Here is a 144,179-nt window from a genome sequence, read left to right as displayed (position 1 = left end):
ACGACATTCATTACACCGTGGGGAACGTATTACTACCGGGTAATGCCATTTGGTTTGAAAAATGCTGGGGCAACGTACATGAGAGCAATGACTACTGTGTTTCATGACATGATCCACAAAGAAATTGAGGTGTACGTGGACGATGTGATCATAAAATCCAAGCATCAGGAAAACCACGTAGCAGACTTAAGGAAGTTTTTCCAAAGGCTTCGAGGGTACAATATTAAGCTCAACCCGGCCAAATGTGCATTTGGAGTTCCATCTGGAAAGCTGTTGGGATTCATCATCAGTCGGCGAGTTATTGAACTGGACCCGTCAAAGACCAAATCTATCCAAGATTTGCCACCGCCGAAGAACAAGACAGAAGTAATGAGTCTATTGGGAAGGTTGAACTACATCAGCAGATTTATTGCTCAACTCACAGCAACTTGTGAACCCATCTTTCGACTACTGAAGAAAGATGTTGCGATAGAATGGACGGCGGAATGTCAGGAGGTATTTGACCAGATCAAAGGATATTTATCAAATCCACCTGTGTTGGTTACACCTGAGCTGGGGAGACCGTTAATTCTTTATCTAACAGTCCTGGAGAATTCGTTTGGCTGCGTGTTGGGGCAACATGACATTACAGGAAGGAAGGAGCAAGCCATCTATTATCTCAGCAAGAAGTTTACATCATATGAGGTTAAGTACACTCAACTCGAGAAGACATGTTGCGCCTAACTTGGGTGGCCCAGAAATTGAAGCATTATTTGTCATCATATACTACTTATCTCATTTCACGCCTGGATCCACTAAAGTATATTTTCCAAAAGCCTATGCCCACAAGGAGGTTAGAAAAAAAGGCAAATATTACTCATAGAGTTTGACATCGTCTATGTGATGAGGACGGCTATGAAAGCCCAAGCGTTGGCCGATCACTTGGCTGAGAATCCTGTTGATGAAGAATACGAGCCGTTGAGGACGTATTTTCCTGACGAGGAAGTAATGCATATAGATGAGTTGGAATTACCTGAGGAACCAGGTTGGAAGCTTTTCTTTGATGGAGCCGCAAATCCGAAGGGTTTTGGAATAGGAGCAGTACTTATTTCTGAAACAGGACGTCATTATCCTGTTACAGCTCAGCTGCATTTCTATTGTACCAACAACATGGCTGAGTATGAGGCATGCATTTTGGGTTTACGACTAGCTGTAGACATGGATGTCCAGGACGTTTTGGTCTTGGGAGACTCGGACCTCCTGGTGCATCAGATTCAGGGTGAATGCGAAACACGGGATTTGAAACTCATACCATATCGACAATGTTTGCACGATTTGAGCAAGCGATTTCGATCAGTGGAATTCAGACACATCCCAAGAGTTCATAATGAGGTTGCTGATGCATTGGCCACTTTAGCATCGATGTTACACCACCCAGATAAAATTCATGTTGACCCGTTGCACATTCAGGTTCATGATCAGCATGCTTATTGCAACATGGTAGAGGAAGAAGTGGATGGCAAGCCATGGTTTTATGACGTAAATGAGTACCTTAGGATGGGGATATACCCGGAGCAGGCCACTGGAGATCAAAAAAGAGCCATTCAGAGATTGTCAAGTGGATTCTTCCTCAGTGGAGGAGTGTTGTACAAAAGAATCCCAGATTTGGGATTGCTGAGATGTATAGATGCCAGTCAAGCCATGACAGTTATGATAGAGGTACATGCTAGAGTTTGTGGGCCACATATGAGCGGATATGTATTGGCAAAGAAGATTCTTCGAGCAGGGTATTATTGGCTCACTATGGAGCGTGATTGTATCAATTTCGTGCGGAAATGCCATCAATGTCAGATACACGGAGATCTGATTCATTCTCCGCCGACAGAGTTGCATACAACGTCAGCGCCATGGTCATTTGTTGCCTGGGGCATGGATGTCATTGGACCTATTGAACCGGCAGCTACCAACGATCATAGATTCATTCTGGTGACCATCGACTATTTCACTAAGTGAGTTGAAGCTAAAACTTTCAAATCGGTAACCAAGAAGGCAGTGGTGGATTTTGTTCACTCCCATATCATCTGTAGATTTGGGATCCCAAAAGTGATCATCACGGATAATGGTGCTAATCTTAACAGCAATTTGATGAAAGATGTATGTCAACAGTTTAAGATTATACACCGCAATTCCACCCCATATTGACCCAAGGCGAATGGAGCAGTTGAGGCAGCCAACAAGAACATCAAGAAGATACTGAGGAAGATGGTAGAAGGATCCAGACAATGGCATGAAAAATTACCATTTGCATTGTTGGGTTATCGCACCACTGTCCCGACTTCAGTAGGTGCAACCTCTTATTTGTTGGTATATGGAACTGAAGCAGTAATACCGACAGAAGTTGAAATTCCATCCCTTCGGATTGTCGTTGAGGCTGAGATTGATGATGACGAGTGGGTCAAATCCCGGTTGGAGCAGTTGAACCTAATTGATCAAAAGAGATTGGCAGCTGTGTGTCATGGCCAATTATATCAAAAGAGAATGGCAAGAGCCTACAACAAGAAGGTGCGCCCCAGAAAATTTGAGGTGGGGCAGTAGGTGTTGAAACGAATCCTGCCACATCAGGCCGAAACAAAAGGCAAGTTCGCACCGAATTGGCAAGAACCGTTCATTATAACCAGAGTATTGTCCAATGGCGCTTTATGTTTAACAGATATCGACGGGAAATGCGTCGACATGGCTATCAATTCTGACGCAGTTAAGAGATATTATGTATGATTTCTTTTGATTGTAATTGTTGTTTGTTTATGGTTGGCATTTATCGGAGAATGAAATGATGGAGGCAATTCTTTCTTATATCCAAACACTTTATACTTTGCTTACCCTTTTGAGCCTTATTTATTCTTTCATATCTCTCTTTTGGAATCAGTAATTAAAATGAAAGAAAAAGAAAAAGAGAAAAATAATGATAATAAAGACAAAAGAAAAAATCACAAGAAAAACAAAGGAATTGGGAACTACGTTTGACCTGATTCCTCAAAGAAGGATACGTAGGCGCCTCACGGCTCGGTCATAGTGTAACAAAAAATAAAAATCCACAAGCAAGAAAAACGGGGGCAGAAGTTTGTGTTTGTAATTCTGAAAAGAAAGTTTGATTCCAAGAGTTGTAATATTTTACCCATCAAAATTTTTTCGAGCCATTTGATACCACTTGTCCTTTCAGCCAAACACGAAAACCCATATTGATGTCCAAAAAAGACCTCCCGATCAGTATCCGAGAAGTGCCAAGTCATGCATAACACTCTGATCTCCAGCAGAGAAGAGGATCATAAACTTGAAATGAATTGATAACCGAAAAGAATCCTTAGCAAAGAGAGTCATGTCGACAACACTCCAATTCCCAGCTAAAAAATAAAATAAAATGAGAGAGTCTTATCGGTGAAAACCTCCACAGGCACCATAAGGAGATGGAAGTTGAGAGAAATAAAACGAGAGAGTCTTATCGGTGAAAACCTTCACAGGCACCGTAAGACGACGGGAGTTGAGAGAAACGAGAGAGTCTTATCGGTGAAAACCTTCACAGGCACCGTCAGACGACGGGAGTTGAGAGAAACGAGAGAGTCTTATTAGTGAAAACCCCTCGAAGGGCACTGAGGCAACAAGACAAGATTGGCGGAAAGGATCCGCATTTGGCAAAGAGCTGAATGCCTATTTATCCCCAGCAAAATGAGGTCATCCGAAAGATTGATTGATACGAATAGACTGGGTTGATCAATCCGGAATGCACGACATGATCGTTGGGATCAGTTATATCTCAGATAAGTTCTTTTCTTTCTTTTTCCCCAGCATTTGTTCAAAAAGACTTCTTCTTTTTCTATTTTTGAAATCATCACTTTATCATTTCTTGGTTTAAAGACTTTACCTCCTTAGCAATTTGTCTTTGGAAAAGGATTTTCAGAGCTTACTACCAGTTGCCAAAATGGTGCAAAACAAAATGCAAATAGGACAGGCCAAGGATAAGGTGACAAAGTGAAAAGAGGTTGGTCGCAAGACCAAATAATGAATGGGTCTAGAGCCCAAGAGGACCAAATTTCCAGGGGAAGTTGGAGAAAAACGGAAAAGCAACAGTTAAAAGGTTATGGGGATCCCCAGTAGATTTGCGAGATACAGGAACAACTCTGACAGATTCTCGACCAAGTTCCGCAATGGTCGGACAACACAGAGCGGGGAGGGAAGAGAAAAGAAAAACCATCCCCAGTAGGAGTATCATCCTCAGCAAATAATATCATCCCAAGCAAGTTTTGTAGCAAAGCAGGGAAAGGAAAAAGGGAAAACCATCCCCAGCATAAGTGGCACGACCACTCACCACATTTTAAACTAACAAATTTCTCTTTGATTTTAAGCAGGGAAAGGAAATATTATTGACAGCAGGAAGACAGGGTCACAAAGAAGATTATCAAACTGGGGCAGAAAATTTTCTTGAAATCAGATAGCCATTTGGGAAAGAGAGAAGATAACACAAGTTTTGAAGGAAGTAAAATCCCCAGCAATATACGAGAAGGGAGATACAAGTTTTAAAAGAAAAGCAATCTTGGAAGAAGCAAGATAACCCAAAGGTGTAAAAGCAATGATCTTTGAATCAATATCATCCCCACCATTGTTAAAAGGGAGGAAGATAATTCCCCAGCAGTGTTATTCCCGACAGGTTTCAAGGAAGTGAAAGCACCAGCTTTAAAGGAAATAGTCTTTGAAAAAGGAAAATGACATATTGGTGAAATAAAATATCAGTGTTATCCTCAGTAGTTTTCAGAGGAATAAAACACCAGTTTTGAAGGAAGTAGTTGAAGAAGTCAGGAGCCCGCCTGGAGAATGGAGGTGTTACATTTAAGTTGTTGTTGAAGTCAGGAGCCCGCCTGTAGAACGGAGGTTGTTAAATTTTAAGTTGGAGAAGTTAGGAGCCCGCCTGTAGAACGGAGGTTGTTATATTTTTAAGTTGAAGAAGTCAGGAGCCCGCCTGTAGAACGGAGGTTGTTAAATTTTAAGTTGAAGAAGTCAGGAGCCCGCCTGTAGAACGGAGGTTGTTTATTTTAAGTGGGAGAAGTCAGGAGCTCGCCTGTAGAACGGAGGTTGTTATATTTAAAAGAAGTCAGGAGCCCGCCCGGAGAATGGAGGCTGAATTATTTTCAAGAAGTTGTTGAGGTCAGGAGCCCGCCTGTAGAACAGAGGAATACGTTTCAAGATCAAACAGAAGTTAGTAATGAGGAGGGTTACAACAAAAATCCCCAGCATAACAAGCTCTAATGTAGGAAGCAGTGTCCCCAGCAGACAGAGCAGAATAATAAAACTTGTGTTCAGAAAGGCAAAAGGCCAGTATCATCCCCAGCAGTTTTCGAAAGAAAAGCACCAGAGGGAACACAAGCCGACCAAAAAGCAAGGCAACTAGAGCAAGTGGAAGATAGATAAGATTTTGTAATTCTTAGTTTAGTCTAACTTCTTGTTTTCTTTTGGCACGGTGTAATAAGGAGATCGAAAAGCAGTAGCAACAACATGCAGCAACAATAACGACGAAATTGCAGTTCCATGGTAGTCCCAGCTACCAAAACTTCCCGAACTACATTAACTTGATTCCCTTCTAGCCAGGGATATGTAGGAAACCTTTGAAGCAAAGGTTCGATTAAATCTTTTTCAAAAAAATGTTTCACACGGAGTACTCAGATGGGCAAAAATCGCTCACTTTATCTTTGCACGAAAACTCTTCGTGTCTTCGGACAAAGAGGGGCAGCTGTAAGCACGTGATTTTTGCCCTATATGAGAATTACTCCCAAAAAATTCAAAATAAAACAATTTTCCTTTTGTGTACAATTTTGAGAATTTTTGTGGCATTTTTCAATAATTATTTGTATTTGTCCATGCATGTTTATTTGTTAAATTAATAAAAAAATACAAAAATACATCGCATTTGAATTTAGGATTTAAGTTTACAATTAGAAGTAATTAAGTTTGTTTTACCAAAATGAAAATTGCAAAAATATGCATCGTTTGCATTTTTAGCATTCAATGTCAAATTGTGCAATTTTGTTTTAATTGGTGTTTAATTATGTATGATAATTGTTGCTCGGAACTAATTAGTATTTTTGATAAGTTAATTTAGTTTGTAACTTAATTTAGAATTTTAGTTTTATTAATTAGAAAGTAAAAGAAAAGAGAGCAAAAAATATAAAGACAATCGGAATTGGGCCTCTTCTTCAATTTTAAACCTAGGCCCAAAACACCTCTACCCAACCCAAAACCCCTTGACCCGAGCCCAACCGCCCCCCATTTGACCAACGACCCCCCCCCCCCCCCACTCTTTCTATCATTTTTGTTTCATTTGCTACTCACTACCTAAAAAAAACCCTAAACAGACCCCATCTCTTTCTCCTAGCCGACGGACCCATGCACCCCCCTCTCTTCATCTTCTTCGTTCACCCCTCCAAACCAACCCCCCAGCTCCAACGCCCCCCTCCCATGGCTGCCCCTTCCCATTCACATCCAACCTAACGTCCAGCTTCACCCAAGTCGACCCCCCCTCCTCCGTGGTCCGCCATTGACGAGCAGCAGCGCTGCTGCGTCGACCAACCACCTCTCTCACGTCCACCAGTAGCAACGTCGGCGACCCCTCACGCCGAACTCCATCTCCAACCACCTTTACAGAACCAATAAACCACCAAAAAACACCATTGCCGCCCGTCTCCACCAGCTGCTATAACAGCAGCGACGAACACACTAGACACACAGACCAGAAACATGGCCTCCAAGTCGTCAACTACTCTTGCTCTTTTCAGTCCTTCTCCTCTTGTTTGCCATTGTTGTATCGTGCCGAAGAATAGAATTAGTAGAAGCCATGGAAGAAGAAGTACTTGCAGGAGAAGTGGCAACAATAGAACTAGTGACAAGCAAGTTGCGCCCACCAGCATGATATGCAATGCGCTGTAAAAATAATGGAGATTGCCGAAGTCATGGTTGCTCTGGCTGCTCTGAAATTTCTCATTATTGTCATTGTTAGTTGTACTAAGTTGTGCATGCAGTACAGAGTCTAGTGTCTGGACAAGTATTTTCACATAGCGTAGTTGTCTTTTCTTTTCAATAAAGGCAATGCCTCTTCCTTGTATCAAGAAGAAGACTGAAGACTGCTTCGTCTCCTTGCCCCTTATTGTCACTACTCTATGTTTCAAGATTTGTATCATTTGTTTGGCTTATTTGCTGCTGCTCAACACACATACACACATCTTCACGTTCAAACAACCTTCTCTCGTCGTTTCTTCTGGTTCAATCCGTCGAGGTCGTTGTTTGTCGTTCTGAGTTCGTCGAGGTTAAAAGAGAAGGTGGGTTTTCGTTGAGTCGAGATCCATTAGGTCGTTGGCAGTCTTGGTTCGAGTTTTCCATTTCCGTTCGAGTTCGTCGTTGGTCATTTCCGGTCAGTTGGTTTAAGTTTCATTTCTGTCCGTATTTTGTTTGATATTCTCGTATTTGAAATCAGTATATGTTTGATTCTTTTCTTGTTCATTGTTATCATTTCTTGATTATTTCTTCAGTTTGTTTTATGTTCTTATTTAGTTTTAATATAGAAGTGTTTAGTTTAATCATGTTGTTAGATTTAATTTAAAGTTCAATTATTATTGAGTTTAGTGATTTGAATCTACTTGTTTGTTATATTTAATTGGTTATTGTTATTGAATCTGAAAGTCTGTTTGTTGTTAAAAATATTGTTCAGTCAAAAAATATTGAGTTCCTAGCCTAAATTTGTTCATGAAATTGATTAGGAATTGGTTATAGCTGCTGTATTTTGGTTAGAATTGATTAGGTGAATTGGTTATAGCTGATAGGGGTAGAATGGTAAAAGGCAGTATTTCCAGGGGTAAAATGGTAATTTCAGTAATTTCAGAGGAGTATTTTTGGAATTGAAAATTTGAACAATTATTTAATTTGAGTGTTCTGTCCACTAAGCGCTAATATATTAAAATAATGCATAAAATAATATGTAGTGGGGGACAAGACATAATGGTGGAGAATAATGCATTTGTTTAATCAATAATAGGGAACAAGACATAGTAGGATTACGGGGCTCAAGAAAAGTTGATTAAATAAAATAATAATTGCATTTTTATGTAGTAGTGGGTTTGGTAAGAGAAAGTGGATTATTTTATTATTTGTTTAATTGATTAAGGGGTCTGTTATGAGGCATAAATAGAGCAGACTTGGACATAATTAAGGGGGAGAAAAAATTTGAGCTGAATATTGGGAGAAGAATTCGGAAATATTGAAAGATTTTTGAGGATTCGAATTTGAAGAGAGTTTAAAAGAAAGAATTTTCTGAAAATTAAGAGAGAATTAAGGGTTAAACATTAACTGGTTTTTCAATCTAAAAAAAGGGGTTCACTTTGTTTTTGCCTGTTGATTATTGTTGGTGTTTCTGGATTTTCATGTGGTTTGTTCCTTGAGTTTGGTTGGTTATTTGCTACTACTTCACTGGTTATTGCTGGATTTTTATTTGGTTTTCAAATCTGTCACTGGGTGTTCCGTTTGTTGGTTGTTGCTGGTTATTGTTGCTGTTGCTGTGTTACATACTACTTTGCTGACCTTCTTCTTCTTGTATTGGCAATACCAGGTACACAACTGTAACTTTGGCATATTGTAAGCTGAAATGTGAAAGCATGAATACATATGAAGAATGGAACTTTGAAGTTTTAATTTAGCTTTTTCTTTGTTTTCTTTTACTAATTGTATTTAGGCTATTTCATGTATTATTATTCTGTAAATTTCTGTCGCTTTGCATAACTAGGCATCTTGTAGTGATGTATTAAATAATACTTTGCTTTAACTTGATTATTAGGTAGTATATATTTAAGCATGCTCATTACTGTCAAACTGTTTAATAATTGGAATAAGAGGAAAATAACATAAGTTGGTCTTTAGTGAATCGGCTTGGCAAAACTGATTAAGTTCACTAGCTATGAAGGTTTTAATATTGTCAACATTAGGTTAATCGTGAACATGTAGCTAAATTTAGTTAAAGCATGAATTTAAATTAATTTCGCGAATTAGGCATTATGGCATGATTTGAGTTCAAACAAGACGAGTTAATGTTTAAATTTAATAAATTTTCAAATACGCATTAGTAATTAAGATTGATTCTAATTTCCAATAGTTGTAAATAATTAATTCCAATGGTTCAAGTCATATAACAATGCGAGTTTAATCTAGTTATGGGATAATTGGTTTCTTTTGAATACATTATTTGTCGATTCCGTATTGTATTTATAATTTCAATTTTAGTAATATTCCTTTCCGTTAACATTTGTCTTAACCTAGCATTTAATATGTTACGTTTTTTAAGCATGTAATTAATTAGGATTTTTTCTCTTTTATTTTAGATACGAATTTAATAGAAATGTAGTCATTTTAGGATATCCTTAAAATAAAGGAGGCGTGCTTCACCAAAAATAAATACAAAATTGCGGGGCCCTCAATAATTATTTGTTTAAAATACTTAGATTCCGGGATGGGCCGTTTAGCAAATTTCACGACCCTACCCAAAATAATAACAACGCGTTAGTCTTTAGGCGCGTATTTAATAATGTTATTTTCCTATACTCGGGTGCACATTTATGTGACCCAAATCCAAACCTCAACGGAGTCGAAGTGTGTCGACGACCACGGGTACATTGATTGTGACGTGGTTCGAGATATATTTTCACGAGGTTGCAATTATCGATAAAAAATAATAATAATGATAAAGCGGTTAAAAGTTAAAATTCGCACATATGTTCAACATGTATTATATCAGATAATCAAGCCGAATATGACAGTTGAGCGACCGTGCTAGAACCACGGAACTCGGGAATGCCTAACACCTTCTCCCGGGTTAACAGAATTCCTTATCCCGGATTTCTGGTGCGCAGACTATTAAACAGAGTCATTCTTTTCCTCGATTCAAGATTCAACCGGTGACTTGGGACACCATAAATCTCCCAAGTGGCGACTCTGAAATAAATAAATAAATCTCGTTTCGATTGTCCTTTAATTGGAATAAACTCCCTTCCGCGTCCCTTTTGCGGGTGGCGCGGGCGAAAAAGGAGGTGTGACACCGCTCACTTTATCTTTGCACGAAAACTCTTTGTGTTTTCGGACAAAGAGGGACAACTGTGAGCACGTGATTTTTTCCCTATGAGAACTACTCCCAAAAAATTCAAAAAAAATAAAATGGTGTTGTGTTGTTTGTGATTTATTTATATTTTGTCTGTGCATGTTTATTTCTACTTTAATTAAGAAAAATACAAAAAATATATGTTGCATGCACATTTGAGATTTAATTGTGCACTTAGGAATTAATTGAACCATGTTTTCTTTTTAAGAGAAAGAAAATTACAAAATAATATATTTTTGCATTTTTAGCATTTCATGTCCAAGTTATGTGATTTTATTTGATTGTGTGTGTTAATTGTTATTAAAAGTTAGTTAGTACTTTTATAAATTAATCTATTTCTATAAGTTAATTTAGAATTTTTGGAATTTTTAGTTTTATTAGTTTAAGAAAAGAAAGGCAAAATAAAAGAGTGTTAAGTCATATTTGGGCCAAATCAATTTAAAGTCCATCATCCCAAACAATTTTTCTTCCCCTGAAATTGAAACCCAGATACCCAACCCATACCCTATCCCCGACCCGGTCTGCCCCATAGCCCAAACGACCACCCCCCATTCTTCCATTTTTCATTTCTCATTTCCAACCCCTAACAACAAACCCTAAACCACCCGCCCCCTCTCCTCTTCATCTTCTCCAAACAACTCCTCCAGCTCCCACGACCACGTCCATGGCTGCCCTCCATCTTCTTCTTCTCCAAATGATCCCTCCAGCTCCCACGACCACCCCCATGGCTGCCCTCTTCTCTTCATCTTCTCCAAACGACCCCTCCAGCTCCAAACGACCTCCATGGCTGCCCTCCTTCTTCTTCTTCGAACCAACGACCCCTCTTTCTCCCTCGACATCCATGGCATCCCTCTCCATCGATGTCCAACGACCACCGGCGACTCCATAACTCGTCGACAGCCCGCCTCACATCCACCACGACCACGTCCAACAGCCACCACCAGCTTCGTCCAAACGACCACCTCCCGACCACCAGCTTCGTCCAAACGACCACCTCCTTTCACGCCAGCCTTACTACCATCAACCCGTCGACAACCTACAGCCCAACGACCCTCCAGTCGCGAGCTCCAGCCAGTCCGCCACTCCAGCTCCACAATTATCATGCTCGAGCAGCCATGGAACTCTGGATCAAAACCTTCAAAACCCTCCATTAAAAAACGACCCATTTTCAGTCTGCGAGTTCAAGTTTTCGACGGGGTCTTGGTTCCAGATTTACTCGAGTTTCTTGGAACATTAGCTTGAAGCTTTTTGTTCGGTATTTGCCTTTGCGGTACAGCTCTGCTCAAAGAGTTTTCTGTATTCAATCACTTGAGAAATCCATTTTTGGCAACAATGAAGGTCCATCTCCATTTTCTTTTCATCTTGTCTTTTGGTTAAACTGATATCAATGAGTTGCGTGTTTCCATGATCGAACGTAGTGAGCAGCAGTACAAGTTCATGAATCTCGTTCTAATTTCTATCTTTTCTTAGTTATGTTATGTTGTTTCTTTTCTTGTCGTTGTTCATCATTTCTTGCATATGAAGTCAGTTTGTTTTCATTCAGTATGTTGACAGTACTCATTTGTTCTTGTTTAGGTTTAATCTAGAAGTGTGTTAGTTTAATCACTGAATCTTTATTTTGATGATATTTGGTCTGAATTGAGTTTCAAGCTTAAATTGTGATTTGAGTTTGATGAATCTTAATGTCGTTGATTGGGAGTTAGTTTCATGTGTTTAATTAGTCAATTATTAGGATTTCTCACTTAAGATTGGTTATAGCTGCTATAGTTTGGTTAATTGATTAGGAGGATTGGATATAGTTGATGGGGGCAGGTCTGTTTTGCTGATAAATAGAGTCATTTAAGACAGATTTGGGAGAGGATTCTGAAAATCTGAAAGGGAGTGCTGGAGAGTTTAAAAAGAGAAAAAAAAAGAATAGCTACTGTTTTATTGCCTCGCTTAGGATCTGAAATAACCAGAACCTTTCTTCCTTTTACTTCTGCTCTATACTTGGAGTCGTTTATAGGTTTGGATCTGTTTGTTTGAATCAAAATTCAATACCAGCTGGTTTGGGCAAGGTTGTGTTTGGGTGTTCTTTTTTTGGTTTCTACTGGGTTCATACTATTCCTGGTTTGGTCGAGTTAAACTCTAGGCTGTTGTTGATTTCTGCCCGTTACTGCTGATTGTTGAATACCAGTTGACTACTTGCTGTTGACCTCTCCTTTTCTATTTGATTCGATTTCCAGGTACACATCTCAGACTGTTTCAATGTATTGTCTCCTGTCGGAATAGCAAAAATGAAACTGAAGTTTTCTGCTGTAAATCTTTTGCCCTCATAGTTTCATTATGTTTTTTATATAACTTATGTAGCTTGGTTTGCTGTATGTTGTAATTAATTGGGGTGTATAACTGGACTGATTAAGTTGAATTATGTAGGCTGCTGGACTGTTGATTTATGGTTATTCTAGCTTTAGACTTAGTATGGTCAGTATTTATTTAGTTGAGCATTTGGCTGTTTAAAATTTAAGAACCAAAAGCAGTTTAAAATTACAACCAAGTTGAAAGCAAGAGGCACTGACCACATCAAGTTCATTTCTAAGCCAAACGTGCTTCAGTAGTTGGAATTTTGACATAATTGTTAATATTAGTTCAGGGCTTAAACCATTTCTCATGAGTAAGTTTCTTTTATTTTGATTGGCATGTGAACTCAAATGGTCCTCCCAAATTAATATTAGTGTTTGAGTATAAGTCAGTGAAGCAATGGTCAAGTTTGTTAAGTTTTGGTCAATAAGTTGGTTAATTTGATTTAGATAGCATAAGTTGAATCCATATGATAATCGTGTTCTCTATTTCAATAGCAGGTTCATTAATACCAATTAGTAATATTAGTTCGGATCAACCTAAAAATAACCGGGGTTTTCACGATCGTGTTTCCAGTAGCTAATACATAAGTATTCTGAGTCTTAAACTAGGATTCTAGGGATCACTATTTCATTAATTTCTAATAAGTAGATACGACTTCTCCTTGATTCTAATTGTTAGGCACGTTTGAATAATCTGGATAATCTCAGTGAATAAATTAGGATTTCTTTTTTTAGAGACAAATAAAGTAGAAAATTATAGATTGCTTTAGGTTTGCCCTTTTAAAACAAAAATGAGATGAGCCTCGCCAAATAAAGCACCTAGATTGCGGGGCGCTCGATAATTGTATATATTAAAATACTTAAATTTCGGGATAGGCCGTTTAGCGAGTTTCACGGCCATTTCCCAAAATAATAACGCGTTAGTCTCTTTAGGCGCGTACTTTAAATAATATTACCTTCTTAAACCCGGGTGCACATTTATGCGACCCAAATCCAAATCTCAACGAAGTCGAAATATGTCGATAATCACGGGTACATTGATTGTGACGTGGTTCGAGATGTATTTTCACGACGTTGCAATTCTCGTTAAAAAATAATAATAATAAAAGCGGTAAACCGTTAAAATTTACATATAGGTTCAACATGTATTAAAATCAGATAAACAAGCTGAATATGACAGCTGAGCGACCGTGCTAGAACCACAGAATTCGGGAATGTCTAACACCTTCTCCCGGGTTAACAGAATTCCTTACTCGGATTTCTGGTTCGCGGACCGTAATACAGAGTCAATCTTTTCCTCGATTCGGGATTCAACCGGTGACTTGGGACACCATAAATCTCTCAAGTGGCGATTCTGAATTAAATAATAAATCTCGTTTCGATTGTTCTTTAATTGGAAAAACTCCCTCTGCGCCGCCTTTGCGGGGGTGCGGGTGAAAAAGGAGGTGTGACACATGTAATAACAGCATAGGAAGCAATAGCATTGGGTCTAGCTGGAAGTGCATAGAAACGGGCCTGATTGCCACCTGATTGACCTCCCTCTCTAGGGCGAAACCTAGCTGACTGACCTCCACCCCTAGCTGGTTGGGTAGGTGATGGTGAAGTAACTGGTACTCAAGCCGATGGCTGACTCCTCTACTGAGATGAACCCGCAAGACGACGAGGACACTGTCTCCACATATGACCCATCTCTCCACACTCATAGCAACTCCTGGGTGCTGGAGACAGGGACTGAAGGAAACCTCTAGCACCAGAATGACTAGCAGATGCACCTAGCATAGAAGAGCCCTGAACTGATGAAGCACAGGACAAACTCTGAGCTGGAAGGGCACTAAGTGATGACTGGCCCTGATGAGAACCATTAGAACCATGATTTGATGATGCCCCACGATAACCTGAGCGAGTTGGCTGAACCTGCCTGAATGGATGGCCTCTGCCGTGCTGAAACAGACCTCTCGATGGAGCACCACCATAACTACCCGATCCTCAAGGCCTCTTGGCCTCCCTCTCGTCTCGCTCCTGGAGACGAACTGACTCAATCTCACGAGCAATGTCTACAACCTCCTCAAAAGTAGCACCAGTCACCTTTTCTCTGGTCATGAGAATATGAAGCTGATAAGTGAGGCCATCAACAAACCTCCTAATCCTCTCTCTATTTGTCGGAACCAACCAAATCGCATGACGAGCTAACTCGGAGAACCTCATCTCATACTTCTTCACAGTCATCTCTTCCTGACGCAACCACTTGAACTGCCTGCGCAGCTTCTCTTGGTGAGACTACGACACATACTTCTCCAAAAAGAGAATGGAGAACTACTACCAGGTAAGGGGTGTTGCACCAATAGGCCTACGCCTCTCAAAAGCCTCCCACCAAGTGAAGAAAGCTCCAGAAAACTGAAAAGTAGTGAAAGCGACCCCACTGGTCTCCAGAATACCCATTGTACGAAGCATCCTCTAACACTTATCCAAGAAGACCTGGGCATTCTCGCCCTCTGCACCACTGAAAGTCGGAGGCTGAAGTCTACTTAACCTCTCCAACCTGCGTTGCTCGTCCTCTGGCATGGCTGGAGCTACATAGTCTTGAGCAGCTGCAACCGGCTGGGCTGGATGTGCCCTAGGTGTTTGAAGTCCCTGGACGACCTGCTCAGGTGTGCGAGCGGTGGGAGTCTGATTGCCTCCTCCAGCCTAAGAAGTAGCTACGGCTGTAGTAACTGAGACCGCCTGAGCTAGGCCAGTACATACTGATAGAATCTAAGCCAAGGCCTCCTGAAGACCCGGAATCACGATGGGCACAGCTGGTGCCTGAGCTGGTGTTGTTGGAGCGCCCACCACTGGGACCTAATCCTAAAATGGGGCGGCTGGTGGATCTACAGGTGTTGCCCTAGCTATTGTGCGGGCATCACCCCTGCCCCTACCGCGACCATGACTGCGTCCTCTGCCTCTAGTGGCCACAGCTTGTGGTACTAGTGGTCGTCCATCCTAACCGGTTGCGCGCGTCCTCACCATTTGTGAGAGAATAGAATAATAGAAGTTTAGTACTCGGATCAACAGATTCGCACGACAGGAATTTTAAGAATATGAAGTTTTTCCTAAAGGTTCTGCAGCCTCTCAAGGATAAATACAGACGTCTCTGTACCGATCCGCGAGACTCTACTAAACCTGCTCATAACTCGTGAGACCTATATAACTAGGCTCTGATACCAACTTATCACAACCCTAAACCCAGACCCGGTCGTGATGGCGCCTCTCGTCTGAAAGAGTCTATACAACTATTAAATAGACATAGCCCGACATCGGGGGTGTCACCAGTAATGAGCATCTATCATAAAACTACAAGTCTGAAAGAGTCTATACAACTATTAATTAACTAGGACAAGGGAAAGAAATAATGATAAGAGGGAGAGACACTGGGCTGGAAACGCCGAGCAACTACCTAGTGAACTCCGAAATCTACTAGAAGCTCTCAACCCTCGCAAGCAGGACCTGAAGCGCCTGAATCTATACATGGGGTGCAGGGAGTAAAGTGAGTACTCCAACTCAGTGATTAATAATAATAAATGAAGACTGAGCAATAAGAAATCACGTAAAGGCACATCAACATGCTATAAATAAGCAATATTAAGCTAGTGAAAGCAATGAAATAGTGAAAACATGTAAAGTCACTTTAGTTCAGTTTAAGCTTCTTTAAAAATGCCTTTTTAACAGTTAAACAAGTAAATGACAGGCAACTAGAAAAGATAAACACATAAAGAACCGCCATTCGGGCACAATACCGACAAAATCAGCCCCTCGGGCAACACATGGAACAACACCAGCCCCTCAGACTATATCTCATTTCACAATGGGTACCCGCGCTTACTGGGGGTGTGCAGACTCCTGGAGGGGCCCCTTACGACCCAAGCACAATATCAAGCCATATCGTGGCATAATCAACAGGCTATCGGCCTAATATTAACAAGCCACCTCGTGGCGTACAATCTCAGGCACTCGGCCTCATAATCATAGATCAGTGTATCCTCACAACATAGGGCCAAGGCCTTACTCAGTCAGAATCTCATAAGCCACTCGTGAAACAGTAAAATATGATCCTCAGCCAAAATTATCATTTAATGTATTAAAACAGAGTAAACATGGCTGAGTTATGAAAACAGTAGAATATAGCATGACTGAGTACAAGTATAAAGTCAAAACAGTGAGGAAATATCAGTAAAAATTCCCTAAGGGTCCAAATAGTTGGCCTGAGGCCCAAATATGGCATTCCACCCAAAACATGATGATAGCAAATAGTTTTCAATCAAATACGTGGTAAAACAGTCATTCAGGACGGACTAAGTCACAATCCCCCAACGGTGCACGACTTCATGCTCGTCATCTAGCGTGTGTGTCACCTCAATATAGCACAACGATGTGAAATCCGAGGTTTCATACTCTCAAGACAACATTTAAAATCATTACTCACCTCAATCCGGTCCAAACTCTAGCCCGCGACGCCTTTGCCCCTCGAATCGGCCTCAACTCGCATCGAATCTATCCAAAATCAGAATCACGATGTCAAAATATGTTATGGGAATGAAGCCCATGCAAAAATAATCAATTTACAACATAAATTCCGAAATTAACCAAAACCTGACCCCCAGGCCCATGTCTCGGAATTCGATAAAATTTACATCAATAGATTTCTTATCTCCCCATGAGTTCATACATATCAAAAGTCCCAAAATCCGACCACAAATGGCTTCTCAAATCCTCAAGTCAAGATCTCCAATACCAAGCTATAGTTTCCCAATTTTTAACCCTTAATTTCTATAAATATAGCTCAAATCCGTGAAATAATATCATAGAAACAAGTTTTAGGTTCACAAATCTTACCTCCAGACGTTATACCTAAATCCCTCTTCAAAATCTCCCAAAAGCTCCAAAACCGACTTGAAATGATGAAGAACAACTCAAAAATTACGAAGGAATTCTTTTATACTTTCTGGCCTAGGCTTTTCGCACCTGCGACCCTTTTACCGCTTCTGTGGTCCCGCTTCTGCGATCTAGACCACTGCACCTGCGGTTTCCACTTACTTGACCATTTCTATATATGCGGTTAAAATATCGTACATGTGCCACCGCAGGTGCACCTTCTCGATTGCTTCTACGAGACAGCACCTGCGGTCACCTAGCCGCATGTGTGGTTATGACCGCAATGGAACATCTTCAGCTGCCAAACCAACTTCCAAACTTTCTGCCAACCATCATATACCACTATTATAACTTATACCAATCCTCAAAACACCTCGAACAACATTTAATCAACAGAAACACATCGAATTCAAGCCTAAGTTTCCAAAATCTTCTGAATTCCGCTTTTGATCAAAACGTCCACCAAACCACGTCCGAATGACCTGAAATTTTGCACACACATCCCAAATGACACAATTGTCCTACTGCAACTCCCAAAATTCCATTCCGACCCCAATATCAAAATCTCACATATCAGAGCGGTAACTCATGAGATGACTGGCCGGGTCGTCACATCCTCCCCCTCTTAAATAAATGTTCATCCTCGAACGAGTCAAGAAACATACCTCGAGCTACAAACATGTGAGAATATCTGCTATGCATCTCCCGCTCGGTCTCCCAGGTAGCCTCCTCCATGGGCCGACCTCTCCACTGCACTTTCACTGAAGTTATATCCTTTGATCTTAACTTTCGAACTTGACGCCCCAAAATAGCTACTGGCTCCACATCATAAGTCAAATCATCATCTAACTGAACCGTGTTTAAATCTAGAGCATGAGACAGATCCCCAATATACTTCCGGAGCATAGAAACATGAAATACCTGATGTACACTCGACAATCTGGGTGGCAAAGCAAGCTCATAAGCCACCTCTCCAATCCTCTGAAGCACCTCAAAAGGCCCAATGAACCGAGGACTCAATTTACCCTTCTTCCCAAACCTCATAACACTCTTCATGGGTGAAACCTTCAACATAACCTTCTCACCAACCATGTAGGACACATCTCGAACCTTCTTGTCCACATAACTCTTTTGTATCGACTGCGCTGTACGAAGACTCTCCTAAATTACCTTCATCTTTTCTAAAGCATCCTGTACCAAGTCTGTCCCCAATAGCCTAGCCTCACCCGGCTCAAACCAACCAACTGGAGATCTATACCGCCTCCCATACAAAGCCTCATATAGAGCTATCTGAATACTCGACTGGTAGTTGTTGTTATAATCAAACTTTGCAAGCGGTAGAAACTGATCCCATGACCCTCCGAAATCAATGACACAAGCACGCAACATGTCCTCCAATATCTAAATAGTGCGCTCAGACTGCCCGTCCATCTAAGGGTGAAAAGTTGTGCTCAACTCAACCTGAGTACCCAACTCTCGCTGCACAGACCTCCAAACTACGAAGTAAACTGAGTGCCCCTATCTGAAATGATGGAAACTGTGACACCATGCAAATGAACAGTCTCCTGGATATAGATCTCTGCCAACCGCTCTAAAGAATAGGTAGTACACACAAGAATGAAGTGCGCGAACTTGGTCAGCTGATCCACAATCACCCAAATAGCATAGAACTTCTTCAAAGTCCATGGGAGTCCAACTACAAAGTCCATAATGATCCTCTCTTACTTCCTTTCTGGAATATCCATCTGCTAAAGCAAGCCACCTAGTCTCTGATGCTCATATTTCACCTACTGACAATTGAGACACCGAGATACAAATCCCACAATGTCTTTTTTCATTCTTCTCCACCAATAATGTTGTCTCAGATTCTGATACATCTTCGTGGAACCCAAATGAATGGAATACCGCGAGCTATGGGCCTCATCCAGAATCAACTCCCGAAGCCCATCCACATTGGGCACACAAATCCAGCCCTGCATCCTCAATACCCCATCATCACAATTAGTCACATCTCTGGCATCATCGTGCTGAACTTTGTCCTTAAAGACATAAAAATATGGATCATCATACTGGCGCTCTCTGATGCGATCATATAAGGAAAACCGAGAAATCACACAAGCTAATACCCAACTGGGCTCTGAAATATCCAACCTTATGAACCGATTGGCCCAGGCCTGAACATCAACTGCAAGAGGTCTTTCCCCAACTGGAATATATGCCAAACTCCCCATACTCACTGCCTTTCGGCTCAAAGCATCGGTTACCACATTGGCCTTCCCCGGATGGTACAAGATAGTAATATTATAATCCTTTAGCAACTCCAACCATCTCTGCTGCCCCAAATTGAGATCCTTCTGTTTGAACAAGTGCTGGAGGCTACGATGATTAGTAAACACCTCACAAGACATACCATACAAGTAATGCCTCCAAATCTTCAATGCGTGAACAATGTTAGCCAACTTCAAATCATGAACGGGGTAGTTCTTCTCATGGGGCTTCAACTAGCGAGAAGCATAAGCAATAACTCTACCCTCCTACATCAATCCACACCCAATACCAACTCTCGAAGCATCACAATACACGATATGTAAACTTGAAGCTGATGACAAAACTAACACTGGAGTTGTGGTCAAGCCTGTCTTGAGCTTCTGGTAGTTCTTCTCATGGGGCTTCAACTAGCGAGAAGCATAAGCAATAACTCTACCCTCCTACATCAATCCACACCCAATACCAACTCTCGAAGCATCACAATACACGATATGTAAACTTGAAGCTGATGACAAAACTAACACTGGAGTTGTGGTCAAGCCTGTCTTGAGCTTCTGAAAGCTCTCCTCACACCCATCAGACTATACAAATGAAGCACCCTTCTGAGTTAACTTGGTCAAGAGTGATGCAATAGATGAGAATCCCTTAAAAAACTAGCGGTAATAACCCGCCAACCTAAGAAAGCTGCGAATCTCTATGGCTGAGGACGGTCTGCGCCAACTCTGAACCGCCTCTATCTTATTCAGATCAACCTGAATACCCTTACTAGATACTATGTGCCCCAAGAAAGCCAATGAACTGAGCCAAAACTCACACTTAGAGAACTTTGCATAAAGATTCTCCTTCCTCAATCTCTACAACATAACGCTCAAATGCTTCGTGCTCTTCCTGACTACGCGAATATACCAGAATATCATCAATAAAGACTATGATGAATGAGTCGAGATAAGGATGGAACACGATGTTCATCAAATGCATGAATGCATCTAGGGAATTAGTCAACACAAAAGACATCACCAAGAACTCATAATGACCATATTGGGTCCTGAAAGTCATCTTAAGAATATCCGAGTCCCTGATCTTCAACTGGTGATAACCTAAGCAGAGATCAATCTTCGAGAACACTCTCGCTCCCTGAAGCTGGTCTAATAAATCATCAATGTGAGACAAAGGATACTTGTTCTTAACTGTTACTTTGTTCAATTGCTAATAATCAATACACATCCTCATAGTGCCATCCTTCTTCTTCACAAATAGAGTCGGTGCACCCAAAGCGACACACTAGGCCAAGTGAACCCCTTATCAAGGAGTTCTTGAAGCTGCTCCTTTAACTCCTTCATCTCTGCTGGTGCTATACGATATGGTGGAATAGAAATGGGTTGAGTGCCCGGTACTAGGTCAATACCAAAATCAATATCCTTGTCCGGTGGCATGCTCGACATGTCTGCAGGAAACACATTGGGAATATCCCTCACAACTGGAACAAAATCAATACTGGGAGTCTCTACACCGACATCCCTCACAAAGGCTAGATACAAAAGATAACCCTTCCCAACCATATGCTGGGCCTTCAAGAATGAGATTACCCTACTAGGAACATAATTAGTCAAACCTCGCCACTCAATTCGTGGCACACCCGATATAACTAATGTCATTGTCTTAGCATGATAGTCCAGAATAGCACGACATGGAGATAGCCAATCCATGCCTAAAATAACATCGAAGTCTACCATACATAACAACAATAGATCCACTCGGGTCTCTAGACCTCCAATAGTCACCACACACGATCGATACACACAGTCTACAACAATAGTATTGCCCACCAGATTAGATATATGAACAGGTGAAACAAGAGACTCACGGGGCGTATCCAAATAACGAGCAAAGTATGATGACACATAAGAATAAGTGAAACCGGGATCAAATAATACAGAAGCATCTCTATGGCAGACTGAGACAATACCTGTAATAACAGCATCGGGTCTAGCTGGAAGTGCATAGAAATGGGCCTGACTGCCACCTGATCGACCTCCCCCTCTAGGGCGACCCCTAGCTAACTGACCTCCACCCCTAGCTAGTTGGGTAGGTGACGGTAAAGTAACTGGTGCTAAAGTAGATGGCTGACTCCTCTGCTGAGATGAACCCGCAAGACGACGAGGACACTGCCTCCACATATGACCCATCTCTCTACACTCATAGAAAATCCCGGGTGCTGGAGACGGGGACTGAAGGGAATCCCTAGCACCAGAATGACTAGTAGATGCACCTGGCATAGAAGAGCCCTAAATTGATGGAGCACGGGATGGAACTCTGAGCTGGAAGGGAACTAAGTGATGACCTGCCCTGATGAGAACCGTGAGAACCATGATTTGATGATGCCCCACGATAACCTGGGTGAGCTAGCTGAACCTGCCTGAATGGATGGCCTCTGCCATGCTAAAACAGACCTCTCGAAAGAGCACTACCATAACTACCCGATCCTCAAGGCCTCTTGGCCTCCCTCTCCTCTTGCTCCTGGCGACGAACTGACTCAATCTCATGAGCAATGTCTACAACCTCCTCAAAAGTAGCACCAATCACCCTCTCTCTGGTCATGAGAATATGAAGCTGAAAGGTGAGGCCATCAACAAACCTCCTAATCCTCTCTCTATCTGTCGAAACCAACTAAATCGCATGACGAGGCAACTCGAATAACCTCATCTCATACTGCTTCATAGTCATCTCTCCCTGGCACAACCACTTGAACTGCCTGCGCAGCTCCTCTCTACGAGACTGCAGCACATACTTCTCCAAAAAGAGAATGGAGAACTGCTGCCAGGTAAGGGGTGTTGCACCAACAGGCCTACGCCTCTCAAAAGCCTCCCACCAAGTGAAGACAGCTCCAAAAAACTTAAAAGTAGTGAAAGTGACCCCGCTGGTGTCCAGAATACCCGTTGTACGAAGCATCCTCTAACACTTATCCAAGAAGCCCTAGGCATCCTCACCCTCTACACCACTGAAAGTCGAAGGCTGAAATCTACCAAACCTCTCCAACTTGCGCTGCTCATCCTCTGGTATGGCAGGAGCTATATAGTCTTGAGTAGCTGCAACTGACTGGGCTGGATGTGCCCCCGATGTCTAAAGTCCCTGCACGACCTGCTCAGGTGTGCGAGAGGAGGGAGTCTGATTGCCTCCCCCAGCCTGAGAAATAGATGCGACTGTAGTAATTGAGACCGCTTGAGCTAGGCCAATGCATACTAATAGAATCTGAGCCAAGGCCTCCTGAAGACCTGAATCACGATGGACACAACTGGTGCTGCTGGAGCTCCCACCACTGGGACATGATCCTGAACTGGGGCGACTGGTGGATCTGTAGGTGTTGCCCTAGCTGCTGTGTGGGCCACACCCCTGCCCCTACCACGATCAAGACTGCGTCCTCGACCCCTAGTAGCCATAGCTAGTGGTACTAGTGGTTGTCTATCCTGACCGGTAGCACGTGTCCTTACCATCTGTGAAAGAATAGAACAACAAAAGTTTAGTACTCAGATCAACAGATTCGCGCGACAGGAATTTCAAGAATATGAAGTTTTTCCTAAAGGTTCTGCAACCTCTCGAGGATAAATACAGACATCTCCGTACCGATCTGCACGACTCTACTAAACCTGCTTATGACTCGTGAGACCTATGTAACCTAGGCTCTGATACCAAATTGTCACGACCCTAAACCTAGACCCGGTCGTGATGGCGCCTCTCGTGAAGATAAGGCCAGCCGACACACACCCAATTCATTTTAAGTAATTAAAATAATTCAAACTAAGTCTTTAGCATAATAATAATCCCAAAATAAAGGTGAATAATATAATTTGCGGAATAGACATAGCCCAACATCGGGGTGTCACTAGTCATGAGCATCTATCATAAAACTACAAGTCTGAAAGAGTCTACACAACTATTACACAACTAGGACTAGGGAAAGAAATAATGATAAGAAGGAGAGACACTAGGCTGCAAACACCGAGCAGCTACCTAGTGAACTCCGAAATCTGCTGGAAGATCTCAACCCTCGCAAGCAGGATCTGAAGCGCCTAAATCTGCATACGGGGTGGAGGGAGTAAAGTAAGTACTCCAACTTAGTGATTAATAATATTAAATGAAGACTGAGCAATAAGAAATCACGTAAAGGCACATCAACAGGCTCTAAAGAAGCAATATTAAGCTAGTGAAAGCAATGAAACAGTGAAAACATGTAAAGTCACCTTAGTTCAGTTTAAGCTTCTTTAAAAATGCCTTTTTAACAGTTAAGCAAGTAAATAACAGGAATCTAGAAAAGATAAATACATTAAGAACCACCCTTCGGGCACAATACTGACAGAATCAGCCCCTCGGGCAACACATGGAATAGCACCAGCCCCTCGAGCTATATCTCATTTCACAATGGGTACCCGCACTCACTGGGGGTGTGTAGACTCTTGGAGGGGCCCCTTAGGGACCAAGCACAATATCAAGCCATCTTGTGGCATAATCAATAGGCTCTCGGCCTCATATCAAGCTACCTCGTAGTACAATCTTAGGCCCTCGGTCTCATAATCATAGATCAGTAACAGTAAAATATGATGCTCAGCCCAAATTATTATTTAAAATATCATTTAATGTATTAAAACAGAATAAACATTGTTAAGTTATGAAAACAGTAGAATATAGCATGATTGAGTACAAGTATAAAGTCAAAACAGTGAGGAAATATTAGTAAAAATCCCCTAAGGGTCCAAATAGTTGGCACGAAGCCCAAATATGGCATTCCGCCCAAAACATGATGATTAGCAAATAGTTTTCAATCAAATATGCAGTAAAACAGTCATTCGGGACGGACTAGGTCACAATCCCCCAATGGTGCACGACTCCACACTCATCATCTAGCATGTGTGTCACCTCAATATAGCACAACGATGTAAAATCCGGGGTTTCATACCCTCAGGACAACATTTAAAATCATTACTCACCTCAATCCGGTCCAAACTCTAGCTTGCGACGCCTTTGCCCCTTGAATCGGCCTCAACTCGCGTCAAATCTATCCAAAATCAGAATCACGATGTCAAAATATGATAAGGGAACGAAGCCCATGCAAAAATAATCAATTTACAACATAAATTTCGAAATTAACCAAAACCCGACCCCCGGGCCTACGTTTCGAAATTCGATAAAATTTACATCAATAGATTTGTTATATCCCCACGAGTTCATACATATCAAAAGTCCCAAAATTCAACCACAAATGGCCCCTCAAATCGTCAGGTCAAGGTCTCCAATACCAATCCCTAGTTTTCCAAAATTTAACCCTTAATTTCCATAATTATAGCTCAAATCCATGAAATAATACCATAGAAACGAGTTTTAGGTTCACAAATCTTACCTCCAGACGTTATCCCTTGAATCCCTCTTCAAAATCTCCAAAACCAACTTGAAATGATGAAGAACAACTCAAAAATCGCGAAGGAATTCTTTTATACCTTATGGCCCAGGCTTTTCGCACCTGCGGCCCTTTTACCGCTTCTGCGGTCTAGACCACCGCACCTACGGTTTCCACTTACTTGACCATTTCCATATCTACGGTTAAAATATCACACTTGCACCGCTGCAAGTGCACCTTCTCGATCGCTTCTGCGAGACCGCACCTGCGGTCACCTAGTCGCAGGTGCGGTTATGACATTAATGGAACATCTTCAGCTGCCAAACCAACTTCCAAACTTTCCGCCAACCATCTGAAATCACCCGAGGCCCTCAGGACCTCAACCAAAAGCACAAACACATCATATACCACTATTCTAACTTGTACCAATGCTCAAAACACCTCTAACAACATTGAATCAACCGAAACACATCGGATTCTAGCCTAAGATTCCAAAATCTTCCGAATTCCGCTTTTGATCAAAAAGTCTACCAAACCACATCCGAATGACTTGAAATTTTGCACACATATCCCAAATGACACAATGGTACTACTGAAACTCCCGGGATTCCATTCCGATCCTTATATCAAAATATCACTTATTAACCGAAAAATGCCAAAATTCCAATTTTGCCAATTCAAGCCAAAATCTACTCCAGACCTCCAAAACACATTCTAATCACTCTCCTAAGTCTCAAATTACCTCGCGAAGCTATACAAACCATTGAAACTCACATCCGAGCCCTCTAACACATAAGTCAATATCCGATTGACTTTTCCAACTTAAACTTCCTCCAAAGAGACTAAGTGCCTCAAACCTCACCAAAACCTTTCCGAACCCGAGCCAACCAACCCAATAACACATAGAACTGATAAAAAAAGCAATAAGAAGAAGAAATGGAGGAAACGGAGCAGTAACTCATGAGATGACTGGTCGGGTAGTCACATCAAATCTGAAGATATTTCTCTGCCCGAACAGTTTGTTGTTGGTATGTTTATAAAAAAACTTTCCAAATCTTGGAGTGACTACAAAAACCAATTGAAACACAAACACAAGCAATTGTCTCTGAAGGACTTGGTCAAGGATATTATAATTGAAAATACCAATCACAAGCAAGTTGTTGCTAACAAAGGAAAGGAGATTGCTACAAGTGCCAACCTTGTGGAGGATAATAAGCAGCAGAACAAATCAAATAACTGGGATGATAAAATAAATGGTTATAAGCCCAAAACCAACAATCAAACCTTCAAGAAAAAAGGTAATTGCTTTGTGTGTGGCAAACCTGGCCATCATGCTGCTCAATGCCGGAAGAGGGTTCGGAATGACAATCCCGCTAAGGCTAAAGTAAATTTAACAAAATCCAAAGCGGATGACATAATTGCTGCAGTTGTTTCCCAAGTGAACCTTGTGGCCAATGTGAAAGATTGGGTGTTATATAAGACTACCGACTACCTCATCTGGCAAAATTTTGGTATTGAATGACGTGTTGCACGTTCCTAGTATTCGAGCCAATTAGGAAAAGTGGGGGCGAAGGTTTCTTTTGAATATGATAAGGTCGTGTTGACCAAAAATAATAATTTTGTTGGCAAGGGTTATTATAACCATGGATTATTTGTACTCAATGTTATGAATGAAATATTAGTACTTCTACTTACTTGATTGATTCTTTTTAATTTATGGCATGCTAGATTAGGACATGTTAGCTTATCTTATATTAAGAAAATGCATTCTGAAGGTCTCATTTCAAATATTAATTATTCTAATATTGATAAGTGTGAAGTTTGTGCCGAAGCTAAACAAACTAAGAAATCATGTGCTTCAATATTTAGAGAATCTGAATTATTAAGTTTAATCCATATTGATTTAGGATGCTTGAAACAAACTTTGACTAGAGGAGGGAAAAAAATATTATGTGACTTTTATAGGCGATTTTTCTAGATATACAAAAGCTTATTTGTTGAGAAATAAAGATGAAGCTTTTGATATGTTTTAAATTTATAAAATTGAAGTAGAAAATCAATTGGGTAAGAAAACCAAAAAAGTTAGATCTGATAGAGGTGGTGAATTTATTTTATTAAATGATTATTATGAGAAAGAAGGCATAATTCACGAGATAACTCCGTCATATTCTCCACAATCAAATGGTGTAGTGGAAAGAAAAAATAGGACCTTAAAGGAAATGATGAATAGCATGCTTGTTAGTTCTGGTGCTCCGGATAATCTTTGGGGTTAAGCCATTTTATCTGCTTGCTATTTACAAAATAAAATTCCTTATAAGTCAACGGGTAAAACTCCTTATGAGTTGTGGAAGGGCTATCCACCTAATTTGAAATATTTGAAAGTGTGGGGGTGCCTTTTCTAAAGTTATGTTGCCTCATCCTACAAAAAGAAAAATAGGATCTAAAACATCTGATTGTATGTTTATTGGGTATGCTGAAAACCGTGCAACATATAGATTTTTAGTAGTCAAAAGTGATGTACTTGAAAACAATACTATTGTTGAAACAAAAAATGCTGAATATTTTTAAAATATTTTTCCTTTAAAATTTGAGAATATTTCTGATGCTCCTATTATTCCAAATGATAATATTTCACATGTTCCAATTATTCAAAATGATTTTGAAAGTAAGGGTTTAAGAAGAAGAAAAAGACCAAGGAAAGAAAAATCTTTTGGTAATGATTTTTATACTTATCTTGTGGATAATGATCATTTAACATATTCTGAAGTTATTTCTTCATCTGATGCCTCATTTTTGAAAGAAATTATTGATGTAGAATTAAATTCAATTTTACAAAATAAAACTTGGATTTTATTTGGTTTACCTCTACGAGCTAAACCCATTGGATGTAAATGAATTTTTAAGAAGAAACTCAATCCGGATGGTTCCATTGATAAATACAAAGCTAGATTTATTGCAAAAGGTTTTACCCAAAAGCAAAATATTGATTATTTTGATACTTATGCTCCGGTAACTAGAATTTCCTCAATTCGTGTTTTACTTGCCTTGGCTTCTATTTATAAATTTTTTATTCACCAAATGGATGTTAAAACTTCATTTTTAAATGATGATTTGGAAGAGGAAATTTACATGGAGCAACCCGAGGGTTGTATAGTGTCTGGCTAAGAAAACGAAGTATGTAAATTGTTAAAATCATTATATGGTCTAAATCAAGCACCTAAACAGTGGCATGAAAAATTTGCAAATATTGATTAATGATGGTTTTTCATCAATTGAAGTAGATAAATGTGTTTATACAAAATGTGTAGATGGTACATGTGTTATTATTTGCCTTTATGTGGATGACACGCTTATTTTTAGTTCTAGCCTTGATTTGGTACATAAAACCAAATTTTTCTTGTCTTCTAATTTTGAGATAAAAGACATGGGAGAAGCTAGTGTTATTTTAGGTATGAAAATTATAAGAGATGGCAATAGTTTAATGTTGATTCAAGAATATTATGTTGAAAGAATTCTTAAAAAAATTGATAATTTTGATGTGGTACCTGTAAGCACTCCTTATGATGCTAGTAGTCATTTAAAAAAGAATAAGCGAGATGCTATAGATCAAAATAAATATGCTCAAATTATTGGTATTCTAATGTATTTGATGAATTTTTCTAGACATGACATATACTGTGTGTAGATTGAGTAGATATACTCAAAACCCGAGTCATGATCATTGGAATACATTAGTAAGAGTAATGAAATATTTGAGAGGTACCATGAACTATGGTATTAAATATAGTGGATTTTCTACTGTACTAAAAGAATACAATGATGCTAACTGGATCTCTAATTTAGATGAGACAAAATCCACTAGTGGTTATGTGTTCACCCTCGCTGGGGGTGTTGTGGCATGGAAATCAGCTAAACAAACAATAATAACTAGATCTACCATGGAATCTGAGTTTGTGGCATTGGAATTGGTTGGCAATGAGGCCGAGTGGTTAAAGAACCTTTTTGTAATTACCCGACCGGTTGTTTTGAGCTTTTGCACCTTGCTCGTCAGTTCTCGGGCATGACTTGCCCCGTGTGAAGGATTATGACTTATGTAAATCGTTGGTTTTGGTTTTCAGGGTAATCAAAATAAATTTGGAAAAACAGTTCTCAGTTTAAAGCTTAAAATTTGAAAGATTTGACTTGTTGGTATATAATCTCGGATCGGAATTTTTTATGATTTGGTTAGCTCCGTTAGGTGATTTGTGACTTAGGAGCGTGATCACAATGCATTTTGGAAGTCCGTGGAAGGTTTAGGCTTGAATTGGCGAAATTGAGATTTTGGCGTTTTCCGATTGATAGGTGAGATTTTGATATAGGGGTCAGAATGAAATTCTGGAAGTTGCAGTAGCTTTGTTGTGTCATTTGTGATGTGTGTGTAAAATTTCAGGTCATTCAAACGTGGTTTGGTCCGGTTTTTTATCAAAAGCGTAATTCGGAAGATTTTGGAATTCTTAAACTTGAATTCGATGCAAATTTGGTGTTTTAATGTTGTTTTGAGTGTTCCGAAGGTTAGAATAAGTTTTGACGATATTAAGGGATATGTTTTCATGTATGGTTGAGGTCCCGAGGGCCTCGGGTGAGTTTCGAGGGGTCAATCGGGCCATTTTATATTTTTAAAAGTTGCAGAAAACTGTTGAGGGATTTCAGGAAATTTGACCTTCGCGTTCGCGAAGGGTTAGCTGGTGAGGCTGAGGAATTAGCCTTCGCGTTCACGATGAAGGCTTCACGTTCCCGAAGGGATAGAGTCTTGTGCATCGCGTTCGCGAGGTCCATGCTGCGTTCGCGTAGAGTAATTTGATTAGCTGGGCTTGAGGCATTTTATTCATCACGTTCGCGAGTGGTGTAACGCGACCGCGAAGGTTTAGTCCGAGGAAGCATCGCGTTCGTGATGTGCAGGTCGCGATCACAAAGAGGAAATTCCGGTCAAGGTTATTTTGTGCTTCGTGAACGCGAGGCTTTTACCGAGTTTGCGAAGAAGGAAAATTTACTTGGGCCAGAATGTTTAAAAATGAGTTTCACGAGCTTTGGTCTATTTTCTCCATTATTGAGCGATTTTTGGAGCTTTTGAGAAAGATTGAAGAGGGAATCGAAGGGTAACACTTGGAGGTAAGCTTTTTGAACTCTATACTCGATCCTATATTGATTCCTACTTGTTTAATCATGAAATATGTGGAAATTAAAGCCTAAAATTGGGGAATTAGGGCATGTAATTGGAGACCTAGAAATTGGTATTTGAGGGGCCATTTGAGGTCCGATTTTGATGTTCTTGGTATGTATAGACACGTGCGAGGATGAGGATTCCATTGATATTAATTTTATCGGACTCTGAGACGTGGACCCGGGGGTTCGAGTTTGAGCAATTTCGGGATTTTGATGTAAAATTAAATATTTTCGAGTGGGCTTCGTTCCCTTTGCATATTTTAATGATTATGTACTGATTGTGGCTAGATTTGGAGCATCCAAAGGTCAATTCATGTGGGCAAGGCATAGCGGGCTAGAGTTTGGACCGGATCGATGTGAGTAATGATTGTAAATGATTTTCTGAGGGTTTGAAACCTCGGATTGCACATCGCAGTGCTATATTGAGGTGAGGCACACACTTGATAAAGGTGTGGGGTCATGTACTATTGGGGATTGTGACTTAGTTCGTCCCGATTGATGATTTTACCGCATATTTGATTGAAATCTATTTGCTATCATCATTATTTGGGCTGAATGCCATATTTGGGCTTCGTGCCAACTATTTGAACCCTTCGGGGATTTTTGTTGATATTGCCTCACTGTTTTGACTTTATACTTGAACTCAGTCATGTTATTTTCCACTATTTTTTTCAAAACTCAGCCATGTACACTAAGTTTTAATACTCAAATGATAGTTAAATGATGTTTTGGGCTGAGAAACACTATTTTACTGTTGCTCGAGAGGCTTATGTGATTTTTGACTGAGTAAGACCGATGGCCTGTGTTTTGAGGATATCTTCTGGGTCGGGCTGCACGCCGCAGCGGTGATACACTGATATTGATTATGAGGCCGAGGGGCTGAGATTGTACGCCACGAGGTGGCTTGATATTGATATGAGGCCGAGAGACTGTTTATGATGCCACGAGGTGTCTTGATATTGCGCTTGTGACGTAAGGGGCCCCTCCAGGAGTCTGCACACCCTAGTGAGCGCGGGTACCCATTGTGATGTAAGATATAGCCCGAGGGGCTGGTATTGTTCTATGTGATTGCCCGAAGGGCTGGTATTATTCTAAGATATTGCCCGAGGGGCGGATTTATTGACATTGTGCCTGAGGGGCGAACCTTATGTGCTTATCTTTCTTATTTTCCTGTCAAGTACCTATTTAATTGTGTATTTGTGCCCGAGGGGCGGCTTTCTATGCTTATCTGGACTAATTATTTTGCATTCATTTGCGCAACTATTGAGAAAGTCCTTTTCAAAGAAGTTTAAACTGATCTAAGATATTTTAAGAGATTTTTCAGCTTCATTGTTTTCTTACTGGTTTTTGTACTGCTTCTATACAGCATGTTGATGCACTTTTCGTGATTTCTTACCATTCAGACTTTAGTTATGATTATTACTCACTGAGTTGGAGCACTCACTTTACTCTCTGCACCTTGTGTGCAGATTCAGGTATTTCTGAACCAGGTAGCGAGTATTGGCTAATCGGAGATAGAGTCATCGGAGTTTAGCAAGGTAGCTGCCGGCGTTCGTAGCACTGCTTTTCTCCCTCTTGATGTCCTTGGATTGTATTTAGCCTATTTCAGAACTTAGTTGTATTTTAAACCTTAGTAGATGTTCGTGACTTGTGACACCCCGATGTCGGGCTGTGTTTAGGCTGTATTCCGCACATTATAAAAAATTTTGCTTAGTCTTTGGCTTATTTACTCATGCTTAGACTATTTATAGATGTTTAATTATTTTAAAAATTGAATTGGGACTAGTTAACTGGCCTTGTCTTTACGAGAGGTGCCATCACGACCAGGTCCGGGTTTAGGGTCATGACAAGTTAGTATCAGAGCCTAGGTTACATAGGTCTCACGAGTCATGAGCAGGTTTAGTAGAGTCTCACGGATCAGTACGGAGATGTCTGTACTTATCATCGGGAGGTTGCAGAACCTTTAGGAAAAACTTCACATTCTTGAATTCTTATCGTGCGTCCTTGATTCAGCTGGAGATGTAACTCTTTGAATTCCTTCCATGCGTTCATATGTGTGCATGAGCGCTCAATATCAGATATGCATCGATGGCTTGTGATTCCCTGATCGAGGGGACAGATGTGATCTCTGTGAGTTGATGTTGGGCCAGTCTAGAGGACTTGAGGCCGGATTTTGCCTATAGCTTGAGCACCGAGGTGCTGATTGTGTGAGCAAGTGTTTTTGAACTTATATGTTTGGTATTGTCCCTATTAGTGGAAGTGACGGCTGCATGGCTATGTGATGAGTATATTAGTACTGCAAGATATATCCATATGATTGGAAGAGACGAGAAGGGTCTGCTGGAGGATAGAAGAACTATTAGGTTCTAGATTTCCACCTTGATTCGAGGTATAGCCCCGAGTTATGGGCGTGTGAAGAATTTTTTCATGTTTCCTAGTTGGGAGTGAAGTAAATCTCATGTTGTGCTATGAGTTCAGACTCAGGAAGACTAAGTGACTGCGTAAAGTTTATGACGGTGAAAGGTATGCGGAAAGGTTAGTTCGAGATGAAGCAGGTGGGTTATCTCCTGCGGAGTGTTCGGAAGTTTGTGCGACCTTTATGTTGTCTGATAGAAGATCTCATTTGCAAGTGAAAGATATGTATTGTAATTTAAATTGGTTCGCTTAAGAGAGTGGGTTTAACTATTACGAGAGTGAATGTGAGATTTGCAAAAGATTTAAAGTACCTGATGATCTGTGTTTTCCCAAGCTTACAAAGGATTTGAGTTTAATCTCACTATGGTATTATGGCAGCAATAGAGTATATGTGTTATGAGTTATTGAGTGTATTTTGATCTATGGCTTCGAACCAAGTGGGGGAGTCTGCTATTGATTAGTTTATTGCACGATTATGTGCTATATTGGTCCCAGTTCGAGGCGTTCGGGCGAATCAGTTATGGCCTATGGAGATTAAAACCAAGGATGGCTCGAGTAAAGGAAAATTCTTAACAAAGGATATAGTATGCTTCATAGGTGTGTGAGAATCACAGAATGTCTTGAGTTGTTATTGGTAAATGATGTTCGGTGCATAGAGCAGGAAGTTGCTTGGTTGTAATGGAATAATGTCACATTCTGCGGTGTCAGAGTGCTAATGAGGCATAGGTTGTTCGGTTCGTTTGATTATGCTAATTGCAGTTTGAGTAGAATGGATGACTCTCGAGAATGGTTCTAATGGGTTCAAGATTTTTCATGTAACAATTGGGTATCTTCAAGTTGTATATGTGGCTAGAAACTGAGTTTTCATTGGTAGATGTCAAGACTTATGGTATTTTCTATATTAATTATGGGATTCTATATATTAGTATCAGGAAGATGAAGGTAATGACTCTGGATTCATAGGAAGTCTCTTCAGGGTAAGCATTTTGAACGCGGTGCTATTGGGACTATCTAGAGAGTATTCAGCAGCTTAGGGACATAGGACGGTGTGGTTTTATACTTGGGTCTCGTGTGGTAAGTCTGGGTTGAGGAATTGTGATGTTATAGCAAGAAGGAGTATCAAGTTGAAGGTAAATCAGAAGGGAGCTCGGATAGATAGGATAGCTTGGTAGCAGGCCAGATCGGTATGGTAAAGATATGATTAGTTCTTTGGATGCTTATGAGGTAATGAGTTTATACAAGTGTTTCACGACAATGCTCTTAGGTTTTAGTGGCATGCGTAGCTTGGTTGAGTTAGAAGGATTCAGTTCTGACGATTTAGTTTTGTACGAATGGAATTCGAAAAGTTCTTGATGATTCTATCACGGTTAGAGGTGTGCATTTTTCCACAGGCATAAAGAGCATGGGATGTATAGTGATTTTCTCCCAGTTGAGGTCCAATAGAAAAGTTCTTGGCTAGTTGAGTACATGTTGTGTGTGGCTCAGAATGAATATGAAGTTCTCATATTTACCTTAGGACGATATAGTATATGCGGTGTGTTGTGCAAGACTTAAATTTGCATGTGTAAGGTCACGGATCAGTTCTGAAAGGAAGGTCACAACTCTTAGGCAGCGTGCAGTTTTAGACAATTAGAGAAATGAGTTTCAGATAATTAGAGAAAGGGTCTTCGGATGATTAAGGAAATGGTATTGCTAATTTGGGGTGATTTGACGAGGGTATATGTTTCAAAAAAGGCAATGTGATTAAGTTGATGATACTTTGGTGGTATTACGACATTTTCTTGTTAGATCGACTACTGATATTCGAGTTTGCTTAGTGGCACAGAAGAATTTTAGAGTATCTCTTGTGGAATGATTGGATTTAGAGGTGTGGTATGTATTCGGACGGCAAAAATGGGATCGGATATGGTGATTCATGTGCCATATGGATTTGGAGACGAGAAGTTCTCATATTCAGACTATGTTGTGGTTGTGGGTTATGTGAATCAGCACTGTTTAGTGACTATCGGGGTTTGGAGACCCGATCGGATCTTTTGTTGCTTGGTATGTTAGATTTTGGATGTGATATTGGGTTCAGACTGGTTGTCTCCGTGTTGTGTCATTCTGGACTATTGCGCTAGTGGCTATGCTGGAAATGCCACGGATTGAGTGGTGAGGTTCGACGGATTATATCCTAGTAGAATTTCGAAGACCCAGCGGAGGGCTAGGAAAGACTGTCTTTCTTATTTAGACTTTCGTGATGGATGTCAGTGTAGAGACTCCTACCATTGATTTAGTTCTAGTGGTGAGGGACTTTTTGGATGTGTTTCTTGTGGTCGGGCATGTCACCGGGAAAGGTTGTTGATTTCAGTATTGATTTGATGTCGGGCAACGTATCGTATAGTACCGGCAGATTTAAAGGAGTTAGAGGATCAGCTTCAGGATTTCCTTGATAAGGCGTTCGTTGGCAAGCCAATATGGATACGTGTTCTAACTTGAGTCGGCTTGGTTGGCTCCGAATTGTACTGTTAAGGGATGTATTGATTCGATTGTTATTGAGCTTATTAGTAATCTGGGGAGATCTATGAGTTATCTTTCCATGTTGCGAGGTGTTATGATTTGTTGGTTACAGGCACATATGGTGTGGATCTATTGGGGTTTCATAGTGGAAGTCGAGCGGGAAGAGTATTTGGGTGCTGCTCGATGAATGGCGCATCGGTTATGTCCTTTCGGGTTGTGTAATGTTATGTCAATTGTTTCGCCGTGGTTATGATGATTTGCTTTGGTTCTAGACATCAAATTGCGCGTGGTTGTCGATTTCGAGCATAGTGACCTGAGGTGTTTCCTGTGGAGCAGTGTTTGGATAGGATCGCACATCGCAGCGAAGTTATGTGGGGGTATGACCTTGCGGGTTAGATTCGTGTGCTATGTTCCTATGATGAAATACGGGTTCTCAGCCTTTTGTTGTGGTGGTACTGGTGAGCCTGAGGTACGGTTCTTTCATTTGAGTCATTTTCATGATTTGAGTATGTTCGGACTGTTGTTATGGGTGCGCGTATTGCGCAAGTTGTGGCTTAGGCTTGTATTGATGTGTCATGTTACCAAATTAGTGTGTTGGATTAGATGAGATCGTTGGGATCATTAATGAATATGAACAGATTCGATTTCAGCATGTTGGAGAGGTTCGGCTCAGAAATTTGCTACAGTCTTTACCAAGGAAAAGTGGCTTCATGAATGGTTGATCGGTGAAATGGTTATGGTTTATTGCGTGTTTCATTTATCATTGGCAGTATATGAAAGTGTTGGAATAAGACTTTAGTTGGTAAGAGGTTTTCTACCAGTATTTGGTTGTTGTGGGCAGTTATTATGAATAGAAGTTATCGCTTCAAGCGTTTGAGTTATGTGGTTTATCATGTAATTGCACGTGAGGTTGTTGGTATGGGTTATTACATCTAGTTCGGGCTTATTCTGAATATAGAGGTGAGATTCTGATCTTATGGATGAATTCAGAAGTGGAAATGTGGTTCTAAGGTTTATGGGCTAGGTTGGAATTGTGAAACTTTAGTTGCATTGGGTTGTCAGACCTATATGAGATAGGGTGACGTGGGATCACCCCTGGGTATATGCATGGTAAGGTTATTCAGCGATTGGTTGGCTTTTAGATCAACTCTGGGCACGTTCGAGGACGAACGTATGTTTAGATGGGGGAGGATGTAACGACCCGACAGGTCGTTTTGACCTTTTGCACCTTGCTCGTTAGTTCTCGGGCATGACTTGACCCGTGTGAAGGATTATGACTTATGTAAATCGTTGGTTTTGGTTTTCAAGGTAATCGGAATAAATTTGGAAGAACAGTTCTCAGTTTAAAGCTTAAAATTTGAAAGATTTGACCAAGATTTGATTTATTGGTATATGATCTCGGATTAGAATTTTTTATGATTTGGTTAGCTCCGTTAGGTGATTTGGGACTTAGGAGCGTGATCGGACATTTTGGAAGTCTGTGGAAGGTTTAGGCTTGAATTGGCGAAATTGAGATTTTGGCGTTTTCCGATTGATAGGTGAGATTTTGATATATGGTAGGAATGGAATTCCGAAAGTTGCAGTAGCTTCGTTGTGTCATTTGTGACGTGTGTGCAAAATTTCAAGTCATTCGGATGTGGTTTGGTCGAGTTTTTGATCAAAAGTGTAATTCGGAAGATTTTGGAATTCTTAGGCTTGAATTCGATGCATATTTGGTGTTTTAATGTTGTTTTGAGCATTCTGAAGGTTGGAATAAGTTTCAATGATATTAGGGGATGTGTTGGCATGTTTGGTTGAGGTCCCGAGGGCCTTGGGTGAGTTTCGGGTGGTCAATCGGGCTATTTCGTGTTTTTAAAAGTTGCAGAAATCTGCTGAAGGATTTCAAGAAATTTGACCTACGCGTTCGCGAGTAGGTCCTCGCGTTCCCGAAGGGTTAGCTGGTGAGGCTGAGGAATTAGCCTTCGCGTTCGCGAAGGGCTAGAGTCTTGTGCATCGCGTTCGCATGGTCCATGCCGTGTTCGCGTAGAGTAATTTGATTAGCTGGGCTTGAGGCATTTTATTCATCGCGTTCGCGAGTGGTGTATCGCGATCGCAAAGGTTTAGTTCGAGGAAGCATCACGTTCGCGATGGGTAGGTCGCGATCGTGAAGAGGAAATTCTGGTCAACGTTATTTTGTGCTTCGCGAACGCGAGGCTTTGACAGCGTTCATGAAGAAGGAAAATTTACATGGGGCAAAATGTTTAAAAATGAGTTTCGCGAGCTTTGGTCTATTTTCTCTATTGTTGAGCAATTTTTGGAACTTTCGAGAAAGATTGAAGAGGGAATCGAAGGGTAACACTTGAAGGTAAGATTTTTGAACTCTATACTCGATCCTAAGTTGATTCCTACTTGTTTAATCATGAAATATGTGGAAATTAAAGCTTAAAATTGGGGAATTAGGGCTTGTAATTGGAGACATAGAAATTGGGATTTGAGGGGCCATTTGAGGTCCGATTTTGATGTTCTTGGTATGTATAGACTCGTATGAGGATTCCATTGATGTTAATTTTATTAGATTCCAAGACGTAGGCACGGGGGCCGGGTTTGAGCAATTTCGGGATTTTGATGTAAAATTGGATATTTTCGAGTGGGCTTCGTTCCCTTTGCATATTTTCATGATTATGTACTGATTGTGACTAGATTTGGAGAATGCAGAAGTCGATTCATGCGGGCAAGGCATCGCAGGCTAGAGTTTGGACCGAATGCAGGTGAGTAATGATTGTAAATGATGTTCTGAGGGTTTGAAACCCCGGATTGCACATCGTAGTGCTATATTGAGGTGAGTCACACGCTTGATGACGAGCGTGGGGTCGTGCACTATTGGGGATTGTGACTTGGTTCATCCCGATTGATGATTTTACTGCATATTTGACTGAAATCTATTTGCTATCATCATTATTTGGGTTGAATGCCATATTTGGGCTTCGTGCCAACTATTTGAACCCTTCGGAGATTTTTGTTGATATTGCCTCACTGTTTTGACTTTATACTTGAACTCGGTCATGTTATTTTCCACTATTTTTTTCAAAACTCAGCCATGTTCACTCAGTTTTTGTCACACCTTCTTTTTTACACACCTGAAGGTATATATAAGGGAGTTTTTCCAATTTAAGTGACATTATTCGAAATAGGATTATTTATTCATTTTTATTCAGAGTCGCCACTTGGGATGGCTTGTTTTCTGGTGTCCCAAGTCACCGGTTTATTTTAAAATCCCAAATCGAGGAAAATCCGACTTTCCTTTTTTGAAGTCTGCTAACCAGAAATTTTGAATAAGGAATTCTGTTAACCCGAGGGAAGGTGTTAGGCACCCCCGGATTCCGTGGTTCTAGCATAGTCGCTTAAACTATCATAATTGGCCTATTATCTGATTTTAATACATGTTTTAGCCTATGGTATAATTTTAAATTTATTAACCGCTTTTGATTATTTTAAAGAAGATTTAACGTCGTTCAAAACATGTCTTTGGATCGCGCCACATGAAATGCACCCGCAATCCGAAATACATTTTTATTCAATGTTGTAAAGATTTGGATTTGGGTCACATAAAATGCACACCCGAGTTTAGGAAGATAAAATTATTAAAATAACGCGCTTAAAGCAGCTACGCGTTTTAACTTTGCGAGGGCCATGGAAATTTGCTAAATGGTACACCTCGAATTCTAAGGATTAAAATTAAATGAAATGAGGGCTATGCGTTTTGAGATTTTATTTGGCACGGCACACCTCAAACCCGATTTTAAGAGTCTAATTAATTGAGGTAAGGCTTAATGAAATTCTAATTAATTATTCAAGCTATGTAGCGACTAACATGCACTGTATTAAACCATAAATTAACTAAAAGGAAATTGCCTCCACAATGAAGCAAATAAACTAAAAAAGCTAAATCTGATGAAGTGCAACAGGCTCAAGCAAAAAGGTAAATGACATGGGGACAAATGCCCTCAGGCTTGGGCCCAGAGTGAGCCCAATTTCTGGCGAGGCCAAGGACGTCTCAAGGCATAAAACATGCAAACTGGATCCGATGTTGAACGTCCATAATTGGACCAGCTTTAAGCCCCATTCTTTAGAACCAATAATTTCGAGTCTTTTCGAGTGAGTTATATTCCCTTAGCCTATTGTAATATATTCCTTGTGGTTTTGGCAAGATTCGACACGCGAGGAGGTCGATTCGAAAGGAAAGGGCATCGCGGAGTAGACTTTTGGCCGTCTTGAGGTGAGTAATAGATGTAAATGTTGTTCTAAGGGTTTGAAACCCCGGACTTTCACATCGTAATGCTATATTGAGGCGTGACACGCACTCCATGGCGAGTGCGGGGTCGGATACTATTGGGGATTGTGACTTGGTCCATCCCGTGTGATGTTTATACTATACTAGTGATTGATACACATACTTCATTGATATTACGGGGCTTGATGCCATGTTTGGGGCCTTGTGCCTATTTGTAAAATCCTTTGAGGATTGATATTACTGCTTAGCATGATTTCCATATCATTTAATTTCAGTCCAAGGTTTTAAATGTTGTTTTGCAAACTCAGCCATAATTCTAAGTGTTGAAAACTTAAATGATATTTTTAAATGTATTCCGGGCTGGGAACTTCTGTTTTGTAAATGCCCAAGGGGCTTATTATATTATTTTCTGGACTGATTATAAAGTGATTTGGAACAGTGGTAACAATGACACTGTGTGATATACTTGAAACCGTGGTAACAATGACACTGTGTGATATACTTGAAATAGTGGTAACAATGACACTGTGTGATATACTTGAAATAGTGGTAATAATGACACTGGATGATATACTTGAACAGTGGTAACAATGGCACTGTATGATATAAATTGGTCAGGTAACAATGGCTGACCGGTCAGGTAACAATGACTGACCAAGATATTGCACTTGCGCTGTAGGAGCCCCTCCGGAGTCTATACACACCCCCAGTGAGCGCCGTCGACGATAAATAAATATGGATGGCTTGGGCTGCACGCCGCAGTGGGTACTGGAATGTACCATCATATGCATTGCATTGCATTCATGTATTTCTATTTATACTGTTGTTTAGCTGCTCAGTTTCATATGTTGCTGTATATTTGGATTTTAGCTTACTTTGTGTATTTACTGGATTTTCTTATCTTCGGACTGTAGTTACTTTTATTACTCACTGGGTCGGAGTACTCACTTTACTCCCTGCACCTTGTGTGCAGATCCAGGGCAGTCTCAGGCTCAGTAGATCCAGTTGATTAGCAGATCCAGCTTCTGGGAGTATCGAGGTAGCTGCACGGCGTTCGCAACCATTGATCTTCTCCCTCCTATCCTATCTCTTTATTTCCGCATTATCAGACTTTGGATATACCATGTATTAGGATGATATTCTGTATTCTAGAGGCTCAGATTCGTGACACCGGGTCCTAGTGAGATTATATTGTGTATTTTGTTAAATTCTTCAGTACTTTAATCTTGCTTAATTGATATTTCTTTCCGCTATTTTTGATAAATTGGGTTAAGTGTTGAATAATGGTCGGGCTTGCCTAGTAGTGTGCTGGGCGCCATCACGACCGGGATTTGGGTCGTGACACAAATCTAAATGGAAATTCTCATTTTGAAAGCTTAAAATTGAAGAAATGAACTACGATTGGCATTTCTCTTCTCACCATCGGCTGATAGTGCTCTTTACGAGTTTTCACTAAACAAGCTCTCTCATTTTCAATTTCTCTGCTCACCGTCGTTTTATGGTGCCCGTATGTTTTCACCGATAAGACTCTCTCATTTTATTTCTCTCCTTTAGATTGTATCATATCCAAACAGTTGTGTTTTCTAATTCCGCCGCCTTTGCTGATTGATCAGAAGGACTTGAACAAGGTTTGGGTAAAAAGAATCTGGATGAAATTACAACTTTGGAACTATTCAGGTAGGCTCATTGCCGAACCATTATAACATCTTCCCCAGTTTTACTTTTGGGGAAAATTGGATTTTTGTTTGGTATGACTGAACCCCCGGGAGAGGCTGCCTACGTATCCTTTCGAAATCAAGTCGAACGTAGTTCAGGGAAACATTTTGTTTTGTTATTTTCACTTTTTTAACACTTTATGGTTCCCAAGAGGGTAATCAAAGAAGAGTAACCCACTCAAATGGGTTTGCAAAGGGTGGAGAGTGTTTGGGTAGCGAGAATGAAAGCCTTCGCCATCCCAATCAGACAAGGTTGTCACTGTAGAAAAGCTAAACATAATACATTTTGACTGCATCCGCATTTACAGCTGCTTCAGGATCATTCCCTTCGATATTGCCTAGATACAATGCCCTTTTTGGCAATATCTTTCTGATGATGTATGGGCCCTTCCAATTAGGACCAAATTTTCCTTTCGCTTCTTGGTGATGGGGAATGATACGCCTTAAAACAAGTTGCCCCACTTCGAAATTTCTAGGCCGCACTTTCTTGTTGTAGGCACGGGCCATTCTTTGTTGGTACAACTGCCCGTGGCAGACCGCGGCCATTTGCTTTTCATCGATCAAGGTTAACTATTCTAGCCAGGTTTTAACCCACTCACTGTCTTCAATTTCAGCTTCAACGATGATGCGGAGAGAGGAGATTTCAACCTCTGCAGGTATTACGGATTTAGTGCCATAAACCAAAAGATACGGGGTGGCTCCAATTGACGTGCGCACAGTAGTGCGATATCCCAACAATGTGAACGGTAACTTTTCATGCCACTGCCTGGAACTTTGAATCATCTTTCTCAAAATCTTTTTGATGTTTTTGTTTGCTGCTTCGACGGCCCCATTGGCTTTGGGCCGATAAGGAGTAGAGTTCTGGTGCGTTATCTTGAATTGTTCACATATCTCTTCAATCAAATGACTATTCAAGTTTGCAGCATTGTTGGTGATAATAGTTGCAGGAATGCCAAAACGGCAGATAAGATTGGAGTGCATGAAATGTATCACAGCTTTCTTGGTGACGGACTTGAGAGTGATGGCTTCAACCCATTTCGTGAAGTAGTCAATAGCAACTAGTATGAATTTGTGCCCATTTGAGGCTTTCGGCTCGATTGGCCCAATGGCGTCCATACCCCAAGCAACAAATGGCCAAGGTGCTGACATGGGATGCAGTTCTGTGGGAGGTGCATGAATCAAATCGCCGTGCACCTGGCACTGATGACACTTTCGGACAAAGCTGAAAGAATCCTTTTCCATGGTTATCCAGTAAGAGCCCGCTCGAAAAATTTTCTTTGCTAAAATATACTCGTTCATGTGGGGTCCGCATACTCCCGCGTGTACCTCATAAATGATTCTTCCAGCCTCTTCCGCGTCAACATATCTCAACAAGTTGAGGTCCGGAGTTCTCTTGTACAAGACATCACCACTCAAAAAGAAACCACTCGCGTGCCGCCTAATGGTTCTCTTCTGGTCTCCACTGGCTTGCTCGGGATATTCTTGTGTTTTCAGAAACCTTTTGATGTCATGGTACCATGGTTGGGTATTTGGTGCTGCTTTGACCGTATTACAATAACCATGCCTTTCCCGGATTTGGATTTCCGAGGGATCTATGTGAGCATTGCCTGGATATGGCAGTATTGAGGCCAAAGTGGCAAGTGCATCAGCTAGTTCATTGTGGCAGCGAGGAATGTACTTGAACTCTATTAACTTGAATCGTTTGCCAAATTCTTCCACATGTTGCCTGTAAGGAATAAACTTGACGTCTCGGGTTTCCCATTCTCCCTGAGCTTGCCGGATAATTAAATCTGAGTCTCCCATAATTACCAATTCTTCGACATCTTGGTCGATTGCCATGTTCATACCCATAATGCAAGCTTCGTGCTCGGCAATGTTGTTTGTGCAGAAAAACCGAAGCCTAGTTGTGGCCGGGTAATGCTGATAGGTGGGCGAGATCAAGATTGCCCCAATTCTAACACCTTTTGCGTTTACCGCTCCATCGAAAAACATTTTCCAAGCATTGATGTCTTCGGATATTGCCTCAACTGAGTTCACCTCTTCATCTGGGAAGTAAGTATTCAAAGGTTGGTATTCATTATCAACCGGATTTTCAGCCAAATGATCTGCTAACGCTTGGGCTTTCATTGTCGTGCGAGTGACATATACTATGTCGAATTCCGTAAGTAGGATCTGCCACTTTGCTAGCCTCCCGGTGGGCATCGGCTTCTGGAATATGTATTTTAAAGGATCCAACCTGGTTATGAGGTAAGTGGTGTAGGCTTGCAAATAATGTCTCAGCTTCTGAGCGACCCAAGTCAAAGCGCAGCAGGTCCTTTCCAACAAAGTGTATTTGGCTTCATAACTGATGAATTTCTTGCTCAGATAATAAATAGCCTGCTCTCTTTTTCCGGTCACATCGTGTTGCCCGAGGACGCAACCAAAAGAATTTTCCAAGACTGTCAGGTACAAGAACAAAGGCCTCCCTGGCTCAGGTGGGACCAAGATTGTTGCGTCTGATTCGACAGATATTCCTTGATTTTATCAAAAGCTCCTTGACATTCATCTATCCACTTGACTGTTGCATTTTTCTTTAGCAATTTGAATATGGGTTCACATGTAAATGTCAGTTGGGCAATGAATCGACTGATGTAGTTCAATCTACCCAACAGACTCATAACATCCTTCTTAGTTTTCGGAGGAGGCAAATCTCGAATAGACTTTATCTTTGTTGGGTCTAACTCGATGCCCCTCCGACTAACGATGAATCCCAAGAGTTTGCCGGATGGTACCCCAAATGCACATTTGGCTGGGTTCAGTTTCAAATCATATTTGCGCAGCTGCTCAAAAAACTTTTTCAAGTCCCGAACGTGGTCGTCCTGGGTTTTGGATTTGATGATTACATCGTCCACATACACCTCTATCTCTTGGTGCATCATATCGTGAAAAATGGTAATCATGGCCCTCATATAGGTTGCCCCGACGTTCTTGAGACCAAATGGCATGACTTTGTAACAGTATGTACCCCACGGTGTGATAAAAGTTGTCTTCTCTGCATCTTCTTCATCCATCAACACCTGGTGATATCCTGCGTAACAATCCACAAAGGATTGTATCTCATGTTTGGCGCAGTTATCAACAAGGATGTGGATGTTTGGCAGAGGGAAGTTATCTTTGGGATTTGCCTTGTTTAAATCTTTGTAATCTACACACACCCGGGTCTTCCCGTCTTTCTTTGGCACTGGGACTACATTAGCTAACCATGTGGTGTACCGGACCACTCGGATCACCCCCGCTTTCAACTGCTTCGTGACCTCTTCTTTGATCTTGTCACTAATATCAGTTTTAAACTTTCTATGCTTTTGCTGGACTGGGGGACAGTCTAGGTAAGTAGGTAACTTATGAACCACCAAGTCAACACTCAGCCCTGGAATGTCGTCATATGACCAAGCAAATACATCTTTGAACTCAAACAGGAGTTGGATTAATGTGTCTCGAGTTTTTCCGTCTGTGAAAATGCTTATCTTGGTTTCCCTGACTTATTTAGAACTACCCAAATTAACCGGTTCGGTATCATTTAAGTTCAGCTTAGGTTTATTCTCATTGTTCCAATTCTCGATTTATTTTCCTAAAAGCCTCCTCTTCATCGTATTCCGGTTCTTGGTTCATTATTTCGCAATTAGACAGCATGTTTGGATCTGGGCATGAAGTCCGCAAGCATGTCATGTTATTTAAAGCCGCATTATTAGAACTGAAAGAAGAAATAAAAGAGAAAAATGACAAAATCAGAAAGAATAAAGAAAGATGAACGATGAAATATTGATTTCATTTCTTGGAATTTGAAGATAACAGGGTTTACATTGGAAAATTAAAAGACAAGAAACTAAAGAAAACATTCGAGTTACACCCTGAAATAACTTGTGATGCAGAAAAAGTGGCAAGACGGGTCTATCAGGACTCCCTCCTGATTGGGAATGGGGTAGCTTTCCAATTATGTAGCTTGGCATTAGGTCCCATATACGGCACCTCAGCGGTGCTTGAGCCTTCCCCTGGCTGAACCATGTGGGCTTCATACAGTATCTTCCTTATCGCCCCACAGATCTCTTCAATCTCTTCGGCCGTGAAGGCCTCATATTCTTCTTCCTCATGATATTTTGGCTTGACAAATGTTCTGTACAGATGCGGTACCGGTTGAGGCAAGACCCAGCTATCATTCTTTCTATCATTTGCCCATTTTACATCAGCTGGAGTGGGTCGGAAGCCTATCCCGAAGAACTTTTCACTAGCCATTAAGGTAACAGGTTCAGTTATTCCTTGAAATGATTTCCCAAGCCCCTTCCTTGGTATGAAGCCATGTCTGATCATTTCCTTGGCCACCATGATTAATGCATTAGAAAGAAAGGGTTGAGGGCAAGGGTTTCCCTCTTCGTACTGGTCTGCGACCACAATTTCAAAGGCTTGATAAACTATGTGCTCGCTCCCCTCTCTTGCTTCAAGACATGGGACTAATGGGTCCCGATAAATTGATTGATCGTCTTCCCCGTGGACCACAATCTCTTGATCTTCATGCTCAAATTTTACCATCTGATGGAGAGTAGAGGGTACAACCCCTGTTGCATGAATCCATGGCCTCCCCAAAAGAAAATTGTAGGATGTGTCCATGTCCAGAACCTGGAAGGTTACTTCAAAGTCTACTGGGCCGATGGTCAGTATCAGATTGATCTCTCCAATTGTGTCCCTTTTTATACCATCAAAAGCCCGTACACAGACATTGTTGGGTCGACTTCTTTCGGTCCCGATTTCCATGCGCTGTAGAGTTGAGAGTGGGCAGATGTTTACCCCAGAGCCTCCGTCTAGCATAACCATTTTCACATAGTACCCTTCGCATTTGACTGTCAGGTGCAGAGCTTTGTTATGCGTGGCCCCTTCTGGGGGCAAGTCATTTTTGCTGAAGGAAATCTAGTTAATTGCGAAAAACCTTTCTGCCATCCTTTCCAACTGTTCTACAGAAGTTTCAATAGGAACATATGCTTCGTTAAGGGTCTTGATCAATACATTCTGATGTTCGGTTGAGTTTATCAGCAAAGCCAACAAGGATACTTGTTCGGTAAATTTTCGAAGCTGGTCGATCACCTCATAATCCGCCATTTTCATATTTTGAAAGAAAGTCTCCGCTTCTTCGGCACTCACGGGCTTCTTGGATGGGAAGCGTTTTCTAGTGGCATTGTTCACCTCTACCAAATTAGAATACTTTTCAACGGGGTTATTTTCTTGGACTTCTCCTGAGATTTCTTCGCCCTTATAGGTCACCACGTTTTGTTCTAGTTCCAGGGCACAGCGGTAGGATCCGTCATAGGATTTTGCGGTGCGTGGCCAATAACCATGGGCTCACTCAGTCTTGGTGGATTAATTGGCCCCCGCATCATATAAGCTCCCTTGGGAACATACATTTGGGTTGCCTTGTTTAGCTCGAATCTCCTAGGAGGACTCAAAGTCATCTGTTTTTCTTTGCGGCCCCGGGGGACATAGAGAACAACATCTTTGGGAGGTGTTGCCCCAATCCCCACTTCAACTTTCTTCTCTGATTTTGGAGGGGTAGTTTTGTTCTTTTTCTCCCCTTTGTCTTCCTCCGGGGCAGCTTTTGGTTTCTTTTCTACGTCGTCAATGGCAATGATGTCCTTCAATGGCGGGTAAAATTCCTTATCCTCACAAATCATTCCGATTGCCAGCCCGTTGTTATGGGATGGCAGTGGGTTATTAGTCACATTAGGGACATCCTCATCCCTTAGCACTATCTTCTGTTTTATCAAATTCTCCACTGCTCTCTTCAGAGTCCAGCAATCATCAGTGTCGTGCCCTTCTGCCCCCGAGTGATAGGCGCATTGGGCACTAGCTCTGTAAGAGGGAGATGTTGGGTTTTGCCTAGTTTGAGGAACCGGCTGTAGTAGACCCATTTGGACAAGCTTTGGGAACAGGCTAGAGTAGGATTCGCCGATTGGTGTAAAATTTGGCCTTTTAGGTGGTTCACAAGGGGGAAAATTGTTTTGTGGAGGACGGGGGTTATAGTGGTTTTGGTAAAGAGGTTGGTTTCTGGGAAATGGAGCTTGGTTAAGGTTGGCTTGTTGCTGTGGATGGACATAAGGTTGAGCATTCATGACCGTGTATGGATGAGGAGCATAGGCCATGTCTTGGTGGGGGTAATAGTGTTGCGGGTTCCTTTCTAGGAAAAGGGATATAGGAGTACGGTGTTTTCTTGCACCCGACCCTACCATGGATGTTTCTTCCTTTTTCTTGCCTTACGCTATTCCTCCGAACCCACCCTGAATGGCTTGGGAAGTACTCTGATAGCAGATTGGATTAGAATTCGACCCGTTTTCAACCATTTCGCCAATCTTAATAGCTTCAGCGAACGGTTTACCCATAGCAGACATCATATTTTGGAAGTAGTCGGCCTCCTGCGCTTGGAGGAAAACTGTGACTATTTCAATCTCGTCCATCGGAGGCTTTACCTTGGAGGCCTGCTCACGCCATTTAACTGCGTACTCTCGGAAACTTTCCGAGGATTTCTTCTTCAAGTTTGTCAATGAGTTCCTATCTGGAGCAATATCAATGTTGTACTGGAACTGCCTGACAAAATCTCTAGCAAGATCATCCCAGATGTGCCAGCAGGATATATCTTGATCCATGTACCACTCAGATGCGATGCCAACCAGAATTTCTCCGAAATAGGCCATGAGGAGTTCTTCCTTTCCACCGGCTCCTCGCAGTTGGTTGCAATATCTCTTGAGATGAGCAATAGGGTCACCGTGCCCATCATACTTCTCAAATTTTGGGGTTTTGAATCCCAATGGCAGATGCACATGAGGGAACATACATAAGTCAGCATAAGATACACTTTTCAGTCCACTCAAGCCTTGTATGATTTTGAGACTCTGTTCCATACTCCTCATTTTCCTCGCAATATCTTCTTGCTCAGGAGTTTTGGTGGTCTTTTCTTTCCCCACAGTGAACTCATATCGGGGTGGTTGAGAGTAAGTGTAGGTGGGAAACTATGCGGGTTCCAATGGGAAAGATGGTATTTGGAAGGTGAAGGATGATGGGTCAAAGCTGGGTCTGGGTAGTGTAGGCTGTGTAGTAGCTGAGCATGGCGGAGCAGTGAAAATATTTGAAGCCGCTCCTGAAGCTAACACCTGAGGGTGAACCTCAGAAGGTGTTCCAACAAAGTGGGCCGAGATGGTAGGATGTCCGAGTGGGGTATTAGGGTGACTGATCGGGATATTGGAGGTTCCACCTACCCTAGGAAGAAGCTTGGGAAATCCGGGGATTACATTTGGTGGATCTCTTCCGTTTGACCAGGCATCCCACATTTCCATCATGCGGAGATGCAGTAACTTGTTTTCCTCGGCAACCGCCGACTCCGAAGTCGGGATGCCCGAGGTCGGACTCTCTTCCGTGATAGGAACTGTTGGCAGAGTGAGTTCTGAAGACATTTCAACGCTACCTTTCGACCTCATGAAGTACGGATGCGAAGCCAGACTACCATAAAACCAACCACATTACTATAGAACTTGGACTTGACAGTAGACAACCAACTGGTAGTTTGAAACAGATAACACATAGGAAATCACACGTTGGGGTGTGATGCACCTATACAGTTAAACGTGTTTCTACATGTTTTGCAACGGTTGCATGCTTCATCCCAGCTTTACTTATTATTATTATTATTATTATTTTCTATTTTTCTTCTTTCCAATTCCACTCTTTCTCATTTCATCTCTTTCTTTGCTTTCTTTTCTCTTTTCCTTTGATTTTTTCTTTTTTTCTCTCTTTTGGGTTTTTCTTTCGGATTTCTCTTTTCGCACCTCTCTTATTGGAGCTATTAACAAAATCATGATCGAATTAGATGAGGATTGCCTATGTATCACGACGCCGCGTGAATCAAATCATTACGTAGTTCAAAAGGCAATAAAAATGTAAAAACAAATAACAAAATATTTTGGGATTTTCAATTTTTCATAAAAAGAAATACTTTGGATTACAATGATTCAAAGCTAAAAGACTCAAAAAGGAAAACAACAGACTCTAATAACACGATGACAATACAGACTCACGAACTGACTTAGCAGACTCTGACAAAAAAGAAAATACAGAATCGAAAATAAACTAACAGACTTCAACGACAAAGAAAGATACAGACTCCAGTAAAATTAAGAATACATTAATGCTCCCGGTGCCCGCGGGACATCATTCGGTCTCGCCGTGGTCCTAAATGCGAGATCCCCTTGTAGTCGCTCCAAATCACTCATAACTTGGCGGACGAAAGTCATTATTGCAGCGAAAAAGGTGGTACGAGTCATGTCCTTGCACACTTGGCATTTCATGGTAATGTAATCAGCGATGGTTCTGATTCTCTCTCTTATTCTGCCCTTTTCTTGAAGCAACCGCCCTATCTGCTGATTCCGGGCTTCTAATACTTGAGAGTTATGAAGGTGTTGATTTTGCAGTTGTTGCATTCCTTCCTCCATTTGAGCCATCAGATCATAACAATGCTCCCTATCGGCTTTGAAAGCTTTAGCCTGCTTGGCTGCCTCGTTCTTGAGAGGGGTTACCTTTCTTCTTAGGCTAGTGATAGTCCCTTCATAGTTCCTCTTCATTTGCTGCACAAACCGTGCCCGCTCTTCTGCCTTCTTTGTCCTTTGTGCCCGGATTTTTGCTAAACTAGATTCGGACTTTTCCAGATCTTCTTGACACTCGAGTGTTTTCTTTTTCAGACCACTTATAAGTCTTTCGTCAGCCCGGCTTCTTTCCGGGTTTTCGGCAGCTATTTTCATCTTCCGGATCTGAGCTTTGAGGGACTCATTTTCCTGACTTAGTTTTTTCTTCTCTGCCTCGTCTGCAGCGGCTTGAACACCATTTTCAAACTGAAGCTCTATGACTCGCCTTTCCAACTGGCTTATTCTGGCCCTGTACTCGTTTTCTTTGGTCAACCAGTCCCATTGCACTTGCGCCCCATTGGTGAACTGTTGAACATGGGGTCTCTTTGCGGGCCTTTTAGGAATATGGAATCTTTTGCCAAACCAGACAATATACTTAGGGTCCACTTCGCCTCTGGCTAGATCTCGCGCCATGGTCTTAGGTTCAAGAAATCTACATTCATTCCATATTTGACGAATTTTCCCTTCTGTAAATGCGGCTTTCGGGCCCAATTCAATGACATGTTTGCTCAAATCTTCATCATTAGGGACGGTTTAAAATCTTCCTAACTGGCAAAAAACCCTATTGGGAGCATAAGGCTGGATGCTTTGGATACCCATCAAGAGGAGATAACACACTTCAGCTGACATGTACACTGCTTCGGTGGCAGGAAGCCATCCGAATGCCCACTCAATTTTATCAGCAGTCAAGGATCTCAAACATGCAAGCCAAGCTTTAGTACCCTCGGGGAATTCAATACCTGCCACTCGGCATTCAAATTCTTCAATACAGCTCAAACCGGTCAAACCGTAATTCATATACCCAACCCGGTGGCAGAGATGTTCTTGTATCCACAGCTGTAGTAACAGATTGCAGCCTTGGAAGAACTTCCCCCTTCCCGACAGATAGTCAAGGCTCGGTATATTTCAGACACGATCAGAGGAACCACAGTGCTATTGGTATTCTTGATTGCAACATCGATCATTCTCACGAGACCTATCTTTATGTTACCGTCTTTTCGCGGACAAACTACAACACCCAAGAAGGCTACCATAAAATCTAAACCCCGCCTTGCTTCCCATTTGTCTTTATTTCCTGCATGGGTTAGACCAGTGTTTGGCTCCTCAAAATCTCTTGGGTTACCATATCGATAATATAAGAACTGGAGCGTGCAATACCCTTCAGATAAGTTTCTGTCGTGAACATCCCGACTAATACTCAACAAATCTAGAAATTTATGGGGAGATATCGGTCTTGGTGACAATGGATATCGACTTCTAAGGTTTCCATTGAGACCCGCATAACCTGCAACTTCCTCCAATGTGGGTATGAGCTCAAAGTCAGAGAAACGGAACACATTGCGAGTCGGGTCCCAAAAAAGTATTAAAGCTTCAACTATGTTCGACCTTGGCTTGACGTTCAATAGTTCGACAAGGCCTCCTAGAACGCTTACCATTGTTTCTCTACTGCCTTTTCCTAGATCATTCCACCACATGTGGAGCTTTAAGGGGATCTCATCAAGGACTGTGAAGGGTTCAATTTCGCTTGTGCTCATCCTGCATATTTATTAAGGTGATTTAATAACTCATTTTGACCCAAAAGAGTAACACCATTTTCAAAGTTTTGCTTCAAGAATAAAACATGGTTTTGCAGATACGGCCTTTCAGCACTTCGGGGAGGAAGATTTTAAGGTTGTGCCTACTAACCGTTAAAAATGAACCAAGGTGGCTATTCTTGCAAAAATAGCCTTCCGACTCCCTTTTGGGGACATTCGGCTTATTTTAAACAAGAACGACATCACCTGACTTATTTGTGACAAAAATTAAAATTTTGTGGTTTTTGGGCTATTTTTGCAAAAAGGAAAGTTAGACTCGATGAGGGTTGCCTACGTATCTCACATCCGGTGAGAATCAAACTAACGTAGTTCGGGCAGATTGGACAAAAACAAACCAACTATCCTTAAAACAGAAAATTTTCGGTAGAGTTTCAGCATATTTTGGACACTGATTTTTCAAAACAAGTAATTATCTCTCCGAGCCCTCACATTGAGTTTCTTTTTCCCAACTTTTCTCCTATTATTCATAAGCCGGTCAACATGCAAATCCGAAGCAAATAAATGCACTATTAGCAAATAAGATGCATTAGGATGGTCTTTTCATTTCGGGTACACCTGTCCTAGACAGACCCAACCCCTATGTTGAGTCTCCAAGGTCAAATGCACGTGATGCAAACAAATGTTCCTACTAGGGATCTGGCATGAGGCTTTGTTATACTAGGTTTAAAACCTGGGTTTATTGTGCTAGACCTGGCTTACCCGAGCGGACAACTCGAGCCGAGGGGGGGCAGCGTACCGGGAATATAGAAGCTTCACTAGCTTAGCAACTTATCTGAACCTCGTTCTAAAATAGGAAAAGACTCTAGACAGAAGAGAAGCCACACGAAGTGCACCCTTCTCCATGATTTAGAAGACTCAGAGAGAGGAAGGGTTTCGTAGCAGTTTATATACAGTTCACAGAATATCAAAGCGGTAAAAGCATTTAGCACATTAGGCTCAAACATGTAGGAAAATCAAATAACAGATAAAGCCAATCATAACAGCTATCCTAAGCTTGAATTCTTAAACCCTGAACCGAAGTTCTGGGTTTGGATCCACAGCCAAGTCGCCAGAGCTATCACACCTCCTTTTTTACACACCCGAAGGTATATATAAGGGAGTTTTTCCAATTTAAGTGACATTATTCGAAATAGGATTATTTATTCATTTTTATTCAGAGTCTCCACTTGGGATGGTTTGTTTTCGGGTGTCCCAAGTCACCGGTTTATTTTAAAATCCCAAATCGAGGAAAATTCGACTTTCCTTTTTGAAGTCTGCGAACAAGAAATTCTAATAAGGAATTCTGTTAACCTAAGGAAAGGTGTTAGGCACCCCCGGATTCCGTGGTTCTAGAACGGTCGCTTAAACTATCATAATTGGCTTATTATCTGATTTTAATACATGTTTTAGCCTATGGTATAATTTAAAATTTATTAACCGCTTTTGATTATTTTAAAGAAAATTTAACGTCGTTCAAAACATGTCTTTGGATCATGCCACATGAAATGCACCCGCAATCCGAAATACATTTTTATTCAACGTTGTAAAGATTTGGATTTGGGTCACATAAAATGCACACCCGAGTTTAGGAAGATAAAATTATTAAAATAACGCGCTTAAAGCAGCTACGCGTTTTAACTTTGCGAGGGCCATGGAAATTTGCTAAATGGTACACCTCGAATTCTAAGGATTAAAATTAAATGAAATGAGGGCTATGCGTTTTGAGATTTTATTTGGCACGACACACCTCAAACCCGATTTTAAGAGTCTAATTAATTGAGGAAGGCTTAATGGAATTCTAATTAATTATTCAAGCTATGTAGCGACTAACATGCACTGTATTAAACCATAAATTAACTAAAAGGAAATTGCCTCCACAATGAAGCAAATAAACTAAAAAAAAAAACTAAATCTGATGAAGTGCAACAGGCTCAAGCAAAAAGGTAAATGACATAGGGACAAATGCCCTCAGGCTTGGGCCCAGAATGAGCCCAATTTCTGGCGAGGCCAAGGACGTCCCAAGGCATAAAACATGCAAACTGGATCAGATGTTGAACGTCCATAACTGGGCCAGCTTTAAGCCCCATCTTCAGAACCAATAATTATACAAAATCGATTGAATGCAAATCAAACAACAAACTACATGAGACATGAAATTGAACTAATATTCTATTTCATTTCTGAATTCTGACTATTTAAGCATGCATCAATTAGCTGAACATTCTGAAAGTCTAAAATGCTCAAAAACACACTAAGAGTAAGTCGGTACCTGCCTCTATTCTTAAAGTGACATTTTAGACCACTCTTCCCTTTTTCCTTTTCACACGATTTTGCACTAACTACTGCTTAAGAAACTCAAATCAATTGAGCTCTTCTCAATACTAACAATAACCAATCCAGAAAATTAGCATGTGAATTACTTGGATCCCCAAAAGTCACACCAAGATTCTCAACAACATTTTCAAACTAATAGGTTTAAACCTCCCATTTCACAAGATATCAAACACTGAATTGATTTATGCCAAACTTTAAACAAGACTAATAGGCAACTCAAATTATTCTCAACATGAGTTTATAATCACACATTACCGGACCAGACAATTTTAAGTAAAAACAGCAAATCACAATGCTTTTAAATAGCAGACTGCACATTATTCATTTTTTCCCTAACCTATACTTGTCATGATAGCTAGTTCAACATGAAATCATCACCAAACATGATCACTTGTTTCAGCCAAAACTAAAGAAAAGCTAAAATACATGTGACTTGACTAATTCTTTTACTGTAGAACCTTAACAGTCCCATAATAATGTACAGTGATAAAAACCCCACCACTAAAACACAAAATCAATAAGAGATACAGTTGAAGCACAAATAAAAGCTGATACTATGCTTTAAACCCTGTTCTTCCATTTCATTCTTCAAATTAAGCTTCACATTAGGTAAAATTCAGGAATGTGTACCTGAAGATAGCAAGATAAATCAGAAAACAAGGCATGAGTTCAGCGGAAGCAGCAATAGCATAAAACGGCCATGTAACAGTGGTGAAACAACAACTTCAGACCAAATTCAACTTCTTTCAAATAGTAGAAAACCCCATATGAAAACCATTCTATGAAAAGCTTAAATATTCAGATCTACCATGAAGGTTTTAGCATAATTGAAGCAGTTTTGGACCAAAATAGTGCAGTAAATTCAGTATTCTTCTTAGGCTTTTAGACCCCAGCCATTTCTCAAGTTTTCAGTATTTTTTTTATCTCTCTTCCTTCTGAATCTGCCTTGCTATTAAAGAAAGAGTGCCTTTATAGGCAAGCTTTTAGGGCAGCAGAAATAGGCCAGCTTATTGCCCTTTGCCCCTTTTCAAATTTTTATTTTTGCTATTCAATCCCTAATTTAAAAATCAGATTTTGAAAACAGCCCCAAACCCACCTTCCTAGAAGTTTCCCCAGTCAGTTATACAAGATTCCCTAGCCTAAATTTTCTAAACTAACCCTTAAACCCCTTGTTTTTTACCTTAAGAACCGAGACAGAACATGGATCAAATTGACCCAATTATTCAATTCAAAAGCCTAGGCCTGCCAGACTAGATTGAATCTCTTTCCTGGGTTTCTGACTTCGAAGCCCGTATAGATTCATTAGGCTAGGCAGAATTGCCCAAGAGAAAAATCGAACTTCTTTTCTTTATAAACCAAAAAAAATGAAGTAACACAAAGAAACACAGAAATTAAAACGACATGCATGAACAAACTCGACTTTAACACACATAAACAGAAATAATTAAAAATGGAGACAAAATAGAAGAGACAAAATAAGAGGAGATGGAGACTAGAACTTAAACGAACAAAAGAAGGAATGGAAGAAAAATGAAAGAAAGGAAAATAACTGAAAAATACCTAAACCAGGTGGACAAAGTCTTGAAAATCTTCAAAGGACACTTCGATTTTTGAACGAAATGGGCCTTAATCGTGTGTTCTCAAACGAAAACACACGAATAAAACCAATTTCGGCCTTAAACCTTCGTTAAACTCAACTGATTTGGGTTTGGGATTTTAGGGTTCAAACCTTTGATTTAAAATTCGAAGAGTTCTGGGGTGATTTGAGGGAAAAGGGTTACGTACTTGGTGTGAGGGGGTCATGGGAGTTGCAGGGTGTTAATTTGAGGCCGAACAGAGGTGGCGCCGCCACCGGAGAGAATAAGGGTGGCGCTAGGGTTTCCCTTTTAAATCAAGATTCGAGGCGTTACGGACAGATTCGGAAGAAAAGAAGTGAGAATTCGGAACGGGGATGTGAAGGAGAGTCTGGGGTGTTGATCTGGTATTGATTGGGACCGGTGTCGCCGTCCTGAGGCGGTGGAATTTCGGGGCGGCGTTAGGGTTTTGGGTAAGGGTCTCCGGAGAAGGGTGCGGTGAAGGAAATGAAACGAGAGGGGGGGTACGGGCGTTTGGACATATATATATTAATAGGCACCCAGTTCCGGACCGTTAGATTAAAGAGATCCAACGGCCGTGATCAAAGGGTAATCAAACGGCGTCGTTTCGGATGAAGGGGTGACCGGACCGGGTTGAGACGTGGGTTTGGGCCGGAATTTGGATGGGTAACGGGCATAATCATTTGGGCCTGGGGAATTTTAAATAAAAATGGCCCAAACATACTTCTTATTCAGATTCTTTCCTTTTTCTTTTCAATTTCAAATTCTTTTTCTTTTCAAATTAAAATAAAACCTAAATGAATTTTTTTTACACTAAATTAACCTACCCAATTAGATTAATCACTCATCATAGTATTTATAATAATTAATTAAATCCTAAATTTAAATAAAAACTATAACATTCAAAATTAAAGAGTTAGAATGCAAAAATGAACTATTCTTGTAATTTTCATATTTTATAAAACGAACTAATTTACTAATTAATCTTAAAAAATATAAAATCAAATCCTAAATGTAGTGCGTGATATTTTTCTATTTTTATGATTTAAATAAAATTAATTATGCACATAAAATGTAAACAAACACGAAAATTGAGCAATTAATTCCAAAAAACCAAATAAAAAAATCCTAATTTTGGAGATTTTGTAGGAGTAGTTCATGCGAGGCAAAAATCACGTGCTCATAGTTTTAATACTCAAATGATATTTAAATGATGTTTTGGGCTTAGAAACACTGTTTTACTATTGCCCGGGGGGCTTATGTGATTTTTGACTGAGTAAGATCGAGGGCCTGTGTTGTGAGGATATCTTCTGGGTCGGGTTGCACGCCGTAGCGGTGATACAGTGATATTGATTATGAGGTCGAGGGCCTGAGATTGTACGCCACGTGGTGGCTTGATATTGATATGAGGCCGAGAGCCTGTTTATGATGCCACGAGGTGGCTTGATATTGCGTTTGGGCTGTAAAGGGCCCCTCCAGGAGTCTGCACACCCCCAATGAGCGCGGGTACCCATTGTGATGTGAGATATAGCCCGAGGGGCTGGTATTGTTCTATGTGATTGCCCGATGGGCTGGTATTGTTCTGAGATATTGCCTGAGGGGCGGATTATTGACATTGTGCCCGAGGGGCGAACCTTATGTGCTTATCTTTCTTATTTGTCTGTCATATACCTGTTTAATTGTGTATTTGTGCCCGAGGGGCGGCTTTCTATGCTTATCTGCACTAACTGTTTTGCATTCATTTGCGTAACTGTTGAGAAAGTCATTTTCAAAGAAGTTTAAACTGAGCTAAGATATTTTAAGAGATTTTTTAGCTTCATTTCTTTCTTACTGATTTTTGTACTGCTTCTATACAGCATGTTGATGCACTTTTTATGATTTTTTACCATTCAGACTTTAGTTATGATTATTACTCACTAAGTTGGAGTACTCACTTTACTCACTGCACCTAGTGTACAGATTCAGGTATTTCTGAACCCGGTAGCGGGTATTGGCTGATCAGAGGTAGAGTCATCGGAGTTTAGCAAGGTAGCTTCCGGCGTTCGACTGCTTTTCTCCCTCTTGATGTCCTTGGACTGTATTTAGCCTATTTCGGAACTTAGTTGTATTTTAGACCTTAGTAGATGCTCGTGACTTGTGACACTCCAATGTCGGGCTGTGTTTGGGTTGTATTCCGCACATTATAAAATCTTTTGCTTAGTCTTTGGCTTATTTACTCATGCTTAGACTGTTTATAAATGTTTAACTATTTTAAAAATTGAATTGGGACTAGTTGGCTAGCCTTGTATTTACGAGAGGCGCCATCACGACCGGGTCCGGGTTTAGGGTCGTGACACTTTTGGAAAGTATTCCACTAGGAATTAAACCGACACCTTCTGTGTCAATGCATTGTGATTGCCAAGCTACAATAGCCATTGCCAAAAATAAATCCGTTAATGGAAAGAGTAGACATATCTGATTGAGAAATAATGTGATAAAGCAAATGTTGAGAGATGGAATTATTTCCATAGATTATGTGAAGTCAGAAGTGAATTTGGCCGATCCTCTAACTAAACCTCTGGGAAGAAAATTAATATCTGAAACATCGGGGGGAATGGGACTTTTGCCAATTTGAGTTATAACAACTATGATGGTAACCCAACCTATGTCATTGGAGATCCCATGAAGTAGGTTCATATGGGTAATAACAAGTCATTAGTTAATCAAATGTGCACTATTAAATTATATCCCTTTCTATGGTATGTGTATATATTGTGCAAGGCTGCAAGGAATGTGAGGTTGAATGATTAAACTCTTAATCCAATAATCCATAGCCTTTTGTAGGTGGTGTATTGCACTGCAGATACACTTGATGAATGTACCTATATGAGTGTGGAGTGGAGCCGCTCCTATGAAATTTGTGGCGAAATTTCTGGAGCACTCATGAAAACCAGGCGGGCGCATGACCTAATAGCGCAAAAACGCGATAAACAACAAAATGTGTGGGGGTATAATATGATAGATAAGACACTAAACTTACAAAAAAATTCTCGGTTCATAGAAGTTTTGAACTTCACCAATTGTTCTGTAAGTTTAATTTTATTTTATCTAGGTCTGGTTTATAGTCCTAGAGACACCAGATGCAACGCGTTATGCTCATTTGTGAAAACCCATGAATTTTTTTTGTTTCATTATGATATTCTTTCTGAGCTATGTGGGGGATTATTAAAACTAATATTTTTAATATCTCAAAAAAATATTCAAATTAATGTCTATGTTCATTCCTTGATATAATATTAATTGCTCTTTATTATACAAATTACTCTTATTATTTGTAACATATTGTACAATACAATTTTGAGATAGTAAAACTGATTTTGAATACCTGTATATATGAGATTTGTAGACATTTTGTAGCCTTAAATGGTTTTACGTTTGTTTATTAAAGCCTTAATGGCTTTTCATTTTGGAGTTACTCAGTCAAAAGCAAACTGACTATTTAGTCTTAATTGTATTAATGTTGCACAATGTTTTAATTTTCTAATAAAAAAGTTTGTTTGTAACAGTCATTCCATTTTGAAAAAGCCATTATAGCTTGGACGTTATATGAAAGATAGTCCATTTATTTTGGACTATATATATTTCTGTGTTTTCATTTTGTAAGGAAAGTGAACAAAGTTAAAAACTTTTCTTTCCTTTTTTTCTGAGCTAGGTTTTCTTCTCATAAGTTTTTATTGTTTCTGCTCCTAGTTATACTAGAAGATCTTATTGAATCCTGGGGGATAAGCATAATATAATTCATCACGATGCTGGCGAAATATCCTTAAGGACAGTGTCCTTAACACGCCTCAAGCTAAACTTTTTGTTCTCCATAATCATCTAATTTTTTCAACAGCTTGCTCATTAAATGTAGGCTAAAAATTCGCGCTTTAATCATATTTTGCACTCTGATTACTGTGTTTCACTTGTGATTGAGCTTAAATAGTAGTGATTTGCATTTATTACGTGTTTTATGCCTTGTAGGACATGATTCCTAGTTAAGAAGATGATGTGGAGCTAAATCGAACAATTTGAAGCTTTGAAGTCTGAGTAAAAGCCCACGAAATTAAATTGGAATTGCGTTGGGGGGTACAGGACCAAGTTTGGAGATCAAAAAAGTGTACGAAAGAAATTACTATGAGAAAATACTACCGTATGGGGGCGCCGCGATGCGCCGCGCGGTAGTGCAAAATGGCTTGTCTGACAAAAATATGCTCTCTGAAAATTTTCACTAGTGCGACGCAGGGCACGATGCATTAGTGTATTTTTACAGTCCAATTTTCCTACTTCGCCTTGGAAAGGACAGTTTCGTCTGGCCCCGTTCCTACATGATATAAATAATATAATTTTTAGAGGACTTTTGAACTTACGAGCTTTTGGAGAGCATTGGAGGCTTAAAGACACAAGAATTCATCTTTCTTCTACGAATTCAATACCCGAATATGGATTGTAGTTTTGTTATTCTTTAACTCTTTTTGTGATGACTTTTTCCATATTTATGGAGTAGTCAATCTTAGGGTTTGACATGATTTGGTGAGTTGATTGTTGTTTATGCCTTTATGGATCTGACTATTGTTTAATTGCTTAAATTTATTGGAGGAGCTTTAATATTAGTTGTGATTTTATTCTTTATAGTGTTTAATCAAAAAAGGAATATCTTATTGAATATTATTGTAGCATATGCCTTAGTTTATTTTGATGATTCTTTGAAATAATCGATAAAGTTTTTTTAGTTACTGTTTAAATTAAGATTGAGAAATATTCACGAGAAGTTTCTCTTAGATCATTCCTACTAATATATTCTTGCAAGTTTCACGCACTTCACATTAGTTTATTTGAAAGATTTAGATTTAACCGAGAGATGAGTCTGAATCGAAAGTATAAGCTAATCACCTATTGAATTCATGATAATCGATAGAACCTCAAAAGTGAAATATAACAATGACATATCAAGGATAGAAGTCTTGCACCTATCATGTCAAAGCCCTTATTCTTCGTCTTGATAATAACCCATTGTTTTTTTCTTTAGTTCTCTGTGATCAATTGTTAATTGCTTTAATTTCAATAGTTAATTTTAATTCATATTATTACAATTAAAGTGTTAATCATCCTGAATAGCGTTTAACTAGAAATTACTTGAACATTATTTAAATCCAATTCATATGGAAACGATACTTATACTCTATTGTCTTTGGCTAGCGAATATCAATTTCATGTTGTGTTTTGCGCTCATCACTCATCCACCCACCTCATTTTCTGTCTATCAATACCATGTTATCTAAGCAATTGATTCCATATTGAAGTAGCAAAATGAGCACTTGAAGAACAAGTGGATTACAGATTCAGCTTCTACATCACATAAAAGACATATAATATTACCTGCTGCTCCCCACTTCACCTGTCTATCTCTGGTATACAGCCTTCTATGGGCCACCATTCTCATCAAAAAGATCCATTTTGGGCATCTCATATTATTACGAATTAGTCTATTCCATGGTATATTTTGAAACTCTCATCTTAGCTTTATATACAACTTCCTGATAGAGCTGTCAAAACGGGCTAGCCCAGTATAAGCCTCGTGGGCTTTTAAATTTGGTGGGCTAGGGCAAGCCGGCCCCCTAAGAGAGTCGCGGGCTAGTGCGGGCCGTCCCTTCAATTTTTTTAGAAAAAAAGTATTTTTTCAAATCTTTAGATATTTTTCCGTGGCATAATCTCTTAATCATATGAACGACTTCTGTTTATTTAGAGTGTACAAAAATTTTGATATTTGACAAGGAATCTCGTAATTGAAATGCAAATTCTCTATATCTCTAACTCTTCTTTTTTTAACGTTACATAAATATTTTTTTAGTACTTTTCTTTTACTTTCCTTAGGTTCAGAAATTGCTTCAATAAGTTTATATGTTAAGGTTTTTTAATTTAGGTTTAATATTATTTATTGATTTCCTTAGACTCATATTTATTTATTATGAGTCTATTGATAGTACTAATATAGTGTCTCTTGTTGCCTCTTTGAGTCGAGGGTCTCCTGGAAACAACATCTCTGCCCCTCGGGGTAGAGGTAAGGTCTGCGTACATATTACCCTCCCCAGACCCCACTTGCGGGATTACACTGGGTTGTTGTTGTTGTTTTAGTCCATAAAAAATTTAAAATTAATGAAATTTGCTAGTGTTGTTAATTTTCTTTGGCTATTAAAACTTGATCTTTTTTTGTACTGAAGAGCAATTTAATAATTAATAATGTTTTAAAGTAACCAAATTGATCATTGGCCACTTAAAGTAATATTATTTTTTTTTGAAAAAATTATTAATGGCCACTTAACACTTTCCCAGTTTGTTGTTAATTAAGCAAAAGAAAAACTAATCTTGTCTACTACATGCATATCAAAAATATAAATTCTAATTGATATGGAAAGGTAAATGAGCAATCTAAGGTTGGAAAATGGGGATTATATTTAAGATTTTTTATTTTATTTTTTTAAAATATTTAAATTTAAATTTAATTAATTTTTGGCCCATGGGCCGGCCCAGACCCAGCCTCGGTCAAGCCTCAAGGGCCAGTGGGCTAACTTGGGCCAGGCTTATAAGCTTCAGTTTTAAATGGACGAAAAAAATTCCAACCCAGCCTTATCCAAATAGCGGGCTGGGTTGGGCTGACCTCACGAGCCAGACCCATTTTGACGGCTTTACTTCCTAATAAAGAACTGTTGTATCTCCATTAGCTCATCAAAAGAAATGCCTGCTTACTCCAAGAACTCCTTGGCTTTAAGGATTTTGGTTATCATCCATGATGCTTGTTTAACACATATTCCCCAAATAGGTTTTCCTTTTATATAATATAAGTATGAACCCATTGAATCCATAGTATATCTTTATTCTTAAAGAGATTTCAGTAATGCTTATATATTGCTGCTTTATTTCATAATGCTATATATGTCATATTTAGTCCACCAGCAAACTTAGGCAAATACAATTTGTCCCAAGACAATAAAGCTTTCTTGTTTTAGTCATTTCTACATGTCCACAAGAACTTCGTCTCAACCAATGTAATAATTTTCTTAGGCAATACAAAAATTTGTAACCAGAAAGTCTGTATAGAAAATAAAATACTTTTAATGAATTGACTTCTCCCTGTATAAGACAAGTATTTTGCAGTCTATTCTTGTTTGTTTTAGCGATGGAATATTTAAGTAGAGATTTGAAGACCCTAAGACAAAAATTGGATTTTAACATCCACCCCAAATTAAATATAGTAAAATAGAGATAGTGCAATTGGGATTTGATGATGACCTTCTGATGTGATATCAGTCAAACTGATGTATGACTGTTTCCAGCAGTTTTCATTGGCTTCATAATTGATGGAGTAGTTAATAAGGCCAAAAGCTCAAACTTGTTTGGAGAGGTGCCCGAGGATATTCAAATAAAGATTCTTACCTTGCAGGGGCTTTTCTAGGTTAGATAATAGGGTTGCTATTAAGTTCTAAAAGATTGACATTAATGCAATATTAGCCTTTACTTGAGTAACTTGACAAGATGGTTGGGCCCTGTTATCCTCTTGTTAGCTCCCCGAGTCACTCTTATAAACCCCGTCTATCTTGTATTGTGTGGTATCCCTATACAATAGTGAAATTAAATTAGGAAAATTATCAGCTATGTCACTCTACAAACTTTCCTAACAAAAAATTGCCCAAAACAAAATATCTTCTAAAAAAGGCCCAAATGTTATTTTTGGCCCAAATAGTTTCAATTAATGTTAGTTTTTTTTGTATCCGTTATTTTTCGTATAGAAAACCGAGTTTTCCCTCTCTTTCTCTCTCTCTCTCTTTCTCTTTGTGCGATTTTTTCCTAAATTCAACCAAAATTGCTGAAATTAACGACAAAACAAGATACATTTTCTGTTATTTTCGTCTGATTCCCGGTAATTTGGAGTAGAAAACCTCTTATTTTGTATATTTTTCTGATTGCATGTGTTTTTGTAGAATCGATGTTGCTTTTCTTTAGAATTTTGTGACTGATTTTGTAAGTTTTGGTCGAGTTTTTGTATTAATTTCTTCACAAATTTCTGTAACCTTTTGTTCGTATATTTTTTTTTAAAATTTTGTCATTAAACCTAGTTTCAATTTTGAAACAAAGCAATATGAGAAGACAAACTCGTTCGATGAGTTCATCACCTTATTCAAAGTCGATTTCAATTGAGAAATCGAGCAACATGAGAAGAGAAACTAGGTCGATGAGTTTATCTCCTCATTCAACCCCAGTTTTAGTTGACAAATCGATTGATGAACAAAATATGCGAAGACAAAATCGTTCCGACAATGTTAAAGTGTTAGAATCTCGAAAGGATATTGTTGGAAAATCTGAGAAAAAGAAGAGCAAGAGGGTTATAATGGATGTTGATCAAGGTAAGAGAAAGAGTATCGTGGAGGACGAAGTGAATTTGGGTGTCAAACCAAAAAAAATAAGGTTCAGAAGGCAGAAAAAGTTAAAATTCCTGACAAAATTTGTAAGGTATATACAATTTCAGTTATACTTTTTTCTATTGTTGACTCTTCTTTTAAAATTTGGATTTAGTTTGTATTTGTTTGTTTTTAATTCGTGTCATGTATTGGCAGCCTTGGAAGCTCTATATTCCAGTTGGTGAGTCGTTTCCTGTTACTCATTGGTCATCATACACTAATGTGGACATTGTATCAGTTTTACAGTCAAAGTTGACTGATGTCCAACTTCAGATGTTTAGGGAAAGCTGTTTTGGCTATTTCCTTGATTTACCTCGAGTTGCTATCCATGCACAACTTATTCGTTCTTTAATGTTTAGGGAGTTGGTTCAAGATAAGTGTGATCAATTTTATGTGAAATTGAATGACGAATATGTTTTACGTTTTTGTCTTCGAGAATTTGGTATTGTAAGTGGTTTAAACTATTGTGGTAATGAACATGTTGAGGGTAAATTCAGTGGACCCAAAAGGTTGGTGGATACTTATTTTTTTGGTTTTGAAGTGGTGTCAAAGAAGTCACTTATTGATTGTTTTGAGAAGAAGAAATGGCAGTCTGATGAAGACGCAGTTAAGATTGCAATCATTTATTTCATAAACACATTTCTAATGTCCACTCAGGCTCAGAAGACATTTATAAGTAAACGTGATTTCCATCTTGTCGAGAGTGGTGAGTATGTGTCGTTTCCATGGAGTAAGATTGCGTTTCGAGCTTTAATGAAGTCGGTGAGGGACATGTTGAGAGGAAAGCCTGAGTTTTATAGGATTGGTGGATTTCCTCTTGCACTACAAGTGTGGTTCTATGAATGTTGCACTGTAGTTGATCAAAAGTTTGCTATTCGCGTTGGAGATCATGCACCATGCATATTGAATCGGGAAATGACAGACATGCCAACGAGTGAGGACTTCTCTACTGGTTTCTTCAACAACACAGGGAACAAGGTACCATCTTTTATGTCTTTATGGGGTATGCATTTATAATACAATGTAATTCATTATGATACATCAAACATACAATTTTTATACATCTTTGATACATCTATGACTGAATCACTTTTGGTTACCTTTGTAGTTTAAAAATATCTCTACTACAATTGAAGAGATAAGGAGATTTACTTTGCCTGTTGAAGTTACCGATGAGTATCAGAAATATTTGACATCACGTAATAAGGAAAAACTTCCTATTGATGATAGCGATGATTTTGTCACGCCACCCCCGAAACACATTAAGGAGCATGTCCCACCAAAAAAGGCGCCAAAAAACGCGCCAGGTGTCCAACCTGTTGATTATGGCCGTGAGTTGCAGAAGTTGAAAGTTGATGTGAAGCAAGTATGTATTGGTCTTTTTTATATATTTTTTTTAAGTATTGTTCAAATTGTACATTCAAATTCTATTATCTTTCTTATTTATTTCATCTTGTAGCTCCATAAGCAGTTAAATTCCTTCATGGATTATGTTTCTGAAAAATTCAAGGAGCTCTTTGAGTTGATAAATTCCAAGGTATGTGTTTCTTTTCCGTTGTGCATTTTTTTATTTTTTAGTTAACTTACTATATACTTTTTTTTTAAAAATAGCTTGGTTCAAGCAAAGTCAAATATGGTGCATATCCGGAGGAAGACACCAGTGGTCGTCAAGACAATAATGATTTTGTGAGTAATATCGAGTTTGGTGGCAATGAAGATGTTGAAATGGATGGTTGTCAGGTGTGTTTAGTTGTTCATTCTGCACATTTCCCTTTTCTTTTTTTTTTGTTGTTTTTGATAATTTGATTCTTTTTAAAAAAAAATAGATCGGTGGAAGTGAAGGCAAAGATGTTCCACATTCTCAAAGAGATACTAATGTAGCAGGTCAGTTAGGTGTCAATGCTATGGAAGGACCTCCTGGTGTGAAAGTTGACATGTTTGTTGCTAAAGTAACTTTCACACCAGATGTAGTATATGCTGGCGTTATTGGTGAGATTGCAGATGCAGCGGTAGGGGAGACGGAGGAAGAATCTGAGAAACAAAAGGTTACTGAATCCCGGACTGGTGGTGTTTGTGCGATTGCAAGTGTTGATGCGGCGTCAGGGGAAACAGAGGAAGAATCTGAGAAACAAAAGGTTCTTGAATCTCAGACTGGTGTTGTTTGCGCGACTGCAAGTGTTGATGAGTTGGTAGGGGAGATGGTTCTGTACAATTATGAATTACTTCTTGAAGTATCGCCGCAAATGGAAAAAAGAAAGGGATGTCCTGCAAAGGCCGTGTAGTCTCCGTTCATTACTGTGTTTGATTCAGGTTCCAGTACTGGTGTTGTTGCAGCGAAAGGAAAAAAGCAAAGTTATGCTATTAAGCATCCTTTTCAAAGCAAAATCGGAACTGGTATTAACAGCTCTTTGTTGAATGTATTTGCTGCGTGGGTCAAAGAAGGGAAGTCCAGAAAGAAGTATGTTTCCAACTTCTGAGTTTTTTTCAGTTTTATATTTTAATATATTGTCACTTATAGCATTATTTTATATCAAATCACTGTACTCTTTTGTGTATATATGTTACCAGGAATGAAATTTACCCGAAGCATATTAGTGAACTCAATCCTGCTTATGATCTTGGTATATTTCATGTTGAAGACAAAAAATGGTTTTACACTTTGGCATATAATGGTCAGCCCTTGGATGACTCGGTATGTAAGAATTAACTTTTGCAGTATTTTTTTTAAAATTTTAGCTAGTGTACACATAAACACTCAGTCCTCTTGAGTTAGAATAGATTATTAATTGCTATTTCCTGGCACAAGAGATAGCAGAGAGCATTCATTTTCCTTTTTGTTTTCTGTGATTTTGGTTTGAAAAACCGTAGCTGCTTAAAGCTTACGAGCCTTTAGTGATTAGTTATTTGTTATATTTTGTTTCAGCACATTGATGTTTTGTTCTATTATCTGAGGAAGAAGGGGAAGTATGACAAAGACCTACCTGTAATATTTACCACCACAGATTGGTACTTCGACGAGAAAATTAATGAGTTGTGGCAGGCGTTTATTGATACAGATGAAGACAATGATGTGTGCACTCCGAAACATGTCATTGCAGAGTATATTCAGGGGTTTGTCTTGGATTCCAATATTCCATAGCACATTATAGAGCATGTCTTAATGCTAATTAATGTTGCAGAACAATGGCATTGGATAATGGTTGTGATGTCCTTCAAGGATAAGTGCATTTATGTATATGACTCTATGCGCGGTGGAGCTGCTCATCAAGCCAAAGTTCATAAGACCATGGCCAAGTATTCTGTGTTGCTGCCTTATTTTTTCGTGCACACGCATTTCTATTTAAACAAAAAAAATCAATTGGCGCACTGGTGTCTACAAATAAAAAGACTTGATTACCCCCTTTTATGTAAAACTGGTCGAAGGATTGCCTCAACAAGTCGAAGCGTGTGAATTTCTTTCAACACAATCTGTCTTGTTTTTAGATTCTGCAGTTTGATAGTTGTTGTTCTTTTTATTTTTGTAGTAATTGCGGTGTATTTGCGGCATCATTTGCCGAGTATTTCATTGAGGGCAAGACACCTCCTAAAAAATTCAATGCATATGTATACCGACGCAAATTTGGTGTTCTCTTGTGGGATTATGCTACAAAGAAGATGGAACTGAACGCGCGAAGTGATGATGAGATTATTGGTCGACAGAATAAGTCGCGGAAGCAGAAGAAGTAGTTATTTTTGTCATTGTTGTAGGATGAACTCTATAATTTTGTTTTTGTATTGTGTTCTGTTATGTTGTCATTGTTGTAAGACAGATCAGATTTATTTGTGTTTGAATTTTATGTATACTTTTAAGAATTGTATGGCAAATGAGATGTTTGCTATGTTATACAGGTTTAATGAGTTTCAGTGCGATATTGGATTGTTGCAGTTTAGTTTATTTTGGTGTTTTCTCCCTTGATTTTGTGTTGTGAATTATAGATATGAAAAATATACGGTAGTTTGTAATACATTGTGTCTTGCAGATACACGCATGATACATACATGATATAAATATGATACACAGTTTTCAAATATGTATTGATGAAGCCACTCTTATTTGCAAATTTCTAAAACTATTTGCATAGGTTTCTAGTTGTTATGACTGTTTTCCATTAGTTAGCTTTGTTACTACACAAATACAGGCATGAGTAAGAGCCTATACATAGAGATACATAGGTGATACATAAGCGATACATAGATGATACAAATGTGATGCACAAACGATACATATATGATACAAATATGATACATAACTGATACAACTATTTTTAATCAAACAGATGTATAATATAAACTTGCAACACGATTTTAAATGATAGGTCAAATATTTATTTATATCTAAAATTCAAATGACATTCTACAATGATATAGTTCTTGATATATTGCATTCTTCTAAATCTCTATGATATTCAGTAAAGTAAAATAACAAGTAATTCTAAATTTGACATATTTTATCCTCTCTTTGGATTATTTCTACAATTTTTCCTGTTGTGACCTTCTTTTCCACACTGTCCACATGAAATAGACATTTTCCGTTCCCTTTCAGATATTGGCTTGCACCTTCCCTTCCTTGGCCTTCCTATTGTTTTAGTCACGTCTAGTGGCAAGACTTTTTCATTTAAAACTTCTGCAGGAATTTCCCATGTGCTTTTCATCAGGAACCGGAGAAATTAGAATTTCATAGGTCTTCAATAGGTACTTTGTGGTGTAGTACACCGAGCAATACTCAATGTGATCAATGTATTTGTATTTTAATACTGCCCAAGCATATGCACAAGGCAGCTCATCCAACAGAAACCTTCTACAGCTACAAGTTCGATCTTTTAGGAACACCATTCTTTGCTTACCTTTGTCAAGTACTGAATATAAGTAACTCGTCGAAGGGGTCACCTACAAAAATTATCAACTATTATTAGTGGTGACAAAGCAGATGCCCTCAAAATACATATACCAGAGAGCCTACAAGATTCAAAATAGCTTAATATCATGTCAAATCAACAAATATTTCAGGAGTGGGATAGGCATTAATGCTACATTAAATTGAAAGCCTTTGCTTTTGTGTAGTGGACACTAGTTTAACAGAATCACACAAAGGGTTCAAGATATAACAGATCCGTGAATTCGGCATGATTACATATTCTATGCGCAAGTATCTACAGATTCCGGTCATACCTTCATCTGATGTGATAATTCAAGATTGTCCATCAGCATTGTATCATATTTTTTTCCAAGATCAGTGAATGACTCTACTCCATTCTTTAGGTTTGTAACGTTCCATCGTCCGATCAATTTTCTTATGTAGTCTAGCAAAGGCACTAGTGGGAGTTCCCTAGCAGCATTGATCGACTCCGCAATGTTTGAAGTCATCGTTAATGTTCTGTTGACAGTGGAATGTGCTCTAGACCATCTTTCATACCCAACATTTATTTAAGTAATCTTTGACCCTCTTATCAATTTTCTCTACCTCTGCCATATGGTAATCAAACTCCTCAACTGTGTATGCTTTGGTCATAGCAAAGAATATGTCTTTGAGCAGCAAATGATTTTTTTTGTAATTTTTTTTTACATTATTCCATAGATGCCATATGCAGACACAATGAGGTACTTGTGGATACAATGTTGCCGCTGCATTTTCAATCCCTTCATGCCTATCCGAGACTATGCACATTCCCTCTCTTTCCCCAAATGCATCCTTGAATCTCGCAAAAAACCACTCCCAGGAAGCATTATTCTCTGAATCTACTATGGCATATGCGAGTGGTAGGATATTACCTGTTGGATCTTGTGTTGATGCTATCAATAATGTTCCTCTCTATACCGATTTAAGAAAGGTTCCATCTGCAACAACAACCGGTTTGCAATACTGCCATCCTTTTATAGATGGATATAGTGCAACGAAAGCATACATGAACAAGTCTTCCTCTATTTTTTTAAACTTACCACCGACATAGGATTTGTAAGAACCAGCATATAAAAGTAGCTTGGCAACTTTTCATATGATTCGCTCGGGTTCCCTCTCAGTACTTGAACTGCATATTCTTTCGATCTCCATGCTTGCATATATGTCATCTGAAGACCATACTGCTTGTTCATATCTCCAATTATATCATTAGGAGTGTATATTGTTTTTGGGTCTTTATAATTATCTATTAGAAGACTGCCAATGAGTTTTGTAGTAGCTTGACGTTGTGCGTAAGATATGTCTTTTAGGGGGCATGAGTGCACTTTGCTGAAATTTCTGATCTTGAAAACGTTTGCTTTTTTTCAGGCTCGAAGACTTAAAATACCAATCACGGTTGTTGTTGATACATACTAGGGAGTACCTACGACAAGGATATAAGCTTTTCCATCAATAAACAGAGCGACATGAAATACAATGATATATAGTGATACACACTGCCATCAACAATACTAGATGAAAAAATACAACAACTATACAGTACTAGACGGTGACAACCACAACTTAAAAGTGTACAACCACATACTTACAAGCAACAACTTATTCTCTGCATAATTATGCTTCTAACATCAACTACGATATACATTGAGATACATAATTATACAATAAATATTTTGATACCTGCTTTCACTTGATCTATGCACCTTAACTGAAATTTTTCCTTTACTGCCAAGTGTCTCATGACTTTGATTATCGTTGCCTTATCTTTAAAAATTTGACCTTCTTCTACATCTATGTGTTGAGGGTTAGTAATTATTGTATTTTCATCAGATTCTGTATCATTCCAGTCTTCTCCATCCCCAAACTCGATCATCTTAATTATATCGTCATTGTATCTCTCCTCTACAACTGAGCTTTGTGCACATTCTGAGGAAATCACAGCAGAATTGGAATTGTAGCAGATCATGTCCATGTCCTTTTCACTCGATGTTATACAAAGGGGATACATTGTAAATTCTGAGCTTTTTTTTAGCTAAAGATATACACATATACCCATACTATTGTGTATCACTATTGGCGGAGAATTGTTTTGGACAGTGTATTTGATTTCAATATCATTCAATGAAGTATCTATCATAAGTTGTTTCGAAATCACGTCTACAAAATCTTTAAAACTTATATTTGGAGTAACTATTATAGCATCTGTATTATAATCTACAAAGCTGTTGTCAACATTCCACCGGCCACCATACTGAATAAAAATTGGTAAATTTGCCATTGAAGTAGCTGAAATTAGGTCAAAACTCACTAATTCCTTGATTGATTTTGATTGCAGTTCGTAGTTCCTTCTACATAGAAATTGCAAAGCTGTATCTACATAGAAATTGCGAAGGTATATAGTGAAATTGATCGATTTTGAGTGAATTTTGGAGCTCCTTTTGAGAATTTTTTGAGAGAGAATGTCGTGATTTACAGAGGTAGAGAATATCGTGATCTGTTAAATTGATACGCTTGAAAAAATAGGGAAGGAAGGAAGATCTTTAGCGTGATTCTCGGATAGAAGACTCCATCCTTATGTGTATCTCTAAATTTGGGCTACTTTTGGTAAGTATCTAATTTTGGGCTAGAGGTTAGTAAGTTTGTATTTAAATTGGCTATTTCTGTACTTTTCCCATTAAATAACAAGTTGGTTGCATAAATGCTAAATTAAAGTGTCATCAGCCAAATCAAGCAGGAATGCAAACTTCGGTCACTTGACATTGTAAATACTAAATAGGAATCAGAAATGTTGCAATAGGGTTCGACTTGGATTGATAGAGGCGGAGCTAGAATTTGAAATTTATGGGTTCATTATTCTAGTTATTTTAAGTTATTAGGTTTTAAATTTAGAATATATACATATTTCATGGATTTTTAAGACAAATACAGAATTTAAACGAATGCTAATGGGTTCGACCAAACCCTTAGCCGGCACTCTAGCTCAACAATATTCTGTAGGAAATATCATGTGATCTATGGCACAAGGATGTATAAAAGTTTATGGGTGTGTTTGGTATGAAGGAAAATGTTTTCCATAGAAAATGTTTTCATAAAAATGAATGGTTTTATCACTTATTTTTCCTTGTTTGGTTGGTGAGTGGAAAACTTTTTCCGCAAAATATTTTCTAGTATTTGGTTAGAGAGTAGAAAGTATTTTTTATGTTACTCTCCTCACCCCCTTTCCCCAAGTCCCCTCTCTCACCCCCTCTCCCCAAATACCCAACGTTTTCAGGACTCTATTTTCTTCAACAATTTAATTATTCTTATAAAAATTCACACAAATACTCCATAACTATAAAGAAAATACTCTTTTTTGGTTGAAAAAGAAAGTACTCTTTCTACAACATGAAAATAAAGTAATCACTTATTGAAATAAAACTAAATACCGTTTCTACATTATGAAAAGGAAGTACATTTTTTTTTGTTAAAGTAAAAAAAATACTTTTTTATATCATAAAAAGAAAATACTCATTTGTTGAAATGAAAAAAAAATCTATCTATAACATGAAAAGAAAGTACTATTAATAACATTTTTATTTAAGGTGGGTGTAGGGAGCGAGGGTGGAGGGTTAGGGAGGAGGAGGGTTGGGGTGGGTTAGGTGGGGTTGGTGGGGTGTGGATGGGGAAGGTTGAGAAAATTTTTTCCTTCTCTTTGTAGGGAAAATATTTTCCGCCAATTGGAGAAAAATGAATTCATGAGAAAAATATTTTTTAAAACATTTAAGCCAACCAAACGTGGGAAAATTAAAAATTAAAAAATACTTTCTTCATACCAAACACAACCTATATCTCCAATGTTTTTGCCTATATTTACTCCATCAGTGGACACGTGCAATGGCAGAGCCACTCATTGATAAGGGGAGTCAATTGACATCCATTCGTTGGAAAATTACACTGTGTAAAGACGTTAAATTCTTAATTTTATGTGTATATATTATACGTTGACTCCCCATAATTTTTTTCGTGTGCTTATTTATTTATATTTTGACTTCCCTTTAATTCTAGCCCCGCCACTGAACACGTGGGCACTCATTTCCCCGTTAGACACATTAGGCTGCCTACATAAATTAATTTCTCTTTCACAACTACTCCTCTTCTGGCCACTTTCTAAATGTTGAAGTGAATTTTGATTCTATTGATTGACATACAACAACAACAACAACATGTTGAAGTGAATTTTGATTCTATTGATTGACATACAACAACAACAACAACAACCCAGTATAATCCCACTTAGTGGGGTCTAGGGAGGGTAGTGTATACGCAGACCTTACCCCTACCCTAGGGTAGAGAGACTGTTTCCAAATAGACCCCCCGACATCCTTCCCTCCAAGAACTTCCCACCTTGCTCTTGGGGAGACTCGAACTCACAACCTCTCGGTTGGAAGTGGGGGTTGCTTACCATCAGAGCAACCCCTCTTGTCATTGATTGACATCTATATAATTATTGGAAAAAAGATTATTTGGTGCACGAAACATTTTGTTTTTACCCAAGTTTTGAGGAAGCCGTATCATTAGTTTGGTAGGAGATATTAGAAAAAATAATACAACCATTAGCTTTATGCATTATTAATATTTTGTTTGGTACATTTTTTCAATATGTGTATAACTAATATTTGTATTAATTATACATTATATTTGGTATTATCCTATATATAAGTAATGCATAGAAAACCATGACATTAGTAATATCAAGGCTATTAATGCATGCATTAGTATGGTTAAAGACAAAATTATCCTTAAAATCCCTTAAAACTAGAGAATATGAAAGGTGTTTTTGTAAATAACTATTTTTCTTAAAAATTATGCAATGCATTATAATTTTAATACACCACACCAAATAGTAAATAAGAAATAATATATGCATAACTAATGCTTACATTAATAATACACCTTATTCCGCATTATTCTTACTAACACATACATTACTAATCGATGCATTACTAATACAATTTATTCCGCACTATTATTGTATGCCCTACCAAACGGGCAACCTAATGTAATACAAGCAGACGTCCGGTGAACTACAGAATTGGGGATAAAGTGATGGTTAAACTCAATCCCCGGCAGTTCAAATCATTGAGAGGCGTCAATCAAAACTTGACTGGGCGCTACGAGAGGCCATTTGAAATCACTGCCAAGATCGGCAAGATTTCTTTCAAGCTGGACATGCCTCATCACTCGAAAATCCATCCGGCTGAATTTGACTATTCCTGGAGTATAAGTGACTGCAACTTTACCATTCCGTGACAAATAACTTTACCTCTCCACCAAACTCATTTGAATTAGCTTTAAAAAAAACTTCAATTCATTAGTCATTGACTTGTATGTTAATCATGGAATTATCAATCTGTATCTGATTCTTCTTTCTATTGGTGGCCTTTCAAATTGTCCTTAGCCAATTACTTCAACTAAAATCAAATCTTTCTTTCTTCAACTATTTCTCAAACAAGCAAGAGTTCCTAACAGCTTAATCTTGGTTTGCTGAACTTAAAGGTATGCTTATGTTGAACATCTCTTATTTAATTTCTGTTGTTCTCTATTTGAAATTTACGAGGGTTTTTGTTTTCCGACTCAAAGATATACTGTAACAAAGATTCTTCTTTCTTTTATTGATCAATTAAGCAAAATATATAATGGATGAGGCTCAGCTAAATCATATACACTAGCTAGTTAAGACTAAACAGCTCAAATCAACAACAGATTTAGCTGTGTTGGAAAAATCATGGTAAAAAATTGGGGTGACAATTTGAGCCTAAATCCGCTCAACCCGCCCAAGGTTGGGCTGGTGATTGACCTGCCTATTTGTTGAACTCAGCCATCTTGACCCAACTCATTTCAGCCTAAATAAGATTGACATTTCTGGTGTTTTAGACTAACTGCATCTAAAATTACTGTTTATCAAAATAATTGCTTATTACACACCATTGGATGTTTGACCTTGATCAATGTTTCAAGAATCAAAAACTTTGCATGAATAATTTATTTTCTTAGTACATCAAGATGAAAATCTTTTTGTGTTAAAATAGATGAAAAAGTAATATTTTGGTAACTGGGCTGGGAGTACTATGGTCATTCCACATTTTTTTTTGTTTTGTTTGAGAAGTCTGGCTATATCTGCGGATATTTTTTGGCTGCTATAGTGAAGTAGTGTTATAGATGACATACATTATAACATAACATAAAAATCGGTTATGAGAAAAACATGGTTTGTTTAGTGAATGGTTGTTATATAAGGATAAGTAGATCTGGCTGTATATACTGTATGCTTTTTCCTTCATGTTCTTGTGTTTTTTTTTTCTACTTCTCCTAATAAAGGTTTGTGTACTTTTTGTACATCAGACTTGAAAACTTGAAAGGAAGGAAAAGGAAAGATACTTTGGCTTGACTAGTGAGAATTGCATAAATGGAAAGAGGAAAACAAAATGAAGGAGAAACAAAGAAAGGGGAAGCAAACAACTCATTGGTACGTCATACAATACTTATACGTATTAAACCCAATATTGGCTTGGATGATTATGAATATAATCCTCAAGAGAAGGCGGAAATACGTCGAAAGCCCTTTAAATTTGCCAGTATATTTCATCTACACACTCGAACAAAGACATGTTTTAATTGTGCACCTGAACATATAAAGCTTCTTGATCCTTGTTTAAATATGCAAGAGGTTGTTTTATATGTATGTTTAATAGTTACCTTTATTCATCTCTTCTTCCAGAAAATGATTATTGAGATTATTTACTAAATCATCAAAAAGGTAAAAGTGTTTCAATGTATGGAGTGATTAACTAGATTGTGGCAAATATAAATTGGAAATACTCTTTTTTTTGGGGGGTTGAACTTAGTTTACCCTTATTTTGAGAAAATAACCACTAATTAAGATGCTAAATCATATACATACAAATTAAAATAAACCATCCTTCTTTAACGCTTGCTTTGTATTTTGAAGCAAAGCCTTCTACAACTATGTTAGTTGCCTGTCTACAATGCAGAGTAAAATTTGTCAGAAATTTGCAGCTTTGAAAATTTGATATTACATTTGGTCTTTTGGCAGGTCTCATCTTTTGTACTTCGCAAAGACATTTTCAATCTTCTGGATTTCATAGAGAGGTTGAAGAATGGACGAGATCAAATTGTTATTGACATGGATCAAACTGAAAAGCTGAAATTGGAGCTGACATTTTTGTCGACATTTCTTCAGCTTTCTTGTTCCAATTTGGATGGTTTCAATGCGAAAATGTCTCGCAAAGCACAACGGGTCGATGATCTAGTTCGGTCAGTTTTCTATGAAAGTGGAGATAACTTGCTGGTTAAATATGACATGGATCATGTCGTTCCTCGCGTCCTGGAAAATATCAAAAATTGTATCAGCTTACCATTTCATTCTAAATCAAGTGCCACCATGACTGAGGAGCAGTTGGTTGAACTTTTGGAATCACTCCTCGTGAATCTCTGTGATCTTCCCAAGCACTGTGCTGAGTTGAAGACTCAATACGAGATAATTCAAAATGTGTGCGACAATATAAGAGATTTCCTTGGGTTAAAAGTAAATGGTTGCATTGAGCATGAGACAATTGAATACGTCTTACCTCAATTTCAACTTATGGCTGAGAGAGTAGGACACTTCTGTTTTGTCCTTTTGACTGATCAACTTAGTGTCCCTCAACTCAATTTCAAGCTAGTTGATCTACTTGTGAAGATTATTCCTGTTGAACTGGAAGTTATGCATATATGTTCTACAAATTTTACAAATTCAAAGTCAACAGAAGTTGGACACTTCTTTAAGGAGCTCCTAGGAGCCTCTCCATACATTCTTAGAGAATATTTGATTCATCTGCAAGAGCACATGGTAGCTGTTCTTACTGCTGGCACTTCAGCTCGAAACGTTCATGTCGTGATAGAGTTCCTATTGATTATTCTCACAGATATGCCCAAGGACTTTATTCATCACGACAAATTGTTCGATCTCTTGACACGTGTTGGAGCACTTACCAGGGAGGTATCCATTCTTGTTTGCAACTTAGAAGAGAAATCAAGGGGTGATGTGAATACCAGTGAAACAAACTGTGGCAGTCTAGACTTGCTGGAGAGTATTGAACTACTGAAGGAAGATCTCAAGCATGTTTTCCTGAAAGCCCCCGAAGACTCATCTCAACTAAGCTTCCCCATGAGTGACGGACCACTCTTCATGACTCTTCTACTCAAAAGCTTAAATGACTTGCTCAATTCCAATGCATATTCGGTTGTTTTACTAAAGAAAGAAATTGGACTGCTGAAAGAAGACCTAGAATTCACAAGACCGTTCTTCACGAATGTTGAGCAAGAATTGAACAGAGATCTCTGGACTCGTATTCTAGATGTTGCATATGAGGCAGAACATGCCATTAATTCAATTATTGTCAGAGATCACGGTCTCTTGCAACTTATCTTCTCACTTCCGGGTAACATAGAAAAGATCAAGCTTATCAAAGAAGAGGTATCAAAGAAGATCCAAAAGAACAAGGGTCTTATTGTCGTAAACTCTCCCAACAAGCTAGTTCAGATTGGGTTTGAGGAGGAGACAAATTGGATAATAAGGAAGCTCACTAGTGGACCAGCAACGCTAGATGTCATTTCGATCATTGGCATGCCAGGACTTGGAAAAACTACTTTGGCTTACAGAGTATATAATAATAAGTCTATTGCTAATCATTTCGATGTTCGTGCGTGGTGCACAGTCGACCAAGAGTATGACATGAATAAGATTTTGCAGAAAATTTATAATCAAGTGATTGGTTCAGATGCAAAATTCAGTGAGGATTTTGTTGTTGGTGATAAGCTCCAAAGAGAGCTATATAGAAGGAGGTACCTAATTGTCTTGGATGACTTGTGGGATACTACAGCTTGGGATGATTTAACAAGACATTTTCCTGAATTTATGAATGGAAGCAGAGTTATTATAACAAGTCGAATAATGAATGTGGCTTTGCATGGAAAACGCTGCAGTGATCCTTTTCATCTTCGATTGCTAAATCTAGAAGAAAGTTGGGAATTATTACAGAGAAAGGTATTCGGAGAAGAAATTTGCCCTGATGAACTATTGGATGTTGGATATGAAATAACCAAAAAATGTAAAGGGCTTCCGTTGGTACTTCATCTGATTGGTGGAGTCATTGCAACGAAAGAAAAGAGTAAGGCTTTTTGGTGTGAAGTTCTAAACAGTTTGAATTCCTTTTTATTAGATGATTTTGAATTCATGGAGGTTTTACAATTTAGTTATGACCATTTATCAGATCACTTAAAGCCGTGCCTGCTTTACCTTGATGCTATCCAAAGGATGAATATATTGAAATATCTGAATTGAAAGATTTATGGAGTGCTGAAGGACTATTGGAACAGATTGAGATGAAGAGTGTGGAAGAAGTAGTGGAGGTTCATTTGGATGAGTTAGTTTGCAGTGGCTTGGTAATAGTTTCCAGTGAGAGAGGTAGGGCATCGAGTTGCCGAATTCATGATCTTGTGCATGATTTTTGTTTAATAAAAGCTAGAGAGGAACAGCTGTTTGATTTCATAAGTTCAAGTGCTCCGTCTCCTTCTTCTTCAGAACGTGTGCCACGTGCAATGATCATTCGTTATGACCGACGTCTTTTTCATTTGGATGAAAATTTTGCCTTTTCAATCCAGAAAAGAAAAATCCTTATGTTAAACACCTCCTCTCTTTGATGGTTTCTGATGGGAAGCACAATCATCTTTCCTACAACTGTCACCTAAGACACTTGAGACTTCTTAAAAGGTTGGAGCTGCACAAAATAAGATTGACATATTCTTTGCTGAATGAAATAGGCATGCTTGTTCATTTAAGGTGCTTAAAGATTCAGATGAAGGCAAAAGCTCTTCCTCCGTCATTTTCAAACCTCTTGAATCTGGAAACTCTTGTGGTGGATAACCAGGGATCAAACATGGTACTATCACCTAGTATTTGGAGTCTTGTAAAGTTGCAACATGTGAGCATGGATAGTTGTTCGGTCTTTGATTTGGATACTGATGAATCAACAGTGTTAGAAGAGGACCTAAAGTTAGAGCATTTGAGAATATTGTATGGTCTCAAGCTTTCCTCTTCGGGAAACAGAGAGGATATTTTCAAAAGGATTCCCAATCTTCGAAGCCTTACATTCACCATTGAGGAACCCTGTCCTTGTTCAGCAGAGCAGATTTGTTTTCCAAGATTGGATATCCTTGATGAACTTGAAGAAGTTCGAGCATATTTTTACCCATGTATACATCAGTGTGATTTTCACTTCCCTTCGAGCTTGAAAAAACTTGTATTGGGAAGCTTTGCTCTGCCATCCAATTCACTGTCAAGAATTGCGAGACTGCCCAAACTTCAAAACCTGAGTCTAGAAGAAGCAATCATCCAGGGGAAAGAATGGAACATGGAAGAAGAAGACGCCTTCGAGAATCTCAAATCGCTGACATTGGATAGGGTGTCTTTTTCTGAATGGAAGGTTAATGGAGAGGAATCCTTTCCCGTGCTTGAGGAATTACAAATACTAGACTGTACTGAGCTTATGGAGATCCCGGACAGTTTTGCTGATATTTTTTCATTAAAGTATATCTCACTGTTGGGCAGCTGTCAACTGGAAGTTTCAGCCATAAGGATTAAGGAATATGTTACAGATATGACGGGAGAAGACAACCTTGAGGTAAAGTGCTACTCGTGAGTGCATGCGTGAGATGGTCATGGTAGGTCCTTAATTATCTGGGCAAATCTCTGTGAGTATGTCATACGAATGTATTAACTTTATTCGTACATTAATATCCTTTTATATTATTTTTGTCCATTGTGGTTAATACAGTAACTGATTATCAAGTATTACTACGACTTCTGTTCAATTTCTTTTTGTTTCCCTTTTGTGTGTAGACAGCAGAACTGTCCTGAAAAATAAGTATATCATGTATGTTTCAATTTTTTCTATTTGCTTCTTACTCTGACTATGGTTCTTCTATTAACAACTCTGTTTGTCACTTTAAAATGCAAAAAATCTCAAATCCTTGCTTTTTCCCGTGTAGTTTTGAAACGTTTGAAGTTTTCTTCAAATGACAAATTAACCTATGTTGCTGGCTTGCTGCCTGGTGACCTGGAGGTCACGGGTTCGAGCCGTGGAAACAGGCTCTTGCAGAAATGCAGGGTAATGTTGCGTACAATAAACTCTTGTGGTCTCGTCCTTCCCTGGATCCCGCGCATAGCGGGAGCTTCGTGCACCGGGCTGCCACTTTTTTTATAATATAGTCCAGAAAAAAAGACACTGAAGCATTTTTAACAATAAGAATTAAGTTACTGTGATAAGATGATCAACTTAGGAAGTAGACACTGAAGTGTCATCTATCTGTAGCCATAGATGATATCTTAGTGCTTTAGACGGTCTATTAGATGGTATGATCTCTGAACTTCTTCCTCGTACAAGTGACCGATTGGAGGTAATGCATTTACAGCGAATATAAAAGCAACAGAAACAGTTTCCCCTTTGCCTAATTCAGTGTTTATTGAAAAGAATGATATACATTCACCAGTCAAAAAAAGATGATACATATTTGCTTGGACTATGTGATGCTTGTAAGCTCCTCTCACAGCCAGAGGCGGACCTATGCTATACAGAGAGGAGTCATCGGCATCCGTAAAGTTCGGCAAAAATTTCATGTATACATGTATTTGTCTTTAGAAAATAGTGATATATTAGTAGTGGACACCTAATATACAAAACAGATTTTAGTTGAATCGAAAAGTGCACCGGCGACCTTCAAATCCTGGGTCTGCCTCTGCTCACAACACCCGTCCTCACTTTAGTACTAATTGAGTTTGTTAATGGTAATGCATGGGTTTTTCTTTCAACATAAATTACAAGATTGAAGGGGAGCCTTGGAGCAACGGTCATGTTATCTCCGTGTGACTTATAGGTCACGAGTTCGAGTCATGTAATCAGCCACTGGTGCTTGCGTCAGGGTAGACTAGACTGCCTACATCACACCCCCTTAGGATGCGGCCCTTCCTTGGACCTTGTGTGAAAGCGAGATGCTTTGTGCACTGGTCTGCCCTTTTTAGAAGTTACAATATTCTCTTCAGTTCTTGTCACACTCTATACACTCTCTATAGTCTTTGTAATTTTTACTGCAGAACTGTTCTCCATATTGTCGGTGTCTCACATCGGAAAAACATTGGCAACAATTTGCCGTTGCTTTGGAGGGTTATTATTGGGTGAAATTCAAAAATAGTCAGATTTACAAGTGGTAATTGAAAAATAGCCACAGTTTCAAAAGTAATCGAAATTTAGCCACTTTTCATGTAAATATAAATATGAACGAAAATACTGTTCAAAATGCAAAAAATATTCCAGCATAATATACTGGAGTTCCAGTATAATATATTGGACTTCCAGCATAATATGCTAGAAGTTCATACACAAGTGCTCCAATTTCCGGTATATTATGCTTGAACTTTTCGTGTTGTAGCAAAATAATGCCTATTTTTCAATGACTTTGCAAACACTGACTATTATTCAATTACCGGTCCGAAAACTAACTAGCCCGTGCTATTTTCACGTTATTATTTGAATATACAGCTGTAGACTTGCACAAGAATCATTGTATCATTACTAAGCTGTAGTAACATCAGACATGCAAGACTGCAATCTAAATATGCTCTATAACCTTCTTTGAAATAGCAAGCAGCTGAAAACCAGAAGATGTTCCATGCTTCAGTACTGAGTGTGGATCGGCACATGCAATTCAGGAAAAAATATAAAGTGTGTAGAACCAAACACAACATACAGATGCACATAAAGTGAAAAGTTGATATGGTTTTCCTGGGAAAAATTACAACTGCATTGATAGAAAAATTACAATGTAATGATGAGGATGATGAAATTCTAAGTGCTAAATTTCTACATATGGAATGGGTATTTATAGAGACTCAACAAGATAACATAATACAGTAGTAAGTACTTTTTCAATCCATGTATCCTTAAAAATTGGATGACACATTTTCACAATTAATAGATGTATCCCAATATATTGTGTTGGCCTCTAACTAATACTAATAAAGCTCACGTGTGGGACAAAAGGAATCAGTATTTTGTAGCAAATGCCATGTGATTAATAGCACAAGGATTAATAAAGGTTTGTATGTCCAATGCTTTGCCTATGCTTACTCCATCAGAGCACATATGTGCACCTATTCTCCGTAAGACGTGCAGAGAGTTCGGGAACTGTCGTGCTCTAAGGCTATCCTATAGATAATCTACCATAATACAAATATTAGTAACTATTTCGACGACAGTTCAAACTTGTGACCTATATATCATACATAAGTAATTTTATTGTTGTTCCAAGATTCTCATTCACACATTAGGCTGCATACATACTTGGGGCCCGTTTAGCCATAAGAATTTTTTTACTTTTTCCGAATCAATGTTTGTCCATGAAAATTTTAAATTTCACTTGAAGTTGAATTTCGAAAATTTGAAAAACTTCAAAAAGCCGTTTTTCAAAAATTTCACTTCAAATTACTCATAAATATTCAAAAATAGCTCCAAATTGTATTCATATTCATACACAATTCTAATTTTCAAATAATTTTTTCCCCGGAATTTTATATATTCTTATGTGCAAACGCCCACTTAATTTTCTCTTCCTTAACTACTCATTTTTTACCACTTTCTCAACGTGTCCGGTAACATGTCGGAGCTAATTTTGATTATATTGATTGACATCTATATAACTATTGAAATACTCCATTCGTTCACTTTTACTTGTCCATTATTGACTTTACAAACCTTTTAAGAAATACTAATAAATTAAGTGCATAATTTACCATGTTATCCATATTAATTGATGTATAATCTTAATGGATTTGAAAAATGATTTGGAATGAGTAATTAATGATAAGAGCAAAACAGAAAAAAAATATTTTTTCTTGATATGCGAAAAGTGACAAATAAAAATAAAAATTTGTTTTTAGAAAAGTAAAAGGAGGGAGTAGTTAAAATGATTTTCTATTAAACCCACACGAATCCCGAGACAAATGGAGATGATAATGGGTATGTTCCAATTTAGGTGAGAATTGTAAATTTAATTTAAATTATTTTCAAATTTAAAAATTAGTCACTTTTTTGGAATAGAGCAATGGGAAATGGGTTCACATACACATACACTGCAAGAGGGAAAAGACTTAAGAAGTCAATGAATTGTACTATTTTAATCTTGCAATTATTATATCTTTATTTGATTCTTCTTTCTAATTGGTAGCCTTTCAATTTGTCTACTTCTCTCTCACAGATCTTTCTTTCTGAGTCCCAGCGCTTACTGTCTTCACCTAATTTTCTCAATTAAGAGGTTCTAACAGCAACAACCTTTGGCCGATTTGCTCAACTTTAAGTGGTCAAAAGGTAAGTCTGGCTATATCTGCAGTAAATTGTTTCCTGCTATATGCTTTATATATGTTTCTTTCTTCAGTTTCTTCTGTTCTTGTTTTTCTACTTCTCCTAATAAAGGTTTGTGTACCTTTTATACATCAGACTTGAAAACTTGAACTTTGGCTTGACTAGTGAAAATTGCATACATGGAAAGAGGAAAAGAAAATGGAGGAGCAAAAGATAAAGGGGAAGCAAACAACTCATCGGTACGTCATACAATATTTATACATATTAAATCTAAATATTAAGAAGGGGAGCGTTAGTTTAACTAGTAAAGTTACTGACGCATGACCAAGGTCACGGATTCGAACATTGAAAACTGCCTCTAGCAAAAAATGTAGGGTAAGACTGTCAATAATAGACCTTGTGGTCCCGCCCTTTCTCGGACCCATCGGGAGCCTTGATGTAACTGGTAAAGTTGATGCCATTTGACCAAGAGGTCACCGATTCGACTAGTGGAAACAACTTCTTGCAAAAATGTTGTACAAGACTACATATAATAGACCTTTGTGGTCCCGCTCTTCCCTGAACCCCGCCCATAGTGGGAGCCTTGACGTAACTGGTAAAGTTGCCTCTATGTGATCAGGAGCTCAAAGCAGTGGAAACAACCTCTTACAAAAATGCAGGTAGTACGTACACGGAATTTCTCATAAGTGGTGTCACAATTAATCAATGGGCGGTGACCCAAAAAAGTTAGCGGAGATGACAAGAGAGATGGAAAGTCGAGTAGAGTACCAGCAAGCGAACACATTCGAAAATAGGAAATCGTAAAGGAGCTCACTGAGTTTTTAAATAGATAATTCTTACTAAAATTGAATTATCATGGAATGGACTAATAAAGAAAGTGTAGAAATGTATCATTTTTTTGGAACGGACTAATAAGGAAAGTGTGTCATCTAAATTGAAACAGAGGGAGTACTAACTTGAACGATTATCCATATATTCCTCCAGAGAAGGCAGAATACATTAACATCCCCTTGAATTTGCTCGTACATATTTCATTTAGACACTCAAACAAAGGCATGTTCCAATTGAGCACTTAATCACATGATAAAATATTTAGATTATACTTGGCTACTAATTAGGAAGAGATACCAGTGTTGGATCCAAAAACGGATAGTCAAGTAGCACTTGTTTACTCCAAATTTAATTTCCAATCTTCTTCCCATAACTCTAAATTAAATTTAACATTTTAAGAAGTGTTGAGTACATTTACTATCCATGACTTGTTGATCCCACCATATCTCAATCAATTTACCAACTTTGTGAAAATTATTAAACACTAAGGGATCCCGGGATAAATTTATACCGCCAACCAAACACAGTATAATTTAATCCTATATTTTATCCTACCTAATCCTGCGTACCAAACGACTCCTAAGGAATCATTCTCAAACCATGGAATCTATTGTATTTATCAATGGTATGGCCTGGTTTCTTGCAGTAATTATTAGACTTCTTTGTGACTAGAGAAATTTGTTTTGGGAGGATATGTCTGCCCTTCTGATGAGGAACCAGCAGAGAAAGAAGCTGATTCAGGAACATGGTGTGAAAGAGTCTGGATTCAGATTTTTCATCTTGAAGTAGGAGAGAACAAGTTTGACCGATGTTAGGTGTAGGTTTCATCATAGTTATGTTTCTTATGGTACCACTATAAGAGTCATTAAGGCCAATTAAGAACTGATTAAGTTTCAGAGTTTCCTTGTCCTTAATCGTTTTTACCTTTCCATCATATTGACAATCACAGCTGCAACAAGAATTACTGTTTAGAGAGTCTAACTCATCCCACAACTTAATAAGTTCAATATCACAGGATCCCTCAGATAGCATACTGAGTTCCTTTTTGAACTGGATAAGTTCATGCCTCATTTGACTGACCACATCGTTCGTTAAGTTCATTTCAGATCTGATAAGCATATTTGGAATAGATGAAACTGTTAGCTACGTCTGGGGTCAAAGAGTGAAGGTCAATCACTATTGCGGTGCATGTGTTGCAATCGAGGTCCGTGTTATTCTAATCTAGGCTCGACTAACCTCTTGCAATCCACATTATCTTTTTGTACTTGAAACACTGCTCCAGAGAATCATGCTTGGCCGCATCGCGGCCAATGCCCTGTGATCGCGGTTAAGCTTGCTGTCACCAGACCTGGCAAGCAAACAGCGTTAAGGCAACAATTAACACATTGCTTCAGCTGTTCACACCATCCCAACTACCTTCCATTCATTCCCAAGTTCCCGTTCTACATCTCGACACCTCCAACACAGTTTTTAACCAGTCCAAACCAACAGTTTAGCAAATCATAAGCATCAATTTCATGTAAGATAAAGATAAAAGAAGTAAAGGGGGATTTACGTTGCCACTTTTCCTTATTCCCTTTTATCTTGTTTTTTCCTCTCTTAGATTACAATTTTATAAAACCTAATCAAAATGAAACTTTGTTCCTACATAAATGATCTCTTCCTTTCAGGATATAATTCTTGCTTTAATTTTGAAGTGTGAAAAAATGGATATTAGATCTAATTTAATCCCAAAAGCTAGCTCATGATGGGAAGATTTCCAAGACCATATAAGGAGATTAACACCTATTCAGGATACTAAGGGTGAAATTCAAAAATAACCAGATTTACAAGTGGTAATTGAAAAATAGCCACAATTTCAAAAGTATCGAAATTTAGCCACTTTTCATGTAAAGATAAATCTGAACGAAAACACTATTCAAAATTCAGAAAATATTTCAGCATAATATACTGGTCTAGCATAATATACTGGAAGTTCATACACATGTGCTCCAATCTCCAGTATATTATGCTGGAGCTTTTCGTGTGTTGGAGTTCCATCATAATATGCTAGAAGTTCATACACAGATACACAGGTGCACCAATCTCCAATATATTATGCTAGAACTTTCCGTGTTGCAGCAAAATAGTGGCTATTTTTTAATGACTTTGCAAATGCTGGCTATTTTTCAATGATCAATCCGAAAACTGGCTAGCCCGTGCTATTTTCACAGATACTAATGTGGGACTTAACACCCCCTCGCACGCTAGGACTGGACAATTGATGCGTGCAACACAACAACAGGGATAGATGAGTTTGAATCTGATACCATGTTAGAAATGAACCTTGGGTCTAACCCAACTCTAAAAGTTAGCTCATGAGGGAGAATTATCCCGGACCACAATAAGGAGGCCACAACTGACTTCGTCAATTAATATGGGACTTAACACTATGAAAGGTTTAGACTTAAATGTCCAACTAAGAAACTCATTCAGTTGATGAACCTAGAAGGATTACTATACTTGAGAAACTAAGATCTCAGTAGTTTATCATGTATACAAAATTTTTATATATGGCCTTACCCATCCACATTAGGGCTAATATTTCTACGAATAACCACAAATTTGATGCTAAACAGGTCACATGCTTATAGCTAAAGCAAAAAACAACCTTTATAAACATCATAAAGCTTCTTGATTCTCATTAAACTATGAAAGAGGTAAAGGGTAGCCTGGTGCACAAAGCATCCCGTGTTTACGCAAGGTCCGGCGAAGGTCCGCGCCTCAAGGGTGTGATGTAGACAGTCTACCCTAATGCAAGCATTAATAGTTGCTTCCATGGCTCGAACCCGTACCTATAGGTTATATGGAGACAACTTTACCGTTGCAAGAGGTAGTTTTTTTTTATATGTTTGACAGTTACCTCTATCTGTCTCTTCTCCCAAAAAATGGTTTAAGAAATTATTTACTAAATCATCCATCCCTTTTTAGTGCATAACTTGTAAATAATTTATCCAAAAAAAAAAGTTCACGGAGTAACCAACCAAATTATGGCATGAGAAGATAAATAGAAACTCGATCATACAAAAGTTTCACAAATATAAAATGGATATACTCTTCTTCTTTTTTGGCTAGCTTAAAGTTTGTTCTATTTTATGAACTTTAATATCATTTTTTAAGTAATTAACTTGCTTAGTGAGCAAATTTATCTTAAAGATTGTTTGTAATTTAATATAATCATTTTCTTCTTTAGAGATAAGATTTAGGTAAGGAAATCTTATTTCTTTTCCTAATACTGTGGTGCAAAGTGCACTTAAGTCATCGTAATGTGGCTTTATTTGAGTCAGGAAAGGAATTCCGAGAATTATTTTTTCAATTATATCTTTTAGATCCGTAAATTGGTATCAGAGCCAAGTTAAACATGTTAGTTAATAGTATGAAAGGCTAAACTTTCATATTGTCTTTAAGGTTAATTAAAATCTTGTTATCAGTTTCATGCTATAGATCTTAATTGTTCTATACTGTTCATTCCAGTATATGTTTGTCATTTATCTTCGTTATATCTTCATGATCTTATTCTTCAGTGTGAGGCTAAATTTCCAGTTCATAGTGTGAGGGTCTCTGAGAGAGAGTTAGTTGAACCCTATTAAGCTGCCGTCAGTTGTCGTCGTCGTTACAGGCTAGGAGAGCCGCAGTTAGACAGGACACAGTGAACACGTTCAACTCCCAACCCCCAAGATAACTTAGAACTGAAAACACTGCTAAGATAACTTAAGAAGTAGATCATATAGAAAGAAAAAAAAGAAGATAAACAGTAAACAATATACTGTTAAGAACAGTAGAGAACTATTAAGATAAATAGTCTTGAATTAAGATAACAAAGAGAGTAAAAACCTTAAGGACAATTTACCTCTCCCTTAACTTTTAAAAAGGTCTTAAAACAACTTAATAATAAAACATAGAACTTTTTATTATATAAGATTCTTAATAATAAAAAATGGAGATCTCTGAAACATCTCCGAAACACAAATAGAAAGATAGATTGTGTTGAACACAATATTAGAGTTTGCAAATCTATAACCAGAAATAATAACCTGCGAAATAAAGCTTTATTAACAATAGAAAGAGAGATTGATTTTTATAGAGATAATCTTGAGAATCATCAACATCAAAAAAGAATAATTTTGAAAAATATAAAAACAATAACTATCTGTATCAACAGGTACACATCTCAGTATTAGAATGATTAATTCTGAAAAGAATAAAATTCTAAATAGCGCTAATATCTCGGCAGTAACTAATATTGCCAAAATAGAAAATGATTTACAAAATTGGAGTATTCCTAGAGAATCCTTTAACACTATATATCATACCAGCAAGTTTGATTTTATTAAAAACTATAACATCAAAACTTGTAAATCAACAATTGCTATTAATAACTTAATTGAAACAATTAAGTTATTAGCAGCACATGATATACAGCAGTACAAGAGAAAATATAATTTCCTCCATATCGGACTGGTCCAAGTAGCTGTCAAACCTTTATACAGACTAGGTTTAGACACACCTCTCTGTCTATTACTAAGAGATGATAAACTGTTAAATTTTGACGATTCATTATTAGGAGTCCTACAAAGTAACTTAGCCCAGGGCCCAGTTTACTTTAATTGCTATCCAAATTATTCGGTTGATATAAATGACCAGAATATTTTAGATACTCTGAATCTTAATATTAAAACAAAAAACATGAATAGTAAAATTAACACAAGAGAGATAACAATAATATACAGAGTATATTACAGGCTAATGAAAACTACTTTAGCTCCAAAAGCTAAGATTGAAAGTAGTAAAGGAGTTACTATGCTCATGGAAGCAAATCAAGAACGTAGTAATACCTTCGTCCCTAGAATGATTCGATGAGACGAGATATTATCAAAAGATGAATGGCGTTTTGAAGCCATAACTCAACCAAGATATGAACCAGAAAGTTCATATATCGAACAAGTTATTCAACATCCAACAAGAGCTATTGACTTAAAATTTTTAAGATCTAACTCTATAAACAAAGCCTCTTCTAGTAGAAGAATGTCCTTTAGCAGATCTTCATCTTTCAAACCCCCGGAGGGAAATAGTAAAAGCAATAAAAGCGACGAAGGGTTAATTGAAGAACTTGATAGAAAAATACAATGAGTAAATTTTAACAAAACTGTTCCTACAGTAATCTATCAAAAGGGTCCGTTTGTCCCTAGAAGTAAATCCGCTGAAACAATTGACCAAATAGGAGTCATTAAAGAAGAAAATAACTTCCAAATAGAATGGAATAGTCTAAACGCTCATGGGAACACCCTGATAATAACATTAAAAGAAAATGGTATATAAACACCTATTCTTTAGATCAGAGAAGATCTTTTAGAAATAAATAGATTAAGGACTTAAAAAGACTTAAATGCGATATTGAATTCTTTAGATGGTTCGAATTAACAGGACAGATCCCAAATCAAAAGGGATCTTTACAAATGATAATCAATAAATGGTATACCAAAAATAAAGGTACAATAGAAGCCACTATTCCAACATTAGAAGAAATCATAATACCTGTTCAAAATCAAGTAGTCACAACTTCCCCTTTTAAAAGAGAAAGTACCTACCTTGATAAAGAACCAACAAACAAAGATCTAAACAAAATAATAGTCCAAAATAACTATACATATAACCTTTTACATGTTGTATCTAATCAGTTAAAAGATACTAACAAAATAGGAACTTCTACTAAAACGATAGTAGCACCTACTATTGAAACACATCCTACTATCAAAATCCCTGAATTTTCTAAAGAAAAATTTCCACAATTAAGAGAAAAATTCGATTTTACGAATGAACTTCTAGAAAAAATAGAAGAACAACTTAAAACAAAATTAAGTATCTCAAAGCCTAATACGAAACAAGCTAGTACTAGCAAAGATAAAACCATTGAACTCTATAAATTACAAACACAGTTAGCTTCATTAAATTATAAATATGAAACTCTGATAAAGGAAGAAAACTTCCCTGATAAAGAAACTAAACTAAAAATGATAGAAAAGGCCTCTAAAGAGCTTGTAGATTCTATAAATAAAATAAAACCTTTAGTTACTCTAAAAACCATCTCTATTACTAATCCTGAAATAAGTAGAATCATGAATGATCCCAGACATTCTAATAAAAAGAATTATTACAAAAGAGCATCATTTCCAGATGTTCAATTCGAAGAAGATATCTATCTATCCCATTTCAGTCATGATGGAACTGGAATTTCAGAATGGAATATTGATGGTTTAGCTGAAAGCCAAATTTACAAAAAGCTCCACGAAATAGGAATTTCGGTAACCGCCTACAAAATAAAAAATGCGCCAGACAAACACGCAACAACCTTAATAGTGTCAGGCTTTACTGGTATATTAAAAAATTGGTGGGATAATTATCTCTCCGAAGAAAATAGGAATCAAATCCTAAATGCCACAACAGTAATGACTGTAGTAAAAACTGAAAATAATACGCAAGTAGCAGAACAAGAATCTAGAGAAGATGGTACTGCAACTCTAATCTACTGTATAGCCAAACATTTTATTGGTGAACCAAAACTATTTCAAGATAGAAGTCTTGAACTTCTCAATAATCTTAACTGCCCAAAATTAACATATTTTAGGTGGTATAAAGATATGTTCATAGAAAAAGTAATGGTCAGAGAAGATTGCGGTAAACCTTTCTGGAAAGAAATATTTATTAGCGGATTACCCAGATTATTTGCCGAAATGGTAAGAACTAAAATTAAAGATAGATTTAATGGTCAAATCCCATATGACAATCTTACGTATGAAGATTTAATAAGTTTTATTAATGTTACAGGTCTAGACTTATGTACTGACCTAAAACTTAAAAGTCTTATTAAAAAAGATAGATTACAATCTAAAAAGGAACTTGGTAGTTTTTGCCAAGATTTCGGTTATAAATCAATAGCCGCTCCATCAAAAAGAGCGTCAAAGAAACATAGATCTTCTGATAAACCTAAAAAATGCCATAAGCGTAAAGAAAAGAAAGAAGAGGGAACTTATAAAGGAAAAGGTTTAAAAGAAAATCTAAAAGGGATTATGGAGACAAATGTTGGTCTTGTGGAAAAATAGGACACAGAGCCAGTGAGTGCAAAGTTACTAAAAAGAAAAAGAGTAAAGTTAACACTCTTGAATTAGATGAAAATATTAAAGAAAAGCTTTACGCAATTCTAGAAGATAATGATAACATTTCATCAGCATCCACAGATAGTTACTCTGACAGCGACAATGAATTAATCAATGTCGCATATGACTCAGACAACAACAACTCAATAGAAGATAGCTGTAACTGTACTAGCGCAATCTGCGTATGTAGTCAAAATTCCCTCAGAGTAATTACAGAAGACTCCAAGGAAGTCTTATTCGACATTATTGAGCACATAGATGATGAATTAAAAAGAAAATATTTAATTGAATTATAAAAAACATTATCATTAAACAAAAGGAAAATCGACCGCAGATAGAACCTTTTGACATGAAGAAAGTAATGAATAGATTTTCTGTAAAAGCAGAAGAACCTACTACTATCCAACATCTTCAAACTGAACTTAAATTAGTAAAAGAATAATTAAAAGATATTGAGCTTCGACTTAATAAAATTGAAATAGAAAATATTACTGATAGAATATTATCTCAAGTTGATAAAGGAAAAGCAATTAATAGCGAATTCTTCTCAAAAGAAGAAGATGAAGATGTAGAAAAAGAAGAAGGTAACACTTCAAAATTAAACGATAATGATTTAGTTATCAAAGAATCTGAAGGTGGTTCAGCCGCACTAGTTAAACTCACTAAAGTAAAAGCTAAAAGTTATCATCTTCCTATAACATTAAAGGTCCAGGATATGACCTTTACTAAATTAGCATTATTAGACTCAGGTGCAGATAAGAACTGCATAATGGAAGGAATAATGCTATTAAAGTACTTAGAAAAAAGTACACAAAAATTATACTCTGTCATAGGAGAACTATTAAAAATAAATTACAAATTATCAAAAGCACATATCTGTAACGACGGAATATGCTTTATTAATGATTTTGTAATAACAAGAGATACAAGTGAAGAAATAATTCTCGGAATTCCTTTCCTGGCTCAAATAAAGCCACATTACGATGACTTAAGTGCACTTTGTACCACAGTATTAGGAAAAGAAATAAGATTTCCTTACCTAAATTCTATCTCTAAAGAAGAAAGTGATTATATTAAATCACAAACAATCTTTAAGATAAATTTGCTCACTAAGCAAGTTAATTACTTAAAAAATGATATTAAAGTTCATAAAATAGAACAAACTTTAAAAACCCCGGAGGTAGAAGATAAGATTAAACAGTTTCAACAAAAACTCGAACTAGAAGTTTGTTCCGATTTACCTACAACCTTTTGGGAACAAAAAAGGCACATAGTTAACCTGCCTTATATTAAAGAATTAACGAACAGGCTATACCTACTAAGGCAAGACCTATTCAAATGAATTATGACTTAATGGAAGTCTGTAAAAAGGAAATAAATGATCTTCTCCAAAAGAAGATTATTAGACCTTCTAAGTCACCGTGGAGCTGTGCAGCCTTCTACGTTAACAATAACGCAGAGAAAGAAAAGAGGAGCTCCTAGACTAGTTATTAATTACAAACCTTTAAATAAAGTGTTACAATGGATTAGGTACCCGATATCTAATAAAAGAGATTTATTAAAAAGGACTTACAAAGCTAATATTTATAGTAAATTTGATATGAAATCAGGTTTCTGGCAAATACAAATTACTGAAAAAGATAAATATAAAAATTGCCTTCAGTGTCCCATTTGGACAATACGAATGGAATGCAATGTCGTTTGGGTTAAAAAATGCCTCATCTGAATTTCAAAACATAATGAACAATATATTTAATCCCTACAGTAATATGTCAATAGTTTATATTAACGATGTGTTAATATCCTCAGAAGATATAGATTATCATTTTAAACATCTCAATACTTTCTTTAAGATAGTAAAACACAACGGTCTAGTAGTCAGCGCTAAGAAAATCAAGTTGTTTCAAACAACTATTAGATTTTTAGGACATGACCTTTATCGGGGTACTTACAAACAAATCTGTAGAGCCATTGAGTTCTCATCCAAATTTCCCGATGAAATCATAGACAAAACACAACTACAAAGTTTCTTAGAAAGCCTCAATTATGTAGCAGATTTTATTCCTAATATTAGAAAAATCTGCGAACCGCTTTACAAACGCCTTAGGAAGAATCCAGTCCCTTGGAGTCTAGAACAAACTGATACAGTCAAGAAAATCAAGTCCATTGTTCAAAAACTCCCATGTCTAGGTATTCCAAATCCTGAAGCGTTTATGATAGTAGAAACCGACGCTTCTGATTAAGGGTATGGTGGAATTCTTAAACAACGAATTTCTTTAAAGTCTCCCAAACAGTTAGTTCGTTTCACTTCTGATATCTGGAATCCAGCTCAAAGGAATTATAGTACAGTTAAAAAGAAAATTTTATCTATAGTACTATGTATTACAAAATTTCAAAATGATTTAATAAACAAAGAATTTTTATTAAGAGTTGACTGTAAATCAGCTAAAGAGATTTTACAAAAGGATGTTAAAAATCCTATTTCAAAACAAATTTTTGCCAGATGGCAAGCACTATTATCCAGCTTCAATTTTGAAATCGAATTTGTAAAAGGAGAAAATAACTCTTTACCCGATTTTCTAACTAGAGAATTTCTACAGGGGAAAAATGAGTCCAAACCAGAAGGGTCCGTTCAGGGCCTCTCCCAAAAGAGAGAATAGATATTCTGCCCTTGCAGAATTTCCGTTATTACCAACCGTAAGGCCACCACTAAATATAATGGTTACCCCTCCGAGAGTACCCACTACAAACAAGCCTACTACCATGACAGTGCTCGGATCCATTCCCAAAAAGGATGGTCTGTTTCAACAGGCTTCTTCGAAAGCCTCAACAAGCCAAGCAGGAAAGGTACTGACTAGTGCCGACTATGCAATGAAGGTCCCATAATCCTTCGCCCAAGCAGTTAACCCCTACACACCGGTTAAAGCAGAAGAAAAAAGACCTGTTTCCTCAGAAAAGAGACATTCGAATTAATTGCAAAAGAACCAGCTAAGGTTTTGGCCCTAGACAAAGGGTATGAGAATTATGACCTTGCGAACCTAATCAGACCCTGTTACACAGACAGGAATTACGTTGACACCGGTAACCCTCTAAAAACAAGGAGGTATTATGAGTTAATCTTAACAGATACAAGATCTGTTACATTCGAACACTCTTTACAGCGATAAAGACCCAACTAGTATTAGAATCTCAAAGTTTACCGTCAATAGGGTAATAAGCCCTTTTGAATGGGGAATGGATTACCATCAATAGGGTAATAAGCCCGTTTGAATGGGGAATGGATCACCTACACACACCGATTGTGTTATCAGTCCAATATAAGCCCCAAACCTATAATTTCAAAGACTATATGGATGCTTGGTTTAACTTCCTATACCTACGTCCAAAAACACACACCTGGTTGTCAAATATAGCGAACAAGCCCAAAAATCAATCCTACCCAGATGGTTTTATGACTGATGGAAAATATTTGAAGGAACAGAGCAGACGATGCCCAGGAGCTTCCAAACAGAAAATGAAATCTCCTCTCTCCCAGATCACATAAAATTATGCAAATATTACTTTGCAAAAAGAATATCTTTTATTATTAATTGGTCATTCGATATAGAACAAATTGAACGGATCAAATACTTAGTAAAAACGCCTAAAGTCAAAGGTTGGATTCCTGAAATCAAAGAAGCCAAGAAATCCAAACCAATCAGAACAGAATCAAGTAACTCTCAGAATGAGTTAAAGAAAAAAATGCTCGAAATGTTAGCAAACATTGAGTCAGCAGACCCGACGCAAGTACAAGCTATGTTAGAAGTTGTTTCAAGTTCATCCTCTGCAAAAAGCAGAAAAAATAGAGATATGGAAGATTTAGACGGGATAGCCCAAGCCTATGCTTACTCTAGCAGATAAACAGTTTCTTACCCTTTCAGAAAAGGAAGACAATGACACTTGACTCTTCGGAAAAGAAGACAACGACATTTGCCTCTTTGGAAAAGAAGATAATGACATTTGCCTCGGAGAGAACAATTTACGGATCTAAAAGATATAATTGAAAATGCGGAATTATAAATAACAAGTTAAGAAAACTTACTTCTTTTTTGAACATTGAAAACATATAGAACGGATTTTTTACAGAGAAGAGAGGGAAAACATAAGAAGAGAGAAATGGGCGATTTCAATCTGTCTCTCTATGTTACAATTTGAAAGTCTTATATAGACTTCGAGGAAAAGATTAAGTTGATCTCAATCGTTCATAATCAACGGTCATCTTTAAAGATTCCTTTTGGCTTTTGCTTTTTTTTTAAGAGGCAGGTGTCTTTGTCTTCCTTTTCGAAGGGGCAAATGTCATTGTCTTCTTTTCTCTCCGAGGCAAATGTCATTATCTTCTTTTCCGAAGGGGCAAATGTCGTTGTCTTCTTTTCCGAAGAGTCAAGTGTCATTGTCTTCCTTTTCTGAAAGGGTAAGAAACTGTTTATCTGCTAGAGTGGGCATAGGTTTGGGCTATCCCGTCTCAATCTTCCATATCTCCATTTTTTCTGCTTTCTGCAAAGGATGAACTTGAAACAGCTTCTAACATAGCTTGTACTTGCGTCGGGTCTGCTGACTCAATGTTTGCTAACATTCCGAGCAGTTTTTTCTTTAACTCATTCTGAGAGTTACTTGATTCTGTTCTGATTGGTTTGGATTTCTTGGCTGCAGTATATTTCAGGAATCCAACCTTTGATTTTAGGCGTTTTTACTAAGTATTTGATCCGTTCAATTTGTTCTATATCGAATGACCAATTAATAATAAAAGATATTCTTTTTGCAAAGTAATATTTGCATAATTTTATGTGATCTGGGAGAGAGGAGATTTCATTTTCTGTTTGGAAGCTCCTGGGCATCGTCTGCTCTGTTCCTCCAAATATTTTCCATCAGTCATAAAACCATCTGGGTAGGATTGATTTTTGGGCTTGTTCGCTATATTTGACAACCAGGTGTGTGTTTTTGGACGTAGGTATAGGAAGTTAAACCAAGCATCCATATAGTCTTTGAAATTATAGGTTTGGCGGCCTATATTGGACTGATAACACAATCGGAGTGTGTAGGTGATCCATTCCCCATTCAAACGGGCTTATTACCCTATTGATGGTAATTATTGAGATTCTAATACTAGTTGGGCCTTTATCGTCGTAAAGAGTGTGTTCGAATGTAACAGATCTTGTATCTGTTAAGATTAACTCATAATAATAAATATTATTATTATTTAAACCCGCTGAGATAAATTGGTGGGATAATCAGCGGATTTACAAAATAGTATGTCCTTTAGCCCGTACGGTGGAATTCTTAAACAACAAATTTCTTTAAAGTCTCCCGAACAATTAGTTCGTTTCACTTCTGATATCTCAAATCCAGCTCAAAGGAATTATAGTACAGTTAAAAAGGAAATTTTATCTATAGTACTATGTATTACAAAATTTCAAGATGATTTAATAAACAAAGAATTTTTATTAAGAGTTGACTGTAAATCAGCTAAAAAGATTTTGCAAAAGGATGTTAAAAATCTTATTTCAAAACAAATTTTTGCCAGATGGCAAGCACTATTATCCAGCTTCGATTTTGAATCGAATTTGTAAAAGGAGAAAATAACTCTTTACCCGATTTTCTAACTAGAGAATTTCTACAGGGGAAAAATGAGACCAAACCAGAAGGGTCCGTTCAGGGCCTCTCCCAAAAGAGAGAATAGATATTCTGCCCTAGCAGAATTTCCATTATTACCAACCGTAAGGCCACCGCTAAATATTATGGTTACCTCTCCGAGAGTACCCAGTACAAACAAGCCTACTACTATGACAGTGCTCGGATCCATTCCCAAAAAGGATGGTCCGTTTCAACAGGCTTCTTCGAAAGCCTCAACAAGCCAAGCAGGAAAGGTACTGACTAGTATCGACTATGCAATGAAGGTCCCATAGTCCTTCGCCCAAGCAGTTAACCCTCACACACCGGTTAAAGCAGAAGAAAAGGGACATGTTTCCTCAGAAAAGGAGACATTCGAATTAATTGCAAAAGAACCAGTTAAGGTTTTGGCCCTAGACAAAGACTGAGAATTATGACCTTGCGGACCTCATCAGACCCTGTTACACAGACAGGAATTACGTTGACACCAGTGACCCTCTAAAAACAAGGAGGTATTATGAGTTAATCTTAACAGATACAAGATCTGTTACATTCGAACACACTCTTTACGACGATAAAGGCCCAACTAGTATTAGAATCTCAATAATTACCATCAATAGGGTAATAAGCCCGTTTGAATGGGGAATGGATCACCTACACACTCCGATTGTGTTATCAGTCCAATATAGGCCGCCAAACCTATAATTTCAAAGACTATATGGATGCTTGGTTTAACTTCCTATACCTACGTCCAAAAACACACACCTGGTTGTCAAATATAGCGAACAAGCCCAAAAATCAATCCTACCCAGATGGTTTTATGACTGATGGAAAATATTTGAAGGAACAGAGCAGACGATGCCCAGGAGCTTCCAAACAGAAAATGAAATCTCCTCTCTCCCAGATCACATAAAATTATGCAAATATTACTTTGCAAAAAGAATATCTTTTATTATTAATTGGTCATTCGATATAGAACAAATTGAACGGATCAAATACTTAGTAAAAACGCCTAAAATCAAAGGTTGGATTCCTGAAATATACTGCAGCCAAGAAATCCAAACCAATCAGAACAGAATCAAGTAACTCTCAGAATGAGTTAAAGAAAAAACTGCTCGGAATGTTAGCAAACATTGAGTCAGCAGACCCGACGCAAGTACAAGCTATGTTAGAAGCTGTTTCAAGTTCATCCTTTGCAGAAAGCAGAAAAAATGGAGATATGGAAGATTGAGACGGGATAGCCCAAACCTATGCCCACTCTAGCAGATAAACAGTTTCTTACCCTTTCAGAAAAGGAAGACAATGACACTTGACTCTTCGGAAAAGAAGACAACGACATTTGCCCCTTCGGAAAAGAAGATAATGACATTTGCCTCGGAGAGAAAAGAAGACAATGACATTTGCCCCTTCGAAAAGGAAGACAAAGACACCTGCCTCTTAAAAAAAAAGCAAAAGCCAAAAGGAATCTTTAAAGATGACCGTTGATTATGAACGATTGAGATCAACTTAATCTTTTCCTCGAAGTCTATATAAGACTTTCAAATTGTAACATAGAGAGAGACCGAAATCGCCCATTTCTCTCTTCTTATGTTTTCCCTTTCTTTTCTTCTCTGTAAAAAACCCGTTCTGTATGTTTTCAATGTTCAAATAAGAAGTAAGTTTTCTTAGCTTGTTATTTATAATTCCGCATTTTCAATTATATCTTTTAGATCCATAAATTGGTATCCTTCCAACCAGTGGCGGACCCAGAATTTTACACAAGCGGGTTCAATCTAAGATAACGTGAATTAATAGTATAAGCGGCGTCGAACATGCCGAACAGAATTTGGTTGTATCTTTGTTATTTTTCTTCTTTTTTGCCTCTTTTCTTTATAGTGTGATGTTAAAATTAAGTCATATAAAAGTGAGCGCACACTATATTTACAAATTTTGGCATTTTTAAAGTACGAAAACTATTTCCTCCTAATAATTTGTACAATTTATCTTTTTTTCACCAAACACTCTTATCTATTTAATTTAATAGATTTTACTTTTTAAAATTTTTGTTAAACTTTAATAAGAAAGTCATTTAACCAATTAAAAAAATTTATTAACTCCACAGAATATTAAATCCTTTTGTTTCTGTAACCAAGAAGGTATTATTTTACGGATAGAGGACAATAAAAAAGAGTTACAATCTTAACAAAATTAAAGCCAATAATTAAAGAAAGAGGCTAATACATTAAACCAAAATTTTTAATATAAAACAAACAAAAATTTCAACATAAACTAACAAATTATAAATAATTTCATCAAATATTCTTGCATGATTTAGCAAAGTTTATGAATTATCACTTTGTAGAAAGGTTTAATTTTTTTAAAGTAAAACAAAGTTGATTTCTATTGAATTAAGTTAAAAATATGAAGTAACATAGAGAAAAGACAAAATAGAAGTAATTGGAATAATAATTTTACAAGTAAGTTGTGGTTATTGTTAGAGCCCGTTTGGATTGGCTTATTTTAAGTGCTTTTAAGCCAAAATATCTTTTAAGTCATTTTGTAGTGTTTGGATAAAGTAAAAAAGTGCTTTTAAGCACTTGTTTTTAAGCTAAAATGATAAAAATAAGTCAAAAGCTAGAATTCCTAACTTATGACTTTTGGCTGAATAATAATTTTACAAGTATGTTGTGGTTACTGTTAGACACGCTCACAAGGCCTACCATTGCACATTCTATGTCCCAAAACAAACAGAAAGGGAAAATTTACAAAATGAACACGGGTAATTGTGACTCGAACACACGACCTCGCTTCAAGTCGCTAGCATTGAACCCGCATGACCATGTTTACAGATGTCACATTCGCATCAAGTGGGTTCAAATATATTCCTATATACGCATTTTCCCTATTTTAAACGTAAATTGCCGATGAACATCGTACTATTTTTCGATGAAGCGGGTTCAACTGAACCCAGTTAGTAACACGTGGGTCCGCCCCTGCTTCCAACCATCTTGTCAAGCAAAGGCTAACGTTGCATTAATGTCAATCTTTTTGAACTTAACCCTATTATTTGACCAGAAGTGCTCCTCTAGGAAAGCCTCGCAAGCTAAGAATCTCTATTTGAATATCCTTGGGCACCCCTCCAAAGAAGATTGAGCTTTTGGCCTTATTAACTGGAGTATCAATTATGAAGCCAATGAAAACTGCTGGAAACAATCATACATCATTTTGGCTGATATCACATCACCCCTACAAAATATCAGAAGGCCATCAGCAAAGCCCAATTGCACTATCTGTATTTGACTACATTTAGGGTGGATGTTAAAATCCGATTTTTGTCTTAGGGTCTTCAAATCTCTAGTTAAATATTCCATCAAGAAGGGGATAGTGAATCCCCTTGCCTCAGGCTCTTCTTGGAATCAAATGGTGTAATCAACCTCCAATTAACAAGAATAGAGTAAGACAATGTCTTCAAGCAACTTATGATCCATTTAACAAATCTATCAGAACAGGCCAACCCAATAAGTATTTGTTCTATGAACATCCACTCCAAGAAATCATATGCCTTTTGCATGTCTAGCTTCATCATACATTTAGGTGATAAACCCTTTCTTCCATATTCCTAACTAGTTCATGCCCCATAATAATGTTGGTTGTAATGACTATCCTTAGGACAAAAGCTGACTGACACTTATCAACAAGAGCATCCATAACTCCATGTAGTCTACTGGTTAGGATGTTAGAGATGATTTTATATGTTGTTGTGCAGCAAGATATAAGTCTAAAGTCCTTGACAATTGAAGTTCTTGACCTTGGAAATTAATGTCGCTGACATGCAATTTATGGACTTAAATATCTCATTTGTATCAAAAGAAGTGTAGCACAACCTGTGTAACTTCATCACCTACAATTGGCCAGGCTTCCGTGAAGAAATATGCATTAAGACCGTCACACTCGGGGCCTTAGTATCATCAATACTGTTAAGTGCTTGAACTACTTCCTCACTACTAATCGGACTAATTAATTGTTTCTGCTGATTTCTGTTAAGTACAACCCCATCTTGAATAACTGTAGGATTAATTATGGTGTGCCCAGAAGACTCCTATAAAAACCACCGTTTCATCCTTTATATCAGCTTCAGTATGTAGCAATCCCTCTTGAAGTGACTGTAAATTCCTAATGGAGTTTTGCCTACACATGTTCTTCATGTTAACAAAGAAAAAGTAGAGTTAGAACTTAGAATCTCCTAACACAAGCCATTTGATTCTAGATTTCTGCTTGTATATACTCTCCTCAATTGCTCCCCATTTCTCTAACTGTGATCTCAACTCCTTCTTCTATTAAGTTGGCGTGTAACAGCTGAGTTCCCATTTGTTATTGTACCACCTCGAGATTTTTTCTTATTTCTTCTAGCTTCATGTCTATCCACGTATATTGTCCTATTCAACTTCTTCATATCTTGCTTCACCTCCTTGAGCTTATACCATATCTGCCTCATACACACATTTGTACCAATACTATCCCAGCAATCCTTGATTAATGGTAACAAGTCTTGATGAGAGTTGCTAGGCAATTGAAAAATCTGAATGGCCTAGCACCCTTCCTGAAGGAACACGCGATAATCTAAACACATTAGATATCGCGTAAATCGTAAAACGAGAACCTACTTGTTCTTCATGAAGCGGAAGCGAAAACGGATGAATCGTGGCTGGAATTACTGGTCGGCGGTGTGTTGGAGCAACCTCCAATTCCACAGTCTAAACCCTAGTTTGATTGATAGAGAATGCATAGGAAAAATACTGCTTAGAGTAGTATCTTTAGGGTACACACTAAGTGTACTTATATAGGAAATATTAGGGTTAACTAATAACCCTATTGGGCCTTAGAGCACCCCTTATGGGTGGACCCAATATTTCCTACACTTCGCCTGCCGCCCTTCAGTAGTACGTTTTAAAAGGGAATGATCTGAAAAGAAAGGCTCCATCACTATAATTTTTTAAGTTGGCCATAAGTTAATCCATTCTGCATTCACTATAGCTCTATCAATCCAACTATACACATTGTTGTTTGTCACAAGTATAGTCCCTACCAGTGTATTGTAACTCAGTCATACTAGTGTCAAACAAAAATTCTCTAAAATCTCTAACTTCTGCTTCTTGTACAGGATCCCCAAAGTGTCTATCCTCAGCATACAATATAGTGTTGAAATCACCCATTACTAGCCATGGGCTCTGTCGTCCTTCTTCTAGCTCTGTGAGTCTCTCTCATAAACCCCTTCTATCTTGTATTGTGTGATATCCATATACAACAGTGAAATTAAATAACAAGTTGGTTGCATAAATACTAAATTGAAGTGTCATCAGCCAAATCAAGCAGGAATGCAAAGTTCGGGCACTTGACATTGTAAATACTAAATAGGAATCAGAAATGTTGCGATAGGGTTCGACTTGGATTGATAGAGGCAGAGCCAAGATTTGAAGTTTATGGGTTCAGTATTCTAGTTATTCTAAGTTATTAGGTTTTAAATTAAAAATATATACATATTTCATGGATTTTTAAGATAAATATATAATTTAAGTGAAAGCTAATGGGTTTGACCAAACCCCTAGCCGACACTCTAGCTCAACAATATTATGTTGGAACTATCATGTGATCTATGGCACAAGGATGTATAAAAGTTTTGGTATGAAGGAAAATATTTTCCATAGAAAATTTTTTCATGAAAATGAGTGGTTTTATCACTTATTTTCCCTTGTTTGGTTGGTGAGTGGAAAACTTTTTCCGCAAAATATTTTCTAGTATTTGGTTAGAGAGTGGAAAGTATTTTTTATGCTACTCTCCTCACCCCCTTTCTCCAAGTCCTCTCTCCCACCCCTCTCCCCAAATACTCAACTTTTTCAGGACTCTATTTTCTTCAACAATTTAATTATTCTTATAAAAATTCACACAAATACTCCACAACTATAAAGAAAATACTCTTTTTTGGTTGAAAAAGAAAGTACTTTTTCTCCAACATGAAAATAAAGTAATCACTTATTGAAATAAAAGAAAATACCATTTCTACATTATGAAAAGGAAGTACATTTTTGTTTTGTTAAAGTGAAAAAAAATACTTTTTTATATCATAAAAAGAAAATACTCATTTGTTGAAATGAAAAAAAAATCTATCTATAACATGAAAAAAAAGTACTATTAATAACATTTTTATTTAGGGTGGGGTAGGGAGCGAGGGTGGGGGGTTAGGGAGGGAGAGGGTTGGGGTGGGGTTGGTGGGGTGTGGATGGGGAATAGAGTGGGGAAGGTTGAGAAATTTTTTTCCTTCTCTTTGTAGGGAAAATATTTTCCTCCAATTGAAGAAAAATGAGTTCATGAGGAAAATATTTTTCAAAACATTTAAGCCAAACAAACGTGGGAAAATTGAAAAATAGAAAATATTTTTCTTCATACCAAACACAACCTATATCTCCAATGTTTTTGCCTATTATTGGAAAAAAGATTATTTGGTGCACGAAACATTTTGTTTTTACCCAAGTTTTGAGGAAGCTGTATCATTAGTTTGGTAGGAGATATTAGAAAAAATAATACAAACATCAGCTTTATGCATTATTAATACTTTGTTTGGTACATTTTTTCAACCTGTGTGTAATTAATATTTGTATTAATTATACATTATACTTGGTATTATCCTATGTATAAGTAATGCATAGAAAACCATGACATTAGTAATATCAAAGCTATTAATGCATGCATTAGTATGGTTAAAGACAAAATTATCCTTAAAGTCCCTTAAAACTAGAGAATATGGAGGGTATTTTTGTAAACAACTATTTTTCTTAAAAATTATGCAATGCATTATAATTTTAATACACCACACCAAACATTAAATAAGAAATAATATATGCATAACTAATGCTTGCATTACTAATACACCTTATTCCGCACTATTCTTACTAACACATACATTACTAATCCATGCATTACTAATACAACTTATTCCGCACTATTCTTATATACCCCGCCAAACGGGCAACCTAATCTAATATACAAGCATCAGTGAGCAACTTTACCATTCCACCAAACTACACTTCGAACCCGTTTGAATTAGCTTTAAAAAAGACTTCAATTCATTAGTCATTGACTTGTATGTTAATCATGGAATTATCAATCTGTATATGATTCTTCTTTCTATTGGTGGCCTTTCAAATTGTCCTTAGCCAATTACTTCAACTAAAATCTCTCACAAATCTTTCTTTTTTCAATTATTTCTCAAGCAAGCAAGTGTTTCTAACAACTTAATCTTGGTTTGCTGAACTTAAAGGTATGGTTATGTTGAACATCTCTTATTTAATTTCTGTTGTTCTCTATTTGAAATTTACGAGGGTTTTTGTTTTCCGACTCAAAGATATACTGTAACAAAGATTCTTCTTTCTTTTATTGATCAATTAATCATATACTAGCACACTGGCATCTCAAATCAACAACAGATTTAGCTGTGTTGGAAAAGTCATGGTAAAAAATACTCTAACCCGCCCAAGGTTGGTCTGGTGATTGATCCGCCCATTTGTTGAACTTAGTCATCTTGACCCAACTCATTTCAGCCTAAATAAGATTGACATTTCTGGTGTTTTAGACTAACTGCATCTAAAATTATTGTTTATCAAAATAATTGCTTATTACACACCATTAGATGTTTGACCTTGATCAATGTTTCAAGGATCAAAAATGTCACGACCCATTTTCTAAACAAGCCGAGACCGGCACTCGATCACTAAACCTGATCGAGCGAACCATCTCTGCTTATTCAACCTATTATAGCTCCACACTTTATATGCAACAAAGCAATACTCTAACCAAATACTCTTGATTAATTCAAATATTTAAATAAATCAACTCCAAAACTTTATTCATAGTAACTACTGAATTATTGCTAAGTTATTATAAAATAACATATGAATCTCAACCCAATGACTATGTCTATGAAGCCTCTACTGATAAACTGACGCACTGCTCAGGACATGAGATTTCCTGGTCAGTTCTCTAGATAAACAAAGAAATAGCTAAATGAAAATGACGCTAAGAATACTCCACGAACAAAAGCGGAGCTTACCAATATCACTGGAAGGGAAGGAAGTCCTAACTCGTAACCTGCTCGCCTGCAAATCCGGTTCCTACGTTGTACCGCAGACCAACGTAGGTTCCCAAAAGAGAACGTCAGTACCATCTATTGTACTCAGTGAGCCCCAACAACAGGAGGAGAAACTTTAATAACATATACATTACGAGCAAATGTTCTAAATGCATGTAAAACATAAAGCTTATAAGAATAATTCTAAAATAATTGCATAATAGCAATTTACGAATATTCTAAAAGAAATTCTTTTCTTTTTCTTTCTTTACAAAAAATTACTTCACTTTATACTTTGGGAGTTCCAACTATCCTGACTTAATTCTGTCTCAGTCACCGTGTGATCGGCACGGGTTCGATCCCAACCTGATCGAATAGGTCCAATCCACGAGGTGCCACTCGCTTCATGGTTCTCAGCGCTCATGTATCATACCTTAGCATGGCTAAGTAAATTCTCAGCAACGAGACCCTCGGCTCGTGTGCTCCCTACTTTGGCACAAGTAGTTTCAGGAAGTCAACGCCTTGGTCAGGACCCTCGGCCTGGACGATGACCCCTTCTCAGAATAACGGATACTCCCCAAAAATCTTTTCTTTCTAAAACTTCTTCCTTGTGACTTTTTCAAGTCTAAATCTTTTCTTTATAGAACATTATGTACATGCTCATATTGGTAGGGCTGTATTTTGTCCCGGGCCCGGGCCTTAGTGGGCCTAACGGGCCGGGCCTCGCGGTCCCGGGCTTCGTGGTCCCGGGCTCTGGCGGTCCCGGGCCTGGCGGTCCCGGTCTTCGTGGGCCTAATGGGTGGAACCGGCCCGTGACGGGCCTAAGCCCACATGGTCCTGTGCTTAACGGGCCGGGCTCGTGGGCTTCGCGGGCCTAGCGGGTTTTTTTTTTTTTTTAAAGACAATTTCTTGTAGTATCATGGCTATATTAATATGTAGTATATATGTATATCTAATTATTAAAGTGCTTGACGAAAAAGAAAATAACAAAACAATAGTAAAACACTAAATTGTCATGCATAAATATCACTTCTTGATATTATATTGTATCTTATGTATATATATTCTCTTATATATTTTCTTTTAGTATATATATTGTATCTTATGTATATATTGTAGCTTATAAATATATTTTCTTGTAGTATATATATTGTATATTATGTATATATTGTAGCATAATATATTTTCTTGTAGTATATTATATTGTATCTTATGTATATATATTCTCTTATATATTTTCTTGTAGTATATATATTGTATATTATGTATATATTGTAGCATAATATATTTTCTTGTAGTATATATATTGTATCTTATGTATATATATTCTCTTATATATTTTCTTGTAGTATATATATTGTATATTATGTATATATTGTAGCTTATAAATATATTTTCTTGTAGTATATATATTGTATATTATGTATATATTGTAGCATAATATATTTGCTTGTAGTATATTATATTGTATCTTATGTATATATATTCTCTTATATATTTGCTTGTAGTATATTATATTGTATCTTATGTATATATATTCTCTTATATATTTTCTTGTAGTATATATATTGTATCTTATGTATATATTGTAGCTTATAAATATATTTTCTTGTAGTATATATATTGTATATTATGTATATATTGTAGCATAATATATTTTCTTGTAGTATATTATATTGTATCTTATGTATATATATTCTCTTATATATTTTCTTGTAGTATATATATTGTATATTATGTATATATTGTAGCATAATATATTTTCTTGTAGTATATTATATTGTATCTTATGTATATATATTCTCTTATATATTTTCTTGTAGTATATATATTGTATCTTATGTATATATTGTATCTTATAAATATATTTTCTTGTAGTATATATATTGTATATTATGTATATATTGTAGCATATAAATAATTCTAAGTATAGACAAAGAAATATTGCGAAAAGAAGCTCATGGGTAGAAGCAATAAATTTTATTACCAAAAAATGACATATCTTTCTTAGTCATCCTTCCCCCAATGGAATGAGCACAACAAGGTACTAATACCACCATTAGAAGGAAAAAAACTAAGGAAGATGTGCCAAAATACAAGTTACATATTATTCTATGTATTATCTCTAACAAATCTCATAAATCCTTCAAGGTTCGGAGGAGGTTGCGTTGGTGGTGGTGGAAAAGAAGCTTGTTCATCACCACTTCCGGGCGAAGCCGAATCCTCCGTAAGTTCCGCTATCATTTCTTCATAAGCTTCATCTATCGCCGGTTGTGCTTCTGCAATTCCAAAGTTTCTTCTTTCCGAGCGGATCCAATCTCTAAACAATACTGATTTTTCCAAGCTATCCCTCATAGACGCTCTATGATCACCTATTTGCAGTCTTGCTTGACTGAAAGCGCTCTCTGATGCAACAGTTGAAGCTTGAATTGATAAAATATCCCGAGCCATCCTTGCAAGAACAGGAAAATGTTTTTCCCTTGCCTTCCACCATTCCAAAAGATCAAAAGAGCCGTCTGGATTCTCCTTTTCAAGTCCCTGAGACAAATAAACTTGAAGCTCATTTAGATGTGAAGTTTCATCATAATTTTCACCTTGAGACCCCTGAACTCCGTCCAAGATTTAAGAGCTTTTAAGCCCGCAACTCTTTTAGAGGATTGTGAGCTAGACGAAGTAGGGGTTGGAATAGTTGGCCTAGCATGCTCTAAGGCAAGTTGATAAGCATTATAAACTGTTTGAGCGTTAATCTTAATTGAAGCTTTTGCATCTGCAAGTGTCGCAATTTCCTCATTTGAAAGATCTAAAGCCTTATAAATATTTGAATACCAAAAATGAGGACCTCCCAATTTCATTGTAGGATTTAGCATTGCAGCAAGACCATAAATAGGAGGGATAGGAAAAAAATATTTTTTAAACTTTTGTTTCATTTCATTTATAGCAAGTTCATAAATATCCCCACCCTCACTAAATTCAACAAACAAATCAGATAGTGCTGCAATATAAACTAAACAGTTTGAAATAGTAGGATAATATTGCCCAGAAAATGCATTTGTTGCAATTTGAAAATGTTCTAAAAAATCTAAAAGAATTTTAACATTAGTCCAATCTTGAGTGGTAAGCATTTCATCATCATCTTCACCACCTACCCGAGAATTAAACGTTGCATTAATTGGGTTTCTATATTCATATGCTACTACTAAACTTTCGTACATACAATTCCATCTAGTCGGGCAAGGTTTAGGAACCTTTCTTTCTCTAAGGCCATATTCATCACATTTTTTAAAATACTCTCTAAGTCTACTTCTACGGTTTGAATAAAAAAGCCAATTAAGAGCCATTCTAACCTTTTCAATTTCTATGTTTAATATTCGCATACCATCACCGACAATTAAATGATAAATATGACAAATACATCTAACATGGAAAATATTAGTAAATGCAGGATTTAGTGTTGTTGTAAGCATGCCTATAGCACTGGTGTTACTAGAAGCATTATCCATTGAAATTGCCATTATTTTATCGCTAAAGCAAAAATATCTACAAATATCTGCAACAGTGTTAGCTATAAATTTACCTGTGTGACGCGAATTAATTATTCTATATGCAATTATGCGTTTTTGCATTATCCATTCTTCATCTATCCAATGACTTGTAACAGTTAGGTAATCACAATCATTACCACTTCTACCAATATCAGTAGTAATAGAAATCCGATTAGGTATATGAGTAAATAAATAACGCAAATATTGTTCATATTCATGTTTGAATTTATAAATATCACTCTTAACTGTTGCGCGAGGCCAACCTTTATAAGTAGGATTAAACACTCTTCTAATATAATGAACCCAATTAGGATTAGAAGCAAAAGTATAAGGTAAGCACATAACAGTAATCATCTTTGCTAATTCTTCACGATCTCTATTTGGATCGTAATATAAAATACCTCCAGTGACAGTGTTAATTCCTGGTTGAACTAGATTTGAACCTGTACTAGGGTTAATCGCAGAATCTACACTTGTCCCCTCTAGATGCGCTTTCATTTGAAAAAATCTAGCCTTATCTCTAGGGTGTGTTTTTATGTGCCTAGTCAAACTACCTGTGCCGCTACGGTCTCCTACATATTTATGCGACATTAATTTCCCACAAGTTTTACACTTAGCCTTATTTTTTTCTCTTACTTGAGTAAAAAAATTCCAAACTAATGATGTTTCTAAGCGTTTAGCAGGTTCTCTATTAAAAGTAGGAGTTTCTACAGGTGGGTCGACCGGTGCATCACTTGGGTTATTAAGAGGACTAGTAGGTGTATCATCTAAATCCGGTGCTTGAGTTTCATCATCATCCTCATTTTCCTCATTATTTTCTAAGATGGTTTCATTAGGATAAAGAGCATTCATAATTTCATCATCTAATCTATCACCTGGTGCAACATTATGATAAAATTCACTATCGGTAAATTGAAAACAAGGGTGATCACTATCAAGAATTACGGAAGGAGGAGGACGTCTAGGTTGGCGACTACTTTCAACTTGCTTATCTTTTCTAGGTCGGGGAGCCGGGGAAGGGTAGTTGGTTGGCCACTACTTTCACCGGTTTTATCTTTTCCTTTACCAAACATTTTTTTCAAAGTAAATGCCATATTAATTATAATTATGCAAACTAAACCACACAAAAATATATTATAAAAACGTAAGAGTTGAAACGAGTTTACCGGATTGCCGAACAACTTCTTGAAAATTGAAAATCGTTGAACACTTGAAAACTTCAATTCAACAACTTCACAATTTTTCACGAAATTTCAACAATAAATTAAGTAATTGTAGTAGAGAGATTGAGAGAGATTGAGAGATATTGAGAGATATTGATGAATTGGTGAATAAAAATGAAAGAATGAGGGGGTATTTATAGTTGAGAAATGGGGAAAAGTGTAATTATATAAAGTTTGGGGTTAAAATAAAGTTTGGGGGCCAAATGGCCATTTTTTTAACTTAAAAAACGGTCATATTTTCAGCCCAAACGGCTAGATTTTAAATATGGCCGTTTGATTTTTTTTTTTTTTTTTTTTTTTTTAAAATAGCCGTTGGGCCCGCCAGGCCCGCCAGGACCGGCCCAGGCCCGCCTGCCGGTCCCGGGCCAAACGGTCCCGGGCTCGTGGGCTCAACCATGGAGACCAGCCCGTGACGGGCTCAGAGGCCCACCAAGACCGGCCCACCCAGGACCGGCCCACCAGGCCCACCAGGCCCGTTAGGACCGCGGGCCCGGTCCGGTCCGGTTCAGGCCCGGCCCACCGAGCAGCATTACATATAGCCCTTAAATGTAAAGCATGGCATAAGAATGAAATAAACATATAAAAATATTTCTAAAGACTCTTTCTTCTTCATAATCTTCAACATGAAAATAGCATATAAGAATAACACAAAAATCTGAAAATTTAAGCACATATAGCATAATAGATCATCTAAACTTTTGCTAGAACAATTCTAAATTAATGGGTACTCACTCGCTCTAATTAAATAAAGATAAACTCTTTTAAGCAATTCATCAAACACCTTGTATGTGTGCTTTTGTAAGTTAAACCACTTTAGTAAAGGGTTATATCAACTCACCTCAAAACTTCTCGAGCCAATACGTAGGCCCCAGTCCAACTGACACCAGTCAAACAATCGATTCTACAACAACCAGTGCATTTTAATCAATTTTAAAGTACTACACCTAAATATGAAATTTATTGTTGATATAGAGGAAGAAGGGAATTAACTATTCAATTTCTACCTATTACCACGGTAGGATAATTATCAATAGGGAATTTTATATACCCAAGTTCAAGGATTAGTGGTTTGTAAAGAACCCTAGGATTTTCGAGCAATTTCAGGTTGCCTCTGCTTCGAACGTCTGTGTTCTCCGCCTCTTTTTTTCTTCTTGTTTTGTTTGTTCGAAACAAGCTTATGCCGTTTCGCCTATCTGAACGAGAAATACGTCATTCTCATTATAAGGCTTTTAAGCCTTTTGTTGACAATAGCCCCTTTTATGGGCTTTAAGTTTACTTCTTTTTTTTTCTTCTTTTTTTCTTAACTAATAATTACTAATACCCACTTTTAATAATTAATAATATTAAAAATTATTAATATTTTTCCTAATTGTATATCCAATTATTTAAGTGTATATATATATACACACACATGTATATATATACATATTTCACTATAGGCAAGATAAAATAATAGTAATAATAATAATTCAGTTCTATAATTAGCTTATCTTGAAACTTTTATAAATTTGAGGAGTGTTGCAAAAAACTGCATGAATAATTTATTATCTTAGTACATCAAGAGGAAAATCTTTTTGTGTTAAAATAGATGAAAAAGTAATATTTTTGTAACTGGGCTGGGAGTACTATGGTCATTCCACTTTTTTTTTTGTTTTGTTTGAGAAGTCTGGCTATATCTGCGGTGAATTGTTTCGTGCTACAAGTCAAACTCTCTATACCAGTCTCGTTTGTTCCGATATTTTTTGGCTGCTATAGTGAAGTAGTGTTTTAGACGACATACATTATGACATAATATAAAAATCGGTTATGAGAAAAATATGGTTTTTATAGTGAATGGTTGTTATATAAGGATAAGTAGATCTGGCTGTATATACTTTATGCTTTTTCCTTCATGTTCTTGTGTTTTTTTTTTCTACTTCTCCTAATAAAGGTTTGTGTACTTTTTGTACATCAGACTTGAAAATTTGAAAGGAAGGAAAAGGAAAGATACTTTGGCTTGACTAGTGAGAATTACATAAATGGAAAGAGGAAAACAAAATGAAGGAGAAACAGAGAAAGGGGAAGGAAACAACTCATCGGTATGTCATACAATACCTATACGTATTAAAACCAATATTGGCTTGGATGATTATTCATATAATCCTCAAGAGAAGGCGGAAATACGTCAAAAGACCCTTAAATTTGCCAGTATATTTCATTTAGACATTCGAACAAAGGCATGTTTTAATTGTGCACCTGAACATATAAAGCTTCTTGATCCTCGGTTAAATATGCAAGAGGTTGTTTTATATGTATGTTTGAAAGTTACCTTTATTCATCTCTTCTTCCAGAAAATGGTTATTGAGATTATTTACTAAATCATTAAAAAGGTAAAAGTGTTTCAATGTATGGTTATTGGAAATACTCGTTTTTTTCTTTAACGCTTGCTTTGTATTTTGAAGCAAAGCCCTCTACAACTATGTTAGTTGCCAGTCTACAATGCATAGTAAAATTTGTCAGACAAATTTGCAGCTTTGAAAATTTGATATTAAATTAATACATTTGGTCTTTTGATAGGTCTCATCTTATGTACTTCGCAAGGACATTTTCAATCTTCTGGATTTCATAGAGAGGTTAAAGAATGGACGAGATCAAATTGTTCTTGACATGTATCAAATTGAAAAGCTGAAATTGGAGCTGACATTTATGTCAACATTTCTTCAGCTTTCTTGTTCCAATTTGGATGGTTTCAATGCGAAAATGTCTCGCAAAGTACAACGGGTCGATGATCTGGTTCGGTCAGTTTTCTATGAAAGTGGAGATAACTTGCTGGTTAAATATGACATGGATCATGTCGTTCCTCGCGTCCTGGAAAATATCAAAAGTTGTATCAGCTCACCACATCATTCTAAATCAAGGGTCACCATGACTGAGGAGCAGTTGGTTGAACTTTTGGAATCGCTCCTCTTGAATCTCTGTGATCTTCCCAAGCACTGTGCGGAGTTGAAGACAAAATACGAGATAATTCAAAATGTGTGCAACAATATAAGAGATTTCCTTGGGTTAAAAGTAAATGGTTGCATTGAGCATGAGACAATTGAATACGTCTTACCTCAATTTCAACTTATGGCTGAGAGAGTAGGACACTTCTGTTTTGTCCTTTTGACTGATCAACTTAGTGTCCCTCAACTCAATTTCAAGCTAGTTGATCTACTTGTGAAGATTATTCCTGTTGAACTGGAAGTTATGCATATATGTTCTACAAATTTTACAAATTCAAAGTCAACAGAAGTTGGACACTTCTTTAAGGAGCTCCTAGGAGCCTCTCCATACATTCTTAGAGAATATTTGATTCATCTGCAAGAGCACATGGTAGCTGTTCTTACTGCTGGCACTTCAGCTCGAAACGTTCATGTCGTGATAGAGTTGCTATTGATTATTCTCACAGATATGCCCAAGGACTTTATTCATCACGACAAATTGTTCGATCTCTTGACACGTATTGGAGCACTTACCAGGGAGGTATCCATTCTTGTTTGCAACTTAGAAGAGAAATCAAGGGGTGAAGTGAATACCAGTGAAACAAACTGTGGCAGTCTAGACTTGCTGGAGAGTATTAAACTACTGAAGGAAGATCTCAAGCATGTTTTCCAGAAAGCCCCCGAAGACTCATCTCAACTAAGCTTCCCCATGAGTGACGGACCACTCTTCATGACTCTTCTACTCAAAAGCTTAAATGACTTGCTCAATTCCAATGCATATTCGGTTGTTTTAATAAAGAAAGAAATTGGACTGCTGAAAGAAAGACCTAGAATTCATAAGACCGTTCTTCACGAATGTTGAGCAAGAATTGAACAGAGATCTCTGGACTCGTATTCTAGATGTGGCATATGAGGCAGAACATGCCATTAATTCAATTATTGTCAGAGATCACGGTCTCTTGCAACTTATCTTCTCACTTCCGGGTAACATAGAAAAGATCAAGCTTATCAAAGAAGAGGTATCAAAGAAGATCCAAAAGAACAAGGGTCTTATTGTCGTAAACTCTCCCAACAAGCTAGTTCAGATTGGGTTTGAGGATGAGACAAATTGGATAATAAGGAAGCTCACTAGTGCACCAGCAACACTAGATGTCATTTCGATCATTGGCATGGCAGGGGTTGGAAAAACTACTTTGGCTTACAGAGTATATAATAATAAGTCTATTGCTAATCATTTCGATGTTCATGCATGGTGCACAGTCGACCAAGAGATTTTGTTGTTCAGATGCAAAATTCAGTGAGGATTTTGTTGTTGGTGATAAGCTTCAAAGAGAGCTATATAGAAGGAGGTACCTAATTGTCTTGGATGACTAGTGGGATACTACAGCATGGGATGAATTAACAAGACATTTCCCTGAATTTATGAAAGGAAGCAGAGTTATTTTAACAAGTCGAATGAAGAAAGTGGCTTTTTATGGACAACACTACAGTGATCCTCTTTGGCTTGAATTGCTAAATCTAGAAGAAAGTTGGGAATTATTACAGAGAAAGGTATTCGGAGAAGAAATTTGCCCTGATGAACTATTGGATGTTGGATATGAAATAACCAAAAAATGTAACGGGCATCCGTTGGTACTTCATCTGATTGGTGGAGTAATTGCAACGGAAGAAAAGAACAAGGCTTTGTGGTGTGAAGTTCTAAACAGTTTGAATTCCATTTTATTAGACTATTTTGAATTCATGAAGGTTATACAATTTAGTTATGACCATTTATCAGATCACTTAAAGCCGTGCCTGCTTTACCTTGCAAGCTATCCAAAGGATGAATATATTGAAATATCTGAATTGAAAGATTTATGGAGTGCTGAAGGACTATTGGAACAGATTGAGATGAAAAGTGTGGAAGAAGTAGTGGAGGTTTATTTGGATGCGTTAATTTCCAGTAGCTTGGTAATAGTTTCCGATGAGAGAGCTAGGGCATCGAGTTGCCGAATTCATGATCTTGTGCATGATTTTTGTTTAATAAAAGCTAGAGAGGAACAGCTGTTTGATTTCATAAGTTCAAGTGCTCCGTCTCCTCCTTCAGAACGGGTGCCACGTGCAATGATCATTCGTTATGACCGACGTTCTTTTTCATTTGGATGAAAATTTTGTCCTGTTCAATCCAGAAAAGAAAAATCCTTATGTTAAACGCCTCCTCTCTTTGAAGGTTTCTGATGGGAAGCACACTCATCTTTCCTACAACTGTCACCTAAGACACTTGAGACTTCTTAAAAGGTTGGAGCTGCACAAAATAAGATTGACGTATTCTTTGCTGAATGAAATAGGCATGCTTGTTCATTTAAGGTGCTTAAAAATTCAGATGAAGGCAAAAGCTCTTCCTCCGTCATTTTCAAACCTCTTGAATCTGGAAACTCTTGTGGTGGATAACCAGGGATCAAACATGGTACTATCACCTAGTATTTGGAGTCTTGTAAAGTTACAACATGTGAGCATGGATAGTTGTTCGGTCTTTGATTTGGATACTGATGAATCAACAGTATTAGAAGAGGACTTAAAGTTAGAGAATTTGAGAATATTGTATGGTTTCCTCTTCGGGAAACAGAGAGGATGTTTTCAAAAGGTTTCCCAACCTTCGAAGCCTTACATTCACCATTGAGGAACCCTGGCTTTGTTCAGCAGAGCAGATTTGTTTTCCAAGATTGGATATCCTTGATGAACTTGAAGAAGTTCACACATATTTTTGCCCATGTATACATCAGTGTGATTTTCACTTCCCTTCAAGCTTGAAAAAACTTGTATTGGGGAGCTTTGCTCTGCCATCCAATTCACTGTCAAGAATTGCGAGACTGCCCAACCTTCAAAACCTGAGTCTAGAAGAAGCAATCATCCAGGGGAAAGAATGGAACATGGAAGAAGAAGACACCTTCGAGAATCTCAAATCGCTGACATTGGATAGGGTGTCTTTTTCTAAATGGAAGGTTAATGGAGAGGAATCCTTTCCCGTGCTTGAGGAATTACAAATACTAGACTGTACTGATCTTACGGAGATCCCGGACAGTTTTGGTGATACTTTTTCATTAAAGTATATCTCACTGTTGGGCAGCCGCCAACTTGAAGTTTCAGCCATAAGGATTAAGGAATATGTTGCAGATATGACGGGAGAAGACAAGCTTGAGGTAAAGTGCTACTCCTGAGTGCATGCGCGAGATGGGTCATGGTAGGTCCTTAATTATCTGGGCAAATCTCTGTGAGTATGTCATACGAATGTATTAACTTTATTCGTACATTAATTTCCTTTTATATTATTTTTGTCCATTGTGGTTAATACAGTAACTGATTATCAAGTGTTACTACGACTTCGATCTGTTCAATTTCTTTTTGTTTCCCTTTTGTGTGTAGACAGCAGAACTATCCTGAAAAATAAGTATATCATGTATGTTCCAATTTTTTCTATTTGCTTCTTACTCTGACTATGGTTCTTCTATTAACAACTCTGTTTGCCACTTTAAAATGCAAAAAATCTCAAATCGCTGCTTTTTCCCATGTAGTTTTGAAACGTTTGAAGTTTTCTTCAAATGACATATTAACCTATGTTGCTGCCTGGTGACCAGGAGGTCACGGGTTCGAACCGTGGAAATCGCCTCTTGCAGAAATGCAGGCTAAGGTTGCGTACAATAGACCCTTGTGGTCCACCCTTCCCCGGACCCCGTGCATAGCGGGAGCTTAGTGCACTGGGCTGTCCTTTTTTTAATATAATATAGTCCAGATAGAAGAGATAAAATTTTCAGCAGATAGATAAAAAAGAATTTTTAACACTAAGAATTAACTTACTGTGATACGATGATCAACTTAGGAAGTAGACAATGAAGCATCATCTATCTGTAGCCATAGATGATATCTTAGTGCTTTAGACGGTCTATTAGATGGTATGATCTCTGAATTTCTTTCTAATACAAGTGACCGATTGGAGGTAATGCATTTGCAGCGAATATAAGAGCAACAGAAACAGTTTCCCCTTTGCCTAATTCAGTGTTTATTGAAAAGAATGATATACATTCACCAGTCAAAAAAAGATGATACACATTTGCTTGGACTATGTGATGCTTGTAAGACTCAGATGGTTCGGGCACATTCAAAGGAGGAGCACTGATGCACCGGTGAGGAGGTGTGAGCGACTAGCTGTAGTGGGCACGCGGAGAAGTAGAGAGCGACCTAAGAAGTATTGGGGAGAGGTGATCAGACAGGACATGGCGCGACTTAGGATTACTGAGGACATGGCCCTTGACAGGGAATTATGGAGGTCGAGCATTAAGGTTGTAGATTAGGGAAAAATTGTGAATATTTCTACAGCACAATAGAGTGAGACTAGCCAGTTAGGAGTTAGACTAAGAATGTCATTGCTCGTCCATTGATGCAGGGCTTTACCTGCTAGTTTTTACTATACCAGCCATCTATTTCGTATTTCGTATTCTGTATTTCATATCTCTTATATTGCTGTTATTTTATTATGCATTTTTATGGTACTAATATATCGTCTCCTGTTGCTTTTTTGAGCCGAGAGTCTCCTGGAAACAGCCTCTCTACCCTCCGGGGTAGGGGTAAGGTTTGCGTACATATTACCCTCCCCAGACCCCACTTGTGGGATTATACTGGGTTGTTGTTGTTGTTGTTGTTGTTGTACGTGATGCTTGTAAGTTCCTCTCACAGCCAGAAGCGGACCTATGCTATACAGAGAGGGGTCATCGGCACCCGTAAAGTTCGGCAAAAATTTCATGTATACATGTATATGTCTTTAGAAAATAGTGATATATTAGTAGTGAACACCCAATATACAAGCAGATTTTGGTTGAATCGAAAAGTGCACCTGCGACTTTCAAATCCTGGGTCCGCCTCTGTTCACAACACCTGTCCTCACTTTAGTACTAATTGAGTTTGTTAACAGTAATGCATGGGTTTTTCTTTCAACGGAAGTTACAAGATTGAAGGGGAGCCTTGGGCAACGGTCAAGTTATCTCCGTGTGACCTATAGGTCACGGGTTCGAGTCGTGTAATCAGCCGCTGGTGCTTGCGTCAGGGTAGACTAGACTGCCTACATTACACCCCCTTAGGGTGCGGCCTTCCTTGGACCTTGTGTGAAAGCGAGATGCTTTGTGCACTGGTCTGCCCTTTTTAGAAGTTACAAGATTCTCTTCAGTTCTTGTCACTCTCTATACACTCTCTATAGTCTTTGTAATTTTTACTGCAGAACTGTTGTCCATATTATCGGTGTCTCACATTGGAAAAACATTGGCAACAGTTTGTCGTTGCTTTGGAGGGTTATTATTGGGTGAAATTCAAAAATAGTCAAATTTACAAGTAGTAATTGAAAAATAGCCACAGTTTTAAAAGTAATCGAAATTTAGCCACTTTTCATGTAAAGATAAATATAAACGAAAACACTGTTCAAAATGCAAAAAATATTCCAGCATAATATACTGGAGTTCCAGTATAATATATTGGACTTCCAGCATAATATGCTAGAAGTTCATACACAAGTGCTCCAATTTCCGGTATATTATGCTTGAACTTTTCGTGTTGCAGCAAAATAGTGCCTATTTTTCAATGATTTTGCAAACGCTGACTATTGTTCAATTACCGGTCCAAAAACTGACTAGCTCGTGCTATTTTCATGTTATTATTTGAATATACAGCTGTAGACTTGCACAAGAATCCTTGTATCATTAGTAAGCTGTAGTAACATCAGACATGCAAAACTGCAGTATAAATATGCTCTATAACCATCTTTGAAATAGCAAGCAGTTGAAAACCAGAAGATGTTCCGAGTGTGGATCGGCACATGCAATTCAGGAAAAACCATATTAAAATATAAAGTGTGTAGAACCAAAACACAACATACAGATGCACATAAAGTGAAAAGTTGATATGGTTTTCCTGGGAAAAAATTACAACTGCGTTTATAGAAAAATTACAATGAAGTGACACGAGACTTTAGAAAGAAGTGTAATGATGAGGATGATGAAAATCTAAGTGCTAAATTTTACATATGGAATAGGTATTTATAGAGACTCAACAAGATAACTAATACTTTTTCAATCCATATATCCTTAAAAATTGGATGACACATTTTCACAATTAATAGATGTATCCTTTAATACCTACCCCCAATATATTGTGTTGGTCTCTAACTAATAATACCAACAAAGCTCACGTATTTTGTAGCAAATGCCATGTGATTAATAGCACAAGGATTAATAATGGTTTGTATATCCAATGCTTTGCATATGCTTACTCCATCAGAGCACATATGTGCACATATTCTCCGTAAGACGTGCAGAGAGTTCGGGAAAAATCGTACTCCACGGGTATGCTATAGACAATCTACCATAATACAAATATTAGCAACTATTTTCACGACTCAAACTTGTAACCTATATATCATACATAGATAATTTTACTGTTGTTCCAAGATTCAACTTCACACATTAGGTTGCCTGCATACTTAGGGCCCGTTTAGCCATAAGAAATTTTTCACTTTTTTCAGATTTTTTTTTTACTTTTTCGGAATCAGTGTTTGTCTATGAAAATTTTAAATTTCACTTGAAGTTGAATTTCGAAAGTTTTCGAAAATTTAAAAAACTCCAAAAAGCTGTTTTTCAAAAATTTCATTTCAAATTACTCATAAAAATTCAAAAACAGCTCCAAATTGCATTCATATTCAAACACAGCTCTAATTTTCAAATATCCATTTCACTTAAATTTTTTTTTTTACTTTTTTCCCGAAATTTTACAATTCTTATGTCCATACGCCCACTTAATTTTCTCTTACTTAACTATTCATTTTTTGACCACTTTCTCAACGTGTCCGGTAACATGTCGGAGCTAATTTTGATTATATTAATTGACATCTATATAACTATTGAAATATGCTATTTGTTCACTCTTACTTGTTCATTATTGACTTTATATACCCTTTAAAAAATAATAAATTAAGTGCATAATTTATCATGATACATATATTAATTGGTATATAGTCTTAATGAATTTGAAAAATGATTTGGAATGAGTAATTAATGCTAAGGGCAAAATCACAACCCTTTCTCGTTCCTTTCATGTTTATAGTTTTTTTTTTCCTCCGTCTATTATTCGTTAGCTAACATGTTGCTAATTATATAATTATCATGGCTACTACTAAAATCTGGGTGTACATTTTATGTGACCCGGTTCTAATTCCCAACAAGGTTAAATAGAACGTATCGTGAATCACGGGTGCATTTCATGTAGCGTGGCTTGCGATATGTTTTTAATAACCTTGAATTAATTCTTTAAATAAGTAAAAGCGGTTTTCAAAGGTTAAAATGCACATAGGTTTCAAAGACGTTTTAAATTCAAATAAATAGGCCAATTATAACAGTTGAGTGACCGTGCTAGAACCACAGAACTCGAAAATGTCTAACACCTTCTCCCGGGTTAACAGAATTCCTTACCCGGATTTCTATGTTCGCAGACTGCAATACAGAGTCAATCTTTTCCTCGATTCGGGATTTGAACCGGTGACTTGGGACACCATAAATTATCCCAAGTGGCGACTCTGAGTTTAATAAATAAATAATCCCGTTTCGATTGTCACTTTAAGTTGAAAAAAAACTCTTTTATACTCCTTTTCGGGGGTGTAGGAAAAAAGGAGGTTTGACATGCTTAAAATGAATTGGGTGTGTGTCGGCTGGACTTGTCTTCACGAGAGGCGTCGTCACGACCGGGTCTGGATTTAGGGTCGTGACATCTGAGATCTTCAATCAACTTGTGATATTTGTTGATTTGTGCAGTTATGTCCTTGTCCTCCGTCATCTCCCACTTGTAGTAGTTTTCAATTACAAACTTTTGTTTAGTAGCATCTTCAACAGTGTACTTTGTTATCATTGACTCCCAGATTTCTTTTGCCTCCTTATAGAAAACGTAGACATCGAACAATTCGTTAGAAAGAGTAGAAATTATATGTCTACATACCTTATTAGCATGAACCCATTGATCCATCTGAATGGAAGTTGCTTCAGTTGGCTTAGGATCAGTAAGTGCAAAAGCAACTTCATGCATATCCAAAATAGAAAGCACTCGTTCCTACCAACGCTTAAAATTATCTCCACCAAAAACCTCAATTTTCGAAACATTAAGAAAAGGTCTAGCAAAGGTAATTGGTGATAGGACAACAACAGAAACAGTTGGTGCGGCAGGTGTAGTAGCATCAACAACAACATTAGCAGCGTTATTCTCCATAATAACTACGTGTAAATATCCTTAAGATTGTTGGAAAAATTGGATGATTATGGAGAACAAAAAGTTTAGCTTGAGGCGTGTCAAGGATACTTTCCTTAAGGATATTTTGCCCACACCGTGATGAATATTATTAGGCGTATCCCTCAGGATTCAACAAACCCTTCTAGTATAATTAGGAGGAGAAACAACAAAGACTTATGAAAAAAAAATTATGCTCAAAAGAAAAGGGAAGAAAAGTTTTAACTTTGTTCACTCTCCTACAAGATGAATAGAGAAATATATATAGTCCAAAACAAATGGACTATCTTTCATATAACGTCCAAGCATAATGGCTTTTTCAAAATAGAATGACTGTTACAAACAAACGTTTTCATTAGAAAATTAAAACGTTTTGAAACATCAATACAATTAAGACTAAATAGTCAGTTTGCTTTTGATTGAGTAACGTCCAAAATGAAAAGCCATTAAGGCTTTAATAAACAAAACATAAAACCATTTAAGACTACAAAATGTCTACAAATCTCATATATACATATATATTAGTATTAGTATCCGCGTGGATGCGCGGACACTAATCATGTCAAATATTTAAGTTATTTGAATTGTATGTAAATAATCTTAAAATTGACATTTTCTCAGTAAATATAAATAATCATTGGATATTAAATACATATAAAAAAATTAGCAATTTCTTCTTTTTTTTATACCATTCTTGCCGATGTCATTGGATCCTAAAAATAGTGAGGAAGCAAAATAATAACTCATATTTATGGCAAAACAATCAAATGTTGAGACAATGAATGACTCTTTGGATAAAACTTAACTCTTTTACTAGTACTTGAACTCTTTTTTGTTGTGTTGATATCTCTTAAAAAATATTTCTTTCTTAAAATTTCAGTTTCTAAAACATTATTTTTCAATAATAATTATTTTTATAATAATGTAATTGAAAATATTATTCTTAATTTAAAACTCATTTTACTTGGCTATCTAAAAATATAAAAAATTCTTTAGCTAGTGAATTTTGATATTTGACATTAACCATGTTAAATATCTGAGCTATTTGAATTATATGTAAATAACCTTAACATTTAAACCTTCTAAATAATTATAGATAATCGTCGGATATTAATTAAGAAACACTACATGAAAAAAGACTAACATTTTCTCAATTCTCATAGTGATAATTTTATTACTATTGTACCGGAGGGAGTAACTTTTCTATTGCAGATAATATATAGGACGCATTCGTTTTTAGATCTTTCTAACATTTTTTTTCATTATTTATTTTCTTTTATCTTATTTTCTATGTCATTATTTCTTTGGTTACAAAAAATTAATTTATTTCACTATAAAAGGATGAGTTTTAATAAAAATTGTCTACATATGAACTTTAATTATACTTTTAGTCTTTGGTTGAAATTATTTCATATTTTTCTTTTGGCTTTATCTAATCAGCCTAAATAGGTGCTCACCCAACCACTTAAATTAAATAATTGAATGATGTGTAATTTATATATAATTCATATATAATATGTGTATATTCGTGTGTTGTCGGTATATCATCTATTTATATTAGCTATAAAAAGTAAACAATAAATATGGCCGGATATTATGTAAATATTCCATAAGATTTCGATTTTTGAGTTTATCCATGATATAACTTCTATTATAATAACTAGTATTAGTACCCGCGCGGATGCGCGGACACTAATCATGTCAAATATTTAAGTTATTTAGATTGTATATAAATAATCTTAAAATTTACACTTTCTCATTAAATACCGATAATCATTGGATATTAACTACATGAAAAAATTAACCATTTTTTCTATTTTTCTTTTTTGATACCATTTTTGCCGGTGTCATTGGATTCTAAAAATAGTCAGGAAGCAAAATAATAACTCATATTTATGGCAAAACAATCAAATGTTGAGACAATGAATGACTCTTTGGATAAGATTTAACTCTTTTACTACTACTTGAACTCTTATTTGATGTGTTGATATCTCTTAAAAAATATTTCTTTCTTAAAATTTCAGTTTCTAAAACATTATTTTTATAATAATGTAATTGAAAATATTATTCTCAATTCAAAACTCATTTTAGTTGGCTATCTAAAAATATAAAAAAATTCTTTAGCTAGTAAATTTTTTTTACTCCATTTTGATATTTGATATTAACCATGTTAAATATCTGAAATATTTGAATTATATGTAAATAACCTTAGCATTTAAACCTTCTAAATAATTAAAGATAATCGTCAGATATTAATTAAGAAACACTACATGAAAAAGACTAACATTTTCTCAATTCTCGTAGTGATAATTTTATTTTTGCACTATTCTCATAGGTGTCATTGGAACCTAAAAATAGCCAAAAAGTGAAATAATAACTCATATTTACGGCAAAGCACAAAGGTTGACACGATGTAAACGATTATTTGATTATAACGTGACTCTTATACTATGACTTGAACTCTTATTTGGTATGATTTTATCTTTCAAAAAATATTTTTATTTTGAAATTTTAATTTTTAAAACTTTATATATATATATATATATATATATATATATAAAATTTTAATTTCTAAAACTTTATATATATTATAATAATGATTATCTTTATAATGATGCAAGTGAAGATATTATCCTTAATTTAAAATTCACTTTAATCGGCTATCTAAAAATTTAAATGATTCTTTCATATGGACAAATGGACTATCTTTCATATAACGTCCAAGCATAATGGCTTTTTCAAAATAGAATGACTGTTACGAACAAACGTTTTCATTAGAAAATTAAAACGTTTTGAAACATCAATACAATTAAGACTAAATAGTCAGTTTGCTTTTGATTGAGTAACGTCCAAAATGAAAAGCCATTAAGGCTTTAATAAACAAAACATAAAACCATTTAAGGCTAGAAAATGTCTACAAGTCTTATATATACATATATATAGGTATTCAAAATCAGTTTTATTATTTCAAAATTGTATTGTACAATCTGTTACAAACAATAAGAGTAATTTGTTTAATAAAGAGCAATTAATATTATATCAAGGAATGAACATAGAAATTAATTTGAATATTTCTTTTTGAGATATTAAAAATATTATTTTTTAATACAAGCATGGGCGGTCTAGTTCATGAATGGTAAAAATGTCAAGAAAAAGACCAATAAAATGAGTTTGACTCGATGTGCATACTATGTTTGGCAGTAAAGGAACCAACAAATATTTCAGGATAGAAGGAGAGGAGATGCTACTATTATTTAGGATGTACATGTTCAAGGTGCAGGCAGTAGAAAAATAGCAGGCCAATAAAAATAAATAAATTACTATCCTTAGTTTCTGCTAGTTATGAATATAGTAGTTATGACTTATAGATTTTGAAGTTTTGTAGTAGAATAGTTATAGAGTGGCACATTATTACTAACTTGGGGGTGTTTGGGGGGGGTGTTAAAACTGGTTGTAAATACTACTTTTTTCCTAATATATAAAATCTTTAATTACCAAATTAATAATAATAATGAACCGTTTCTATAAAAGCCTAAGACGATATTTTGTTCCTCACTCGAAGTACCTACCATTTTTTCCAACTTGCGGCATCAATGCTTGTAAGTTGTAATAGAGCTACATGCTTTAATTTGAGTAACTTGATCCTGTTAAAATACATACTAATACATTGAATTTAAAGTGAATTTTGAGAAGAGAAGGTAAATATTAAATTTAAATAATGAGTTTAAATGATGTATACATTAGTGTATAAATTTTTTACACCTTTAAATTAAGTTGATTTTTAACTCTTTATGAAAAATGAATCATGGTAACTTAAAGATACTTTTTAAAATTAGATGTCAAACAACTAATGGAGTTTGAACCGTCCACCTTCTGCGGAAGGCATGAAGCTCACCAAGCCCAGAACTCAATTATACTGATTAAACTATACAACAATTTAAAACTATTTATCCTATAATTTTTTATATATATAATATTATTTGTATGTCCATTCCTTTGTATACTAGGTCTAGTGAAAGAAATTTTTATCAAAAAAAGAAGAAATTATTTTTTATGATATCTTGAATTTTTATCCCTAAATTAGCATTACAGTTAAACCTCTCTATAACGGTCTCGTTTGTTCCGGATATTTTTGGATGTTATAGCGAAGTGCTGTTATAGAGAACATATATTATAACATAGCATGAAAATTGGTTCCGCAAAAGCTTAACTTTTATAGTGAAGTGTTGTTATATAGTCACACCTCTGTATAATAGCATCCCTATATAACAACACTTCACTAAAAAAGTCAAACTTTTTCGAAATCAATTTTCATATTATGTTATAATATATGTTCTCTATAATATTAATTCGCTATAACATATAAAAATATTTAAACAAATGACAGTGTTATATAGACAGGTTTGTCGGTACAAGGATGCTCTTGCAGAGAGCTGCAAGGTGACCGTATTTTCTTGGGAAACAAGACTTTTGCTTTTACTTCTCGTATAAATAGAACTCCAATTGTAAATACTCGTCTTATATAAATACGACTCCAATTTGCCGCTCCGCCGGGATCAGCTTCGACGAAGTTGGAAGTATTTCAAGCGAATTTCTCCGCCGAACTCTTCCGTTCTCTTTCTCCGGCGAAATCCATTCATAGCTTGTAAGTTTCATGTTTGTAAGAAATTAGGCATAAAGCCCTATTTTTTCATTTATTTTTAATGCAGAATTACGAATTGTATAGTTCTATATAATTTTTACAAGTTAAATAATATGCGTTATTATTTGCATAAAAGATGCATTTGTATTTGCTTCCCTTAATAATACCTTGTGAATTTATGAGGTATAATAATCTGCTTTCGAGTAATACGCTTCTATCGGAATTTCTTTGATACTTTTTCTCTATCAATTTGACCAATTTTTGGAGCTAATGTGGATTAGATAAATTAATTTTTATAAACTGAAAATTTAGATATAAACTATACCAAAAATACTAGTATATATTGTGTTTTCTTTCATGTCAAAATGGCTAATAATGTTACCTCTCTACTGAGATTTGGACTCTGGTCCACTTCATTAGTCTCTAGCCCCAGGACATACTCTTGGGTGTGAACGATCAATCATGGATTATATCTTTTCATGGTTTAAGTTTACTTATTTCCATGCATGCTATGAGTTTCTTATGATTAAACGGAATGTATGGACATGCTTGATCCTCATAGTGATAAAGCGAGGAGATAGTTCTTAAATGACTCAAAATTATATGAAATTGATGTATTTAGTGTTAGTTTTAGATTCTACGTCCTACCAACGCAGGTACTGCATAATTTTGTCTACCAAGGCTTAGGCAGTTGAGTAGAATTCACCTAGTGTTTTTTGTCTTGGCTGAGATTTGGACCCCGATGCGTTTCATTGATCACTAGGTCACACCCTTGGGTGCAAACAATCATGACGTGTTTCCTTTCTTGGTTTTGAGTTTACTTATTTCCATGCTTGCTATTTATTTATGATTAAATGGAATGGATGGACATGCTTGACCCTCATAGTGATAAAACATGGAGATAGTTCTTAAATGAATCCTAGTTATATTTGATTGATGTATTTAGTGCTAGTTTTAGTTTCTATTTCGGTTTCGATCTAGTTCTTTTCAATGCTAGTGGTAAAACTGTGATACGAATAGCATTTACTAATAAAGTGATCTCTTATATGCAGTGAATACTTGTTGTTTGCTCATAATGACCAAAAAGAGAGAAATAGAAGATTGTATTGTGGATAAAGAGGTAGGGGGAAAGAGGCTAAAGATTGTGCAGCAGCCTTCTGATCAAGATCATTGCAGAGACGTCAGCCAAGGAAAGAAAAATCTTATAAGTGAAGTAAGAAGGGACTGCCCTTTTCTTTATACAATTAATAGACAGGTAATTTCAATGCTAATCACTGTTTAATTCTGCTTGGCTAGCTAGTCAAAATTGAAATTTTGCTCCTTAAAATCTATAGATAATGCTAGTAAAAGAAGAATCACTAGTTAGTGATATTTCGATATGTCCTGTATGTTGTTAGCCTGTCTACATAGGCGTGTGAATCATACCTTGAGAGCTAAACTTTGGTTTGTGGTTGTACATTCTATCTGTCGACAAGGTTGGTTAAGATGCTTTCATAAAAAAGCTGGTTTTTTTCCTGTTAGGAGTGAATATCTTGTTATTCTTCCACTTTATTTCCTTTAGCTTTCAAGTGTACTTTTTTTTTTCTCTTGACAAGTAAACAAGGATCTTTTGTTTTTTGAGAAGAAAGATTTTTTGGGCTACTCGGGTTCCTTTTTACAAGTATTGTCTGTTATGGAATGAGCTCTTATTATGACCCAGTTTCCTTTTTTTTTTTTTTTGTGTGTGTGTGTGGGGGGGGGGGGGGGGGGGTTGAAGTTGGTTATCCAGTGGTCACTAGATCACTGATAATTCTGTAAATTTGGGTTGAGCTATTGACGTAGTGACTGATATTTTTTATTTGTTCCTTTCTGTTTCATTTGTCATTGCAGGTTTTAGATTTTGACTTTGAGAAATTATGCTCAGTCACTGGCAGAAAGTTTAATGTCTATGCATGTTTAATTTGTGGAAAGTACTACCAAGGAAGGGGTCATGAATCCCATGCATATACACACAGTCGCGAAGCAGGGCACCACGTATATATCAACGTGCAGACAGAGAAAGTTTATTGCCTTCCTGATGGATATGAAGTAAAAGACCCATCGCTTGATGACATTTGCCTTCTTCTGAATCCAAGGTTTGATAGTACTACACTACTACTACTTGAAATGCCGTCATTGCTTCTTCCCCCCACCCCTTTCCAGTACTATCAACTCCATTCTCATTTTTTTTAAGTTTCTAGGAAGTTGATCATGTATTCTGAAAATGTGTCTTTTGTCACTTTCTTACAAATAATCCCAATGATTCTCTTAGATCCCACAATCAGTATTCCGAGTACTTCTACATTAAATACTACAATTCGGTGAAAATTGACTGCAGAGGCATGCAAGTCATGTTCATACTGACGCATCACTCTATGCCATTGGATGTATGTTGGTGCAAGAAGGGCCTCTTGATCACTCCATCTACTTTTAAAGTATACGACTTTCTGCTTGGGAATTATACAACCACTCAACCTTCTTTATCATGATTCGACCCATACCTCATACCCAAGATCGAGCACCAGGGCCTTACCCAAGTCTAGTTTCGAATCTTGTCTCGGCATCAATCCTTGAAAGCCTTCAAGCTCAATCCCAAGTTTTCTCGAAGCTTCTTATTCATATCTCACATCAAAAGGTGCTATTCGATAATGTCTGTCTAGCAGACTCCCTGCTAACAGCCCTAGCTTCTAGAGTTCGTTGCTTTTCCCCGGCCATAGAAGGGCTTATACTGCTCGCCATTGTTTGATATGTTCATTAAACCAATACAAACTAAAACTACACCAAAGTCGAAGGGCCAATATAGAAGCTAGAACGGGATACTTAGCTGAAAGGGTAACAAGGCCGAGCGCCGCCGACTGTTGAATCTCTTTTTGCCTTGGTGTGGGAGACAACAGAAGGGCAGCTTCGCAAATAGCACCATCCTTGCCTGGTTGATTCATGCCAATATCAATTAACTGTGGTTTTCTTTTTCTCGCGACAAGTATTATCAGCTGACCATATTTGCTTGATATTATTTCGTAGATTTACGCTGGAGCAAGTTGAACAGCTTGACAAAAAAAGGCAATGGTCTAGGGCACTTGATGGGTCTAATTATCTTCCAGGAACGGTTTTCAACTTGTCTATTCTCTTATCTTTATTGTTTTTCTCATGCTTGATGTGTATTTATTATTTCATAAATTGTCTATTTAAGCTGTGATTTTTATCTTTTGGACTGGTTATTTTAGGTTGGGCTTAACATCGGGATAAGACTGATTTTATTAATGTGACAATTCAGTCTTTGATGAGAGTAACTCCTCTTAGAAACTTCTTTTTAATCCCTGAAAAACTATCAGCACTGCAAATCTCCCCTGGTTCATCAATTTGGAGAGCTCACTCAAAAGATTTGGCATGCAGGAAATTTCAAGAGACAGGTTCTATCCCTGCATTATCACTTATAAATTTCATCTTCTTTTTCATGGATTCATCGCCTAACGACTCTGTATCTGTAGGTGAGCCCACGTGAATTCTTGCAGGCTGTTATGGATTCAAGTGAAAAACGTTTTCGTGTAGATGTGCAGTCTGATCCTCCGGAGTTTATGTTATGGCTTCTTAAAACCTTGTGTGCTGATCTTAGAGGTTCAAAAAAAGGGAACAACATAATACACCAGTGCTTTCAGGTTTTCTTCTTTCTTCTTTAGGCAGTTCCAAATGCTGTTTTCTATTTTATTTTGAGGTTGAAGATTTCCCTTTTTTCCACTAGGGTGAATTGGAGGTTGTGAGAGAAATGCACAATAGGCCTATTGCTGAGAGGAGAGAGTGGTGGGAATTCACAGATTAATGGTAATGGGGAAGATGGTGGGAGTGAAGCAGGCAATTTTGTTTCAGAGACCAGCAGAGTGCCTTTCCTAATGCTTGAGCTTGATTTGCCGCCACCTCCTCTTTTTAAGGATTTTATGGAGAAAAACATTATCCCTCAGGTTAGTGTGTCCATATTGGTGAACTTCTATGGCTATTTTCATAAGCCCTTTGCCTCGGGGGTCATGTATCATTTTTTGGAAATCCAACTATTCAACAAAATTCTTTTCTTCTCCTCCTGTGCCCATTCACTTTGACGTAGGCATGTTTATGTATGACTTATTTTAGGGTGCTTTTTTGATGATCTTGAAAAAGTTCATGCATTCACTTCTCAACAGACAATAGGTTTTGTGTACTGATTTGTTGATATTGCAAATTTTCTAGGTCCCGCTGTTCAACATACTGAAGAAGATAGATGGTGAGACTGTGACTGAAGTTGTGCACCCTCGTATAGCTAGGATGAGATTTCGCATAAAAAAGCTTCCACGATATCTAATTTTTCATATGCGCCGGTTTACCAAGAACAACTTCTTTTTGGAGAAGAACCCCATCCTTGGTAAGTGCTTGCTGATGTTATCTTAGACTTGGATCTTTTTACTAAGGAAATCGTATGTTGAATTCATTTTGTATACTCATCCTGTTAGTTGATGATTATGGGTCTGTAGTTGGATGAATGTGCACTTAACAAGAAACCCCGTTGAATTGTTTGAAGAAAGAACATTAAGGTGCCCCTAGCCAACACTAGAGGTTGAGAGTGGTAGTAAAACGAAAATACACAGATCTGCTTATACTGAAAAAAAGGCCTGAATGAAGAGAAGGAACATCCATTTGAGTGTTCATTCATATAGTTTCTATAGGCAAATCTGAGATTTGTTCAAGTTTCAACCAGTTATGTGCATATTGTCCAGACAGTAACTCGAGCTTTTCTCTATAATCCTTCGAGTTTTTCTTCTAAAAACCTTCCTTTTTACAGTTCATTTTGATTGCCAAATAAACGGATGGTGCTATGATTAGATTCTGATGTGGACCTATTGTATGTCAGCAAGTGCTTCTCATTTTCATTATTCTTTTCTTTTGTATTTTATATATATATATATATTTGTTTTTTTTGGTGGGGGGTGAGGGTGTTTGAAGGGCTTTGTTTCGATTCACTTCTCCTAGTACCTCTGGCATGAAGCTAATTACCTTGTGCTTATAAAATGCAATAAGCACTCTCCAAACAACCCTGACACTTCCATGCCCCGCCTCGCTGCAAGAAAAGAGAGTGTAAATCGCGAAAGAGTTCTCGAACTTGAATATCCATATTCTGGACTAGACGCACAATATTACCTATGCATGTTGTTTCTCTTTTTTTTTTTATCATTTGCCTTGCTAAGTTTTATATTTTATGCAGCTAACTTCCCTGTGAAGAATTTAGAGCTGAAGGATTATATTCCGCTCCCTGCACCCAGGCAGAATAGAAAACTGCGCTCAAAGTATGATCTGATTGCCAATATCATTCATGATGGCAAGCCAGAAGAAGGATCATACAGAGTATTTGTGCTGAAGAACTTTGGTAATTATTGCCCTCCTAGCATGATAATGTTAATTTGCTTGCCAAAAAGAATTTTAATAACCCAATTTGTATACTCCACGCAGGTATGAAATGCAGGACTTACACGTTTCAGAAACTCTGCCTCAGATGGTTGCATTATCTGAGGCTTATATGCAGATCTATGATCGACAACAGTGATGGAAATTGACCCAGCATTGTCACCAAAGTTCTCTTCTTTGAGAATTATACAAGAAGTATTCGAGTATAGATGAAGAAGACAGTCATACGCAATTTTTTTGAAGGAAAACTAGAGGTGCCGCGAATTATACAAAGTTTTCAGTATTTGACTATTGATGAAGAATACATTCATACAATTATATTTTTTTTCTTATTTTACTTATATGCATAATTGCATATAATATCAGCAGGGGTCAGTAACTCGCAAATTTGGTTGAATCCAAACTGGGTTTGCTGGCTTTGAAGCCTTACACCAGGACTAACTGGCGAATTTGTAATTCCCTATTTAGGCTTTTGGATCCTCACCTTTCTGAATCTACACTCGACCCATCCTGTTTGTGTTGTTCTAACAACCTGCGGGGAGTACTTCAGTATACTACAACTTTTGGTATTCCATGATTCGCGTACAAATAATGAGTAGGCAATTTGATCCTTTATATTTTTATTATTTTTAGCAAAATTATAGATTTTTATAATCAGTAGGTAATTTTTCTATGATTCACCTACGATAGTTCGATTGCGTGTAAAGAATAAGATGTGTTAGAAAAAATTATGACATATAAAGGGGGCAAAGTATAGGTGTCAAACGGGCCGGGCTGACCCGGTCTCGGGCCGGCCTGGTACTTAGGGGGGCGGGTGGGCTGGGTTACTGGGGTTAGGGGGTTGGTCTGTTCACATTAATTTATCCGGACCGGTCAAATCCGGTCAACCAAAATCCCTGTAGAAGCGGTTAACCGACCCTGCCCGGACCGGTTTAAAGGCTAGATTTCAATTATTTTTTTATTTTTTTTAATGTTTTATAGTCTAAAGCAATGCAAAATCTTTGAATTTACTCTTTTTTTTGTTAATTTACTTGTTGTTAAATGTAAACCTTTCAATTTGTAAGTTTGAATTTTGAAATAAATGTAGCACTTGCAATTTATAAATGCAATTTTTTTTGTATTCCTTATATTTTTATTTTATATTAATATAAATTACAATAGTTATACAAAATACAAAAAAAAAACACTAACCCGGCCCGGTCCGACCCCTTGTATCCGTAATCCTTACGGTTTATTTTTTACCCGGATGAATCCGAACCCGTTAAGCCCTGTAACCCTTAACCCGTAACCGGCCTAGTTCCAATCCCGTACAGTTTAAAATTTTCCCTACCCAACCCGGCCCGACCATCCGTTAGACACCCTTAGGGCAAAGTATGTAATACGTGGTAAACAAACGACTACACCCATGAACATGAACATGGACGTGACCATAACATGCACACACGTGCCGTTGACTATTCAAACTTTTTAGAAACTTAATTGACAAATGCGAGGAGAACCGGTAAAGTTGTTATAACGTGATCAGAATATTTTTGGTGTAACTGATAAAGTTGTTGTAATGTGATCAGGATATCACAGGTTTGAGTTGTAAAAGCAATCTCTGCATTTTGGTTGCAATTCTTGTGATTCGATCCTTTTTCGGATCCCACACATAGCGAGAGCTTAGTGTTTCCAGACCTCACACATATCAGGAGTTTAATATTTCCAAATTTTGTGCATAGCAGGAGCTTAGTGTTCTCCGATCCCGCGCATAACGAAATTTTAGTGCAGTGGGCTGCCTTTTAATTGACGGGCAAATGCAGGAAGCAAGTCACGTGACCACTGTCCATTCTCCGCGTGCCGAGATCTCAATAATTACTCCAACCACACCACCACTAATATTCATAACTACACACACCTACATTTTCCCTGCATTAAATTCTCAAACTCCCTCACAAACACACACAAAAATGGCCCTCAAATTCAACTGTATCCTCGCCGTGACACTCTTAGCCGTGGTGGTCGCCTCCCTCTTCTTCCACGCCTCCGCCGCACTGGGTGGCGGTGGTTTACCAGGTGGTTGGAGCCCTATATCTGACACAAAGGACCCTCAAGTGGTCGAGATCGGTAAATTTGCAGTGAATGAGTACAACAAACAGGCTAAAACTAATTTGGTTTTTAAACGAGTGAAGAAGGGAGCAACCCAAGTCGTCGCCGGCACCAATTATCGGCTAGTCATCTCCGCCAACGACGGTGGTCGTAGCAACAATAGGTACTTGGCTGTTGTATGGGAAAAGCCATGGGAAAATTTTAGGAACCTCACTTCTTTCAAAAAATTATAAGCTTTATTAAAAACCGTGCGCCAGCTGTAGTCCTCGAAATATTATTTGTGTATTTGCGTTTTTATTATCGTTGATTAGTGGTTCTCTTTCTTGTCTTTTGTATATAGTGTAATTTAGTTAATTGTACCGTTCTGTTTACCGTTGTCTTCATAAAGATATAAATGCTGGCTGGTTTTAATTCTTGGCTTTTTGCTTGGTGTCTCTTCATGTTTTAGCCGTGAAATCAGTACAGATGCTTATCCTAGGTAGACTGTCTATATTAAATATATATCAAGATATGTCTATATTACATATATCAGAATGAGGTCCTTTTTCGGACCGACGGACCTGCGTACGGAGCTGCCTTTTACCCTGGATGATGACATAATAATGGCACAATGTTTTCTTTTTGAGATTAAATTGTGCTATTACACACCCAATTGGATATATTTGACATTTATTTTGTACACACAATGGAAAAATTAAAACAGTTTGAATCCCACAGTTGTCTTGTGATCACTGTTGGATAAATAAAGAAGGTTCAATTGAGCCAAGAATAATCACAAAAATACTCGATCGATTAATTAAAATATAATACTGGATTAACTGTTAGTATTGTTGAGGGAAAAAATAATCAAGAACAATCATATATAGTCTGGAAAAAAGAAGGATGATAAATTTTAGAGGTTCAAAATTTTCCTATCTTGAATGAAACTTATTCGAGACATTAAGTAGGCGTTTGGACATAAAAATTGTAAAATTCGAAAAAAATGGTGAAATTGTTTTTCCAGTGAAAATGGTATTTGAAATTTAGAGTTGTGTTTTGACATAAATTTCAGTTTGGGTTGTTTTTGAAGTTTTGTGAGTGATTTGAGTGAAAATTTTGAAAAAACAACTTTTTGCAGTTTTTCAAAATTTTGAAAATTTTCAAAATGTATCTTCAAGTGAAAATTGAAAATTTTATAAAACTGATTTTGTGTCCAAACGGTCACTTAAGTACTCCTACTTATCTTTCGTGTCAAGATGACTAAATACATTTTGTCCTTTTGGTTTCATAACAAGAAACTCGTGACAGATTCATTATTCAAAAAAGTTATGTTAATTTGTCTTGATTGCTAGTTTCTTTAATACTCACAAGAAAGACATAATGTGTATGTGTGTGGGGTAGTTAAATTATTAATTATTATAGGACTAGTGTAAAGATCCCATTATTATATGACATGTTTGAACAATTTATACTTTGTACATTGGCATAGGCTAGCTGCTTTAAATTCATTAAATGGAGGAAGTAAGCGTTTTTATTTTAATTAGTACTTTTTCGGGTCCACTTTTAAGTGATTTTTGACTTTTTCACACATATTAAAAAATTCACCTCTTAATATTAATTAATAATGAAATTGATCAAATTAACTTTAATTTATTTATTGAAAATATAACAAATTACTTGTAGGCTCTTCATTCCAAGGACAACTTTAAAAAGAAGAAATTAATTCCTCTTTAATATGTGAAAAAATAAAATATTGTGAACCATAAAAAAAGATCAAGAAATCACTTAAATAGACCGGAGGGAATAATAACTACGACGACTTGGCACTTATCTGCAGCAAATGATTGTATGTTCATATATTCATTTTATCCTAATATTAATTTCTCTTTTCCGTCATCGCACTCCCTATAATTATGGATCTATTGCTAGTTTAGACAATACAACAAAATAAATGTATGTCTTTTTAAGCGCAAAGTCAGCTTGGTAGGAAAAGGACATATCGTTGCTTCACGTGAAGAAGTGTCCATATATGCTGAGAAGTTTTATTTTGTGTTTGATACAATTGACATTGATCGTATGAGACTCTTTTTTGTCTCACAAATTTGTGGACCCCAATATTACACTTTTGAATCCACGAAAATTTGGGTCCACAAAACTGTGAGACAAAAAAGTTACCTCATACAACTAGTGTCAATTGTATGAGACACAAAATAAAATTTTCCATATATGCTCATAGAGCTGTCAATATGGCTGGTCGAGTTAGCTCGTTATTTTGACGGACCTTAGAATGGTCAGCCCACCCCTGCTCTATATGGATCGTGGGTCCCATAAGCTGACCCATCATTTTTAAAAGAGACTTTTTCCTTCCTATACCATATATGAAACCTTATAACAAAAAATGTGCATAGTTTCATATTTACCCGCCATGTTCATAGTTATTCTACAAAATATATACCATTCATTAAATACCAATTATTAGGAGCTGATTCCTTCCTAATTAGGCGCGCTACAAATCTAGAACTAAATATTCTTTCAGATATTCCTATTTAGGCGCGCTACAATTATGGAAGTAAATATTCTTCCATATATTTTCCACCATTGACAGCCATTAAAAAGTTTGAAAGCTTTGAATTTAAATTTGGGTTTTCAAAAATCATTATTTGTTTGGATTGGGTGTTGTTGAAAATAATCGGGAATATGGTTTGGAGTTTATATCTCAATTTTGAGGGGTTTTGGTGAATATTAGACTTGGTTTTGACTGAATTTCAGATTGAAACTCGAAGAAGTAGAAGAAGAAGACATATTGCAGAAATTATAGATAAATTGTAGATTATTTATATTCTGATTGTAGGTGCTTTTATTTTCTGTTTTCACAAATAAAAAAACGGCTAAAACTTCTACAAATCTTCTGAAAAAATGCAATTATGTCAAAAATCACAATTATGCTACAATTGAATGGGAATTGGGAGATAAAAATTCAATGTACCCAGTTTGTAGATATTTTGTAGATAAATTGTAGATTATTTGTATTCTAATTGTAGATGCTTTGTTTTCTATTTTCACAAATCAAAAAAGACTAAAACTTCTACAAATCTTCTGCAAAAACGCAATTATGTCGAAAATCCCAATTAAACTACAATCGAATGAGAATTGGGATATTAAAATTCAATATGCCCAGTTTGTAGATATTTTGTAGATGAATTGTAGATTATTTGTATTCTGATTGTAGATGCTTTGTTTTCTGTTTTCGCAAATAAAAAACGACTAAAACTACTACAAATCTTCTGCAAAAAATAATCTACAATTTTTCTACAATTTTTGCAATATGTCTTCTTCTTCTTCTTCTTCTTCTTCTTCTTCTTCTTCTTCTTCTTCTTCTTCTTCTTCTTCTTCTTCGAGTTTCAATCTGAAATTCAGCCAAAACCAAGTCTAAATCTTCACCAAAACCCCTCAAAATTGAGATATAAACTCCAAAACATATTCCCAATTATTTACAACAACACCCAATCAAAACAAATAATAATTTTTGAAAACCCAAACTTGAATTCTTTTGTATTCGGATCTCTTATCTCCGCAGCATATCTACCCCATGGCCTTCTCCGTACGCCTAAGTATCTGCATTTGTTCTGCTGTTCCTGTGCATTTTGAGTACTACTTATATTGCTGCCATTCTTTCTTGGTTTTGTGCTCTTGTTATTTGAAGAAGTGGATGATTTGATGATATTCATATTCAAATTCATTAACGTGGGGGTTGGGAGAGAGAAACGTGGGGGGTGGGGATTTGGAGGAATATACGGTATCGTTAATTAAGGAGTGATAACGGTACATTAATTGTACAGTTAAAATACATTATGGTATAGAATTGATAATTAGGTATACTAAATGTAATTAAATCAAACCTTAAACATTGAGCGTAATATAATTTCCTATATGGAATAGGAATGTAAAAATTCCTTTTTAAAATATAATTTTATGCTTTTTCTTTAAGTTCTGACCTAAAAAAAGACAATTATTTAAAAGTAAAAAAGTATCTTATTGGAAACATTTTGCAAAACTTAATAACTTTTTATACTGTTCAAATATATTACAATAAACACTAAAAAAGTAAAAGACAAGACTATATTTCATTTACTAAAAGTCAAAACCCAAAACAAATTACTCAAGAGAACGTCCATTACATTTATGGGATATCCAACACATCATCTTCATCAAATACATTTGAATCCGCTTGTGATAAGGTTGTCTTTACATTTTCACTTTCATCTACATCTAGAATTCATATGCCATATTAATTAGTTAAATATTAAGAATAATTAAATTTTAAAAATTAATACTAATATTTAAATTCACATAAAAAAATTACCGGTTTGAGTTTGGGAAAAGCCATGCAGCCAATTTCGAGTAGTAACAAGTATTTGGACATTTTCATGATGGATACAACTTCTGTACTTTGTAAGAACACACCATCAATGCTAAATGTTGATTTCGATGTTGTAGGGGTAATATGACTACTAAGTTCATTACGCGCCATCACTGAAAGATCGGGATATTTTCTAGAATAGTCCTTTCAATACGTGACAACATCCTTCTCTTGAAACTTCTCAAGATCGAGCTTTGGTTCCTATAAGTAAAGATCAAATTATGACTTTCCATCGCTAGAGGCAGTATACTTTTATATTTTAAATAAATATTTTTATTAGGCTCATGGGCCGGTCCAGCCCAGCCTCACGGGGTCACAAGCTTACTTGGGTCGAGCTTAAAAGTTTTGTTTTAAAATGAGTTACAAAAATTCTAGCCCAATCTTGCTAAATTACGGGCTGGACTAGGCTGGCCTAAAGAGCCAAGCCCATATTGACGGCTCTATATACTCATAGGATTTCATATTAAAAATGTTGAGTTTGATTGCAACATGTATATAAGGCTTATATTAAAAATATTGAGACTCTTGACGCCAATAAGGTTTTTATTTAAGAGAGAAAAGAAGACTATGATTTCGCTATATGAATATTAAGTAATAATAGCATGACACCTCGAATTCAGTATGAGAATTTTTTGTATGTTTTTTTCTCTCAATTTGACATAAGGGGTATTTTCGATTTTCTCTTATCAATTAGGAATTCTGTTTAGCATCACAAACTTTCTTGCATTCCCATTGATTAGATTAACTTTTCATGTCGAATGTCTGACCTAACAATTAAGGAAATATTGAGATTTTTCTAAGAAAAATAATTGAGATATATTTGAAGTTCATTTATTTTTAATTGAGAAAAATGTCCTGACCTATCAACTTTTGAAGTTCATTTATTCTCAATTAATCGAAAAAGAAGGTCTTAGTTTGAACTCTGAAAATAAAAAAAATGATCGAAAATAATTTACTCCTCCCAATAAATTTATTCGGCGCGAACATAAATTAATTAAATTGATGCACTTCGAATGCCGAATGATTAAATCAAAAAAGAAAAAAGATAAACTAATGTATTAATATTAAATATTAAATTCACACTTTACTTCCACTTGCTCAAAAAAATGTTAGATCCGTGATAATTTCAGGGTGGTGGGCCCCGCAAAAATTCAACTGAAAATAGGAATCTGCTGGACGCGCGGTACAGGAGCTGCGGTGCACAGAGCCACGGAACCAATCGTGGTCCACAGGCTCTGGTCTCCGGCAGCTACACCACCTTTGGATTTACCGGCGAATAGCATCGGCGCCGGAGACAACAAGCCGCCGGCGAAAATGAAAGGTTTATTCAAATCAAAGCCTAAAACTCCTGTTGAACTTGTTCGCCAAACACGTGATCTCCTTATGTACGCACAGCGTAATTCTGATACTCGCGAGAGCAAGCGAGAAGAAAAGGTTAGGATTCAATGTCTTTTAGTTAGCTCAATTTTAGATCTGGATTATTTTCCTTTTAATTTAAGTCAGTTGTTACCTTATTTTTCCTTGGATACTTAATGTTTTAGAAATTCCATGTATCAATGTAACTATGCCTAATTTTTTCTTGTTGGTTAAATGTAATGAAACTGGTGGATAAGTTACTTAGTCTACTTGCTAGTTGTACTCGGATTTAAGTTCGATAATGTAATGATTTTTTACACCATCAGTGCAATTTACCTCTTGTAATATGTTGCTTACCAATTATTAAAGATAACCAATCATGCTATTATTGAATAGAGTTACCTGCAATTACATTTTAAAATAATCTGATTGTGAAATATTTTTAACACCATCAATGCACAAAACTTAAACTCTTTTCCAAATGGAACTAAGTTATATGCGCACACAGTGTAATGATTTTTTATACCATCAGTGAAATTTCCCTGTTGTAACATGTTACTTGCCATTTACTACTATTAATCATGCTGTTAAGCAGAGTTATGCAATTGCCTTTTAAATAACCTGATTGTGTAAATATTTTTTACGCCGTCAGTGCATAAAACTTAACCATTTTCAAATTTGTGTCATCCTTTGGCTTGGTTCTAGCTTTAGCTTTTGGAGTACTACATTGAGCTCATCTTTTACTCATATCACCAGTAACAATGTCATCAATATGAATTTCATTAGAAGAATATGGAATGGCCATGTTTAATACGGTTTCTGATTGAATTTACATACACCAATTCGCTGAAAATTTAACTTGTCTACTTCTTTCCTTATCAAAATATGCAGATGATGGAGTTAGGCAAGTCAATTCGGGACTTAAAGTCTATTCTCTATGGAAATGGTCAATCAGAACCTGTCTCTGAGGCTTGTTCTCAGCTGACTCAAGAATTCTTTAGAGAAAACACACTGCGGCTGCTTATTAATTGTGTTCCGAAGTTGAATTTAGAGGTAATACTTAACCCTCCTTTGAATTGTATCAACTGGTGGTTCTCTGGTGTCTTCTCTGCTGTTTGACCGGGTGTGATTTGATAATTTGCTTTTGGGTTTTGATGTTTATTAACCCTATTATGTTGTAAGATCTTGCTTCCATCTCTTGTCTTCCTGTTACAAGGAGATTTACTTTTTTCAGGCTCGTAAAGATGCTACTCAAGTAGTTGCAAATCTGCAGAGACAGCAGGTCCAATCACGGTTGATTGCTTGTGATTACTTGGAAGCAAACATTGATCTGATGGATATATTAGTATCAGGGTAAGTAGTGACAAAATAGAGGTTTACAAATGTGGTGACATGTTATTATCATGTGTCGTATTGCATTATCAAATTGCTTCATGTTTATGAGGTTTAAAATATTCAAATTATTTTTTGGGCTTTTCTTTTCTAATGCACATTGCTGATCCCTATCCATGGGAAAACTAGATCAAATTATCTTAACGAAAGAAATCAGAGTTGTTCTTGCATGTTCTTATTAGACATATTTTGTCATTAAACTTTGTGTGAACTGTTATGTTTAATTGTTTACTCCATTTCTCCTGAAACACTTTGGGCTATCTCGAAATATTGAAGTGATACTAAGGGCTCGTTTGGTATGAGGGGTAATCCCAGGATTAAATTTGAGATGAGTTTATCCCACGTTTGGTTGAGATAAAATCATGGTATAACTAATCCGGATTAGTTATCCCGGGATTGTAGTATTTTTTTATTCCTATGGGAGGGTGGGATAACTAATCCAGGATAATTAATCATGGGATAACTTGTTTTCCAACCAAACGACCCCTAAGAGACCAATTTCAAGAGCTTATAAATTTAACTACAAATTTGATATTTTCTTTATATAAACCACTGTTGTATATGCTCTTGCAATTATTTTGAATAGTTTATTCTATATTCTCAATTATTACATGTCAATCATAGCAACTCATTTGAGAAAGCATAAGATAGAGTACCAAAAAGTCCTTTGGTCAGGGCAGAAAGTATTTCATACTAAATATATAGATGCCATAAAAGATATGTATGAAAGAGCTGTCACTAGTGTTGAGAACAATAGTAGGAGATATAAAAGAGTTTCCTGTAACCGTGGTTTACATAAGGAATAGGCATTGGGCTCATACTTGTTTACCTTAGTTATGGATAAGGCGATGAGCTAACTAATAATATACAATATGAGGTACATGATTTATGCTATTTGCTTAGGATATTATACTAATTAGACAACCAACAAGGGACTGAAGTAAGACTAAATATATGAACTGCAAGTTTAGTCCGTATAAGAAGAGTAAAGTTAAAGTGAGATTACAGGGAATTGTGGTAAGTAAATGCAAACAATTCAGATATTAAGGCTCGATATTCCAGGAGAACGTTATGATAAATGAATATGTTATACATAGAATCAAAACAGGATAGCTGAAATGGAGATGTGCTACCAGGGTGCTATATACGTGAGCAGAGGCGGATCCAGGATTTAAATTTTTGGGTTCAACTTTTAGGTTTTTAGCATTGAACATATTATTCTTAAAGTTATGGGTTCATCTATACTATTTATTATAATTTTAATAATTTTTTACACCTAAATTTGTACTCCGCGTCGAAAGTTATGGGTTCAATTGAACCCGTACCTATAACGGTACATCCGCCCATGTACGTGAGAGAAGGATGCTTACCAAAGTAAAAGATATGTTATATAGAATAGTTGTAGGACGAACATTGTTATATAGGATTGGATGTATAATATTGCCGGAGATTAGCTTCGTGGAGCTACATGGTCATTAGGGATTCATATAGCTGACCCCAACTGTTTGGGGTTGAGGCGTTGTTGTTATATATAATCAAAGTAACTTTATTGATTGACATGTCTAGTCAAGTTTTTTTCACCTAAAAATGGGACTGAGGTAGTTTATTGTGTCAATTCTTACAAGCCTTGGTGGGATAGCTTCTTCTAGCACATCCGTTTCCTGGGAACCAAAAGATGTTTTTGAAGATCATTTTGTTAATCTCTTGGCTATTGGTATATGGATTTCCAATAATTCTTTTTCCATGTCATTTAGGTATGAAAACACAGATATGGCTTTGCATTATGGTACAATGCTGAGGGAATGCATTCGACACCAGAGTGTTGCAAGGTGAGGCACATGAACTTATCTGGATTTTGCTTTTGACTCTTGTCAAATATGTATATCCTTTGAATCGACTGGTAATAGAAAATTCATTTATCTGATCTATGAGCTACTTAATTAGCTTTCTTTTTGCTATATATTTCTTAATTTCTGAGTGCAAATGAGGCATATTGCTAGTGTGTGCTGCTACTGCTGAATCTGTTTTTTGAGAACTTATATGTGTGCTTCTGTTGTTAGGTACGTCTTGGAATCAGAGCACATGAAGAAGTTTTTTGATTATATTCAGCTGCCAAATTTTGACATTGCTGCTGATGCCGCTGCAACTTTCAAGGTTGGGTGCTTTTAATTATGTTAATGGAATGAATATCTGATAGATAATTTTGTTCACTGAAAATATTCTATTGTCATCTCAATGGCTACTTAAGTAAATATGCCATCAGTGTTAATTCCCTATTGCACTAGAAAAAGAAGCCAATTTGCTACTCCACATGACAGCCTTGGCTGTCCATGGTGTGGTTAGCTTGCTTATCAAATCAAATGATTGGGTCTCCGTAGTAACTGCAGTAGGAACTTGCTGCATTAATTCCTAGTGAAATTCAGCGGGCTGGTCGTGCTATAATCATTCTCCAAAGCTTATTGTGGTTTCGGCATATTTATTATGACTCTGCAACAGAAGCTTCTGCTCTTTCCTAAGAGTTGCTTGTCATGCCTACTGTGGCATTATCCTGATTCAGTTGCAATTTTCTGGCAGGAACTCTTGACGAGGCACAAATCAACAGTAGCTGAGTTTCTTTCGAAGAATTATGACTGGGTAATAGATTTAATATATTTGCCTAATTACTTATTATTGTAGACATGGAAGTAAGTTGTTTGAACCATAGTTACCGGGAGTTCTCTGTGAACTTGTGTATGTTAGTTGTACACATGCAAGCTTGTTGTGTGAACTATATTTAAAAGTTTTTCTCTGGAAACTTGTTGCTTCTTGCAGATCTGATTTTTGCAACTATGCTCTCAAGATACTCTTAACACCTTCCGTTGTTGATTCTGTTATGTTCTTTGTTACTATGAATGATTCTTGTAGTACTGATGGAGCACTCAGTTATATGCACTTTTTACCTTTATTTCTTGGGACTTCATGACTATCAGGCTTTGCTTTATTATCTTAGAAACTTATTCTTTCACCCGATGGTGCCTCTTGAGACCCCTTTCCATCATCAAAAAAGGGAAAATTGTGACATGTTAATGGAAAGAGAAGGTGTGTTAAGAACCTCAGAGTTTGTTCTTGTTGCTGCCCTTTTTCTTTCATCCAGGTTTATGTAGTTGAGGGGATGGATGGATGGATCAACTGGGATAGGGTTAAGGAGGATTTTGGTGCCAGCTATGTCGACTTTCAGTGTTTTGATTTGCACTACTTGGCTTAGTGATTGATACATAAATGTGGTCAAAACATATATTTTACTTCTAATAGGTTTTTCCATTATACTTGGATTTTCTCATCACCTACTCTTGCTTCGAATAATTAATTATGGCGAACTTATTCGCTGCTGGTTCCGTTTTCAGTTCTTTGCCGAGTATAACTCAAAACTGCTCGAGTCCAGTAATTACATCACCAGAAGGCAAGCTATCAAGGTAAGGGAAGCCTTCCTTCTTCTTATGGACAACTTCTGCTGAATAATATACTTCTGGAAAAAGTTATGTTCCTTCAGAAAATTTCTCACGTCTTTTGCAAAGTATCTCAGTGGAATCTAGTACATGGTAGGTCATAAATGCTTGATGTACATTTTATACCTCAAGCCCTCCTCATATTACATGGATAGCAATTTTTCTCTATCCCTTATATGCTGATCCTCATTTTGTTAAAAGAGTTGTTCTTGCGTCTTCTTTTACTGAGGGCTATGTTTTTGCATTCAACATCATAATTCCTTTAGGAGATACCTTTACATGTACCTTTTAGGCTGGGATTAGCAGGAATCCTCTTTCCATGATGAAAGAAGGGAAGAGGAGGAAACTAAGGGGC

General features: G+C 37.1%; 7 protein-coding genes and 1 pseudogene across 15 annotated transcripts in view; 7 read left to right on the top strand and 1 right to left on the bottom strand.

Annotated features, from left to right (window-relative positions):
- Nucleotides 1-68,490: 68,490 nt before the first annotated feature.
- Nucleotides 68,491-69,243, bottom strand: LOC142166099 (uncharacterized). The gene is made up of 2 exons (XM_075224516.1): nt 69,049-69,243; nt 68,491-68,766 (listed from the first exon to the last, which is right to left on the bottom strand). The coding sequence occupies exons 1-2, from the start codon at nt 69,241-69,243 to the stop codon at nt 68,491-68,493; spliced, it is 471 nt and encodes a 156-aa protein (XP_075080617.1).
- A 4,813-nt stretch (nt 69,244-74,056) lies between these two features.
- On the top strand, nt 74,057-79,667 carry LOC142166416 (putative late blight resistance protein homolog R1B-17). Of its 2 annotated transcripts, XM_075225648.1 has the most exons (4): nt 74,057-74,311; nt 75,158-75,281; nt 75,870-77,985; nt 78,088-79,667. In XM_075225648.1, exons 2-4 carry the CDS (start codon nt 75,222-75,224, stop codon nt 78,156-78,158), a joined length of 2,247 nt encoding a protein of 748 aa, XP_075081749.1. In that variant the 5' UTR covers nt 74,057-74,311; nt 75,158-75,221; the 3' UTR covers nt 78,159-79,667. The 2 variants fall into 2 exon arrangements, with proteins under 2 accessions (XP_075081749.1, XP_075081748.1); XM_075225647.1 differs by having other exon boundaries at nt 75,870-79,667.
- On the top strand, nt 78,200-79,733 carry LOC142166098 (putative late blight resistance protein homolog R1A-3). The gene is made up of 3 exons (XM_075224515.1): nt 78,200-78,401; nt 78,479-79,497; nt 79,716-79,733. Exons 1-3 carry the CDS (start codon nt 78,200-78,202, stop codon nt 79,731-79,733), a joined length of 1,239 nt encoding a protein of 412 aa, XP_075080616.1.
- A 3,320-nt stretch (nt 79,734-83,053) lies between these two features.
- On the top strand, nt 83,054-116,181 carry LOC107761698 (uncharacterized). Of its 8 annotated transcripts, none has more exons than XM_075225642.1 (5): nt 83,057-83,235; nt 83,395-83,468; nt 102,040-102,128; nt 111,720-111,843; nt 112,322-116,181. In XM_075225642.1, exons 4-5 carry the CDS (start codon nt 111,784-111,786, stop codon nt 113,585-113,587), a joined length of 1,326 nt encoding a protein of 441 aa, XP_075081743.1. In that variant the 5' UTR covers nt 83,057-83,235; nt 83,395-83,468; nt 102,040-102,128; nt 111,720-111,783; the 3' UTR covers nt 113,588-116,181. The 8 variants fall into 8 exon arrangements, 7 of the variants coding, with proteins under 7 accessions (XP_075081747.1, XP_075081744.1, XP_075081743.1 ...); XM_075225640.1 differs by having other exon boundaries at nt 83,365-83,468; XM_075225644.1 differs by lacking the exon at nt 102,040-102,128.
- On the top strand, nt 114,181-116,145 carry LOC142166096 (putative late blight resistance protein homolog R1A-10). Its single transcript, XM_075224514.1, has 4 exons — nt 114,181-114,850; nt 114,894-115,348; nt 115,488-115,904; nt 116,128-116,145. The coding sequence occupies exons 1-4, from the start codon at nt 114,181-114,183 to the stop codon at nt 116,143-116,145; spliced, it is 1,560 nt and encodes a 519-aa protein (XP_075080615.1).
- Nucleotides 116,182-125,420: 9,239 nt separating the features above from the next.
- Nucleotides 125,421-131,383, top strand: LOC107764162 (uncharacterized; annotated as a pseudogene).
- A 1,670-nt stretch (nt 131,384-133,053) lies between these two features.
- LOC107764160 (cysteine proteinase inhibitor 5) lies at nt 133,054-133,674 on the top strand. The gene is made up of 2 exons (XM_075224513.1): nt 133,054-133,355; nt 133,581-133,674. Exons 1-2 carry the CDS (start codon nt 133,054-133,056, stop codon nt 133,672-133,674), a joined length of 396 nt encoding a protein of 131 aa, XP_075080614.1.
- Nucleotides 133,675-138,682: 5,008 nt separating this feature from the next.
- The window catches only part of LOC107764159 (putative MO25-like protein At5g47540), a 7,710-nt gene continuing 2,213 nt past the window's right edge, over nt 138,683-144,179 (top strand). The window contains exons 1-7 of the mRNA XM_016582701.2: nt 138,683-139,025; nt 139,839-140,000; nt 140,182-140,300; nt 142,094-142,168; nt 142,400-142,493; nt 142,914-142,973; nt 143,723-143,791. Of these exons, the coding sequence (XP_016438187.2) occupies nt 138,906-139,025; nt 139,839-140,000; nt 140,182-140,300; nt 142,094-142,168; nt 142,400-142,493; nt 142,914-142,973; nt 143,723-143,791 (699 nt within the window). The 5' untranslated portion in view covers nt 138,683-138,905. The remainder of the gene's footprint in view (nt 139,026-139,838; nt 140,001-140,181; nt 140,301-142,093; nt 142,169-142,399; nt 142,494-142,913; nt 142,974-143,722; nt 143,792-144,179) is intronic.

This window comes from Nicotiana tabacum, chromosome 11 (genome assembly GCF_000715075.1).
Source record: "Nicotiana tabacum cultivar K326 chromosome 11, ASM71507v2, whole genome shotgun sequence".
NCBI classification, from domain to species: Eukaryota; Viridiplantae; Streptophyta; class Magnoliopsida; order Solanales; family Solanaceae; genus Nicotiana; species Nicotiana tabacum.
Note: the sequence above shows the minus strand (reverse complement) of the source record. Positions and strands in the feature narration are given on the sequence as shown.

What these genes read in the sequence shown, in the direction of transcription:
- LOC142166099 (XM_075224516.1), bottom strand. Translation starts at nt 69,243, where the DNA reads ATGACTTCAAACATTGCGGAGTCGATCAATGCTGCTAGGGAACTCCCA. An exon ending in AATTATCACATCAGATGAAG is followed by an intron (nt 68,767 to 69,048) that starts GTATGACCGGAA and finishes TAATTTTTGTAG; the next exon opens with GTGACCCCTTCGACGAGTTA.
- LOC142166416 (XM_075225647.1), top strand. Translation starts at nt 75,222, where the DNA reads ATGGAAAGAGGAAAACAAAATGAAGGAGAAACAAAGAAAGGGGAAGCA. An exon ending in GGGAAGCAAACAACTCATTG is followed by an intron (nt 75,282 to 75,869) that starts GTACGTCATACA and finishes GTCTTTTGGCAG; the next exon opens with GTCTCATCTTTTGTACTTCG.
- LOC142166098 (XM_075224515.1), top strand. Translation starts at nt 78,200, where the DNA reads ATGAAGAGTGTGGAAGAAGTAGTGGAGGTTCATTTGGATGAGTTAGTT. An exon ending in GTCTCCTTCTTCTTCAGAAC is followed by an intron (nt 78,402 to 78,478) that starts GTGTGCCACGTG and finishes TTTTCAATCCAG; the next exon opens with AAAAGAAAAATCCTTATGTT.
- LOC107761698 (XM_075225646.1), top strand. Translation starts at nt 83,409, where the DNA reads ATGGAAAGAGGAAAAGAAAATGGAGGAGCAAAAGATAAAGGGGAAGCA. An exon ending in GGGAAGCAAACAACTCATCG is followed by an intron (nt 83,469 to 112,321) that starts GTACGTCATACA and finishes GTCTTTTGATAG; the next exon opens with GTCTCATCTTATGTACTTCG.
- LOC142166096 (XM_075224514.1), top strand. Translation starts at nt 114,181, where the DNA reads ATGAAGAAAGTGGCTTTTTATGGACAACACTACAGTGATCCTCTTTGG. An exon ending in GATCATTCGTTATGACCGAC is followed by an intron (nt 114,851 to 114,893) that starts GTTCTTTTTCAT and finishes TGTTCAATCCAG; the next exon opens with AAAAGAAAAATCCTTATGTT. An exon ending in AGAGAGGATGTTTTCAAAAG is followed by an intron (nt 115,349 to 115,487) that starts GTTTCCCAACCT and finishes TGTATACATCAG; the next exon opens with TGTGATTTTCACTTCCCTTC.
- LOC107764160 (XM_075224513.1), top strand. Translation starts at nt 133,054, where the DNA reads ATGGCCCTCAAATTCAACTGTATCCTCGCCGTGACACTCTTAGCCGTG. An exon ending in GGTGGTCGTAGCAACAATAG is followed by an intron (nt 133,356 to 133,580) that starts GTACTTGGCTGT and finishes GTCTTCATAAAG; the next exon opens with ATATAAATGCTGGCTGGTTT.